Consider the following 144,179-nt stretch of genomic DNA (forward strand, 5'->3'; position numbering starts at 1 on the left):
GACACTCAAACTCAGGACGAAAGGGAGAAACGTGCTAAGAGGAAGGCACGCTTGGCAAACACTCACTGTGATCAACTCCCGCCCAGAAACCTATGTCCCCACTGTGGAAGGACATGTGGATCCAGAATTCGCCCCCACAGTCACTTACTGTGAAAACCGTGTTTATGGAAGACAATCTTACTTGGCTATGTTGAGTGATTGCCAAAGAAGAAGAAGAAGCTCGTTTCTATGCTGTGTGCTGAAAACAGGCAGCCCCTTTCTTAGCTCAGTAAGGAAACGCTGCAAACTCTTCTGGCCTGGCCAAGTTATTGTGTCATTTGTGTGCTTTGGTCTTTGGGGCTTTGGGGCTCACCCACCACTGGTATGCGGCCCCCACTTGCCCCTGAGAAAAAAAAATCAAACAGATGTAACCATTAGTCTCCATGGAAGCACAACATTTGTCATTCCTCTTACAACAGGAGGATGTGCCTGGCTGAAGCCTTGCCAGCCAGATTGACCAACTTTAAGCAGCTCATCTGAAACCATTTTCTTTCTTTCTTTTTTGTATAATTTTTTTTTTCTATTTTACCTTTTAGAATATTCATTTGAACAACCTTAAAATAGCAATGACTTCCCTTCTTCTCCTTCCATGGTTCAATTTGCATGCCATAGATCTATGCATATTTTACATAAACTAAGCCAAGCATAGGCAAACTCCGGCCCTCCAGATGTTTGGGACTACAATCCCCATCATCCCTGACCACTGGTCCTGTTAGCTAGGGATGATGGGAATTATAGTCCCAAACATCTAGAGAGCAGGAGTTTGCCTGTGCCTGAACTAAGAAGAAGAAGAAGAGTTTGGATTTGATATCCCGCCTTTCACTCCCCTTCAGGAGTCTCAAAGCGGCTAACAATCTCCTTTCCCTTCCTCCCCCACAACAAACACTCTGTGAGGTGAGTGGGGTTGAGAGACTTCACAGAAGTGTGACTGGCCCAAGGTCACCCAGCAGCTGCATGTGGAGGAGCGGAGACGCGAACCCGGTTCACCAGATTACGTGACTACCGCTCCTAACCACTACACCACACTGGCTCTCACCAGCCATTCAGTATTCCATTTTTACATCCATCAAAACTTATTTACACTGTTGAATTTTTCTAAATGCTGCCAACATTTTCAAATCTGCACAATCTTCACCCATATATACATTAAACATTTTCTAATCTTCTTTAAACATATATTCTTCTTGTTCTCTTATTCTATAAGTTAAGTCTGCCAGCTGCGTGTGTTCAGTCAGTTGTCATTCTTCTTTAGTTGGGACCTCACTCATTTTCCATTTTTGGACTAACAAACAAGGTCCACAGTAGTCGCATACATAAATAGCCTTTTTTGACACCTGGGTGTTTCCATCTGAATTATCTGAATTATCCCCAACAAAAAGGACTTTGTTTTTTGGGGGAAAGTACTTTAAAACATTCCTTTTTCCAATTAATTATAAATTATTTCCCAATATTCTTTTACCCTTTTACAAGTTCATCGTCTGAAACCATTTTCAGCAGAATAGCAACACAGAGAAAGGGTTTATTGCCTTTGCATAAACACTGAAATTATGCTTCTTGCTTGGGCCTTACAGCAGCTGATATTTTAAGGACACACAAATACAAATGTATGACTGTCTGGAGATGGTTGGAGGATGGATGGCGGCTAACAGATTGAATCCTGACAAGACAGAAGAACTGTTTCTGGGGGACAGGGGGTGGGCGGGGGTGGAGGACTCCCTGGTCCTGAATGGGGTAACCTTGCCCCTGAAGGACTAGGTGCGTAGCCTGGGAGTCATTCTGGACTCACAGCTGTCCATGGAGGCGCAGGTCAATTCTGTGTCCAGGGCAGCTGTTTATCAGCTCCATCTGATACACTGGCTGAGACCCTATCTGCCTGCGGACTGTCTCGCCAGAGTGGTGCATGCTCTAGTTATCACCTGCTTGGACTACTGCCATGCACTCTACATGGGACTATCTTTGAAGGTGACCTGGCAACTACAACTAATCCAGAATACGGCCGTTAGACTGGGAGTGGCCGCCAAGACCATATAACACCGGCTGAGACCCTTCTTGCCAGAGTGGTGCATGCGCTGGTTATCTCCCGCTCAGACTACTGCAATGCGCTCTATGTTAATGCTCTCTATTTTAAAGGAAGTGTTTGGTAAATGGAAGCCTTCGTTCATAGCATTTGCCATTCATGATCTTTAAAAGGGTAAAGAAGAAGAAAAATAACCATTAAGTTGATTGGTGCTAATTTCTGTCCTGACTTTCATAGGACTATTGCTGAAAAAGTGTTTTATTGCCCAATTCAACCTAGATAGTTTTTATTATATAAAGTTAGTTACCTGTTACTTTACACTGCAGAGATTACAGAAACAGACACCACCTTTTTCTGAACCAGTCAACACCTAAAGCAAATAATAATGTTTCAGCGGTCATAAGTTGTGGACTGCTGAGTACAGCAAATATTGATTGGGAGTAAACATATCTAAAACCCATAATTGTCCAAGAGAAGAAGAAAAATTATTGACCTAACACCTCTCCACCTTTGGTATATGACTGCACAAAGTGGCTGGTTTGTCAAGCCTCAAGGCTAGGTTTTCCAAGGCCAGCTCTTCAGAAACAATTATGTTCCTACTGCTGGTATATAGGTTTATTTTAAGGTATATAGACATAGCATATAGATAGCACATTTTCTGTGATGCAAGTTGGTATAGATAGCTGGTTCTAACACAGCTTCCCACACCATCACACAAAGTTAAAAGTGATAATTAGTAAAAAAAAGAAAAGGCCAGCTGATGACATGGCTCCCCAAATCTCTTTTCTAATGAGAGCAGCTTTTGCATCTCATTTGGAAACCAAAGACCCAGAGTCTGGAGGAAGAATGGGGAGGCACACAATGCCAGATGCTGGAAGTCCAGTGTGAAGTTTCCAGTCTGTGTTGATTTGGGGAGCCATGCCATCAGCTGGTGTTGGTCCACTGTGCTTCATTAAGTCCAGGGTCAACACAGCCGTTTACCAGGAGATTTTGGAGCACTTCATGCTTCCTTCCGCTGATGAGCTTTATGGGGGATGCTGACTTCATTTTCCAGCAGGACTTTGGCACCTGCCCACACTGCCAAAAGTACCAAAACCTGGTTCAATGCCCATGGGATTACTGTGCTTGATTGGCCAGCAAACTCGCCTGATGTGAACCCCATAGAGAATCTTGGCTTTGCCAAGAGAAAGATGAGAGACATGAGATCAAGCAATGCAGAAGAGCCGGAGGCTGCTATTGAAGCATCCTGGTCTTCCATAACACCTCAGCAGGGCCACAGGCTGATAGCATCCATGCCACGCCGCATTGAGGCAGCAATTGATGCAAAAGGGGCCCAAACCAAGTACTGAGTACATATGCATGCTTCTACTTCTCAGAGGTCCAATATTGCTCTATTTGCAGTCCTTGTTTTGCTGATTTCATTTAATATTCTAATTTTCTGAGATTGTTAATTTGGGGTTTTCAACAGCTGTACGCCATAATCATCACAATTATAACTAATAAACATATTGACATATCTCACTTTGCATGTCATGAGTCTATCTCATATATTAGTTTCACCTATTAAGTTGAATTGTTGAAATAAATGAACTTTTCCATGATATTCTAATTTTCCGAGTTTCACCTGTAAGTTGTGTCTCCCTTTTTCTGGGAGAAAAGTTAAAATTCCCACCCTCCTTTCACCACAGGTTTGTATTGTGAGAATTGGGAATATGAGTGATTTGCTCCCTTCTCACAATTGCTGCATTATGGGACAGACAGTATAAGGAAACTGGGAAACCTAATATTTCTTTCCTAAGCCTTAGTGGAGGAAATTCACCCAGGAAAACCTATTTCTGCTCAAGGAATAGAGGCCACACTGCAATTTCCAACACCCCCCCCCTCCCCGGCTTAGGGTACTGTCATTGGAAAGCTGCCATTTTCTATATGCTCGTTTGGCAATGAGCTACCTCAAACTAAGTAGAACTTATTTCAGAGTAAATGAGTTTTATCGGAAGTCAGCTTCTGCAAAAAAGTGGTATGAAAATTGCAGGCTGATTATAAAAAGAGGAGCGTTGATCACCTCCTTTTATCATCATCAGCTGGGGAAATTTATGAGGCTATGCATTTTATTTCCTTGTGCAAACGTGATTTCAAGATTCATCTCAAGGCTTAGCTGAGTTCCCTTTGGCATTCCTGGAATAGATGCATTTAAAGATTTATTTGTTTTAGATATATTATGCTAAGGAATACATGCTCAGTATTCCTTCCACTCTGCCAGTGGGAAAAGCTGTAAGTATTATATAGCGCCTCACTTTTGCAATATCTGGTACATCCAATAGGCATTATTTTATGTGTAGAATCCAGGCTAGAACTCTGAACTATCTCCTGAATGCTCAAGCCTTTTGCGAGGGCAACGTACTACGCTTCATAATTGATTTTTTAAAAAAAATATGGACTATGGCTGTTGAACACTTCCATCATTCAAAAAGATCTAGTCTCTAGTAGGGATGTGTGAGAGATTTGTTCAGTTCACATTTTAATACAAACCTGCCTAATTGGCACTTCCAAAATGAATGTGAGATGCTGCTACCTTTTCTATTACTATTATTATGATGTCATTTTCCTCACAAAAATGACCCAAAGTGACTTGCAACACAATATTAACCCTAAAACCTACCACAAGAAAACATCTATACAAATAACAAGCAGATTCTTATAGAACCTGCTCCACTAAGAGAGACCTTCAAAGTAAGGGCCAAAAGCCCAGGTAAACCCCGCCCCCCAGACATCAGTGAAGATGACATGCAAAATTACTTTCTAAAATGGCAGACTGTTTGCAAATACATGCATATTAGGTAAAACTGGGAATAAAAAGGGGTATATTGGAATAAATGTGCATGAAGAGGTATAATAAATGGCGAGTGCTAAATTGAAGATAGGCAAAATAGAAAAAAGACAGAAAGCAAAAATGTAAGATTTATCCATCCTTAGTCTCTAGGGTGTAGCACAGCCCTCCTCCCCAATGCCTCTTTTAAAATTCTGGTTTCTTTTTTTAAAACCTGAACCAAACTTAAAAAACATTTTTTTTCCAATACAAAATTATATTTAAAAAATCAAATAAATATCCATATATTCTTCTGAATCTCAGGACTCCCCCCCCCCCGAGCCCCATTTTAAACATTTAAAAAGGCATCTTCTTCCAAACTCTAGCTATTATGTCAATCCACATTTTCCATAGTAATTGTTACACAACGAATGAAATCAAAACCCTGCCAATGTTTCCATCTGCTTACAGTGGTCTCTTAAATAACTTCTACATTTTCCCCATTCTTTTGTAAAGGTTTTGTCCTCTTGGTTCCTGCATTTCCCAGTGAGCTTTGCCATTTTGGCCTAGTCCATCAGATTGGTTTGCCATTCTTCTCTGGTAGGGACTTCATCTTCTTTCCATCTCTGGGCTAGTAACATCCGGGCAGCTGTTGTTCCATACGTAAAATAATATTTTCTGCTCCTTTGGGATGTCAGTACCTGTAATTCCTAATAAAAAAAAGCTTCTGTTTTTTTAACAAGAGTTGTTTTAAACATTTTTTTTCAATTCATTATATATCATCTCCCAGAAAGCTTTTACCACCTTACAGGTCCACCACGTATGATAAAAAGTACCTTCTTTTTCTTTACATTTCCATCAGGTATTTGTACTTGTCCTATACGTTTTTGCCAGCTTGGTAGGAGTCAAATACCACCAGGTACATCATTTTGATGTAATTCTCTTTCCAAATACAACAGGTATGCTGGGCCCGGGGGTAACCCATGAAACGCGGTCCAGGACTGGTCCAGAATCCGAAGGTTCCACTAGGAGTCAGTCTGACAGGGTCAAGGCAGGACATGAGGCAGGAAACCAGGCAAGGACAGGTACCGGATCTTAGGCAGGATTTGGCATACAGCAATGTTGCTTCCGCAACCTGGGGCAGGGTCCGACAGCCTTTTATCATTGTAACAGCTGGTCCTGATCCCCTGGCGACTCACTTCCCTGTTTTGCCCAAAGGCGAGCACTCCTCCTGCGAGTACTCAGGTCTCTCCTCTCAGACCTTCGTCTCTGCAGCTCGGGAGATGTCGGTGGGTTACCAGACCCAGGGGCTGCCTCAGCCTCCCCTGACCCAACTGGTAGTGGAGCAGCTGTAAGTAATGGCCCAGCTGGAGGCAACGAGGTAATCCCCGCATCTGGAGCCAGGGCAGGCTCAGGCCCCTGACTCGGCCCAGCTGGTGTTTGTTGCAAGGGAACCTGTGCAGACTGGGACTCTTCAGGGTCAGGCCCCAGACTTGGTTCAGATGATGCTTGAGGCAAAGGAACCGGTGCAGACTGAGACTCCTCTGGTTCCGAGTCCAAACCCAAGTCCCAGGCCATCACAACAGGCTGTGAATTTCAGGTCATCCTAAAACAATGGGAATTTCGCTGGGTAGCAATGGTGAGGATGCCACTACTTACAAAGGTTTATTTTTGCAAGTCATGGCTTCACTTGGAGGGAACCCACATTTGGGAACCTGCAGAGACTATGGTCTGCCATGCCTGGAAGAATGCATCATCAACTGGACTTTCTGGTTTATCTTTCACGCAAGAATACACTGCCAGAAAAAGAGAGAGGGGTGATTTTGGGTCTCAGCAGAGAAAAGGGTGCCAGTGTCTCCATCGACTGCATGAGTGCAAGTCAAAAGGCAATGCTAGGTGTTTGTGGCAGCCGCTTTTGTCAACACAAATGCCGTTTTTCAAGAGACCGGTTCTCCATAGACCTAACCTGGGGAGTAAACAGTAAAGACCTGATGAAGAGAGCACAGCAGAGGTTATATTTTCTGAGAATCCTCCGGAAAAAACAATCTCTCAAAGGACCTGTTGGTGGCATTTTACCATTGGACTGTCGAGAATGTATTAACTTATGGTCTCTGTGTGTGGTTTGGGAGTTACATGGCCAGGGAATAAACAATGCTGTCCAAGGTTGTAAAGGCTGCGGAGAGAATAATTGGGTGCACTCTTCCCACCTTGGATCTAATCTATGCTTCCAGGTGCCATAAGAAAGCAGCAGAGATAGCGCAGGATAGTGCGCACCCCGGAAATGATCTATTTCAGCTTCTGCCTTCTGGAAGAAGGTACAGGGTTATAAAGACTAGGACTAGCCGCCTGAGAAACAGTTTCTATCCAAACGCGATTTTGGTTTTAAACGCAGTGTAAGGTAGTCTCTATGGGAGTATATTGTATTTAATTATGAGGTATCAGAGTTTTTAGGGGGTTAACCAGGCTGGGATAGATGGGATATTAGGCTTGTTGGTTTTTGAATGTCTGATGTAGATTTTTTCAATTCTGTTGTTCTGTATGGGACAATGACAATAAAGATTATCGTATCGTATTATAGACTTGGCACAATAGCCCCCAGGACAGCCCGCAAAGTACATATGCCAAGAGAGGCCTTGTACGGGGAGCATATCTCAACTGGTAGAGCACAAGACTCTTAAATCTCAGGACTGTGGGTTCGAGACTCACATCGGGCAAAAGATTCTTGCATTGCAGATAGTTGAGCTAATGAACTTCATGGTCCTTTCCAACTCTACCATTCTATTATTCTCCTCCCAAGGACTGGCAGGCTAAAGATGCATTCAGAGAAATAATTTAATTTTTTAATTTATAAGACAATTTATAAACCAGCGACACATAAAACAGTTATCATGGTGGACGATGAAAATATCAGGGAGCCACAAAACCCTGAACAGATCACCAACACTGATTCAAATAAATTGTCAATACCATCCTTTATCAAAATGGATTTTCGGGCAGTTTACAAGCTAAATGCAGCCTTATAGTATCTTCTCCTTTTCCATTAAAATGCTGGCGTTCCTAAACAGCAAATTTTATTCATTTATTTTATCTCAACAAATCTCTGTTTCACTTTCCCATCAAATAGATGCCCAACAATATAAGTATCAGTGGTTTGGCAACGTATGAGAATTGCTTATAATGGCCAAAATATCTATGGAAATATTTCAGGAAGAAATGGTTCTAATGGCCGATATATGCTGACTCTAAAATGACGATGCCCTGTTAAGCTGTCTCCTGTGTGATTTTTCATGCACAACCTGTTCCACTTTCAACGAATTTGATCTCTAGTGACTCTGAAGAGAGAATATTTGATGGTTACACTTGTAAGGGTACAATGCGATGTTTGTCAATGTATTCTGCTCTCTCCTGTAATGGAAATTTCTTCAAACTAATACATTAATTCGCTGCGGGTTAAACCACAGAGCCTAGGACTTGCCGATCAGAAGGTCGGCGGTTCGAATCCCCGTGACGGGGTGAGCTCCCGTTGCTCAGTCCCTGCTCCTGCCAAACTAGCAGTTCGAAAGCACGTCAAAGTGCAAGTAGATACAGTGGTGCCTCGCAAGACGAAATTAATTCGTTCCGCAAGTCTTTTCGTCTTGCGAGTTTTTCGTCTTGCGAAGCATGGTTTCCCATAGGAATGCATTGAAAATCAATCAATGCGTTCCTATGGAAACCGCCTTCAGACCAGGTCCGGGGACAGTCTGTCCCCCGACCTCTTCTGAAGGCCGGCAGGGGGCGAAAGTCTTTGCTCCCCCCCCCCCGCCTGCCTTCCCAGGACTTAAAATGCTGGCGGGCGGCAGCGAAACCTTCGCTGCCGCCCGCCAGCATTTTAAAAACCCCGGGACAGCGGAGGACTTCTCCGCTGTCCCGGGGCGATTTAAAATCCCCCTGGGAAGGCAGGCAGGGGGGGACAAAGACTTTTGCCCCCCCGCCCGCCTTCAGAAGAGGTCCAGAGGGCTTTCCAAGCTGCGGATAGCAGCCTGCTGCCCCGCGTGAGGGGCGCTCTTAAGCAGAGAGCCCCGCGCGAGGGGCAGCAGGCTGCTATCCGCAGCCTAGGCAGGAACTCTTCTGAAGGCTGGCGGGGGAGAAGGGCTTTTCTTCCCACCGCCAGCCTTCAGAACAGCCTTCTGAATGTTGGCGGTGGGGAGGAAAACCTTCCTCCCACCGCAAGTCTTCAAGACAGGTCCGGGAACAGAGGAGAAGCGCTGCGCACCTTCCCCTCTGTTCCCGGACCTGTCCTGAAGGCTTGCGGTGGGAGGAGGGCTTTCCTCCCCACCGCCAACATTCAGAATGCTGTTCTGAATGTTGGCGGTGGGGAGGAAAACCCTCCTCCCACCGCAAGCCCCGGGAACAGAGGAGAAGCCCTTCGCGCCTTGTCCTCTGTTCCCGGACCTCCCATCGCAAGCCTTAGGACAGGTCCGGGAACAGAGGAGAAGGCGCGTTGCGCTTCCCCGCTGTCCCCGGAGATTTCCCTATGGGCTTTCGTCTTGCGAAGCAAGCCCATAGGGAAATTCGTCTTGCGAAGCCGCTAAAAATCGGAAAACCCTTTTGTCTTGCGGGTTTTTCGTTTAGCGAGGCATTCGTCTTGCGGGGCACCACTGTAAATAGGTACCACTCCAGCGGGAAGGTAAACGGCATTTCCATGTGCTGCTCTGGTTCGCCAGAAGCAGCTTAGTCATGCTGGCCACATGACCCAGAAGCTGTATGCCGGCTCCCTCAGCCAATAAAGCGAGATGAGTGCCGCAACCCCAGAGCCGGTCACAACTGGACCTAATGGTCAGGGGTCCCTTTACCTTTAATATTTTAATTACTCCCCAGGATGTTTTAGAAAACAAAAACCCAGAAGAAGAGTTGTATTTTCAAACAATACATTTGTGTTTTTCTTCCCACAGAGAGTTAGCAGGCCAAATAAAAATATGTGTCTCTTCATTTATCTCTCTCTCTCTCCATGCTGTCAAAATCTTGCCAACAATTCTTTCATCATCTATATTCTTCCAAGACAAGCAAAAGCCTGACTAGCTTTGTGAGAGAATCAGGAACTGAAAAAGGAGGTGCTCTTTGTCACCCAAGGAAGGTGACAAATGACACAAGTCCAACTCCCTACTTTGCTTTTTGTAGGTCACCTTTAAGCTTTTGTCAGAGATGGAGGAGTCTTGCCAACCGCAACAAGCCCAGGAGCTCGTACTGGTAAGGATTATAGCTGTGGGACTGGCGCAGAAAGGAACTTGGTTGAAAAACAATGTTCCAATTTGCTGAGATTGCCCAAACGTATTTAAAATGTCTGTCAGGGAACTGACATCAGAGAGAAGCGGAGGCAGGGCTCCAGAGCGATGCCGGAGAAGGAACCAGTCGGGGGGAAGGAATTCAGCGTGACACCAATAGAGAGGAGAGGGAGATGGAGGAATCGGTGTCAGGGCTCCAAGACCCTTCAACCGAAACCAGCGGAGAGAGCGCTGGCACGCCCCTGCCTTCCCCGTACTTGCACAGACGCGTTCCGCGCAGGGAACATAGGAGGAGACTTGGGGTCAAACAGCTTTTATGCTGGAAGAGATTCAAGAAACGCCCACTGACGGATTCTGCACGTGACTAACAGGTCATGGAGGGCGAGCTCTAACCCTAAACATGGTTGAGCAAACGATCTAACTGAACTGGGGGCAATTTACGCACGAGTAACCCACCCATAACCATTACAATGTCAAATAACAGAGGGGCTGCCAAGCTGCAAATGGCTCGATTGGAGTGATAGAGCAACACAGACTCTTCTCCAAAATCACTGAAGCAACTGTGTTACTTAACCTTTCTTATATTCTTACATTCGCAGCTCAAACACATTTATTTGAAAGGAAGTTCCACGGTTTCAGCGGAATTTACTTTTTGATCAATTTGCAAGCAGAGAAAGAAGAGAGGAAGCAGACAAAGTAGCAAACAGGCCATAGCTCAATTGAGAACAAGGCAGGGTGCCAGGCTGTCAAGCTAGTTAGCAGGAAAGACTGATGTGGTGTGGGTGGCGCTGTGGTCTAAACCACTGAGCCTCTTGGGCTTGCCGATCAGAAGGTTGGCAGTTCGAATCCCTGCGACGGAGTGAGCTCCTGCTGCTCTGTCCCAGCTGCTTCCAACCTAGAAGTTCGAAAGCACACCAGTGCAAGTAGATAAATAGGTACCACTGTGGTGGGAAGGTAAACAGCATTTCCGTGAGCTCTGGTTTCCATCACGGTGTTTCGTTGTGCCAGAAGCAATTTAGTCATACTGGTCACATGACCCGGAGAGCTGTCTGTGGACAAACGCCAGCTCCCTCGGCCTGAAAGCAAAATGAGCGCCGCAACCCCATAGTCACCTTTTAACTGGGGTCCTTTACCCTTTTTAAGCTAAAATTTGGTCAACCTGAGGGGCTAAGCAGCATAGTCAGTTATTAGCCTCTTGTGCTACCAGACCCTGGTGAATTGGTACTTTTGATACCAACCTACTGATCTACAGTGATGGGACTTAAAACACATCAGAGATCAGACCAGCCGCTCCTTCGAGTGAGCCACAATTATTTTTGTTTTTTCCTTTTCTGTAAACCAGTGTTTCCCAAAGTGGGCGATACCGCCCCCTGGGGGACTCTGGAATGATCCTGGGGGGTGGTAGTAGCCTTGGGTACAATTGGGGGGTGTTAAGTAAAAATAAGGGGTGTGTATAGAAGCATAAAGAATTTTTTGAAAATTCACAGCATTTCACCTGTTGTGTAATGACGCTTACCAATGTAACGCAGGGTTGAAGTCGCAGTGATTACTTTATTTTCCCAACAAACACACAAAATGCAAGTTATAACCGATCTGTGGTCAAGTCCGTCGACAGCATCTATCTTTCCTATGTTGTAGGATGTAGGTAGAAATATAGATACAAAAAGAATGCCAATTTGTCACTGCATCTTTGTTCGCTTAAAGAAGAGAGATTTGCAGGGGTGTGCTGCCTAATTATTCTTTTTTTCTGACAAAGGTGCGACAGACCCTGATGTAGTGTGTTCTATGGAAGAACAGAACAGAAACAAGAAAGTCTTATGAACAGGCAAACAGTGGTGTCACAGAAAATTAGGTGCTTTTGAGTTCCCTGTGCTTTGAGATCTTTTTGCTTTGCGATACCTATGCTTTCCTTTTAGATTCCTTAAGATTCCGGCCTAAACCACACATCCTTGTTGTGTTTGTTCTTCACCATTTGCATGAAATAAAGACCATGTTTCCTACACCTGGTCTACCACAAACCCTAAGGTTGTCACATACTCTTTCCATTCCACAGATGGGCAAATGGGCATTACGGTTGGTGGTTAGCTCAGTGACTCTGGCTGAATTTGGGTTCAAATTCAGCCTTATCAGGGTCTGATTACATTTGAACAAGTGAAGGTTTGGGGCTGAGAAGACAAAAAAGGTGGGCTAACAATTGCTACGGGATTATCCTAAGCAATGTTTCCAGAAGCATCAATCCCTGTGTTTTCAAGTTTGGCTCTGTCATTTAAAGTCTATTATGTACAGTTAGACTGGAACATATAAAAGAAAGACTAGGTGTAAAATACACACATAATCTGTGAAGTGGGAGAGGCAAGCAAATGTAGAATTAGTGTGAATAAGTGTGTGTCCATCTGAACTTTTTCTATTGTTTATTACCGTATATCGTGACATGAGTAAAGGCTGGCATAACTTAATATGAGTAAAGATCTCCATTATGAACTTTTCTTGACCCTGGTTCCTGTCTTATCTCAAACCTGTCCTGGAAGGCATCAATGAGACATATTGAGCTCCTAACACCTTTGTGTCAAGATCAGCACATGCAATCTAGTTACTGGCCAAATTTAATCAACACCTCCTGTAAAAGAATGGTTCCCACCTAGATAAATAGCAAGATATGTTTAAGACAGTAAACAAACAAGGATAACCAGTTTAGTCATTTAGCTCACTAGGATTATATTCATTCAACTTTTAATTAAGCAGAATAAACAAAATGGGAAACAGGCAGGAAACTCTAGGAGGAGACAATGGAACGATAGAAATATTGAAATTATAAGAATTGCTCATCTAAAAGCCCCACTTCCTTCGCCATTAGAATGCACTGGTTCAGAACAGTATTTCAACCCTGGATTTTCAATGGCTGGTTAGCTCTCAAAGCTCCAACACTGACCATTTTTCACAAGGACCAGCCAGATTGTGTGCTTCACTACAGACCCTATATACCCTTCCTCAGTGCTATTTTTCTAGAAAAAGAGGTGCTGGAATTCACCATGAACACCTCCCTTATTCACTTGGGCTGGAATTGAGTTCTGACAAGTTTTGGTTGAAAATAGCCCTTCCCTTCTTGCTAGTGTGGCTTCTGTGGCAAAATCGTGCCCTCACTTTCCGTCGGTTTCTGGGAATAGTGAGGGATCCTCTCACTCTTTAGATCAAGGTGTACAGGATAAGCTGTTTGCTTAAATTGTAATTTTGCTGTTTGAAGCAGCGTTCATATATTCTGTCACTTTCATTTCATGTAATAAACCAGTCTTCCTTTATTTCAGAGGTGCCCAAACTTTTTTCAAAGAGGGCCAGATTTGATGAAGTGAACATGCGTGAGGGCTGACCAAAGTTTACCTTTTTGGGGGGTTGAAGTTGTTCAGCTTTTCTTAGGGTTTACCCCAGGAAATAAACTGCCACAGGGGCCAGATTGGACCGAACGGTGGGCCGGATTAGGCCCCTAAAATGGACTTTGGACATGCCTGCTTTATTTCTTCTGTGTGAGAACTTCTCGTGGGCATAAGATTACAGGTAAACACACATTTGTAACAAACACATGTTATAATGCTAGTGTTGTAAATAAAAATATGCCCTTTTCCCTTATGGGGTATCCAAGAGCCCATATAGAGTCCTTACATAGGTTCCCTATTGCTAGGAGAAAATAACAGAGGCCAACCAGAGAATATTGAGAAGCAAAGCAGCTAGTAAGCTGGATCTTTATTGATCTGTTGCAACAGGGTGCTCCCCTCACTCGCAGGAAAGGAGGAGGACCCACAAAAATGCTGTGCAAGGGCTTATAAAGACTTCTGAAATTCCCATCCTGTAGATCAAGACCACCCCCCAGAAACATGCATCACAGAAAAAGGTGGTCTAAACAGAAATTTAAATGTTTTTCTCTTGTCCTTGTTTATCTCCTGTCCTGCAGGTTACTTGATTGGATTGCCTGAGGAGCCTGGCCAGTCTTTTGTAGTGATAAATACTTATTCAAACACCCTTAAGAGTGGATTTGCGAAGGAAAAGACAATGGGGAGGCTTTTCCACTTTGACCATGCAGAGAAACATTTGGTCCTTGCAGAGAAAACAAATTTGGTCAGTTTAGGAATCAAAATGGTTCCAGGTTGGTCTTCCTGTGCTGATCTATGTAGGTGTGGTTATGAACATTACCATATATCTAAGACCATAAAATTCCTATCACACTAGCAGCCAGGGCTTTTCTTCAGCCGGAACTCAGTTCTGGCACCTCTCCGGTGGGCGCCATTGCCATTCTAAGAGAACAAAGGAGGTGAGCTCTGGCACCTCTTTTTCTAGAAAAATGGCACTGCTAGCCAAAGAGCCTAAGCCTGTGGGTAGTGCATGTATGAACACATGTGTGTGCTCAACATGCATGTTGGTCCAGACACATGCATTGACTTGTCAGCCTAGCCAAAGGGACCAATGGCATCCCCTTTAGAAACTGTGATAGAGCATTTGCTTCGATAAGTCTTGGTAGCTCTGGGACACATTTGACGTCTAGCTCGGTGGTTAACTGCCATTTACCAAATGCCCTGAAGTGTTACCTCAGAGGCCAGGGAGACGCCAATGTCTCTCCTCAAAGATCCTGCTCCTTCATGCTACGTTGCACTGTCACCTTGTCCCCATAGTCCAGGGGTCAGCAAACTTTTTCAGCAGGGGGCCGGTCCACTGTCCCTCAGACCTTGTGGGAGGTCAGACTATATTTTTTTGGGGGAAAATAAACAAATTCCTATGCCCCACAAATAACCCAGAGATGCATTTTAAATAAAAGGACACATTCTACCCATGTAAAATCATGCTGATTCCCGGACCGTCCACGGGCCAGATTTAGAAGGCGATTGGGCCGCATCCGGCCCCTGGGCCTTAGTTTGCCTACCCATGCCGTAGTCTCTGCAGTACGACGACGACATTGGCTCAAAATCCATCCCAATGAAGAAAAGTGAGAGGTAACAGGCTAGGTAAAGCAAGCCGGGAGGCCCGGGTGATGGTTGTTTTAACCCACAGGTGAGTTTTCATCTCTTCTTTTCCTTCTTTTCTTCTGCTAAGGGTGGTGTTGTGTGGAGCAGCAAAAGTCCGAGAAGGGTTAAGGATATTCCTATCCACCACAACAGGGCATGAGTCTCCCCAAAGAGCAACTTGCCAAGAAAAGCCTGGAAAGAAAAGACAAGAAGGAGATTTCCACTCAAACAACTGCCACCCTGGACTCCTTCGGAAGGAAGAGCAGCAGATAGACATAGTAATAATAACAACAAACTTGGCCCATTGGCTGGATGTTTCCCATCCCTGGGATCTGGGCAGCTGAATACGGTGGTACCTTGGTTCTCAAACTTAATCCGTTCCGGAAGTCCGTTCCAAAAACAAAGCGTTCCAAAACCAAGGCAAGCTTTCCCGTAGAAAGTAATGCAAAATGGATTAATCTGTTCCAGACTTAAAAATAACCCTTAAAACAGCAATTTAACATGAATTTTACTACGAGACCATTGATCCATAAAACGAAAGCAATAAACAATGTACTGCAGGTCACACAATCAATCAATCAATCAATCAATCAATCAATCAATCAATCAATCAGTAGCTGAACTGGGTTCCACACAGTCACAAAAAGAACCAGAAAAAAAGCAAAATAAATGCCAAAAACAGACAGACCTCAGCGTAACACTCATAACAGAAGCGTGGCACTCAAACTGGAAGCGTAACACGTTTGGCTTCTGAAAAATGTTCGCAAACTGGAACGCTTACTTCAGGTTTGCAGTGTCTGGGTTCCAAGTTGTTTGGAAGCAAGGTGTTTGAGAACCAAGGTATCACTGTACGTTGAAATCGGAGAAAAACAGGTGCTTTAATCCCAAAATTTTACGTTGCATTTACATTTGGACGTTTCGTTTTCCTTCTTAGGAACAAATAGCTTCTTCTTAAAGAATCCCTCTGCTAGAGTGCCTTGCTCATCTCACACACCTCACAAGCACCTATTAAAGGGGTTTCACTAAGCAAGTTCTTGAACCAAGGACTTTACAAGAAGACACTATTAAATTAGGACTGAATTATCAGAGGTTCGGTTAAAAGCAACTCTGAAAGGTGGCACTGAGCGAAGCTGCCAACCTGGATTCATGTAAGTGCTCAGAGGCATTTTTTTTAAAGTAAGGAACACCACTAAAAATACCATTTCCTCCTCCAGCAGCAACGCCTCACTATATTGTGCTGGTTTAACGTATTATATTATTAGCAGCAGGTAAAGGTAAAGGTACCCCTGCCCGTACGGGCCAGTCTTGCCAGACTCTGGGGTTGTGCACCCATCTCACTTAAGAGGCCACGGGCCAGTCTTGCCAGACTCTGGGGTTGTGCGCCCATCTCACTTAAGAGGCCAGGGGCCAGCGCTGTCCGGAGACACTTCCGGGTCACGTGGCCAGCGTGACATCGCTGCTCTGGCGAGCCAGAGCTGCACACGGAAACGCCGTTTACCTTCCCGCTAGAAAGCGGTCCCTATTTATCTACTTGCACCCGGAGGTGCTTTCGAACTGCTAGGTTGGCAGGCGCTGGGACTGTGCAACGGGAGCGCACCCCGCTGCGGGGATTCGAACCGCCGACCTTTCGATCGGCAAGCCCTAGGCGCTGAGGCATTTACCCACAGCGCCACCCGCGTCCCATTATTAGCAGCATTGGGGTTCAATTCCTAAATTTCTTTGCGCGACTCTTTCTTCTAGCCTGATTTATGTTACAAAAGTAGAGAAGGGAGTACAGTACCCAAGAACAGAAAAGGTGTATAGGCATTTCCTGCCAATTTCTCAACTCAACAATTGGTCTTCCAAAAGTATCATGCAAATGTACTTTTATAATTCAAGAAAATCTTTAATAAAAACCAATTATTATTATTATTTTTAATGCAGTCAGGTGTAATAAAAAAATCTGCCCTTATTCCCTTATGAGGGACAAAAGAGCCCTTATAGTCTTTTGTAGGTTCTCCATTGGTTGGAGAAAATAACAGAGGCCAACCAGAGAATATTGAGAAGCAAAGCAGTTTGTAAGCCTGATCTTTATTGAACTGGGTGCTCCCCTCACATGCAGGAGAGGAGGAGGACGTAGAACAAGGGTGTGCCTGCCCTTATATAGACATTTGCCTTCCCTGGAGCTCAAGACCACCCCTCCATACTTCATACATACATCACAGAAGGGGTGTAACCCAAGACTACCCCCCACAAACATCATACCTACATCACAGAAAAGGTGGTCTACAACAGAAATTTGAATGTTGTTGTTTTTCCTGTCTGTCAGGTTATCTGACAATGCCTTATCTGATTGCCTTTCCTGGAAGTCTGGCCATTCTTGAGATGGCGATTACCCAATTCCTGAGACAATGGAAGGTTTCCCTCACCCTCTCCCTCCTTGCAGAGAAAACATTTGGTCAGTTTGGGAGTCAAAATGGTTTCAGGGCAGTCTTCCTGTTCTGCACCAGACATGTGGTCCAAATATCCATGTACGACCCTGGCTGGCACATTTATGAACATATACAGTGGTGCCCCGCAAGACGAACACCTCGCAAGACGAAAAACCCGCTAGACGAAAGGGTTTTCTGTTTTTCGAGGCGCTTCGCAAGACGAATTTCCCTATGGGCTTGCTTCGCAAGACAAAAATGTCTTGCGACTTTTTTCGCTCCCCCCCTTTTTCTAAGCCACTTAGCCGCTAATAGCCGCTTAGCCGTTTAGCGGCTAATAGCTGCTAAGCCGCTAATAGCACTAATCCGCTAAGCCGCTAATGGGGATGCTTCGCAAGACGAAAAAACCGCAAGACGAAGAGACTCGCGGAACGGATTATTTTCGTCTTGCGAGGCACCACTGTATATATAAAAAGGTAAAGGGACCCCTGATCATCAGGTCTAGTTGTGGACAATTCTGGGGTTGCGGCTCTCATCTCACTCCATAGGCCGAGGGAGCCGGCGTTTGTCCGCAAACATGTGGCCAGCATGACTAAGCCGCTTCTGGCGAACCAGAGCTGCTCACGGAAACACCTTTTACCTTCCCGCCGGAGTGGTGCCTATTTATCTACTTGCACTTGATGTGCTTTCGAACTGCTAGGTTGGCAGGAACAGGGACCGAGCAACGGGAGCTCACTCCGTCGCAGGGATTCAAACTGCCGACCTTCTGATCAGCAAGTCCTAGGCTCTGTGGTTTAACGCACAGCGTCCCATATATAACCTTACATTTTTTATTTCACAGGACATGATTTGACCGATCATGCTGGCTGCCCCTAAGGTGTCACTTGTACTTACGGAAGAGATGAAGTTAGACGCTGTTGAGGTCAAAGTTGCTGTAGCTGAGGAGGAGGAGTATCTTAAGGCTTTGGCAAAGAAAGTCCACATGACTGCGTTGCATGCAAGCACGAGGCCACCACATCCAATGCGAAGCATCATGGGCAACTGTGGAACAATTAGGGAGGGACATTTTAACCACGCTGCATTTCCCACCCATTTCATGAGATGGAGATCTGAGAGAATTGCATTGTTAAAATAGGGAGGCTCTGCGGAGGCAGAAAACATATTCTGGATCTGCTGTGCCAATGGCGACAGAGCAATTTCTATTCTTCGTTTTCAACCAATCAAATCTTTATTACGGTCATAGACTAGCATGAGTAGGGTGGGGTACAGTCACTTTGGAAAGCTAAAAGTGATTAAAACAGAAGGTATATAAAAAACACTATAAGAATCTAAAAGAAGGGTTAGGAGCATTAAACGGATGTGGAAGAGCATAAAAGTTTAGTATATAAAAGACTATAGGTATCACTTTACAGCGCACCCTGATATGAGTGTGCATTAAATCTAGTTTGTGGCACAAGTCAATTCTTCATTTTGTATGAAGTTCTTCAGGGGAAGGATGAATGAATCTTTATTTGCATCAGCCATCGGCTATAGCAATAAAAAAACAATACAATATACAAAGAGTAGAAATAAAAAGTCAATTATATAAAATACATTTTAGGGTTTTGAATCAATAGTCAAATAGTGGACCTTATTCTGATTGCCACAGCTAAAAACCTTGCAACCTTTGCTGTCACCTGCTCCTCTTGATCTGCCAGGAGAAAGGACACTGTGGCAGTGGTTGGGCGACCCGGAATGGACAACAAAAGAGGGGTGATAATCTCATCCCTCAAGTCTTTATACAGAGAACGAGAGAAATGAATGAATGAATGAATGAATGGAGAACTGCAGAAGAGGCCAAGAAAATAGTAGTAGTATGTCTTCATACTACTCCATTCTTCATACTACTATCCATTCTGAAGGAAATCAGCCCTGAGTGCTCAGTAGAAGGACAGATCCTGAAGCGGAGGCTCCAATACTTTGGACACCTCATGAGAAGAGAAGACTCCCTGGAAAAGATCCTGATGTTGGGAAAGATGGAGGGCACAAGGAGAAGGGGACGACGGAGGACGAGATGGTTGGACAGTGTTCTCGAAGCTACCAGCATGAGTTTGACCAAACTGCGGGAGGCAGTGGAAGACAGGAGGGCCTGGTGTGCTCTGGTCCATGGAGTCATGAAGAGTCGGACATGACTAAATGACTAAACAACAACAACAACATGTCTTCCTCCGTACAATTTAGGATCACAGATGCGATGGCTGGAGTTTGGAAGAAAAGAAGGCATATGCTTATGGTCTCTAGGAGCCAGAGCTACAGTCAACTTCTATAGTCTATCCTTCTGGAAGAACAAACTCATAGCTGTGTGTGATGGCATCAATTTCAGAAGTACAATCAGACACTGGTCAACTTTATTCAGATGGTTATGATGCATCTGACGGAGCCTTGTTTTTAACCGCTCATTTGGTCACTACTGGCGACCAGATAAGTGACTGAGCTGGCCGAGCAGGGACAAAGTGCTCTGCCTTGCTAGCTCCATCGGCTTCTGTCCTGTGGAGGAAATGGCTTCACTTCTTCGGCAACAGCTACGGAAACAGGCTTGCTCGGGCAGGGGGGAGAATCAGCTGCTTTTTACGCATAAGTGTAAAGAAAGCAAAATGAGTCGGTAGAAACAAGACCACTCTGGTCCCAGTTTAGATCTTTGTTGGTGTATTATATATAATTACCTATGTGCCCCATATTTAGTGAGCTAAAGCCAAGTTCTGATCTAGATTCACTCTGGTTCAGAAGCCGCTGATATAAACTCAGAGCGGAATACTAAAAGATTATGGATGAGCCTGTCAAGAGTTTTAAATGTGAGGAGACATCACCCAATTCAAGCATTCTTGAGCAGGATCTTTCTTCCACAGTTCAGGAAACAGCTTAGCTAAATGAGAAAAAACTGACTAAGCATTTCTCAACTAAATTTAGCATTCCAAGGAACCCTTCTTCAAACAAACTCTGATTGGCAAATTCTGAAGTATTTACTCTGAGCGAAGTCCGATTGCGCTTGGCAAATAATCTTTCTTATTAGCAAATAACTTTTGCAACTTCAGGTGAGATTTGCATGCTTATTGCCCTGTTGCGGGGGACAGAGATATCCATACGCATGCCATAGGCACACAGAGCAAACTGATTTAAACAGAATCACACACGTAGAGGCAAAGCAGCTTACACATTCACGCAAGCCCGAGGAAGCGCTGGACACATGTCAAGAGCACTTTCCAGGCAATGCAACTCTTTGTCAACTCTTTATTGACCAAGATAACACAGTCGCTCCTACAGCTCTGGATTCCTACACACACCAATCTAGCGACTAGGCAGCTGTTCCCAGATCTGCACTCTGTGGACCAGCTGCAGCAACAGGGGACCACTCTCCCCCCCACCAGTTTACGTACCTTCCCCTGTTGGGCTGCATGCATGCAGCCAGAGACTGTGCCTGTGTGGCAATGTCCTCTGCTCATCCCTTTTCAGCCCCCTTCTGGTTCTAGGAAACAGTGGTGCAGAAGAGGGTGGGGAAACACTTCCGTTTGCCCGGCCTCCCTCTCCCTCCAGCTCTGAAGCTTCTCCTGCCTCTGACTCTTGTCTCCCGGCCGGTACAGTCCTCCACAGACCACTGCCCCCCTCTCCCCAGTGTGCTCACCGCCAGCATCCTGCCAGTTCATGACTACACAGCATCTTAGGCTGACCCGAGGCAAAGGAGGACAGGGCTCTACACCTTTAATGGGTGTGAGGAAGAGTGGTAGCTTGTCATGCAAGTCCCTCTTCCACACTGCTATTTTAAGGTGCAGGATCCCTACTCTGGCCACCGTAATATAAATGCAAACACACAGGGGAATACGATTGTATATCCATCTTCATGGATGGTCTAAAAGATCATTTCCCCTTCTTGAATGGTAATGCAAAGGCAGCCCTGTTTAGGGAAGTTTTTAATGTTGGATGTTTTATCACTTTATTATTATTATTATTCTGTTGCGAGCCACCCAGAGTGGCTGGGAAAACCCAGTCAGATGGCTGGGATATGAATAAAATAAATAAATAAATAATTTATAGCCCGGAAGGGACGCGGGTGGCGCTGTGGGTTAAACCACAGAGCCTAGGACTTGCTGATCAGAAGGTCGGCAGTTTGAATCCCTGCGACGGGGAGAGCTCCTGTTGCTCAGTCCCTGCTCCTGCCAACCTAGCAGTTCGAAAGTACTTCAAAGTGCAAGTAGATAAATAGGTACTGCTCTGGCGGGAAGGTAAACGGCGTTTCTGTGCACTGCTCTGGTTCGCCAGAAGCGGCTTAGTCATGCTGGCCACATGACCTGGAAGCTGGACGCCGGCTCCCTCGGCCAATAAAGCGAGATGAGCGCCGCAACCCTAGAGTTGGCCACGACTGGACCTAATGGTCAGGGGTCCCTTTACCTATTTATAGCCCACCCATCTGGCTGGGTTTCCCCAGCCACTCTGGGTGGCTCCCAACAAAATATTAAACAGAATAGAACTTCAAACATTAAAAACTTCCCTAAACAGGGCTGCCTTCAGATGTCTTCTAAAAGTCAATAAATTATTATGATTTATAATTATTATGGACTTGTAGCTTGACCCAAACCCTGCTTCAGGCATTTCCCACTGCATCTTTGGGTCCCAAGTGTGTCTGTCAAGGATGAAACTCCACGGCCAAATGACCCTGAAAATCTCTGTGAATATGTACAGGGACATGTGGTTTCTGTTGTTAATGCAAATCCTGCCTTTGTGGGTCTGCCCTACACAGCAGGCAGCTTACATAAGGTGGACCTGACAGAATACCAGAAGAAAAAGAAATGGGAGGGAGAATCAAGCACGGAATGGGCACAAATAAATGGTCCTTTGAATAAACAGAGAAGAGAAAGGCGTTGCTTCACCATGGGGATTAACTGGCCTCTGCCACACCTTTGGGTGCCTTCGGTTACCCAGTGGCCACCCAGGCAGGCTTTTGTGTTGCACCTTAAAGATGAATGGGGAAGCAATCCATTTCCCACTGTGTGCCAAGAGAGGAGGGAAAAAGCATCTTTCAGGAGGATCTAAGGACAAACTACATGTTACACAGGAGATCTGTGGCTGGGTCTCCCAATGGGCGCATTCCTAAGGAAATGCAGGCTACAAAATTGTAGTCCTGGGGTATTTCACCCTCTTCCACGTACAGTGGAACCTCGGGTTGCGAACGTGATCCGTGCAGGAGGCACGTTCGCAACCTGCCGCGTCTGTGCACGCGCGGGTCATAATTTGGTGCTTCTGCGCATGCACAAAGCGTGATTTAGTGCTTCTGCACATGCGCTGAAACCCAGAAGTAACCCGTTCCGGTACTTCCGGGTTTGGCGTGGTTCGCAACCCGAAATCGCATAATCTGAAGTGTCTGTAACTCGAGGAACCACTGTACTGATTTTCTGATTTGCCCTCCTCCACACTTACTGTCTGCCCCATGCTTTTAGTTATGATTTTTTTTAAGAACAGCATTTATACCCTCTGAGAAGCTGAAGGCAGTGTGTTGCTTCCTGCTCCTCCAACTAAAGGGCAAACATATTGAAGAGGAGGGCAATTCTGTGCCAGAAGGAAAGAAAGAAGAAGTTGGTGGCCCACGGTGGCTGCATTTTATCTAGTTATTTTTTAAAGAGAAGATCAGGAGATCCACCCAGCTTTACTTTGATCCTGACATTTACCTTTGCAGGTAAGCTGCACTGTGGGAGCTGGAGTCCCGTGAAAAGCTCAGGGCAATGCAGCCCGAACTGTAGCTCCTCCAGCACCACAACCATCAGGAAGCTGGCTGGCTGGCTGGGGAGAAGCCACAGAATGGGGGCCTCACAATCCTCAGGTTTCTTATGACATCTGCAAAAAAAAAGGAGATACAATTTCCCACAAGCTGCAGCACTTGTGCACTCTGTGTTTGGACGCCCTTAGCAGAAGACTTAGCAGAAGGTCCGTATAGTAAAAGCTATGGTTTTCCCAGTAGTGATGTATGGAGGTAAGAGCTGGACCATAAAGAAGGCTGATTGCTGAAGAATTTATGCTTTTGAATTCTGGTGCTGGAGGAGACTCTTGAAAGTCCCATAGACTGCAAGAAGATCCTTAAGGAAATCAGCCCTGAGAGCTCACTGGAAGGACAGATCCTGAAGCTAAGGCTCCAATACTTTGGCCACCTCATGAGAAGAGAAGACTCCCTGGAAAAGACCCTGATGTTGGGAAAGATGGAGGGCACAAGGAGAAGCGGACGACAGAGGATGAGATGGTGGGATAGTGTTCTCGAAGCTACTAACATGAGTTTGACCAAACTGCGGGAGGCAGTGGAATACAGGAGTGCCTGGCATGCTCTGGTCCAGGGGGTCACGAAAAGTCAGACACGACTAAACGACTAAACAACAACAAAGCAGAAGACACTACGGTTATTTCTGAAAGCTGGAGTTGACTTGACCAGTGGCAGACTTCGGTAATATGGTGCTCTGAGCAAAGACCTTCGCCACTCCCCCTAGATATTTCTTATTTTCACAATAGTTCCTTTTGGTAACAGTTCCTTTTTAAATAGATCTTCTTGATATTATTATTATTAATAATAATATTCTGCGTCCTGTCAGAAAGGTGCCCTATGCGGGGGAACCACTCACAGTTCCCTAAAATCGGGGCTGACTTTACAGCAAGATTCCCCATCTCCGATCTAAGTTGCAATCCCACAAGAACCTCAATATTACGATTCTTCACCATATTGCAGTTGGAGAGGGAGAACTCGAGAGCCACCTCACGGCGAAAGGGAGATTCGCACATGAGATTTCCCAACGCACAGCTCAGTCTCTGAAGCTCCAATGTGATGCTTTTGTTTCACTGAAAAGCCACGACTCCCCTCTGCCTTAGAAAATTGCCTCCCGGCCGGAAATTTAATTCCTAAGACACTAGACTGGCAATTCTGGCGCGCGCAAAGCAACGAGTTTATAAAGACGTCTCCAAAACTTTGCACCAACAGGGACCATCGGGGCGCTTGCAGTGTTTCTTTTAAATCTCTGCTTTGCCCTATGTAAAACCGTGTGTGTGTGTGTACGCGCGCGATCCGTGGCCAGGAAACGGATCAGACCCAGAGACACTAAAAGCACAGCGTAGGATGAGACGCACGCATGAAAACTGATGCGCTTTCGGAAGGTCGCTTGGAGAGACTTCCCAGCTGCTTTTGCGCGCGTCGCTACATCCATCCATTAATTTTTTTCCGTCTCTTCCGGGACAAACGGGCCACAAATCCCTCCCCAGCTGCCCAAATGTAGCGCTGCTGCGCCCCGATCCTGCCCTCGGAAGGGAGCAGAGGCCGCGTCTTACCCAGGAGCAGGCACCAGAGGCCGCCTCCTCGCCTCCGACGACCGCGGCGCAGGCTCCCCGCAGGTAATCCGCCCCCAGGGCCAGCTTTGCGGAGCAGGCGGCCAGCGCCCCCAACAGACCGGCCCCGGCGGCGAAGGCAGCCCCCCAGCCGGCAGGCATGGCGACTCCGACGCGCCAAACACACGTGCACAAGGGGACGCCCACCACGTGGCCCCGAAACACGCTCTTCCGGGTTGGCTCAGCTCACGTGACAGCCCTGCTCCGCCCTCTTTTAAAAACTGGCTGGGATCGTAGACACAAGTGTATTTCGTTTTATTATATTTCTGTACCACTTTATTTTTAAGGGGGGAAAATCCCTTTAAAAAATGCCCAACATGCGCAGAGGGAGGGAGAAGGTGGAAGTATATATATATACTGAGGAGAAACAAGTGGGAGGGCAGAGAACACACGCACAAAAAATAATAATGGAAAAGGAGCCCAGGTAAAAAACTCCACCCCCTAAGCAGGAACAGTACTAGGTACCAACAAGTAGTAAGGAAGTTGAAAAGGAGGGGGAAAGTGAAGAAAATAGAAGAAAACCTGCGATTAGTGGGATCTGGTACCTGCTGCATTCAACAAAGGGAGAACAGAAGCAGTCTTAGAGCCCTACCTCCTGAAAGGTTGCTCATCCAGCAGAAGCGGACAACCCATTATACTGGAAATGGGGGGAAATCCATTACAGTGGTACCTCGGGTTACATACGCTTCAAGTTACAGGCTCCGCTAACCCAGAAATAGTACCTTGGGTTAAGAACTTTGCTTCAGGATGAGAACAGAAATCATGTGGTGGCAGCGGGAGGCCCCATTAGCTAAAGTGGTGTTTCAGGTTAAGAACAGTTTCAGGTTAAGAACGGACCTCTGTAACAAATTAAGTATGTAACCAGAGGTACCACTGTATTTTAGAAACAAGTTATAAGAGTGGATAGCTATGCAAATGGCTTAAAAAGAACAGAGGGATGAGAAGAGGATTGAAAAAGAGCCATGAAGCAGCTACATCAGGAAGATTTGGACGTGTATAAGAATTTTAAGGTCAAAGTGGGAAACCTCCCCATTGTCTCTTTCCTCACAAATCCTGTCTTGAGGGCACATTCAAGATATGAACAGGGTGTGAGCCTATGACTTAGATTCAGGAATTAAGTAGTTATAATGACAAAAGGGGATGCTGGTGTCGCTGTGGGTTAAACCACAGAGCCTAAGGCTTGGTCGGCAGTTCGAATCCCCATGAAGGGGTGAGCTCCTGTTGCTCGGTCCCAGCTCCTGCCAACCTAGCAGTTCAAAAGCACATCGGGAAGGTAAACAGTGTTTCGGTGAGCTGCTCTGGTTCGCCAGAAGCGGCTTGGTCATACTGGCCACATGACCCGGAAGCTGTATGCCGGCTCCCTCGGCCAATAAAGCAAGATGAGCACCGCAACCCCAGTCGTCCGCGATTGGACTTAATGGTCAGGGGTCCCTTTACCTTTAATAACAAAAGAGTGGCCAAAACCCAGATAATGCAATCAGGTAACTTGCCAGACAGGAGATAAACAATGCACTCAGATTTCTGTTGTTCACCGCCTTTTCTGTGATGTAGGTACAGTGGTGCCTCGCAAGACGAAATTAATCCGTTCCGTGAGGCTCTTTGTATAGCGGTTTTTTCGTCTTGCGAAGCAAGCCCATTGACACCTTAGCGGATTAGCGCTATTAGCGGTTTTTAGCGATCAGCTGTTAAGCGGCTTATCAGCGGATCAGCTGACAAGCGGCTTAGGAAAAGGGGGGGGGAAACCGCAGGAACTTGCAAGACATTTTTGTCTTGCGAGGCGTTCATCTTGCGGGGCACCACTGTATGAAGTTTCTGGGGGGTGGTCTTGGACTCCCGGGCAAGCAATTTTAAATGTATATATAAAGGCTTGTGCTCCTGTGCTCGAGGTCCCCCCCCCCCCCTTGTGTGGGGAATACCCTGTTGCAACAGCTTTAATAAAGATCAGGCTTACTAGCTGCCTTGCTTCTCAATATTCTCTGGTTGGCCTCTGTTATTTTCTCCTACCGATAGAGAACTTAAATAGAGCACTCTATATGGGCTCTTGGGTACCCCATAAGGGAAAAAGAGGGTTTTTTTTTCTTATAACATGTATGCAACAGGAGTGGAAAACCTAATCATTTTAAAAAATGTTTAATTAATTTGGATTTATTTGTTAAAATTTGGAAAACTAGTAAAAATTAAATACAAAAAGAAAAGAAAAAGAAGCAAGTTATTATCCAGGTCACTTTCTGCAGAGCCAACTTAATTTCACAACATATTTTCGTTTATTGCCTCTGGTGCCCGTGCACCAGTTTTAAATTCTAACGTTCCCAGTCTTCTGTAATAGACATCCATTAATTTTATTCCGTCTGATTAATAATGTTTGTTGTGATCTTCCAGGATGAGCTGGGTACAGTTGACACACACAACCACTGCTAGTTAGGTGGCAATGCTGGCAATTACGTTTAATATTGGTCTTGGACCCTTTACAGGAATGTTTTTATATTATAGGGTGTTTGGCTAAAAATGACCATTAATTACAAATAAAAAAGCAGTTCACACTGCCTATAGTATCAAATATAAACTTAGTTTTGTTTTACTGAAGAAAGAAAAACCTACTAGTAGAAAAATTAACAATTCAACAATTCATCTAATTTTCCTCACATTCAGTATATACACATTCTGAAAGAAGTGCTAAAGGGATTCATCTAGGAAAGGTAAGGAACTTAAAAATTCATACGAATACAGTACATCAATAAGGAGTCATGGTGATAATCCCAGCACCTACAACACGAGACTGAATTAGCACCATGGCTTGGTAAGAAAGGAGAATTTCACTGAGGCAGAAGATCTACCTGCAGCAAGAAGGCTTTACTCAGAATTTGTAACATAATTCGCAGCAACCCTGATTGAGACGTTTTGCTAGGAAGGATGAAGCCCAATCACATGTCTTTGAGAATAGAATTAAAACTCTTGGTGCTGTTTCACGATGGGTCTTGATCAAATTCACTCTTTCTTTTCAAAAAAGCGTTTTCAACACGAAGCACTTGAACTGTCTGCAAAAGAGAGAACAACACTCAACGAGAATTGCAAGGCATGCTTACTGTGGCGATCACACAGGGTCCCCGGACATTTGACGGTCTATTGATCCCTGTGCCACCACTGTGATTGCCTCTTCGCTGCCACCAACCCGTTTCTCTCGGGTACACACGGAGTCCAGACAGTTGTTAACATTAACAAATAATCAAGTTTATTTTTATAAGCATGGACACGTTTAAGGTTTCAGTTAATTTTTCTTGGCAGTTTCTTAATCTTGGTTTCCTTACTGACCCAATGTTCCTAACAACTTCAAACTGATTATCCCAACTATCTATCGGACTCCACCTAACAGTTCCTCTCACTCTCTCACCACACAACTCGACCAACCCACAGACTTGTATCCTACCTCTTCCTTCTCCAACTCCCCACTCTCAACTGACTTTTACACAACACCCACTCTAACTCCTCCTATCAGTTTCCACTGGCCAATCACATCACACTCATTTTAACCCTTATGACCCTCCTAGGAGGCAAACGCCACACTTACATATTTAGAAACTTGGATCTGTGAACCAAGCTACTTGAGTCTGGGCTTAAGAAACTAGAAGGAAGATCTCCTATCTCAAAGTATGAACCTCAGAGAACGTTGAATGGAAAGGCCGAAAGTTAGATCTATTAAGTGTACAAAAGTATTTTCTTCATCAAGTATTTGTTCCAGCTCCCATCGGAAGCTAAATTGATTCTCGTCTCATTTTACCTCCATCAGTTTAGCATTATCTTTCTTCAACTTCACAAGGTACTGGATCTTCTGATTTAAATTCTGGTGACCAACCAACTTCCCGTTCTCTTCGGCAAGATACTCAATCTGCTTCCTTAGCGAGGACATCTCCTGTATTTCAAGAGAAGCACCAGAGCAATAGTGAATGGAGCTTAAAGGCAAAGAATTCAACCCAGGGGTCAGCAAACTTTTTCAGCAGGGGGCTGGTCCACTGTTCCTCAGACCTTGTGGGGGGCTGGACTATATTTTGGAGGGGGGGAAATAAACGAATTCCTATGCCCCACAAATAACCCAGAGATGCATTTTAAAAAAAAGCACACATTCTACTCATGTAAAAACACACTGATTCCTGGACCATCCGCGGGCCGGATTTAGAAGGCGATTGGGCCAGATCTGGCCTCCAGGCCTTAGTTTGCCTACCCATGAGCTATATCTTTAATGCTTTCTTGAAAGCAAGGATAGCTATATTGTGGTACTTCTCCAGATTTTGCTAGACTGCAAATCTCATCATCCCATGACCATTTGACCACGATTCCAGGGGTCATGGACTTAGACAACCCCCGCATTTAAGCCTACTTGAAAATCTCTCACACGTGGTACAGAATTGCTCTACTTTTGTTCAAACTCACAACCCAGCTCACAGCAAACAAACCTTTTCAATTTTTGCCCTCTCTTCGTAGGTTTCCTCCAGTTTTGATCTCATTTCTTCTTTCTCGGTGAAGGCCTTAAACTCCAAAGCTCTTGTTCGTTCCACCTCTTGAAGCATTCCCTGAAAGGCAGCCTCCTTGATTCTAAGCTCCCTCCTGGCTTCTTCTAACCTGTCAAAAGTGATTGTACACAGAGACATTGTGAATCTGACTGCCCCTCTAAGAAGTTTATTCACCACTATTTATTCAACAGCAGGAGTTTCCAACTTTTCTTTTTCCAAATGCGGAATTTTACACTTTTAAATATAGTGGAAATTTATCACTAGCTAGAACTAGAAGTAATATCATGGAAGTATGTAGATTCTCAATTATTCTGAATCACTTCTCTGCTCTTTAGGGAAAAGATCTGTGTGATCACTGGAACATTTCCGACAGGGCTGGAGAATCAATGGCCAAGGGGGTCAAATTGGACCATTGCTTCATTTTATCCAGCCTCAGATACCCTTGAAAAGTGTGGATCAGGTGTTACGTCAGCTGACCTGATCTGTACCGTCAAAGCTCACTTCAGGTGGGGAGGAATGCCGTTGAAAAGCTGTCAGCACTTTCAAAGCTTTCTGCAGGTGCTGTTTGTGTGTGGACCCCAACTGATTTTTGTGTGTGAGAGTGAATCACGGGGCCCTGATAGGAAAAAAAAAAGGTTTCCCACCCCAGGTTTAAGATGTTGCTTAAAAAAAAAAACCCCAAACCCTCTTGTGAGAGCTTTGGACGATACTCAATTTCACTGGGTCTGCTCCAAGATTAATGCTGGGTTATCACCCTTAATGTATGTATAAATAATGCACTGCTTTTTTACAGTCATTTTATTGCTGTCATAAGTTGTACAGAACATTTTTGGAAAACAAATTATAAATAATAAAAAACAAGAGGGAATACAGCTTATGATTTATTTAGGCCAAACTGGCGTTATAGTTTCAGCATTTTTTCTTCCTGCTCAAAGAAGCAAGAGCAGTGCTATGCGAAGGTGTTCTAAGAAAACGAAAAAAGATTGGCAAGCTATGCAAGATAAAATCTCAAATCGTATGACAAAAGGTGTAGCAGAATTATCATTACCAATCGCGGAATAAGGACACAATCCAGCCAAAGCTATGATGTGGGGTTTTTTTTACACACCGCCGACCCCTGTGAGTGATTGTGTTCTTAAAATTAGGGCAGCAAAAAACCCCAGTGTCGTTATTTCACTGGTCACCCCAGGCGCATTAGAAACTTTCACTTTGATTGGAACTTACACTGGAGACAGAAAAAAGTCAGTACCTTCGATAGGGTTTTGCGCTGTGTCCTAAATCAGACAACAATGCTTAGTTGCATACTTAGTAGCAACTTTCACTGAGATTACAATCCTGTTCTATCCTAGTTTCAGGCAAGTCCCACTGAGCTCAGGGAGACTTATTTCTGAATAAACATGTGTAGAATTGGATTGCATGTCCCCCATATTCTGCTGGGAGAAGAAACCACATAGGTTTTATAAACTAATGCAAGTATAACAATATTTAAACTTTGGAGAACACCAAGGTGCTTAGGTCAATAGCCAGGTGATCTGTAGAAGCACATTATATATACCTCTGTATGGCTTTCATTAAACATTGATTAAAAACCATTACAACACACATTGATTTAAGTTTTAAATAGAAGCTTCCTTTGCTGTTGATGTTGACAATGCTAGAAAGAGGAAAGGGGTAGAACAGCATGTTACATTTCCTAGAAAAATGTTTGAAATCAGAATCGGGCCCTCAAATAGAGAAAACTGCACGGACAGAAAATAATGCAGGCATCATGATAATTGCCTGTCACTATAATCTACTATTGCACTACTTCTTTCTTAACAGTTATATTATTTTCACTTCTACTTTTCCTAACAACAGTGTTATTCTACCTGCCTCTCAATCTCAAAACTGATGCCATGAATTCCTGTTTCACAGAAATAATTTCTGAAAGTAGCTAACAGCTCCTGGATTTTTTGTCAGTTTCTCACATCAGTTATGAAACTGATTTGAGACTTCTTATGCATAAAACCCTAATAATTGCAACTGACCGATTACTGTTTTTGCCATGTAGGCTATCATTTATAGTGTTGTAATCCAGGAATTTTCAACATAAGCATTAAGGTATGAATTGTAACAACGTCTGCTAACTGCCAGAAAGACTTGCCTCCATCGTTTATTGTGAGAACCTTTTGAAAGCTGCTTTGAGGGCTATAATGCAGGCTATAAACATTATAAATCAATTAAAAACACATTTCTTTCTTTGTAATCTGGTTCTACTGTACTCAGTTTAACTTGCACATAATCTTTGGTTCCAAACCAGCTTCATGTGATTTAAATTTGTAAAAAGTACTTAATTAGAAAACAGTCTTGTGGCAAATATGCAAGTTTTCTGATGCCATCTGCTGGCTAAAAGCAAGGAAGAAATTGATGTTTCAGAAAGCCAAGTCATTTTGGAACCCTTGTTTTCTTAATCTTAAAAGTGAGTATTTTGTGCTATGCATACTTAGCTTAGCTGTGTAAGTGAATGGTTAATATCTGTGCAAATGGTTTATGTTTTTAATCAATTCAGAAATTGTCAGCTTACTCTGATGTAACTTTCAGTGTTTCTTCCAGCGCTTTACTCTGAAAAAAAGAAGAAAAGAAATAAAATAGAACTGTACTTAACTGCAGTATTTAGAAGTTATAGCAGCAATGATACATTATTCAGCAACAGTCAAGTAATCTGAAATTGGCAATGACCAATTTATGCAAGTCTATGCACAAAATACATGTGACTTTTAAAATGGCCCTAAATGAGCCCAGAACGGGCAAAGGGGGCACAAGAACAGTGGTTAGCAATCCCACAATCCATTGCAAATGCAATCCCAGGAGCCCTTGCACCAATCGTTGAGGCCTGTGGAGAGCAAGGAGGTTTAGAGGGAGCAATTGTGGAGGAGTTTGGCTTCTGGTAAGTGCTGCTGGTTTTTAAAAGGGTTTCTCAAGGGTTTCCAGAGGTTTAGATGCCGTTTGCAGGCTTTTTCCAATGGTGTTTTAAATGTACAGTGGTACCTCAGGTTACATACGCTTCAGGTTACAGACTCTGCTAACCCAAAAATAGTACCTTGGGTTATGAACTTTGCTTCAGGATGAGAACAGAAAATGTGCTCCGGCGGTGCGGTGGCAGCAGGAGGCCCCATTAGCTAAAGTGGTGCTTCAGGTTAAGAACAGTTTCAAGTTAAGAACAGACCCCCGGAACGAATTAAGTACTTAACCTGAGGTACCACTGTATGTGATTTCACTTAAAAACACTGCGTCTTGGAACGTAACTCCCATGTAAATGTTGAATGGTCACTTTAAAATGTGAAGGTTCATTCTTGCTTCACAAGTTGTGTATGTCTTTAAGGGCCAGGGCCAAGGCAGATAACGAGACCCAGTCTTACAACTGTGAAACATAGCAGGTGGTGCTGAGTTGTGTTAATCAAGCTGTGTCAGCAATTGGGTATAGTACAGGGGTCTGCAACCTTTAAGACAAAAAGAGCCACTTGGACCCGTTTCCGAAGAAAAAAAAACTGGGAGCTGCAAAACGATTGCGACATTTAAAACAAATATAAAACTGCATATATTGTTTCTTACCTTAATGTCCGATCTGACAGCGGGTGGGAAGGTGATGTCGGGACGGTGCGTGACTAACACACGCACCGCCCCCATGCGACGTCACAGCCAGTACAGCGCCTGCCGCAGTGTGGAGTGTCGGGGCACACAATGCGCCTCCTCCCTTCGCTAGTATCCGCCCCGGAGCCGCGGCAAAGGTGTAAAAGAGCCACATGCGGCTCCGGAGCCGCAGGTTGCAGACCCCTGGTATAGTATATAAGGAGCAGCACCTAGCTCTCCCATTACCCTGGGGGGTGGGTTGGTGGTTGGGTCTGGTTTGTTGTTGGTGTATTTAGTGTATAAGGAGGTTTTTTTTTTTGTTATTAAAACCTTGTTTAAGTTATTTTTGAGTCCCTTTTTAATGCATGGTCTCCCCAGCAAGCTCTCTGCAGCGCTACTAAACTGCAAATAACCAACAGTAAATTGGGGGGGGGGGGGTTGCCTGTATCTGTAACTATAGTCACCTATAGAACCTTGTTATATTCTTGAAGAAAAATGCAATTTATCTCCATTTCAGTGCTTGCTGTTAGCTCTGCAACTGTTAAAAGACTTGATGTTGATGGAAAGTACATTGTAAAGATAAGTTTCCATAGTAACAACATTGCTTTTTTAACATATGACTGTGATATATGCATCTACCAGGGATTGTGGTTAGGACAACTCCCCCCCTCCCCGCTCGCAAAGTCGTGGGGGAGCAAGCAGGGAGTTGAATCCAGAGCAATCCATCCGAATTAATTACTTTTTTACTTTTTCTGTATAATAAACTTGACTGAAATAACATAATCAAAATAGTCAAAGTTAAACCAATAGTTCAAGTCAAGGACATGAGCAATAACCAAATTCAAAACAAGACAATGGATTTGCTGAACTAACTATTTGAATTGGAATACAAAAAAGGGAGGTGTGAGGAAGTCATGAAAATAAGTAAATGTATGGTAAGATATAGAAAGAGGGATTTATTAATTTTTTTTGTTTTTTGTATTTTCTTTTTACTATTCTTGTAACTTTTTTTATTGAAACTTTAATAAATATATATATTTTAAAAAAAAACAAATTCAAAACAAGACAGCCATAATTAAACCAAAAGATGCAAGTACCTTTGCTAGTTTTCCTTCCGCAATTTCCTTATCTCTTTCCCTTAGGTCTTTAGTATCTGGATACTTTGTGCCGCTGTCAAGAAACCCAAGGATGAGAAATAGTTTATTTTGATTTATTTCTTTATAAATAAGACTTCTTGCCCACCGCTCACAAGGCTCCAGGGCAGATCGCAACGTTACAATCAACGGCAACTTAAAACATGCAAAACAGTATATACATTTATAACAATTAATTATTAATTACCATTTAAATATCGGATTTTTAAAAAGTATTTGGACCATGTGAAATACAAGACCTTCGGGTATCACTATTCCGCATATTGCGGATGGTGGCAGGGCAAGGCTACCTATTGAGTTTATGGATTAGGTATGCTACACCACAAAGACAAAGGAATGTAAAAAGGCCAGGAAATAGGTCGTGATCCCACGACATCATGTCTCATCTGCAGCTCCAAAGCATCTGTGGAAACAGAGGAGTGTTGCCAGCTCACCTCCATTTTGGGTCCCTCCAGGACCACCTTGGCTCAAGTTTCCATTTAGTCTGCATATGTAAATTGGCAAAATCTAGCAAGCTAGGACAAAATGCTTTTGCAGTTTCCTGCCAGCATTCTATATCAAGATGGGCATAGGAGTGTCTATACATTGGCTTGGGACCTCTTGGAATCACCTCTGCTTAGTCTCCTCAATTTTCTTATTTAAATAAGGCAACATGTATTGCTTCTCAGTTGTATATGGAGAACCCTGGGTGTTTTAAGTGTCCTTACAAGAAGTAAGCCCACATAGAATGCACACCTCCTTCTCTGTAAGTTCAGGGCAGAAAGACAAAGATAATCATACCCCCATTGTTCCCCAAGAAATTCCAGGACCCAATCCACTCTTCAGTATTGTTTTCAAAGACTGTAACTGGTCTTAGGCCTTGAAACTTGGTGTGAGATTCAAGCAAGACTCCGAGATCCAGGAGTGGCCTTGCCAGGAACAGTTCAGTCTGGCTGGCTCTTGAGCTTGGCGCCCAAACTCACACCTTTAAGCCCCTAAACTCTAGGTGATTCCTGAAGATGTCTTACCGCAATTTGACCGACTCTGAACTCCTAGCTCTAGGTGGTTTGTTCTGTACTCCTGCACCCAGTAGGTTCTATCTGTGGTTGAGAATAGTCTTTTCCCTTTTGCCCTAACAGTATGGTCCACACACTTCTGGGTTTTGGACAGGGCATAAGGAAAGGGGTCAACTTTCCAGCTTCCACCAGTTCAATCTCACCCCCTGCCCTGCAAACACCTCCTCATTGTCCCCACCAGTCCTTCTTTTTCTGGGACAGTCTTCAATGGTTAACCTGCAAATTGCCTGTGTTTTATTTTCTGAAGAAACGCTCAAATTCTGGAAAAGCTCTCATCTTGTCTCTTTTGTTCCCTCCAAAGCACCTTAGAAGGGCACTCTGATACCTAGGCCACATTCCTATAATTATGCATGCTGTGCTGCTGCATATTTTGAAACATGTGCTGGTTTCTGAGCTAGCTCTACCAGACTGATAGCTGCCTGTCCTCTGGCAGAACAGAACCAGTGCCACAATGGGGAAAAGCCCCGAATCCAAGTGCTTGAGTGATCTGCACCCTCCCCCGCCTCTCATTTGTGCTGCAGGAAGACTTGCTCCCTGAACAGGGGAAAATAGGTATGTTTGAAGGCAAGTACCCTTGGAAAGCACAACAATAAAGTTTTAAAAGTCAATTGTAATAATGTGCAAAATACAGTAGCATTTCAAATTATTGGTTCAAATTCTGCAAAACAAAACAAAACAAAACAAAACAAAACAAAACAAAACAAAACAAAACAAATGTTCCCTTTAGTTGTTACTGAATAATTGTACACAAGCCATCCTATTATTTGGCACTGATTTGTACCTGATCTTTCTTCCTCTCTTCACTTCTTCAAGCTGGCTCTGCAGATTTCTGTTGCTTTCCATTAATTCCTGCATTTCCAGACGGAGGTTTTCCAATTCACATAACTGAGCCTAAACAAGAGGACAATATGATTCCGTTGATTTGAAATAAGCATTTCATAACAGTTCCAGGTATTCTTGAAGTCCGTACCAAATTTGCATGCTTCACATCAACAAAAAAAGTCACTAAACTCTCTCAAATCTCTATTTGCCCAATGGCATGTTTGCTCTTTGTTCCTTTTAAAAATACGCTCCATCAAGATTATTAAGATCATATTTTCAAAATGGCAGCACTTTAAGCATGTACACTACAATAGTTCACAAATGATCAGATTCAGTGTACAAAGTGCTTGAAGCATTTACCTTTAGTCTTAGAATTTCACTATTTTTAGCATCTCTTTCTTCATTTAATTCGGATACAAGACATTCCAGGGTAATTGCAGAGGCTGTCCTATCTGCTATCTCTTGTTCATGTGTTTCAAACAATCTTGCCAGACTGTTGGGAGGAGTTCGAGGGCTCTGTCAAGGAAACACAAAACCATTTGAACAGTTAAGCAGGAAACGTAAGGTTGCTTACAGGACAAATTCATGAAACCTTTATACAGGCATTGCTCAGTCAAAAAAACACAAATTCTCACCATTTTTTGCAGCCACTTAGTCCAAAGGCTCAAATTACCATTTTATTTGATTGGCAATGAAAAAGGGCATTCACAACAGGGGCAATAATGAACAGCCTTCTACCTCTAGCACAGCTGTTTGCCTAATTATAGATCAGGACCTCTCTTTTGACAGACAAACTTGAAGGTATACATTTCATGGAAGTAACTGTAGGTAATAATAATAATAAAAAGATTTCCTAAGAACAATCATACCTGTGGAAGGGTTGTGACTGCAGAGTCCATAAACTGGTCTATCTGGCGCACTTTAGCTTCATATTCACTTCTCCTGTTTTCCAGTTCTCCTGTCCTTTTGTCCAGCTGTAGAAAACGGCAACAGATCAAAATACCGGTATTCAAAGGTCACAAATTGTTGCCTATCTTGACTAACGTAGGCAGCAAACATGGTTCTAGATATTTCTCCTGAGAATCTGGAATATTTCCAAATGTTTCATCCTGCTAGTTTCTAAGTCTACCATGTATTATAAAACAATACACATCTGCAAGGGTCTCTGGGAACACAGGTTAGACTTTTATACTGAGGTAGCATGAAAGCATTTCAATCTGGATAACATGTCTCCAAGCTGCTAATGGGTTTCCTTTGTATCCTTAAGCGTCTGTTGTGACATTTGAACTGATGTATACTCATAGCCTACTTACACTAGTAAGGAACCAATACCAAAAGGGACTGCATTTGGGTTTCTAGCCATAGCCGGTGCAAGCTGCAATGATGGGCTATGGTTGCAATGGCAGAAGAAATTAAAGGGGGCGTGTGAGAGGAGAAACCCCATATTGCAAAGTTGCTCCTGCAGTTACTGGACCCCATGGTGCAAGAAGCACCATAGGTGGGGTTCTGGGGAAAATGACTTTGGCAATCTCACCCACCCCTGGTGGACTGGCACAGAAAAAATAGTCAGTATGGTGCTTGCCATGATCTTAAAAAAAAAAGGGGGGGGAGACCCTAGGCTGGGAGCCAACATTTCAAAACTACCAATAGAGTTGGCCTATGATTTGGTGGCTGTTTTGAGGACACCACACAATTGTAAAAATAATGGCAATCCATGAGATCCTGAAGTGGGAGCTCAGACTTGGCGGGAACTAGTAGAAGACCTCAAAAGTGCCACTGTGCCCATATTAGTGACCCCAGTCCTAAGTCATAGTTGAGCATTATGTCTAAACATAGACGTTCTTATAACAGCACAAAAGCAACCAGTCTGGGCTAGGATAGGTCGGGCCAGGTCAGTAAGCTTGTTGTTCCTCTTCCACCATTTGTCAGAGGTGGTAATGTTCATAGTTACCTGTTCCTGAAGTTCTTGGATCAATGCTTCTTTCCTAATTAGGTCTTCTTGTGCAGACTGAAGAAGCGCCGCATGTTTTTTAGAAGCTTCTGTTAAACTGCTCAGCTGCTCAGTAGTATGTTGTAGTTCTTCACAAATAATCTCTTTCTATGTAAAGCAAAAAGCAGCAGCAGCAACAAATAGCCTAGTGATTATATGGCCCATGGTATAAAGAACATGGTAATATACATAGCCTTCACTGCCCCTCTATTTTTCCTCAGCTGCTGGGTGACCTTGGGCCAGTCACACTTCTCTGAAGTCTCTCAGCCCCACTCACCTCACAGAGTGTTTGTTGTGGGGGAGGAAGGGAAAAGGAGATTGTTGCCACCTTGAGATTCCCTAGGGTAGTGATAAAGCGGGATATCAAATCCAAACTCTTCTCTTCTTCTTTAAAAATAAATGTAATAGTTTCCATAACTGCAGTTTGTTATACAGAATTATAAACACAAAACTAGGTTGATAAGTGGTACCTTGGTTCTCGAACATAATCCGTTCCGGGAGTCTGGTTGACTCCCGGAACCGTTTGAAAACCAAGGCGCGACTTCCGACTGGCTGCAGGAGCTTCCTGCACTCAAGCGGAAGCCGCGTCAGATGTTTGGCTTTTGAAAAACATTCGCAAACTGGAACACTTACTTCCGGGTTTGCAGTGTTTGGGAGTCGATTTGTTCGGCAATTAAGCTATTCGGGAACCAAGGTACGACTGTATATTGTATTGCATTTCTAGGAAAAGTTATCTTATTCTAAAGTAGATGCGTGCAGTACATCACTATCTTATTTCTTCCCCATCCCGGGACTATTTTTAACCACACAACTCAAATATAGTTTAAATTGAGGCAGTGGCCAGAAAAAATGTGCAAAATGAAACCCTTAACCTGCTATGGAGTTATGAATCTAAACTACAGATTTATTTATGTGGTGGTGAGAGCACTGATACTTCTGAGTCAGTTTGGGAAAGAAGAAAAGGATGTACAAACAGATACATTTATTTTTTTTAAAAGCTACTCCTTGTGAGAGGGTGACAAAGTCACCTAGAATCTGCACAGAAAGCTAGGCAGGGGGAAAAGGAAGGGGTTATCTGCCCACATGGTGAGGTAAGGGTGTGTGATTTGTGTATTCATAAGGGAGGGGCAATTAATCCAAGGATCCACTGCAGGAACATAAATCTAAACATCATCACTTTCAATGTGGCAACTCTGGTAAAGGTAAAGGGACCCCTGACCGTTAGGTCCAGTCGTGGACGACTCCGGGGTTGCGGCGCTCATCTCGCTTTATTGGCCAAGGGAACTGGCGTACAGCTTCCAGGTCATGTGGCCAGCATGACTAAGCCGCTTCTGGTGAACCAGAGCAGCACACAGAAATGTCATTTACCTTCCCGCCAGAGCAGTACCTATTTATCTACTTGCACTTCGACGTGCTTGTGAACTGCTAGGTTGGCAGGAGCAGGGACCGAGCAACGGGAGCTCACCCCGTCGCCCCTGTCGCGGGGATTCGAACTGCTGACCTTCTGATCGGCAAGTCCTAGGCTCTGTAGTTTAACCCACAGCGCCACCTGCGTCCCAATGTCATGTCTCTAAATGTCTCTTCACTGGTTTCCAACCACCACCACTGACGAAACCATTATTCCACACGGCAAGGATTCAAAATTTGATTGTTTAACACAGGGGTAGTCAACTTTTTATATATATGCATCTTTCTTGATGGTAAAATTTCCTTACCACCCACCAGTGCTCAATGGAAGTTGGATTCAGCTTGTGCCGTAGAACCTGTGATTGCTCACCTAGAATCCTGAAACACCCACAAGTGGACAGTAGGGACCAGGTTGACAACTCCTGGTTTAAAGGGTGGCAGTTGAGATTTCATCAACAGCACTCGCATCAGGAAATAGTATGTTCATTCCCAATTCTTGCTAAACAATTGTACAAATATATCACACATGCTATAGGCAGATTTAAACAGGGATACAATATGAAATAGAACCATAAACAAAGACTTTACCTCAATTCTGTCAGCAGCTTGTGCCCTCTCCAAGGCCTCTCTCAACTCCTCAATTTGCTTCTCCTGATCTTCTATAACTGCTCTGCTTTCCTCTTTTGCAGCCAAAGCAGAATTATATTTACACTAAGAAAGCAGGAATGTAGATATGTCAGGAAAACAACGTATATTAGATCTATATTTCTACAGGTCAGTAAAGATAATTGCTGACTACATCCATTCTGATACACATCACAAAGTCCACCAATTCTTCATAATTGGTATAAAGCAGGTGAATAAATGAACAAATTGAGTTAATTTGGATATGCAGAGGGTATTAAAAATAAATTTAAGGAACCGCAGAAAGAGGGGAAAGGAAGTCAAGTTTTGAAATGTTAAAATGATTGTAGTGAAATGTATAAACTCGAAAAGTATAAATAAAATTTGGAAAACTGGAAAAAACCCACAATTCTTCATAATTAGAAGACTAAGGGGGAATAAAAAAATCGAGTGACTCAAAAAATACCACTAAATAATTCACCCAAAAGGATGACCAACTAACAATATTAGTTATATACTCGGTTAAAGACCATCAGCTAGAATATCCTATTAACTGTTAACGGTTTCTCCATGTTCTGTCACTAGACTTCTTTTTCTGACTTTTGGAACATCTAGGTTACTGCTCTAGCATGTACATTTCAAAGCTGTTTTTCTAGTCTATGGAGGTGATACACGAAGTTCAGTTTTCAGCCCAGCCAAAGAAACCAGAAGCACTCGGCACAACCTGCTGTTGATCTGCTACTCCACTTTGACACATCACCTTATGGGAAAGAATGTAACATACTTTTATGTCCTCCAGCTCACTTGTAAGCCCTTCTATGCACTCTGTCTTCCGGCTAATGGATATCCTCATGTCCTGGATCTGGTTCATCAGGTCTGACACAACTTCCTACAACAAAAAGAACAACGTTGTATTGATCTTGATTTGTTAAGGCATATAATTCCATATAGCAACTATGTCACAAGGTATTATTGTGTTTTTAATATTCTGTTGGAAGCCGCCCAGAGTGGCTGGGGAGACCCAGCCAGATGGGTGGGGTATAAGTAATATATTATTATTATTATTATTATTAGTTTGTTTTTAATCTCCTTGGGCCAGCATCAGGATGGTGTTTGTAAATGGCTCTCTCATACACACACAAATGTATCAACACTTTAATCAAAACTTTACCTTTAAAAAGTGTCAAGTTTGTGAGAAAACATTTCTATCTGTCCTTAGGTTCCACACATCTAAATAAATTAAGTAAATGAAAGTTTTTTTAACTGGGATTGCAAAACTTTGATTTACTGTATACACAATGCCTGCTACAGAAGGGAAACCTTTTCTTTCCTGAAGAACAAATAACCCAAGCAACAATATCAACTCTCTCTCTCTTGCTCACACACACACACTTAGGATATTTTGTGCACAAGTTGTATCCATACCTTATCAGCAACATTTGTTTTCTGTAGAGAAACAATAACTTCCTCAGAAGCAGTTAGATTTTGCTCCAAATTCTGCAACTTTATTTCCTAGAGAAAAAAAATGGCTTCAAATTAACTCTCCTTGGATTTGCAAATATAGCAGTCAACTACTTTTATCCAAAATCTAATTTTAAAATGCTCCATTTGTAAGCACACACGGCTGTACCTGCTGCTCACATCTTGACACCATTTCGGAATATTGCTTCTCTAACTCCACGATTTCACTAATTTTCAGGTGTTCCCTAGCAGAGAATAAATGCAATCACTTATAAGAGACAGAAGAAAAGGCACTAACCCAAGTAAACTTTGTCTTGCGCTAATTTTAATTTAGTTATGCTCTATAGTATGAAAATAGCACTACAATTGTTGTCAGAAGAAAGCTCTTCCCCAAAACTTACTGGAATTGCTGCTAGCTATCACTTACTACTTCTTGTGGCAAATCTTCCACAAAGAAATGCCATTTAATAATGAGAACAATCACATTTATATTTCTAGTATAGGTGCAATGTTTAATAGCAAGTGCAAACAAACACAACTTTGGTTGAATTAATTTTTAACTATTTTGATTCAGGTTCATTATTAGGGAACTAAAAATAAATAAAGATAACCTGTTCCTTCTAACTATATAGAGTAGCTTTAATTGCTTTTAAAAACGTAAACTCCTTTAATATCTCAAGACAGCACTTATAGACAATGCTTAATAATACGTACATTGAAATTTGATCAAGTAGTTAGCTTTTTAAACAATCAAACCTTTCACTTCTATCATTTTTATAATTCACTATTAAAATATCAAGCAGTTCAATGTCACCAATTATAACCAGAGTACAGTCGTACCTTGGTTTTTGAACAGCTTAGTTCTCGAATGTTTTGGCTCCCGAACGCTGCAAACCCAGAAGTGAGTGTTTCGGTTTGCAAACTATTTTTGGAAACCGAACATCTGACAGGGCTTCTGCAGCTTTTGATTGGCTGTAGAAGCCGCGCTTTGGTTTTCGAAAGTTTTGGAAGTCAAACAGTCTTCTCTGCACATCCCAAATGCTGTCTATTCCCCAAAGAAAACCTACCATTAGAATTATATCACAGGTCTCAGTTCTGTGGAAGGAAACCCATTCAAATTCAGGAGATACGCTGTGCATAGCGGAGAAACGCATTCAGCTGATCAGCAGGTCAGATTGATATGCACATGTGATACCGTTTCTCGATTTAGAAGGGTTTTAATGCTGCTCTGTCCTGCTTCATCTGAAGGTATTTTAAAAAATACAGCAGACCTGCAACTTATGCTCACTTAAACGATCGCAACTGTATGCAGGTGAGGGGTAAAGAAATAAATGGAGAGGGGGGCAAACCCAGTTCCCTGCTCTCCATTTATTTATTTCTCATCACCTAAGCACCCAGAAGGTTTTTCTGCTGCCGGAAGAGCTTCCCCAAATCTCTCCAGAGCCCTCTACCTTGTAGGGGGGCAGTTCTGGGGGTTCTTGACGTTTCGTGATTTTGCCTTTGCGTGTAGACCCCTAGAACTGAACTACTGCGTAAGCAGGTGGGCTCACTCTGCTGCTTTTGAAACACTGTCTCATTTTGCTCTCCAGCATCTTAAAAGAGCTAACCCACAATAGGGTGTCCGCTACTCTACACCATCTTGGGAAGGGTGGGATAAGACTAAAAACAGTAGGCATTTCGGAATTGGTAAAGTAGAACAACTAATGTACCGGGCATATTTCAATTACTTCCTCCACAAAAAAATGGATTTATATATTTCAATGCACAGATACTAATCAAAAATGTTAAAAGGATGCAACCACCAACCCAAAATTGAACTCCGTGATTTCATATAGTTAAGACTTACTTGGAATTATGCTCTTTATCTTCTTGTAATTGCATTGTTAATTTTTGATTATGTTCCTTTTCACTTTCCAACAGGCCCAATGCATTCTAAAAGATAATAGATGTACAAACATTTGGCGAATGGTTGCAGTATTTTCAGTTCTTTAACGTTCCTAAGTACTTCAGTAAATATATAATATTATTAACCTTAGGAAAGCCTAATTAATGAGACAGCAGCGCAAGGCTACTAAAGTGATCCAGTCCTGGCATGTGCTCCCTCATTTTGCCAGTAATTGCAAGGACATTTAAGGAGTTTATTTGTTGATAAAAACCCTGAGCATTTCATAAGGATCCAAATCGCTGCTGAGATACAGCCCCTGCACCCTAACACAGGGTGAACACAGAGCTTCCAAAAGCTTTAGACAGGAAGTCAGTGAAGGAAATTTGTTTTGAAGGCCAAGCTTTTAGAATAAGTGAGTTTTTGCAGAAATACATAGGCTCATCTTCAGTTCCACCAAAGAATTAACTGCCTGTGACAGTAGTAGCTGTTTTAACATTAGAAAGAGGGTATTCCTTAGAAGCAGACAGACAAGTAAAGGTAAAGGGACCCCTGACCATTAGGTCCAGTCGTGGCCGACTCTGGGGTTGCAGCGCTCATCTTGCTTTATTGGCCGAGGGAGCTGGCGTACAGCTTCCGGGTCATGTGGCCAGCATGACTAAGCCGCTTCTGGCGAACCAGAGCAGCGCACAGAAATGCCATTTACCTTCCCGCTGGAGCGGTACCTATTTATCCACTTGTGCTTTCAAACTGCTAGGTGGGCAGGAGCAGGGACCGAGCAATGGGAGCTCACCCCATCGCGGGGATTCAAACTGCCAACCTTCTGATCAGCAAGTTGACAAGTAGAAGCCTGGAAATACATGGCTCCCTCTCCTCATTTTCACCTGTGTAATGCACGTTGCATAAATGTTTACACTTATATGTGTCCAATCCGATCTTGCAGTAGGTGGAGGGATTGGGGCAAATTGATAGTTTGCTCCTTTCCCACTGCCACAAATCTTTTAATTATGCTGATCTACACAATGTACAGTTAAAGGTGAAATCTTTTTCGCATTCATTACTTACCCAAAGCTCAGTTTTCAGTGCTTCAGTTTCTTGCTTGCTATCAGTGAGCTGCTGCGTTAGCTGGTCAGTCTCAAATTTCAGTATTTCCTGCAGGTTGTCATAGTCATCTTGCAGGCTTGTCTTTCTTTCAAGAATATTTTCGTATTCGAGCCTTCGGTGAAAGAATATTACGTTACTCATAAGGCCTCTGGTTTTGTCTTGCACCTTTCGAGTTTCAAAACAAAGTTAGTACATTACCTCAGGGATTAGCGTGGAGCCAAAAGACAGCCGGAGGGGAGAGAAATGCAGAGAGCAAGAAGGCAAAGCAAGTAGACCTAGGCACACTGGTGAAGTCACATCATACAGATATATTTTATATCTTTCAAGTACTAGAAATCCTTTCGATACATCTATAGGCCAGAAAAAGACTAACAACACTTCCAGAATGCAGCTAATTAACAAGACTAAACTGGCTGTTGGTATCCGTTTTTTTTTTTACACAATACCGTGGTACCTCAGTTTTCAAACATAATTCATTCCAGAAGATCATTTGACTGCCAAAAGGTTTGAAAACCGAGGCGCAAAGGGCAGCCTGCCAATTCAATAGAGGAAATTGTGAAAAACACAGATACACACAGGGGAAGCCGTTCAACTTCCGAAGGGCCTTCGAAAATGGTAGCATTTACTTCCGGATTTTTGGCATTCGAAAATTGAAACGTTCGGCAACAGACGTCCGAAAACCGAGGTACCACTATAGACCAAAAGGATGCCTTTCTATATGATGCAGTCTAAAATCAGTGGTTTTCGATGTCCTTCCAGGAACTCTTTCTACCTCAACACATACTGATTTCCAGATTCTGGGCCATTTTGTGGGAGGTACCTTGTCAAACAAGGCAGGACCCTCATTAATTGCCTCATGTGAATTGAGGACATGCCCTAAAGCACAGCCAGCACTCTCCTGTAGCTGTGCATTGTAAGAGAAGATTACTAGTAGCAGACAACTTAACTTTCAGGGAAGTTTTTCTGCCACTACAGATCCTCTCACTGACAAGGCCCTGACAAGTTGCCAAAGGACCCCTAGGTGTCCTAGAACACAACTTGAAAAATCAGATGAAGACTGTCATCTTAGCTTATTTTCTGATAAAGGAATAGTTTCTTGTGAATATAAGCCCAATTGTTGAAATAAATTACTGTGTAGACACCCCCTAAGGTTCATTTTATTTTAGCAATCTTCTTCTAATTTGAGCCTGTGGAACGTGATGTTAGCATTTTAATCCACCCACAAATCAAGGTGACGGTAAAGGGAATAGCATGTAACCAAATCTTCCTCTTGAAAATATTACACAGCTGGTATTTCAGTGTAGGAGACAGCAATTCATGTGAACATCATGGCATATGTAAATGTTTCAGCAGTTGCCACATGTGGCAGCTGACACAGAGACATTTGTGCACATTTTCTCTTATTCAGAGGTGCTATTCATATGGAAATATATCAAGTTTGAAATAGCCCTTATTCTCATGTATTTAAGAAGCTTTTGTTAAAATAATGGCATACCTTACGTTATCAAGTTGCAGTTGTACATTCATATGTCTGCTAGAGAGTTCACCCATTTCTTTTTCTTGAGTTCTTCTGAAATGGTCGTATTCCATTTTTACAGCAGACAGATCCTTGTCTGCAGACTGCAGGACTATTCGTAAGTCACGAACCTCAGTGTTTAACACTGTTTGGAAAAAACAAACAAAATCCTTGTAAAATGCACTTGTAAAAAAATCCATTATTAGATACCAATATTCACCTGATGTAATACCAAATATTCCAGTCTTCCCTGAAAGCTAAAGAAATATGCAAAAGTTCCAACTAAAGCCATTCTTGCCATCTTTCAGGCAAAAAATACGCAGTAAGTAGTAAAGTCAAATTATAAACTTGGGGGAGCTATGAAAGGCAAAACCCTACGAAGATCACAAAAGCACTTCAGTAAGTAAAGAATTCAAGGAATGATGCCAAACCCTTTTTCATGTCCAGTTATATTGACTTGGGATTAAGCTATGCTTTTTAGCATATACTTCAGAAAGCATGTAGTGCCATAAAAATGGTTTTATCATACTAGCTGAGCCACATTCATTATGCAAGCAGAGATTCGTTCCTCCACTATTAGCAGTGTTTAGAGAAGCAACCAATCTTCAGGAACTCAATATTCCATTCCATATGTGGTTGTTTCTATTCTATGCAATATTCTAGGGAAAATGTCACGCTTTGAGAGAAAGAAGTGCCTACGTCCTCTTTTCAGATTTTTCTGATTAATGGAGTTCCTCAGACTTTGTGTATAGCAGATTTCAGAGCTTTAGCAAATGCGCTAATAATTCTGAGCGAAGCCCAATAACTCTCATTAATTTAAATTCTTTTCTGTCTTTCTACCCAGAAAGCAGCATGGAAGCTTCCAACAAATGCACACACATACATGGAGGCAACATCTACCTCTCTACCATTTAGGGGAACATATTTTCCTCCCTCCACCCAATTCTATTGGCTGTGTCCACTGACTCCCATTCCAATTTTCAGACTAAATACAACTAAATGATTTGCTATGGGGTTACTTACAAAGAACAGTGACCCATAGATCTACAGAAAAATTGAATTAATTTTGATCCAGCCGATCTCAGCAAAAGACAATTTTCAGCCATACATTTTCGTCACTTGGAAGTAGTAAAAACAGTGCACAAATTGGGACTGTTTTGTGCTGCACTAGAAAAAAAATACATCTTTGATAAAAAAACATGCAGAATTCTATTGTTCCCCAAACTTACTGTCCGCCTTGCTCTGAGTGTCTTGGTATTGTTTCTCAAGATAGTCTAGCTTTTCAAGAAGCCCTTGCTTTTCAGTCTGCCAATTGCTTCTTTCCGAGGCAAAGAGCTTCAGTTGGAAAAAGAAGAAGTCAAATAATGAGTTTTTGAGTATGAGAATGCATATGTATATGAATGCATAGGATGTACAAGTTACAAAGGAACATTGCCCGGCCCTGTTGTTCTGATTGGATGGTTAAGTCTTGGATTCTGTTAAGTCTTAAAATGGTACAGTATCAGTTTTATTGCACATAGCCAAAGGCTGCTGCAATGTACACAGAATTATTTGACAATTAAAAGAAAATATACTAAATTGATAATATAAATGTTTCAAGTCGTTTTTATTAAAACATTACATACTCTAAACAGAGCTATAAAAGTACCCCAATGTACAAATAAAAACATTAAACAATAAAATTCATAAGCTAAAATCATGACATGGTCACTAATGTTAAAAACAATATCAATTAATACAGTGTGCAATTTATACTCAGAGTTTGGTGACAAAGATAGAGCATAGCCTGAGGTAGATAGATAGGATCAAATAAATTCATCACCTTTACAGTTAATGGCTACCTTGGCTATATAATTTGCTCTAATTTTCCTAGCAGCAGTTGCAAAAAGTGCTACCCGCCAGGTCACATACTTATCTGTGTCTGCGAGGAGATATAAAATCATGTCAAAGGGGTTCTGGCCAGGAGACCCTGTCATTATAGGTACTAAAAATCTTTTTCTTGCATCATTATACAAAGGACAGTGCAAGATACAGTGGTGCCTCGCAAGACGAAATTAATCCGTTCCACGAGTCTCTTCGTCTTGCGGTTTTTTCGTCTTGCGAAGCACGGCTATTAGCGGCTTAGCGGCTTTAAGAAAAAGGAAACAAACTCGCAAGAACTCGCAAGACGTTTCGTCTTGCGAAGCAAGCCCATAGGGAAATTCGTCTTGCGGAACGACTCAAAAAAACGGAAAACTCTTTAGTCTTGCGCATTTTTCGTCTTGCGAGGCATTCGTTTTGCGAGGTACCACTGTATAATGCATAAGGTCCTTTACTTCAGAACATCCCCTAATGCAAACACGTTCGTTTTTTGGTATGCCTCTGTGTCTCCCATCTCTATAAGCAGAGCTTATTGTATTTAGTCGTAGCTCTGTAAAAGCTTTTCGAAGTTGTGCAAAAGTTAATTCATTAAAATAAGATATGTGTTCATTGCATGCAGCTAAAGTAAATAATGAAGTATTACGTCAGATAGTAACAATAATTAAGCTAAGCTTTCTACTTCCTCCTACAGGAGTCCTTGCACTAGTTCTTTTACCTCTTGCACTTGTGAAGAATGGTGCTCCAATTTATTAATATGCTGCTGAAGTTTTACAGTTTTACTTTCTTCGGCATCTAGTTTGATCTGAAGAGTGCTTAATTCTTCCTGCAACAGGACATATAGGGAAAATTAAGCAAATTTATAATCGTACTAGCAACTGCATTGCTGCTACTAAATATTTTCTTCTAATGCATTTATATATTCCTGCACAAACTTATGGGGTATGTAAATACATTGTAAATCTACAGGAAGAGTTCTAAAGCCCTAGCTTTACTGTATTGTAAATGCAGCCAGAACCCAAATCTCCAAATACAGCTAAACGGCTAAAGAGAAAAGTTTCCATAGAAAGATGAACAGCGTCAGATAGCTCTCTCATTTGAACAGCCTTTGCATGCGTTTTCTAAAAGCACTCAAGTAAAATCTGAGCATAAGTAGTCCCTGCTGGATCAGACCAAAGGTCTATCTAGTCCAGCAACCCGCTCTCAGTGGCCAGCCATTGTCTCCTTTATTATTAATTTTCAGGAAGAAATTAAAAAAATTACTGTTTACCCAGGCATTAGATGGCTCAAAGGCTCCTGGATACCTTGAAATTATTAGCTTAGATGCTTAAAATATTTTAAAATTTATTTTTAATGGTATTGTTTTACTATGTTTGTGTTTGCTACTCCAAGCTTCTTTGAGAGGAAGAGTAGCAATTTAATAAATAAAATGAAGTTATCCAAGTTGGTGGACATTGCCAGTTCTTGCAGGAGCAAATTCTACAGTTTAACTATGTCTGGTGCAGAGAATCATTTTCTTCTTTTCTCCTGAATCTTCCAACATTGTTTTATTATGTTATGGGTTTTACTATTATGAGGGAGGAAAACTGTTTCCTATCTACACCATGTCCAATATTATGCACCTCTCATGTCTCTCCCTTACACACCTTTGTTCTAAAACACCAAAATATTGTAAACTTTGCTCACAGGAGTCGCTTCAAGCCCTTGATCATTTTGATTGCCTTTTTCTGAACCTTTTCCAGTTCTTTTTGAGTGGAAGCAAGTAGAACTATACGCAGTATTCCAAGTGCAATCTCACCACAGGTTTGTAGATCTGCCTGAGACTGTTGACTTAACTCTGCCCATTCATACCTCCTAGTTCACAGCATCTTGATGAAACAATTTTAGAAATCTGCATTTTGCATCCTGAAACTTCACCTGTGCCACTCTCAGCTCTTCTGCAACAGCCTCATAAGCTTGTTCATTCATCTCAGGAGGCATGGGCTCATTAAAAATATAATCGTTATCGCCTGAGCTTTGAATATCAACAGACTCCGGGCTCAAGGTTTCAGGGGTAAATCGTGCCACCAGTCGAGATCTTAGCTGATAAGCCTTTGTTGGGGTAGCGATATTCTGTAATAGAAATGATATTTTTAAAAACACACACACACACACACACACACACACAAAACACATTTCAATAATAATAATAATAATAATAATAATAAATTTACATAGGTAGAAATACAATAATAACATGGAAGTAAATATAGAGGATTTGCGTCATATGGTAAGTAAAGTTAAGGAACTTCATGAGATGAAAATTTTCCTGCCCTCCCTCCTCTTGCAGCCACTTATTCCTGCCCCCTGCTTCTCTGGTGAGTTAGGAAGCCCTCCTGAACAGTGTAGGATGGAGCATATGGGGTTGCTGAGGGAGGGGGAAATCACCCAAAATTGTATGTAAATAAAACAAGTGCAAGCACTCTCAGTTTGCTCGAATCTCTCCTTAGCTCTTTTGTAGTGTTCAGACATTTGAATTCTAGGTTCCTTTCCTTATTTTTCTCAAACAGCATTCATCTATGAAACAGTGCATCCCTATTATAAAACATGGATTTTAATGCATGCACTCCCTAAATGAGAATTTTATTTTTGCACAAAGCTCATTAACATCCTGATATTTTAAACAGCTAAATTAGCTTTCCTTATCATAGCCTCATACCTTTAAAGTTTCTCTGTGTATTTTATTAAGATGGGACACTTCCTGGCGTTTACATGCCTTAGTTGCCTCTAAAATTTTCTCAAGATGCTGGTTTGCCTTCTGCAGAGACAGAAGTTCCGACTCAAGCTCTATCTGTTTTTTCCTGTTAAAGAAGCAAATGCATCATAAAATCAAACATGGTTATCTTATTAAAATGGCTCTCATTAAGAAAAAAAATCTCAAAAAAGAAAAACACAGCAAGATTCAAGATGGTGTCTTCTGCTTAGACAGGAGACATCCCCCAAAAACTCCTCCCATGCATTTGTTAGATACAAGGCTTGTTGATGCTTTTAACTTCTGTCTTGAGGAAACCATATTTTTAGAAATATGGTTTTAGAAATTCTGGTTGGAACCAGAATTTTGCCCTTGATAAACAGCTGTTTATATTTTCAGGGAAGGGTATTTCGTAGAAGAATGTTAGGACACAGATTCAACTCACTTTGTTAGCTCTTTAAATTCTTCATGTTCCTGTTTGGAACTTGCCAGTTCGCTCTGTGTAGTGAGGAGGCGTTCCTTCAGCTTTTCACTAGAGCTGCTGTCTGTTGACGAGGCAGTAGAACACGTCTGCTGACCTGTTTGGGATTTAAAAATTAACGCTTTCTTAGATGTGCGAAAGTGAACACCTTCACTTGTCCGTGCAGCATATTAAAGCTGCAATGATTTTTATCAAAGCCCCTCCTCCGGTTGGGAGGGGGTTCAGGGACCAGGAGATGCTAGGGAGAGCCCCAACACCGAGCCTGAGCAAACCGGAGAGAAGGGAAGTACCCCTTTGCCAGTGCCCACGCTGCGCAGGTTTAGGTGCAGAGAGGGGAGGAGAAGGATGGGGATCACACGACTGTTATGCTGGGGGAGGTACAAGGACCGGCCACGCCCAGATTCTGCTAGCGACTGAGCAGACATGGACTTGCGACGCTCTGCACTGTAAATAGTTTGTATTAATAATAAAGCCTGGAGAAGACAGGTTGGAGTCTTGCCTGTTTGCTCTCAAGCAACCACACCAGCACCTGACAGATGGGGTATAAATAATAAAATTATTATTATTTCTTTGAAAACTTGTAATATTTTTTTGAAATAAAAACTTAGGATATTTATATTTTAAGTAATGCTTTTTTGTAGTGGGAAGTTCACATGAATCAGTTTTGTTCCTGCAAAGAGCTGTGATGACATTCCAGGCCAGGCATAGGCAATTCTAGGCCAGCCATAGGCAAACTCGGCCCTCCAGATGTTTCGGGACTACAACTCCCATCACCGCTAGCTAAAAGGACCAGTGGTCAAGGATGATGGGAGTTGTAGTCCCAAAACATCTGGAGGGCCAAGTTTGCCGATGCCTGTTCTAGAACATGGTTGCACAGATGAACTCTGCACTATTAACTCCATTGTGGGAAATATTATGCCAGACACCGGGTTATGCAACTGCCTAGCTCAGCTGGTCAGAGCATGGTGCTAGTAACACCAAGGTTGCAGGTTTGATCCCTGTATTGGGACAGCTTCCTATTGCTGCATTGCAGGGGGTTGGACTAGATGATCCTCAGGGTCCCTTCCAACTCTACAGTTCTATATTTCAGGCAGCCGTTTCTAACTTTCCTTCACTGTATGCATAAAATTTTATTCTATCAGCAACTAGCTCCTATTAATTCACAAGATCTTCAACATGATGCCAGGCAGACAATTGCCTTTTAAAATATGCAGAAAGCATTGCAGAGGGAGATCAGCCCGACTGCAGTATGTTCATTTGAAGCAGTCTGTCTTGACAAGAACTGCCGCCACAGTTACTAATCACAATGTTTATCAGTATATGACTCATTCAGCCGAGTAACGTCCTCCAAAGAAACAGACATAAAATCCATCAAACCTGAAAACAAAATGCCAGTGAATTTATTGGGCACTGCTTTGGAGGAGAAAAATGTTAAAACAGCATTGCTTTAACTATGAGATCAGAGTAGAGAACCTTTAAAAAAATATAACTTCATATATGAAAAATGCATTTCAGCTTTTTCATACCTCTGTTATTGCTTTCTCTACCTGAAGCTTCTAAAAATATTTTTTCCAACTCGGCCATTGCCTGAGCATCAATATCCTGGGCACTTTTCACTGACTGCAGGGAGCGAAGTCGTTTGTTCTCCTCTCGAAGGGCATGGTTCTCCATAGCATATTTTGCAACTCGTGGATGCTGTTCCACCTGTACATAACACATATTCTGTTAATTCATGATATAAACAATCCTCAAAACAGGTATGTTGCTATATTACTACGGGAAGTTTTAATTTTTAAAAATCCTGATTACTTTTCTTAGGCTTTCTTTAAAATGTTTCCTAGCACACAAAAGAGAATGAACTTCAAAACCACATACAGTGGAACCTCAGTTGTCGAATGTAATCCGTTCTGGAAGATGGCTCGACTTCTGAAATGTTCGACAACCGAGGCGCAGTGGGTGGTTGGAGAATTGAATTGAAAAAATAGAGAAATGCGCCTTGGAAGCTGTTGGACTTCCGAGGTGTGTTTGAAAATGGAAGCAATTACATCTGGGTTTTCGGTGTTTGGGTTCCGAAACGTTCAGCTTCTGAGACGCTTGAAAACCAAGGTTCCACTGTATTTACACATATCTGCTTTAAATAGTGATGCTTTTCCTTGCACATTTTTACACTATGGCCCACATGACATTTCTGAAAGGCTTGTGTCCTATTTGATCCTATTATAATTATTAATTTCATTTCTATACCACTTTATACGTAAAAGAAAAAGGATCTCAAAGGAGTTTACAACCCACATTAAAGCATCAAACAAAACAATCGACAACAAAATATTACAGAAGAAAGTCAAATACAAGGTGAGTCCTTTAAAAGAGGCCCCGTGGATACAGAGTACACATGTTCCATGGGGCCTCTTTTTAAAGACTCACCCTGTATAAAGTGTATATCCAAAACAACATGTAACAGGAAGCTAAAATATTGTCTTTAAGGATTTCAAAAGAAAACATCACAAAAGAGGCCAACTACAGAATGCATACTGAATGCAGCAAAACAGTCTTGAAACATTTCAAAAGAAAACATTACTAAAGGAAGTCAAATATAAAATGCACAAGTACATCCTTCTTTGGAGCATTCTGCTTTGGGACATACTTGGTTAAAGTAGTTCAGATTAGCTTGGATGAAATTGTTTGCTGGCATCCAGCTGAAGTCAATGCATATGTTAATAAAAACAAGCTGATTTTCAATAAGTGCTTTCAGAATTATATAGATTATAAAATCAACTCGACAGCCACAAAAATAAATGCAAAACCTTCAAAATCAATTAAGATCCATGAGTTACGGAAGAGTGCTGAAATCAGCTTAAAAGTTTTTCATCCAAGTTTAATACCAGGGATAGCGTAAAGGTATGTCTCTTTTTGGTTCGGCTGTGTATATTGGCCAAAAAACTTACTTTCAATTTGTGTGTAGAACTTTTAAGGGCTACTAACCACAACAGCTAACCTCCATGTTTAGAGAAGTATACTTCTCAATAACAGCTGTAGGAAGACAAGAACAGAAAAGGACTGTTGCTCAATTAATGTGCTTTCTGGGGGCATCTGGCTTGCCACAGAATGCCGGAGTAGATAGATGTTTGGCCTGATCCGGGTAATACATTAAACAAAAATACAGCTACCTGTTCTCTGAGAATCTTTAGCTCCTCCTTCAGTTCCCCAAAGAGCTTCTCTTGTTCACTGGGCAAAAAGCTGCCATGAGCCTCTTTATGTAGTTTTTCCAGGCGAGTTATATGATCCTCTCTGAATTTAATTATCATTTTATTGGATTGAATGAACTTCTCCTTTTTGACACACACCTCTTCTAGTTGGGCAACTTTTTCTAACAGCATCTTAAAAATAAAGGCAGCCGATTAAGCAGGAAGCAATAGCATCGTGACACATACATAAGGAAAAGTATACTTGTCCAACCCTCTCTTGGATGTGATCAACAGAAATCATTAAATGAAGGCACAAACTTATGTTAATATGCTATTCACACACTCTCAACATTTGTGTTCAACTGATTTGGGGTGTATGTGTGGAGCCATATAAATAAATTAGTTCAGCTTTTAAGAAAGGGATAAATTATTGTTCCAGGGCAAATATATTTTTGTTAATTGGACCTTTCCTAACACTATACCATAGTGTTCCTATTCTTACCTTTCTTTCACTTTCAGCTTTTTCCAATAACAGCATTGCTTCAAGAAAATGGTTCAGATAATCTGCATTTCCTACATCACGTGTGAGGGTAGCTTAGAGAGAATGTAGAACAAAATACATTAGGTTACACTTCCCTAGATTTATTTGTCTATTTTGTGTGTCAACTGAGATATTTAGTGCTGATTTTTAATATGTTATAGTTGAAATACACATTATCGTTTTATTATTATGGCTAAACTTTCTTATCTAAAACTGCATTTAAAGGAGATTCAGGAAAAAGAGGTTTGGGATTTTTATAAATGTTTAAATACAAAAGCTTGTTGAACATTTCAGTTAAGCATAACTGAAATACAACAGAATGCTAAATGTGTTTACTAAGAAGTCAGTTCCAAAGGATTCAGCTTGATTCTGTGCAGAATTTGGGATCCTTGCGTTTGCACAGAATTGGCCATTAAAACAACAATCATACCCACACTGAGTTGAGGATAGGTTTCACAAACATTGTTGCTTGGTTCAATACCATGGTTAAAATTCCAACCATGTCTACCTTGTGGTACATGCCACCGAATTCAACGGGCCTTACTTCCAGGTGAAGAACTGCTGCCTATGTTTGTTACTTAGTAACTATAGAAATGAATGGGAATTGCGGATGCAATTTAGTCCCAAAAAATTGGATCCAGACTAACTTTCAAGGTGACATGCACAGATCAAACTGTTAAAGGTAAAGGGACCCCTGACCATTAGGTCCAGTCGCGGACGACTCGGGTTGCAGCGCTCATCTCGCTTTATTGGCCGAGGGAGCGGCGTACAGCTTCCGGGTCATGTTGCCAGCCTGACTAAGCTGTTTCTGGCGAACCAGAACCGCGCATGGAAACACTGTTTACCTTCCCGCCGGAGCGGTACCTATTTATCTACTTGCACTTTGACGTGCTTTCGAACTGCTAGGTTGGCAGGAGCTGGGACTGAGCAATGGGAGCTCACCCCGTTGCGGGGATTCGAACCGCTGACCTTCTGATCAGCAAGTCCTAGGCTCTGTGGTTTACCCCAAAGCGCCACCCACGTCCCGATCAGACTGTTACTCCCTAGCAAATATACAGAGGATTTCACTGTAAGCTTCTGCATTGTCTGAGTTGTAGTGATAGATATCTACAGTTTACACACATTCATTCTGTGTTAATAACCATAGTGAAAACAAAATGTTAGCAATTAAAGGATTCTACCAAATCGTGATCTGAAAATGGGACTTGCAATAACATGTTGTGGTATTGAATGTTTCTGTTCAGAATTCTAGTCAACTAGTCATATTCTCTTCTAGCACACCATTCTATCCACCTCATTTCCCCCTCTTCCTCCAACACCAGCCAGAATTCTGTGTCTACTGAGCACAGATCCAGGTTCACTTATTCATGATGCTCACTGGGTGACTGGGTTACTTGCCTCATGGGGTTATTATGAGGATAATATGGGAGCTCAGGAAGAGAGAGACTTTGAAAACCACCCTCAGCAATTTGGAAGAAAGGTTTGGTAAGAATATAAATACACTCAGTCCTCAACGGACTGTTTTGGTTTCCCCCACTAAAGATTTATTTGTAGTTCTGCAAACTTTGGTTCTCTGAATACCTCCGCTCTTGCTGATACCTCCGCTCTTGTGTTTGTGGAAGGTGCCATTTTGGAATACAGAGAACCAGTTTTCTATTACGACATTCTGTTTCTGCGATATATTGGGAGCATGAATTAAGTTTGATCCTGTACAAAAGTCATGTTTTATTTTTTAAAACTTTGAGGGGGTTTTTTAAATGGAAAACAAATGGAGGGCTTAAACAAATCATCCTGAAACACTAGTTTTAAGGGGGGGGGGAAGGGGATAGGCTTTACCTGTAGGTAGAGAAGCATCTTGCAGAGACTGCCCTGAATTAAGCAGTGCAAGCTGCTCTTTCAGTTTCTTCACTTCAGACTGCAACTGCTTCACGTTTCCTTGGGTGTCTTCATTTATCACAGCCTTAAATAGAACATTTAAAATACTGAAACGCACGCGCCTGATGATCGGATAATTCAAATCCTACTGACAAAGCCAACTAACTCACTTTCAAACATAATAGGTTAAAAAGAAAATAATATTGAAAATGAAGACTATATGATACTAGCATGGCAGCATATATTCTATGCATTTACAAAATCAGTTATAGAATTTAGCCTTCCCCTGATCTCAGCTTTTTTCTTTTAGAAAAACATGTTCTTAATGCAAGGCTTCACGTGAGGAGTGAAAAATGTATGTTTGCTTTGTGAAGGCGCAGAAACAAGTTTAGGGAGTCTTTTTATGTTTTCCTACATGCTGCCCCTACTCATGACTAATACTACTGACCCCAAGGCCCGCATTTTTCGCTACCTTCACCCTCTTAACTTGTGGCCCTATTTCCCTCTGCAGCCTAGGAAGGTTTGTGTCTATCAGTTGTGATTGGGAGTACTTAATAGATGCACATTGTAAAGGTTTAGCACAGAGAGTTGTTACCGGCCAGGAAGCTTAAGTGTCTTGGTTGTGAGAACTGCAAGAAGGGAACTTCAGACTGTTTCTTCATTTTTACGCAAGTTCCACAATGTCTGATACTGTTTTAAAAGTGCAAGGTGAATAGAAAACCTCTATCTCATGTAATTATCATTGAATTGTATGTTGCACAGCTAAAAATGTGAAACATACCTCATGTATTCTAGAAAGGAATGCAACCCATTTCCTAATACAGTGGTACCTCAGGTTGCATACGTTTCAGGTTACATACACTTCAGGTTACACACTCCGTTAACCCAGAAATAGTGCTTCAGGTTAAGAACTTCGCTTCAGGATAAGAACAGAAATTGGGCTCTGCCGGCGCGGCGGCAGCAGGAGGCCCCATTACTTAAAGTGGTGCTTCAGGTTAAGAACAGTTTCAGGTTAAGAACGGACCTCCGGAACGAATTAAGTACTTAACCCAAGGTAGCACTGTACAGCAAATGATAGAATTTTCAGTAATTTGAAGGAGACAAGGTATTTGTTAAATGTCTGCAACTGCAGTCTCGCCCTCTCCCTCTTGGTCTATTCAGTTTCATGATTAGAATATTAAGACTTAGCAAGAACATAGTATTATAAGAGTTGAAATAGATGAAAAATACTCACAATATTTATTTTGATTTAGCAAACTTTTTTTCTGCCAAAGAACCCTTTCAGACAAAGAAATTGCTTACAACTATGTACATTTGTGAAGAAAAATAAGATGACTGAATAGCCAATGTAATATTCTGTCCCAATTAAATACCTTGTTTTTTATCAGTTTGGCTCTCTGAGCAAAATTAAGGGTGGACAAGGTTTCACCAAAACATCTGGAACCTGGATTAATGTTTGCTATGATGCAAGTTTTGGCATTACCTCCAAGAGAATCCTGTTTGAAGACATAAAAATTACTTTGAGATACAGCACTTTTAAAAGCACATAGTTTAACTAATTCTAGTGTTTATAGAAACACAAACTATTTCCTCTTCTACTAACCCTTGTTTGGGGGAGGATAACGCCTCCTCGTAAGACCACTGTTTTAGGCGACTGTGTTGCTTCAAGACTTAACATTCTGATGGGGCACTTTCAATAAAACAGCGTGACAGGATGCTCTAAAGCAAGATTAATATCACCACATACATATGTATTGCCACTATGTTTGGTTTATGATGATACTGTATGTTAGTACAAGCAGCCTGAATACTTATGTAACCAGGTAAAGAAACCACAAAGGGGTTAGTTTAGCAGTATATCCAAACCTGGAATCATGACTTGTTTCGCCATAACAAACCACAATTGCTAGCCCGCTTTAGACAAAAGCTTGTTGTTGGATTATCACGTGATTTATTATGATCAAACAATCCATGACCCCAGATTCAGACATAACACTAAAGTAGCCTGTTTGCAATTTGTTTACTAACTTGTATGAAGGAGGAGCGAGGGAAACACTCTTCGGCTGTGTAAATCTACATGCAGCTTGTGTACAGAATAGCTTAATAAGCAAAACTTTGTGGCTTAGCAACAGATTGTAGTAATCATTGATTTTCCAGGACAACATACCGCAAGTAAGACATCTGAATAATATAAAAGTCAAAAGCATTTTGTCTTTTGAAAACCAATGTCCTAAAAATTAATGGTACACATTACCCGTAGCAGAAAAGTGAGCCTGGAGTCCCTGTAACAGATGTGCCTCTGTTTTCCATTGCCCACGTCAACAAGTGCAGTAATCACTTGGCCCAGACAACTTAATGAACGGTTTATGTTCCCTGCTTCCTAGAACAAAAAAGAAAATAAAAGTGAATGCCAAGTTAGTGTTACTGTGAAGTGTGCTTGAGCATGCATTATACAAGTGCATGGACTCTGTCTCCAGGAGGAGTTAACCCTTTTCTGCATGCTCCAATTCCCACTGACCAAGAATGCACTGTTTCGCCACTAACCTTTAACCTAACTCCCTCTGTGTGAGTATCTTTTTGTCTCTCTGATCCAGCCAAATCTACCAAATTCAGCAGAGATGATCTAATATTCATAACGTCATTGGTTTTCTCCATTGATTCGACCGTGATAGTAAAAACAGCATGAGACCTTGAGGACTCTCTGTTCATTGAGGTAGACGCCACGCGACGATTTCTCCAGCCCGTTGTTAACACCTAGTCAGAATAAGATATGAGTAGCATTTACAATATATTATGGAATTGACTCAACAACTTTATCTTAAGCTATTTTGGAGTCACAACTGGGATTATAGTGCTAATCTTAAATGTGTTAACAAAAGATCCCCTCTATTTCTAATCCTAATCTGCGAGAAGTGTTAAATTAACAACTTACTTGTAGGCAATGATGCATGTTTTACACATCCCTGTTCAAAAGGAACTTATAACATGGCTTCCCAAGTCTCCCATACTATTTTTAAAAATTCTTATTCTTGTCCTTTTGAATGTAAATTACAATGAAAAGATGTCATTTGATGATGTTCCTATGTGTATATCGATGTACACATGAGCCAGGTTGATGATTTCCCCTTCCAGAGACAGTCTTTCACACCTTTTGAAATACTGTTCCAGATAGTCCCAATTTGTGCAGTGGATTTTGGTGCAAGTGTGTTTCTGCTGCTGGAAAGGTGAGTGTGAAAAGTTCTCATGCACACTTAATGCATTGCACATGCCTTCTGCATCTCAGGCACTGGAAGCTGAGCTGCAGGAATGAGTGTTTATTGCAGAACATAAATAGCCCAACATAAGGGAGCTGAAGGGCAAAAGGTACAAAACAAGCATAAGAAGCTCAAGTTATTTCTTTTAGTTAAGCTCTTCAAATAATAATATTGCTACTTCAATGAGTGCTGCCTCTATTACAACATGCAAGGATGTCTACCTCTACTTATCAAAACAGCATACTTTATATGCTTCAGCAGCTGAAGTCAACACTTGCTCCACTGCACCAACAACAAATACTCCTTTTGTGATGTGCTCTCTGAGGAAGAGTCCAGCTGAGGCAGAATCCAGCAAGTCAAATAGCTGCTCATTGTAGATTTCAATAAACGAACACTTGCAGAGAAAACTCTTTTCTGTACCAGCCTATAAGAAACATTAACATTTGTGTTACAGAAAATGCTGTTTTAATTTTATCTGGCCTCTAACGTCATTACAAGGTTTTCACAGCAAATATGAAGGCATGCCTTTATTGATCTCTTACAGTTTACAAAAAGACATATTTTACCACCCAACTCCTACTTTCACTTTACATATTTGGAGCCTTTATTGTACGAACTTCAAGTCCTTCAAGAAACAGTTTACCCACCTACTTCCCTGCCCCATCACACCACCTTTGGTCCTGTTCATAACCAGCTGTCTTTCTGTTGTTACCCACTGAGCCCATTTCAGCTATTAAAAGCTGGGGCAAACTGACTGGATTGTCCAGCTCTTCTATTTGCAGTCTGGAAAGAGTAGCACATTTACTACTCACGCAGCTCTGTATCCTTTTTGCCTTTAAGGGCCAACAGAGCTTAATCAGTGCAATATTGTAGCAGCTCAGCCCTAGAAATTAACTCTGGTTGGAAGAGAACAGTGAGCACAGGCAATAAGGCACAACACAGTATTCTGAAACAGATAAATTTAGGCTTGAAATTGGACAGATGGCTGGGAGGGTCAACTAGGATAGAAATGAAGTTTACCATTTCACTTGCACATCGGAAGCCAATTGCTACTCACCATGCGTAAGTAGCAAGCTAGCATAGCTGCTTGCCTGTATGAAATAGTGTGATCCCAAGCTATACAATCATTCCAACCATGCAGGTTATTTCTTCCAAATGAATGAAGGGCACCCAAGAGCTGGATGCCATTGGTACTAATTAAAACGAACCCTCAAGGACTTTTACCACAATCTTCATTAAGACAAGGATTTACCTTTTCTTTTTCACGTTCAATTAGAAAAAACAGATATTCAAAACTCCGTGGTATTACTCCTCTCAGGTTATGAGTAAAGTTATCAGAGTCGGGAGGACCTTGAAAAAAGAAAGAAAGAATTGCTTGGATAGAAATCTAAAAATATCTAGCAGAAATAAGGTGGTTTACATTATTAGTATTAGTAGCATACAATGTTTCTGAAATAGGAAAGAAGCCTTATTGAATAGATAAAGGCCATGGTTAAGAGCAGGCTTCGTCAAACTTGGCCCTCCAGATGTTTTTGGCCTACAACTCCCATGAACGCTAGCTAGCAAGACCAGTGGTCAGGGATGATGGGAACTGTAGTCTCAAAACATCTGGAGGGCCAAGTATGAGGAAGCCTGGTTAAGAGATACAGTGGTACCTTGGTTCTCAAACTTAATCAGTTCCAGAACTCCGTTCCAAAACCAAGACGCGCTTTCCCATAGAAAGTAATGCAAAATGGATTAATCTGTTCCAGACTTTTAAAAACAACCCTTAAAACAGCAATTTGACATGAATTTTATTATCTAATGAGACCATTGATCCATAAAATGAAAGCAAGAAGCAATGTTCTGCAGTCACACAATCAATCAGTAAGTAGCTGAACTGGGTTCCACAGTCACAAAAAAGAGCTGCAAAAATGCAAAATAAATAGCAAAAACAGACAGACCTCAGTGTAAAACTCAAATCAGAAGCGTAACACTCAAAACGGAGCACGTTTGGCTTCTGAAAAAAGTTCACAAGCCGCAACACTTACTGGCAGGTTTGCGTTCCAAGGCGTCTGAGAACCAAGGTACCACTGTACAATATTCCCCCCCTCAAGATGCTGATGCCTGATTAGTCTAACTCTAATCCCTTACAAGACTCTTCCAAGTATATTTTTCACCTGTCCCTTTGATGAAGGCTTTGGCTGTCTCTTAGAGTCAGGAACACTGCAGTTCCTTGGTCTATGTTGTTAGATCATAGACTATGGCAAAATTAATGATATCCCAATATGAAACTAGCCCTAGATTTGGGAAATACTGTGTTAGAAGTTAATATTACACAATGCAAAGGGGTGGGGGAAAGAGGATCCCACACTGCGATCGAAAATGAGATAAACAACTGTAAGCACAAATCAGTATGTGTTGTACTTACCCATCATCGTAAAGGTTTTCCCTGAACCAGTTTGGCCACTAAAGAGAAGAAGAAGCGGCACACACATATAATTATATCTCAGTAATCAGAACGTACTCATTTATTCATATATTTGCTAGGGTTAATTCTGTATCATTAAGAGGGTACATGTGTTGCATGCAGAGATTTCCAGGTTCAACTCCTGGCACCTCAAGTTAAACAGGATGGAGTAGCAGGCGATGTGGAAGATGCTGGGCCCCAGACACTGGAAGGCTAATGCCGCACATGGATGAATGGACTAGATGAATTTATGCTTTAAATTTTACAGTCCTTAGAATGGTCTGACCCGGTAATGTATTTCTCAAACAGAGCAGTTCATATAATTCAAATCAGATATTTTACTATTTGCATGAAATAAAAAGGTTAAAAGCTTACTATGCAAAAATGGTTCCATTGTAGCCATTCATGCATGATTCTACTATCTTTTTGGCCACACTTGAGAACACTGATTCCTAGGCAGAAAAGATTAAAAAAATAATAATAGTTTTAATATGTTACAATGATAAAAACAGCTTGACTTCATAGTATTCATAAACATATAACCACACACTGTGCACTATTCATTAAACAATACACATACCCTGACATTAAGGAATACTTTTCATTAAACACAAGCAATTCCACTGATACTAAAGAACCATTATGATGCACGAAATAATGAAATCAATGAGACTCGCTTCCAAGTAATAGGTTGGAGCCATTATGAGAATATATCTAATGAATATGGCTATTGCTAAAAGAGAAATTGTTAATGTATCATAAATCTTAGCACATAGCAGTCAGCTAGCAATTGTTTCCTTACTTTCATCTTCTTCCCTTTCCCCTTTTCTTCTCAACATTCTTAGATTGCAAGCTCACATAAAGGGGCTATATATTATCTATGTATAATTCTTAGCTATTTTAGGCACTTTAAAGCAGTGTTAGAAAATGAAAGCTAGGAGCTAAATGGCACCTTAAACCATAGGTTATGGGTGCAACAATAGAACGTCTAGGCACGCTTTTTTATAACAAGAATGGAAAGCTGAAAATGAATGAACGGCAGCCAAACTATTATGTTCATTTTTCTCATGGTCTAGTTCAGGGGTCGGCAAACGTGGACTCGGACGATGGGCCACAGAGAGTGGTGCACGCTGCATGGGAGCTCTGTGGGGATGGGCCAATGGAGCGGCTGCTGCTCGTCAACAATGCTGGTGAGCGGGCAGCGCTGAACGTGCTCCTGAGCATGTGCAGAGTGCATTCCTACTCCAGGTCCGGAGGCAGCTGCGGGACCAGCTTGCAGGGTAATTATATTTTTCAAAATATAGTCCGGCCTCCCACAAGGTCTGAGGAACAGTGGACTGGCTTCCTGATGAAAAGGTTTGCTGACCCCTGGTCTAGTCCTTCCCCAGCCCACCCCCCTAATATTCTTAAAAGGGTCTCTTCTCCAGAGAGTAGCTAGAAGTGGGGAGGCAGAACTTACCCCTCAATAAGTGCGTATAGGATTGCAGCCTAAGGTAGGTGGGTAACAATTTTAATAACTTGTGTTATAGTAAAGGTAAAGGTACCCCTGCCCGTACGGGCCAGTCTTGCCAGACTCTAGGGTTGTGCGCTCATCTCACTCTATAGGCCGGGAGCCAGCGCTGTCTACAGACACTTCCGGGTCACGTGGCCAGCGTGACAAGCTGCAACTGGCAAGCCAGCGCAGCACACAGAACGCCGTTTACCTTCCTGCTGGTAAGCGGTCCCTATTTATCTACTTGCACCCGGAGGTGCTTTCGAACTGCTAGGTTGGCAGGCGCTGGGACCGAACGACGGGAGCGCACCCCACTGCGGGGATTCAAACCGCCGACCATGCGATCGGCAAGTCCTAGGCGCTGAGGTTTTACCCACAGCGCCACCCGCGTCCAACCTGTGTTATACCAGCCCCGTAAATAAAAGCACCTAGCTGCAATTTCAGTTGAAAAATTTAATGTTAATGTAGATGGCTCAATGCAAACTACTTTCTATTACAAATGAGAACATGGCCAAAGAAGTCTCTTTTCTTTCTTTTTAAAAAAATTAGTTAACCTTTTAGGAACTAACTTATCTGTTGAATTACCTGGGTTGTGTCCACATCTGCCACATGATCAAACGTAAAAATCTTAGGTTCAGGCTTTGAATTCAGACGAATAGTGTTTGATGAAAGAACAGATAAGCACAAGCCATTGTCAGCAAGAACAGTTCCTTCTTCTAGAGGGCGCACCCTCACGAAAACCTTGATAGCATCACCTTCAGCACTAAAACAAAGCAACAGCTACATTAGTATCCTAGTAACCAGCTGTAACATGTTTGTAAAGTCATTTAATTTTTGTCTCGTTCTTATGACACAATATGCAGACCCAACTAGATAAACATATTTATCTTACGTTTAGGCATGCATGCAACTGCTGTGGAAATGTTATTGTTTTAACCTGCACCATCAATTCATCTGATTTTGTTGCAGGTTGACAGTCGTCCATGCCTTTTAAAAAAAATATTTATTTTGGAACAGCCAGGATTGTAAATTAGCATCAAATTGTAAATCTCTTGATCACACAACGAAGTTGCCCAATCTGATGTTTAATTCTTGCACACAATAATTAATGGATTCTTACCTAGAGGCTGCTAACGCTGTGTCACCTAAAAAAAGTGAGAACATGATAATTTAAAAACTGTATGTAAGACATCTAACTACTGCTAATTATTCACATTTCAACGGAGTGTCTACAAAAACAAGCTACAGAAAATGGGACGACAAAAAAAAAAAAAAACTGAAGCAATGACAGACAGCTGCTAGCTATGATGTCACACATAATGCAAACACCTTGTATTGCCAAAGGTATGGTACCCATACTCTGGTACACCTGGAAGGTGTCTAGTGTGAACACCTCAGGGGTGTAAACTCCCCAGAAAGTTTTTTGTCCGAAGTGGACACGCATTACTTATTGCATGCACATTCATATTGATCAATTTACTTGAGGTGTTTGCATGTGAACCCCTGTATCCATTCCCTAACCATAGAACTGGAAAGAGTATGCGGGAATCACAACCAGGTGTCCATCGAATCTCTGAAAGCACGATTTATTTATTTAACTTATCGCTTTTTCATGAAAATGCTCTTTGCCAACTGCACCATCCGATTCATGTCTCAAGCCATGGGTAGGCAAACTAAGGCCCGGGGGCTGGATCCGGCCCAAATGCCTTCTAAATCCGGCCTGCGGACAGTCCAGGAATGTGTGCTTTTATTTAAAATGCATCTCTGAGTTATTTGTGGGGCATAGGAATTTGTTCATTTTTTCCCTTCAAAATATAGTCCGGCCCCCCACAAGGTCTGAGGGACAGTGGACCGGCCCCCTGCTGAAAACGTTTGCTGACCCAAAGAAAAAGAAGGAACATTTTTTCATATGTGGTGGGAATGTAAGAAAGTAAAAAATTTCTAGGAAATGATATATAATGAGATGAAAAAGATGTTGAAATATACATTTTTTTAAAAAAGCCAGAAGCATTTTTACTTGGTATTATAGGTGAGGATATTAATAGACAAGATGTTAAATTGTTTTTATATGCAACAACAGCGGCCAGAGTATTGTTAGCCCAGAAATGGAAACAAGAAGAAATTCCGACGAAAGAAGAATGGCAGACAAAATTAATGGACTATGCAGAATTAGATAAAATGACAGGAAGGATTCGAAACCTGCGGGACCAGAGATTCACAGAAGATTGGAAGAAATATATGAATTATTTGAAGGGCAACTGTAATCAAAAATTACGCTAGTAGGACTACAATAAGTTTTGTTAGGAGAAATATATGAAACATTGTGAAGTAGAGAAAGAATAGAGATATTAATTATGAGATCTAAATGTAAAGTGAAAGTAATAAATGTATATTCAATGAATAGATTAGAAAATTTTCAGATGTGGTTGATGCAAGTCAAAAAAACTGTATAAGATGTAAAAGTATGTTTAATTATTGTTGAAAATGATATGTTAAAAATGAATATATATATATATATATATATATATATATATATATATATATATATATGTAACATATAAAAGAAAACATTTGCTGACCCCCCCCCCCGCCTCCCTCTTAAGCAGAAACAGATCTCGCCGTGTTCAGTGGCGCTTATTTTTAGATAACTTAAGAGCTGGAAAGGGACCATGAGGGTCATCTAGTCCAACCCCCCCGTCATGCAGGATCCTTCCCCCCCAAAAATGGGCCTCAAACCCCACAACCCCGAGATGAAAAACCTCACGCTCTACCAACTGAGCCATCCTTTCAGCACTACCTTGCCAAAGTGAAGATCCCAATAAACAACTTAGGAAAGGGCATTGTTGTTGTTGTTTAGTTGTGTCCGTCTCTTCGTGACCCCATGGACCAGAGCACGCCAGGCACTCCTGTCTTCCACTGCCTCCCGCAGTTTGGTCAAACTCATGCTGGTAGCTTCAAGAACACTGTCCAACCATCTCGTCCTCTGTCGTTCCCTTCTCCTTGTGCCCTCCATCTTTCCCAACATCAGGGTCTTTTCCAGGGAGTCTTCTCTTCTCATGAGGTGGCCAAAGTATTGGAGCCTCAGCTTCAGGATCTGTCCTTCCAGTGAGCACTCAGGGCTGACTTCCTTCAGAATGGAGAGGTTTGATCTTCTTGCAGTCCATGGGACTCTCAAGAGTCTCCTCCAGCACCATAATTCAAAAGCATCAATTCTTCTGCGATCAGCCTTCTTTATGGTCCAGCTCTCACTTCCATACATCACTACTGAGAAAACCATAGCTTTAACTATACGGACCTTTGTTGGCAAGGTGATGTCTCTGCTTTTTAAGATGCTGTCTAGGTTTGTCATTGCTTTTCTCCCAAGAAGCAGGCGTCTTTTAATTTCGTGACAGTGATCATGGAAGCCAAGAAAGTAATATCTCTCACTGCCTCCATTTCTTCCCCTTCTATTTGCCAGGAGGTGATGGGACCAGTGGCCATGATCTTAGGTTTTTTTGATGTTGTGCTTCAGACCATATTTTGCGCTCTCCTCTTTCACCCTCATTAAAAGGTTCTTTAATTCCTCCTCACTTTCTGCCATCAAGGTTGTGTCATCTGCATATCTGAGGTTGTTGATATTTCTTCCGGCAATCTTATTCATCCAGCCCAGCCTTTCGCATGATGAATTCTGCATACAGTATTCCTTTTTTTAACTATTTCTAAAAAGGGGGCGAATAGCCTCCTTCAGTTACAAGGCGCCCCACATAACCGTGTGTGTGTGTGTGTGGGGGGTGTTTGTGAGAGAACCTCGGAACCTCCCCGCGGCTTCAGGGCTTGAGCTGCGTGTGCGGGTCCGACCCCATCACGTCGCAGGGAGTTCCGTGGTCCCCGCCCGCCTCCCGCCAAGAGTTCTCCTGCTCGCATGCAGAGTTCTCGAGCCCCAGCCAGCTCTGCCTTCCTCAGCGCCGACTCCCGACAGCAGCTAATGTGGCGGAAACCCCGCGGCCGCTAAATAAAGGCATAGGGCGAAAGAGCTTTTCCCTCACAGCTCCCGTCCAACCTCCCTCCCTCGAAGCCCCACTTCGACCCCACCGCCGTCTTTCCTCACCTTTCGACCCGGGGGCCATTCTCCGCCCCGATAACCCGCCTCAGCAACGTCGACTCCTCTGAGGGCTTAAAAGCCTGAAAATGGCGCCCTGTTTAAATTTGGCGCGAACGAAGCTTCCGCGGGGGCAGCCATTGTGGGGGGCGGGGGGGGAAAAGGGAAGGCCTCCGTCACGTGACGCGGGAAGGGAAAGAAAGATGGCGGGGAGCGGGGTGGGCGGGACGACGTCGTGACGTGACGTGACGTGAGGCGCCGTCGCTCGGCGTTCACACAAGCCTAGGTTTACCTCAGCGGCACCATGAGCAAAAAGAACCAGGTTTCGTACGTGCGGCCGGCCGAGCCCGCCTTCCTGAGCCGCTTCAAGGCGCGAGTCGGCTACCGGGAGGGGCCCACGGTGGACACCAAGGTAACGGCGACGAGCGCCCGCCCCGGGGCCCTTCCCTGGCCAGGCGGGGAAAGGCGGCGAGAGGGTCGCCCTGGTGTCCGGGCTTCCGCGCTTCATAGAAGCGGAAGGGCCCACCGAGGTCGCCTGTAGTCAGCGCAGGGATCTTTTGCCCAGAGTGGGATTCGAACCCACGACCTTGAGCATAAAGGGTCTGGTGCTCCACCCGGCTTCCAATTAGGGTTTCCCATCTCTGTTCTGGCAAAAGGCGGGGCGGTTGGGGGGTCGATTCCCCCCCCCCCAAATCAGGTGCTGAAGTGACTTCAAAGCTTTGCCCTGACATCATAGCCCCTCTGGAAATGCCACAATTTGGACAGACCCAAAGCTTTAGGACATGGCCTTTTGCACACCGTTTCAAACACATACGTTTGGAGAGGTTCCCTAACTTGGATCCTTGCTTAGGGATCCTCTCCCTAACAAGTTAGGGATTCCTAACTTGGCAAAGATAGAGAGATGATTTGAAATAACAGGACAAAACTATCAATACGAGATGTAGTGTTTTTATTTATTTATTTATTTATTTATTTATTTATTATTATTAATAAATATTTTTATTTGAATAAAATAAAAATCCCCCCTTGAATAACTTTCTTTCCCTGGAGTATCTCCCCCCCCCTTGCATTCCGTTCTCTTCTCTTAGGGAACATCCTAACTAATGAGATCCCAAATCTTTCACTCCCAAGTGCAGTTTTATTCTTTAACTAGGGTGGATCCATCAGTGTGTGCAAGAAAGAGATGGGGATAGGGAAATATGTACCTGCTTTCTTTGAGAAAGGAAGGATCTGATCACAATGACTGGTGTGCTATTTTTGCAGAAACAAACAGCAGAGGGAGTGCAAGCTAAACTGAATTAATCTTACTCCTTGCACTTTGCAGCATAAATGGCCACTTTGACCAACGATCCCAAACTAGCATGCATGGAATGGCATTGCTGGCTTTTGATCTGGTGTCAAACCTGTGCTTCATTTTATAACAGAAGTTATAGGTAGATCCCCCCACCACAAAAAAGCACACCCTCAATGCCTACAGTTTAAATAGGAACATAAGAACTTGCAGGATCGTACCGATGGCCCCTGTCACCAGGATTCGAAATTAGCAGGGCGCCAGGAGCATTTTGCACCTAAAGATTCGCCATTTGCGAGCACCTCAAAAAGTCTGGGTGCCATTTTTTTAACCTGGCTGACACTCGAGGATTACTGGAATGTATGTGCTTTGAAGCCTCAAAGTATGTATTAAGGATAGACAATATGTTAAGGTGTTTAACAATAAAGAGCAGTTTTGAAAACTGAACTTTGGCACCAATATTTTTATTGTAAACACCAAATTAAACATGTATTAACAATTTCTGCTAAAAATGTGATATTAGCAATGTGTCACTTATGTGAATTGCATCTTAATTCATGCTTATCAAAATAATAAATAAAAAGTGTTGCGACTAGACGTTCTGTTTTGGCACCCAGAACCCAGACCCCCAAAGCCATTTGGCACCTACCTTTTCTGCCCCAGTTTCTAACACTTCATCTCATCCACAGTAGCCAACCAGATGCCTGTGGAAACCCCCAAAGCATGACTTGAGCACAACAGCCCTTTCCCCACTTGGGATTTCCAGCAACTGGCATTCAGAAGCATCACCGCTTCAAACAATTGGTCCTAAACCCAGAGAAGTGCCTATGTCAGATTTGCATGCATAGCCAGGCTCTTTGTCTCTCTTGACATAGCAGCCCTTGGGCTTTGCGCCACCAGCTGTTTGCGAAAGAAGTGGGTGAAGACTGAGCTTTGAAAGTGGTTCGTGTGAGTGAGACACAGTCCCAAAACAGATATGAAAAGCCCCGCTGCCCAGCCCTCGAGTGCATGCAAATAAGCTTGTTGGATTGAATCTCTGTAGGCCTCTCTTGCTCTGTACGAGGGTGACACACAAATTCACAAAGCATTCCATATTTTTAATATTTAGGCTGTTGAATAAGGCTTCCGCTGAAGTCATTCTAGAAATTAATAATTGTACGATTGTAGAAGTCTACCATGCTGGTTTGGTTGTGAAGCAGCTGATAAATAAATTAAAGCCAAATAAATAAATATTAGAGCCACCCCAGACTTGTGCATGTTTATTAAATTAGTAAGAACTTCCTGACAGTAAGAGCTGTTCGACAGTGGAATTTGCTGCCAAGGAGTGTGGTGGAGTCTCCTTCTTTGGAGGTCTTTAAGCAGAGGCTTGACAACCATATGTCAGGAGTGCTCTGATGGTGTTTCCTGCTTGGCAGGGGATTGGACTCGATGGTCCTTGTGGTCTCTTCCAACTCTATGATTCTATGATTCTATGATTCTAAACATGTGACTGCCCTTTGGCTATAAAGCAGGGGTAGGAGTTAACGTTTTACCCTTAAAAGGAGCATGTTGGCGGAGGGGAGTGAAACTTGCCCAATCCCCACTCACCTTACCCTACCATGCTCCTCTGCTTTATGTAGTTTTTTCCTTGCCAGTATTGGAGTCAGGCAGGGAGGGGCAGCTTTAAGCAGTAGAGAACAGGGAAGTAAAGATTGGGTGGGTGGGTTTGCCTTCCCTCCCCTGTGGGCTTTTTAAAGTATAGTTACATACCCTCCCCCCACTGTGTGGACAGAGCATGGATCACTCACTTGGTTAGAGTGAGGTGCTGATAATTCCAAGGTTGCAGGTTCGATCCCCATAAGGGAAAGCTGCATATTCCTGCCTTGCCAGGGGTTGGTCTGATCACTAGGGTCTCTTCCAATTTCATGATTCTATGTCTATGTGAATTAGCATACAATTATTCTCTCTAGCCAAAAGCAAAGTCCAAAAGACTCAAGCCATGCAGCAGTCTTGCTGATGTTAATCAGGTCTGGGTCTAGTCACAGAGCAGACCTTCTGGGAAGCCTATACATGCTGCCTTGGCAGGGCAAAAATCTAACAAATAGTATTTTGCACGTGGAGCTTGCAGCCAGACGTTGGGAGTATGGAATGCTTCTGTTCAGGGTTCCAGCCTGCCTTCCAGCCATGCCCTTTTGCAAGACAGACCTTTTCTGCAGTGGCTCCCCATTTGTGGAATGCTCTTCTCAGGGAGGTTCGGCTGGCACCTTCATTATACCAGGCAAAAACATTCCTCTTCAGCCAGGCCTGTGACTGATGGACATTTGATGCCCTTTTGAATGTGTTGCGTGAGAGTTTTGTTCTTATTTTTAATTATGTATTTTGTGTTTTTTGTAATGTAATTTTATGTTGTGAACTGCCTTGAAATCTCCAAGTGAAGGGCCGTATACAAGATAGATAGATAGATAGATAGATAGATAGATAGATAGATGATAGATAGATAGATGAAGGGCCGTATACAAGATAGATCGATAGATAGATAGATAGATAGAGTGGTGCCCCGCAAGACGAACGCCTCGCAAGACGAAAAACCCGCTAGACGAAAGGGTTTTCCGTTTTGGAGGCGCTTCGCAAAACGAATTTCCCTATGGGCTTGCTTCGCAAGAAGAAAGCCCATAGGGAAATCTCCGGGGACCTCTTTTAAATGCTAGCGGTGGGGAGCAAAGACTCCCCCCCCGGCCTTCAGAAGAGGTCCAGGAAGGCCGGCGGGGGCCGAAAGGCTTTGCTCCCCACCGCCAGCATTTTAAAAGCAGTCCGGGATAGCAGGGAAGCGCTTCCCGCTATCCCGGATGGCTTTTGAAGGCAGGCAGGGGGGAGCAAAGACTTTTGCCCCCCGCCCGCCTTCAGAAGAGGTCCTGGACCTCTTCTGAAGGTGGGCGGGGGGCAAAAGTCTTTGCTCCCCCCCTGCCTGCCTTCCGGGAGAGCGGAGAAACGCAGCGCTGCGTTTCTCCGCTCTCCCGGGAAGGCAGGCAGGGGGGACAAAGACTTTTGCCCCCCGCCCGCCTTCAGAAGAGGTCCAGGACCTCTTCTGAAGGCCGGTGGGGGGCAAAAGTCTTTGTCCCCCCTGCCTGCGTTCCCGGGGGCTTTTAAATCGCCCCGGGACAGCGGAGAATTCCTCCGCTGTCCCGGGGCGATTTTAAAATGCTGGCGGGCAGCAGCGCTGCCGCCCGCCAGCATTTTAAGATCACCCCAGACAGCGGAGAAGTCCTCCACTGTCCTGGGGTTTTTAAAATGCTGGTGGGCGGCAGCGAAGGCTTCGCTGCCGCCCGCCAGCATTTTAAAATCGCCCCGGGAGCGATTTTCTTATTTTTAATTATGTATTTTGTTCTTATTTTTAATTATGTATTTTGTGTTTTTTGTAATGTAATTTTATGTTGTGAACTGCCTTGAAATCTCCAAGTGAAGGGCCGTATACAAGATAGATAGATAGATAGATAGATAGATAGATAGATAGATAGATGATAGATAGATAGATAGATGAAGGGCCGTATACAAGATAGATAGATAGATAGATAGATAGATAGATAGAGTGGTGCCCCGCAAGACGAACGCCTCGCAAGACGAAAAACCCGCTAGACGAAAGGGTTTTCCGTTTTGGAGGCGCTTCGCAAAACGAATTTCCCTATGGGCTTGCTTCGCAAGAAGAAAGCCCATAGGGAAATCTCCGGGGACCTCTTTTAAATGCTAGCGGTGGGGAGCAAAGACTCCCCCCCCCCGGCCTTCAGAAGAGGTCCAGGAAGGCCGGCGGGGGCCGAAAGGCTTTGCTCCCCACCGCCAGCATTTTAAAAGCAGTCCGGGATAGCAGGGAAGCGCTTCCCGCTATCCCGGATGGCTTTTGAAGGCAGGCAGGGGGGAGCAAAGACTTTTGCCCCCCGCCCGCCTTCAGAAGAGGTCCTGGACCTCTTCTGAAGGTGGGCGGGGGGCAAAAGTCTTTGCTCCCCCCCTGCCTGCCTTCCGGGAGAGCGGAGAAACGCAGCGCTGCGTTTCTCCGCTCTCCCGGGAAGGCAGGCAGGGGGGACAAAGACTTTTGCCCCCCGCCCGCCTTCAGAAGAGGTCCAGGACCTCTTCTGAAGGCCGGTGGGGGGCAAAAGTCTTTGTCCCCCCTGCCTGCCTTCCCGGGGGCTTTTAAATCGCCCCGGGACAGCGGAGAATTCCTCCGCTGTCCCGGGGCGATTTTAAAATGCTGGCGGGCAGCAGTGCTGCCGCCCGCCAGCATTTTAAGATCACCCCAGACAGCGGAGAAGTCCTCCACTGTCCCGGGGTTTTTAAAATGCTGGTGGGCGGCAGCGAAGACTTCGCTGCCGCCCGCCAGCATTTTAAAATCGCCCCGGGAGCGGAGAAGTCTCCGCTGTCTGGGGTGATCTTAAAATGCTGGCGGGCGGCACCGCTGCTGCCCGCGAAGCCTTCGCTGCCGCCCACCAGCATTTTAAAAACCCCGGGACAGCGGAGGACTTCTCCGCTGTCTGGGGTGATCTTAAAATGCTGGCGGGCGGCAGCGCTGCTGCCCGCCAGCATTTTAAAATCGCCCCGGGAAGTCTCCGCTGTCCCGGGGGCTTTTAAAATGCTGGGGGACGGCAGCGAAGGCTTCACTGCCGCCCGCCAGCATTTTAAGACCACCCCGGGACAGCGGAGAAGTCTCCGCTGTCCCGGGAAGGCAGGCGTGGGGGGGGGGAGCAAAGACTTTCGCCCCCCACCGGCCTTCAGAAGAGGTCAGGGGACAGACTGTCCCCGGACCTGGTCTGAAGGCGGTTTCCATAGGAACGCATTAATTGATTTTTAATGCATTCCTATGGGAAACCGTGCTTCGCAAGACGAAAAACTCGCAAGACGAAAAGACTTGCGGAACGAATTAATTTCGTCTTGCAAGGCACCACTGTAGATAGATAGATGAAGGGCCATATACAAGATAGATAGATGACAGATAGATAGATAGATAGATAGATAGATAGATAGATAGATAGATAGATAGATGATGAAGGGCCGTATACAAGATAGATAGATGATAGATAGATAGATAGATAGATAGATAGATAGATAGATAGATAGATAGAAGGTTTAGTTTGGACAAACCAGGCGAGATCCTTTCTTAATGAACAAATTGTCAAAGGGAGAAAAGGCAGCAGAGTATGATAAAGAGGAGGAAAAGTAATATTTCCATTTGTCCTTAGTAACAACGCTTCTCTGAGAGTTTCATGCAGTGTGATGGAAACCAGTTTGTAGCTCTGCGTTTGATGTCTCTTAGGTTTGATTGTTTTCCTATTCTGCCTGCGCTGGTGAGTGTTCTGGGGCTACAGAAATGAGAAGCAGTACAAACCTTCAAGCTGGGTTGCTTTGCGTAGATAAAAAGCTGTCACATTTTGTATTTTAGATGCAAGCTGACTGACTAGTTGCACTTCACAGAAATCTGAAAGCATTTGAGTTGTTTTCGGTATAAGCTGTCTTTGAAAATCACAGATTCGCAAATCTAGACTGGATTCCAGAAAGATTGGGGGGATTCCCATTGGGCTCCCGGAAGGGCATATATACACTCATGGGGTCTGAGCTGGCGCTGACAGGAATATGAGACCTTGGGGTTGTAGTGGATAGCTCCATGAAAATGTCAACCCCGTGTGTGGCAGCTGTGAAAAAGGCAAATTCCATGTTATGAATTGCTAAGAAAGAAATGGAAAAGAAAGCTGTTGATATCCTGATGCCACTATATAAACTTGTGGTGCAACCGCTTTTCAAATACACTGGGTACAGTTCTGGTCACCTCACTTAAAAAAAGATAATGTAGAGCTGGAAAAGATTCAGAAAAGGGCGCCAAAATGATCAAGAGAATGAAGCAACTCCCCTATGAGTAAAGGTTGCAGCATTTGGGGTGACTAAGAGGTGAACGTGGTAGAATTTTATAAAATTATGCATGGCAAGGAGAAAGTGGATAGAAAAAGCTTTTCTCCCCCTCTCGTGGTTGTAGGGGTAGAGGGTAAAAATCAACAAAAATCACCTGTCCTGTTCTGTTAGTGGAGGCGTCTAGATCCAAAGGTCTTGTGCGAGTGCAAGGGCACCAGTTGGATTCTACCTGTTGATTCTAGCTGATAACTGGAAGCAAGTTTTGTGTAAGATTTTTGGAATCTGTAGCTATAAACCAGCTCAAGAACATTACATCTTTTGCCTACTACTTTGCAATAAATGCTGCAATCCTAAGCATACTTACCTGAGAAAAAATGCATTGCTTCCTGTCAGACTTTCCAGTGAAAATGTCTAGGATTAGGCACAAGAGTGACATGGTATGTTCAAAAGTCCTTTAAACAGCAATCCTCAATACCCGCTCAATTGGAATTACTCCTGTTTAGGATTGGGCCTTTATGTTTTATCTCAGCAAAACCTAGAGCGGCAGGTCACTATTTATCCCAATCGACAACTGAAAAATGAACTGAGGCAGTGAAGGTGTAGTTTGTCCACGGGCTAACTTCACGGCAGAGGTAGGACCTGAATGCCGCTTCATGTTTAACCAACACCAGACTGCACTGACTGTTAATTGTCTGAAAGTTTTGTTTTCTTTCCTTTTCTTTTTATTAGAAAAGTATTGGTTTCTTACTTGCTGGACATAGTACATAATTAAATGCATGGTTTGCCTCAAAGGGGCATTCTTACAATAAAACTAAATGAAGTGTGGGATTCAGGTGGTGTAGTTGTTAGAATTATTTTACTATATAAAAGAAGACCCTTCAGATAGAACAAGACTCAGGAACCTTTGACCCTCCAAGTGTTGCAGAACTACAAGTCCGTTCAACCCTGATCATTGGCCATGATGGTTGGGGGTGATGGGAGTTGCAGTCCAACAATGTCTGTAGGGCCAGAGGTTCTCCAGTCCCGCCATAGAAGATAACAGGGAGAAGCTGTTCCAGCCAACCTTCTTCCTGACATTTTATAATTTCATGTTCTGCCAATTCCGATTATTGTTTTGTCTTTTCCTTAACCCAAGAGAACTGGTCAGATGGTAGTAGATGACTGCTAATCATCCTTCTCTTACCTTAAAATTATTTGGGGAATGACTGTCTGAGTAGCTTAGCTTTCCTCCTTTCTTCCAGAGAGAACAGCTCCCAGCTGATGACGATGACGATGGAAGCGACAAAGAGGATGAACAGCCACAGGTGATTGTTTTGAAAAAAGGGGACCTGAGTGCCGAAGAAGTGATGAAGATTAAAAAGGAGGTTAAAGAGACTCCCAAAGCCACAGGTATGTTTTGTAAACACTAGGTTCAGCATTCTTTACTAAGCAGAAGGACTGTTTCTATCAAGCAGCCTTCTAATTTGTCAGTTACTTTGGATACGATGCCTATCCAACCCCCTGCTCTGCTCACTTTGATTCCTTATTGCCCCTCTCCTTAGCACTCTCTCTGTCTTGATCTTCCAGTACTGCCACCAATTCCCATTTCCCTGGTTTGCCATTTCAAGTTGCTGCCTTTCTCCTTTCTGCATTACAGCTGCTTCATTTCTCTAGGGGCTCCTTTGGGTGTGCTTTCTCTCTCTCCTCCTAGCTTTAGTTAGAGATAATAAGGTTAGAGATGCCAGGTGGAACTTAACAGCACAAGCGTGACAGCCACGGCAAAGGGACAGAAAGACATAACCGCGTTTAAGGCAACTGCTTACTGTTCATCTGTCTCGAGGGACAATGGACAATGGAGTGCGCTTCCCGGGATGAAATCAAACAGCTGGAGAGTCACAGCACTCGCTGTGGCTGCAGAGGCCGATAACTTGTAACTGCTGCCTCCTGCATTGTTTTTGCTGCGTTAGCAGCACCAAAGTGGCCTCTCTAAGGTGCAAACCTGGGCACCGTGTATGGAGGTCATGGGCTGCTTAGATGAGTGTTTCCCAACCTTTTTCCAACCATGGCCCCCTTCTGAACTTGTTTCCTTCCTGTGCCCCCCATGGACACAGTACAAATCTGAGGTTCTGCCCCATTAACAAAAGCCTGCCCCCCGACAAAAATCCTGGCTACGCCCATGCCCCCCCCCTGTCCTACTGGTAGAAAGGTAGCTATTTAAATGTTTTGTTTGTAAACAGTTATTTGACACACAGGGGAAAACCTACATATACAGTCCCAAAGGTGCACAGGGAGTTCTGTATAAAGTGGAACCTCGTGTTACGTACCGTCCCCCTAACAAATGCTTTGGGTTATGCGCTCCGCTAACCCAGAAGTAGATGCTCCCGGTTGCGACCTTTGCCCTGGGATGCGAGCGGAAGTCGTGCTCTGGCGGTGCGGCAGCAGTGGGAGGCACCATTAGCGAAAGCGCGCCTCATGTTACGAGCGGTTTCCGGTTACAAACGGACCTCCAGAACGGATTAAGTATGTAACATGAGGTACCATTGTATATGGGAGAAATTTTAAAAACAAGTGGTCCCGGTTACGAACGGACCTCCGGAACGGATTAAGTACGTAACACGAGATACCACTGTAGTTGGAGAAATTTTAAAAACAAGTGGTCCTCACTGACCTGGTGCAAAAAGATCTTATCAAGCAGCTCTAGCTTGCCCAGCCCTACCCATTGTTGCCCCACCACCGCACTTACCTGACCTAGGGGTTCTGGATCGTGGGCTCTACTTGTCAAAACGGGAGTCTCAGCGTGCGCCCTCTCCTGCCGGAAACAAACCAGGACTGCTCCAAGAAAACACACATGGCAAAAAGGAGCGCTAGGCCCTGGTGGGCCGCCCCCTTACTCGCTTGTGATAGGCCAAGCGGATAGCCAGCCGATCAGGATTTTTTTAAAAAAACAAAATTGATTTCTCCCTTCTCACTTCCCTCTGTGGCCCCCTAGCCTCATGCTGTGCCCCCCCCCCATTTATGCAATTTTCACCTATGCCTCCCTTGGAACATCCTGGAGCCCCCAGGGGGCCATATGCTCCTCCATTGGGAAACACTGGCCTAGATAACAAGACACTTCACTGATGTGGTCCAAAGGAAAGCAGACCAATACATTTGGCACCAGCTTGGCTGCAGGAGTTGGTGGAAAGAGGTGTACAAGACATCACCCTCAGGTTTTACTTCTGAAGCTTTTCTCACAATTGAGTACAGCCACAAGGCAGTGGAGTTTTCCTTCTCTAAGATGGTGTACCTGCCCTATTGGCAAACCCCACCTGCCCCTCACTTCCCTCTACAGCATGCACAGAAACTGCCTTCTTGACCATTTGAACCGGCACTTGGTCTCGTCCGCTCAATCTGCCAGAGCCTGTATTCGCATGCAGGGAAGTTCCTAACTCGCAGAAGGTTTGGGACCCATCGGCTACCCTCACCTGGTTTAGCCATCCAGTTGAAGCTGTTCCCAGGGTGTGGCTGCTGTCACATGCTGACAGCTTCTAGGAGCCACAGGTGAGAGCTGAGTGCTGGGTGGGGACCAAAGGTGGAAAAACTAACCCAAAATGAGCACAATGTGCCCCCCACCAGAGGTACCACCTCACCCCTAACACCCCAGCAAAAATCACAATGCACACAAAGGAGATAGACAGGAACACACAAACATCAGTTTGGCAGTGATTCCACCAACCACATTTCTTCAGCGGATAAAGCAGATCTCTCCTAACAGAATTGTTTTTAGCCACAATCTAAATATTTTCACTTAACCTTAATTTATTGGTAGAAGCTAAATTAGTTTCTAAAAATGAAAAGAGCTTAAGTCTCTCTCTGCGCAATATTTTTCTGTAAACCTTCCGCTTGAATCCTAGAGAGAATTACTGTCCTGTCAAAGGTAATTTTTTCTGAGATAAAATTTCATAGAAGCAGAAAATGGTAATTGGTGTATAATGCCTTTTTCATGTATTCATTATAATCTCTAGAATTGATTTTTTCTGCTCCTTTTCTAGTACATCTGGCCTCTGGGACATCGTAATGTATGCACAAGTCCAAAAACTTGGCAGCGAGTGTCCTTACTCATTCAAACTGTAATATTATTCTAGTCTTGTTCAATTTGCTTGGTTTCTCTCTCTCTCTCTCTCTTGTTTAGTTTTTTTTTTTTAGCCATATGCCACACATTATCTGCTTGGGCATCAAAGTACACTTTCTATATCCCAAAGTGCTGCTTTAGCACTTTGTGAGTTTGTGCTGACGTGTAGCTGATTGGCAGCCTTACTGACTAGCTGTTATTTCTATAACCTTGTGTACCACTTGACTTTCAACACCGGGACAATAGATTGGTTTCCATCACTCTTTCTTTCAACACTTTTTTTCAGGGGAGAAAGAGAGACATATTTAGTTTAATGATGCCGGTGGTCTGAGAACTGTGAGGTACCATACCAGTGGGAACATTAGAGCAAAGCCTTTCTGAATAAGTGGCTAGAGGAACATGTACAGTCGGTGCTGGAGAAAGCCAAAAGGCTTGGAGTTAAGCTATTCAGTCTTCTGCCGTTAGTGAGTAAAGATCATGTTGATGAGCCCTCAGCCCTGCCGTGGTGACAGATCTACATGGCTTTCCCGCTTCTGTCTTGAATTGCTGGCAGGCAAAGGAAGCCTGGAAGAAAGCTCCGTTTAATATGGGACTCCATTATGGAGAAAGAAACTGAGCTCTGTGCTGTGTCTCTTATGTTCTGCACAGCATTGTGGAAACAGGATTGTATAGATGCCTTTGCAGTCTCACAGTACCCCTATTGAAATAGACTGTTAAGAGGGTGGCTTCACAATATAAGTTTTTAAAGCATACCCCCCCCCCAAAAAAGCATAATGTGAGTGTGAAACAGATGCATGTTTTCAGTCACACCAGTATCCCACCATGTGTGCATTTATTGCCATATAATATAGATGCCCTGACACATGAAATGATTACATCTGATCCCTAGTACAGTCGTACCCTGGTTTTCAATCACCTTGGGAGTCGAATGTTTTGGCTCCCGAACGATTGAAAACCAGAAGTGATTGTTCCAGTTTTCGAATGTTCTTTGGAACCCGAACGTCCAACGTGACTTCCTACAGCCAGCTGGAAGCTGCACCTTGGTTTCTGAATGTTTTAGAAATCAAACGGATTTTTGGAATGGATTCCGTTCGACTTCCAAGGCATCACTGTAATTTTTTGATTTTTAATATCAAACAACAACCCATCAACTTTCTGCGAAGAACCCACACAAAGAAATGACAATCCTGGGAACTGAATTTGTGTGTGTATGCATATAGAACTGTGATTTACCTGTTTTAAAGCAAGGTTTTTCTTTTTCCCTTTTGAAATTGTCTTAATAAGATTCAAAGTGGATAATAAAGATACATTTGGAATGGCTGGGTTTTAATTAGCTAAGTCGTACTCAGGGTAGACACATAGAAATCAATGGACCTCAGTTGGTCATGCCCATGAACTTTAATGAGTCAACCTTGAATAACATATCTTCAAAGTGCTCCCACGGGAACCCCCCCCCAAACCACTTTCTCCAAGGCTTTCTTTTTTTAAAAAAAGTTTTTATTTATATTTATTTCAAATGTATACATTTCATTAGTTTTACAATCAATTTAACATTCAGAGTTTGACTTCCTTCCCCCTCTTTCTGCAGTTCCTTAAATTTATTTTTTAATATCTTCCGCATATCCAAATTCATTTACGGTAATTTGCTCATTTAATTATCTACTTTAAATATATACACTTATCAGATTGCAGGTTATTACAATAATCCTGCTTCTGTTCTTATCTGTTTGCAATTTATCTGTAAATATTCAACAAACCATTTCCATTCTTTTATAAAAAGTTTGTTATCTTGATTTCTTATTTTCCGGTAAGTTCCACAATTTCTGCATATTCCATAAGTTTTTGTACCTGTTCTTCCTTTGCTGGGACTTCTGCTTCTTTCCACTTTTGGGCGAGTAGCATTCTTGCTTCTGGAGTAGCATACATAAATAAATTTCTATACAATTTAGGTAGTTCTGTCCCTATAATTCCCAAAAGAAAAGCTTCTGGGATTTCCCCCCCCCAAAATTATTTTGAACATCCTTTTCATTTCATTGTATATCATTTCTCAGTAAGCTTTCTCCAAGGCTTTCTTAATCACTGGAGGAATATGAAGTTAGTTCCCCATCATCTGGAACTTCTCCAGGTTTTTGTGGCCAGGGTTCAAAATCCAAGGTGCAGAACTTTATTTGGGAAACTAGTACAGTGGTGCCCCGCAAGACGAATGCCTCGCAAGACGGAAAACTCGCTAGACGAAAGAGTTTTCCGTTTTGGAGGTGCTTCGCAAAATGAATTTCCTATGGGCTTGCTTTGCAAGACGAAAATGTATTGCGAGTTCCTGCAGGTTCCCCCCCTTTTTCTAAGCCGCTTATCCGCTAAGCCGATAAGCCGCTAATAGTGCTAATCCGCTAATCCGTCAATGGGCTTGCTTCGCAAGACGAAAAAACCGCTAGACGAAGAGACTCGCAGAACGGATTCTTTTCGTCTTGCGAGGCACCACTTAGAGCCGCTGCTGGAGAGTTTAGCCTCTGAAGGTTCTTAGTCCAGGACCATGGCAATGACACAAACAGTATTTGTTTAAAGGATTTTAAACAACGTCATTTGTTTAGCATTGTCCCCAGTAACATTGCCAGCTATTTTTAAAACATTGGTTTCCTTGTTTGTGCCAAATATGTTCTTCCTGGGCAGTCTTAGCTGTGCTGCTCTGTTAAAGTTTTAATGTTGTTATTAATGTTTTATTTCTCTTTCTGTCAAAATTAACTTCTGCTTCATTTCTGTAAAACCTAACCATTCACCGGCCTACAACTGCCAGCTCACTTTCGATAAAAAGCAATTCCTCTCAAATTCCCGGCTTTGGCTGTTGTCAGGCTTCTAACAGCATTTGTTTCTTTTACAAATCCCTCTCTGAACTTTTCAAAGATAGATAGCTCATCAGTTTCTGGAGGTCATTGGCCCAAGTGTAGGATGCGGTAGAAATCCATCACTCTTGTATCTCAGAATGGGTGAGATGTATTTTGTTCCTAGCTAAAGGAAAAGTATCCTTTCTTTCTTGCTTTTTTTGCAGGCCCTCACAAATCAAAGTTGCTTTCCTTCAACATGTTAGCCAAGCTGATTTAGGACTTCATCTCCTCTTTCTCATTCTTCCTGCAAACTGCTTGCATAAGACTTTACCTGTAGTCATTCCTCGCTGATTTATTCCCCAGCTCACCACTGCTGACAATGTGGAGCGGAGTCAAGGGCTCCCAAAATTGGTTGGTGTTGTTGATTGAAAGGCTTTGATCTCTGTGAGCCAACGTATCCTATCCTAGTTCTCTCATCTCTCTCTGCTGGCAGGTTTTCTTTTCTTCTGTAGATAAACTATGAGTCAAGGTCTGATTTTGTGTGTGTGTGTGTGTTTCATTAAAAACATTGTTACAGCATATTTATACTAGTCCCTCTGATTCCCACATCATCAGAAAGATCAACCCTCTCTCAGTGCCATTTTAATTAACACACCACCATATGATCTAGAAAATCCACCATCTCAAAATGGTGCACGCCCCCTCAGGCATTGACGTCTGTCTGCTCTGCATCGTCTACAATCATGAGCAGGGTGGATAAAAATCAATGCTATTTTTTTTAAAAAAATTAAAAAATGGATTTTAAAAAAAATTTAAAATGGATTTTTTAAAATTTAAAATGGATTTTTAAAATAAAATGCTTTTGGAGGAAAAATATTTCTAAAGGTAGTTTTCTATTTAAGTTACATTATAGTCCAAAAGCTATTCATCAGGAAATAAGGATTTGTTTTAAGTTTTTCATGTGTGCTAAAACTCAAAGTTTTTTTTAAAAAATTGTTTAACCACATCAGTTAACATACATGGAAACATATGCTATAATGTTCTTGTTTTAGTTATACAAATTGTTTAAATTGTTATTAAGGAAATGATTCTTTTTCTCCTTCCAGTAAAGTACAGCAGAAAAGTTGTCCAAATATAAACAGTTAACTTATTAAATCTCACAATCATTTCATAATTATCTGTCTGTGTATTTCTAATAGTATAACCAAATCAGTAATTTTTGATATAGCTGTAAAAACTACTCTGAAAATTTATTCCAAAAATGAAACCGTCTACTGGTTGTAAATATTAAGATTATACCAGCAAGAATGAGTCTTTCTGTAAAAAAGAAAAGAAAAAAAGATTTAAATCAAGTCTTACTGACTAGTGATTTAAATCGATTTGATTTAAATCAAATGCACCCTGATCATGAGCTTTCTTTTGAGTCAACTTTCTGCTCATCACCTGTTCTTCCTGCCAGCCCTTGAAGTCAGCCACTTTTTCTCAGTGCTGGGAGAGGCCATAGTAGCTGTGGTGTACCATTAATTTTGTTTAGAGTTCTGGCAGCTTTCAATGGGGACAGGTAACGAAGTGGGAGTCTTGGCCAGTCCATGGGTAGTAAGCCATAAAACGAGACCTTGTACGGGAGAGCAGAGAGAAAGAGAGAACATCAGCCCAGCTCACTCCTGCCCTACCTGTTCTGCCTTATTTTATTCAAAAAGGCAGCAGCGTCGAGCAGTAATGGAGAACCAGCTCTTGTCTTTGCTGAGGTCTGAATGCGAAACTCTTAGAATACATAGCTGAGGTTGGGCTTGGATCCCAGAACTGGTTTTAAATAGCGTAATTGTTACGACAGGAATGCATTCTCCTCTCTACTTTGTTCCTATTGAATCCACCTTTGCACTGCTTTCCATGACAGTCTTGATGGAAAAGGTACCATGTACTGTCACAGCTGTGGCTTATTATAAATCTCAAGATAATGGTGTTGCAAGGGCACAGAGTAAGTTATTAAATGAAGATCAATCAACCACAGTGTTTCTGGCAAGTTTCTATTAGAAAATTGATTTTTAAAACATTCTGTTACTTAGTTAAGAAAAATGTGTTGCCGAGGAGAAGCTTAGATTTTTCTTTCAATGCTCCGCCACCTATAAATAATCAAAATTGCAAGCCATCTCAGCATAAGGCTTTGCTTGTGATTCATGACACTAGCTTTCATAACCTAGCAAAACAATTTTGAGATGCTTCAATCTTGCCGATGATCTTCATCTCGCACATTACCAGTCTCAAGAGTTTGTCTTCATCGACTTCCTCAAGCAACATTTACTAGCCTTCACATACTGCATTATGATGCCCTTTATGCATCGTGGTTGCAATCCATCAATCAATGCCTCTTATGCAACCACTATTTATTTCATTGTGGGTTTCACCTAAGCTGTGCTGCGGGGTTTGGTAGGTTATACGCCTTATATGTGCACAATGACATAGTTTCAATGTATTGACCAGACCACGATTTGGCTGTTGTGAATGAGCTATATTCTGTCCTTCCAATAATAATAATAATAATAATAATAATAAAAAAAAAACAAAAACAACTTTTCCTTTTATTTCTTTTACATCTTTATTTTTTCTTTGTTCTTTTTTTCTGATATCTTATCTTTCATTTCACTGCTTTATTGTGAATAGCATTTTATAGAGGTATAAATAACTGTAAATATGAAAAGAGACAAAATATTCTCTAATTTTTTCCCCCTTGGTTAGATGTATTTTCTTTTTCTTTTGTATTTTCTTTTGTTGTGAATATGTATGTTTTCTATACCATCCATACTGATAGTACCTGGAAAAAATAAGGAAACTTTCAAGTTTAGGGTCGTTTTATTTTTTTAATTTTCATTTATGAATACGATTTAAGTTAACTGTGAGCTTACCTACTACATTAGTTACGAAGATTCTTTGTAACGTTTGCCAGTTTCCTTCAGATAGTTGCATCAGATTTCTTCCACTCTTGCTCATTTTGAAGTCAGGTGATCCTGGGCTTTCATATATGAAATTTTGAGAAATTTCATTGCAGTGGCTCACATCAACATATTATAGTGGCAGCACATCACTGGGCCAACTTGACCTTGTTATGACTTCCATCACTTATAGTGTAACTAAGACAGAATTGGGGGGGGGGGTATTTAGACAAATTAATATTGAGAAAGATGGAAGGCTACCTTATAATGGCTTAGACTATTACTTCATTTTAATATTGTCTGCAGCAGCTCTACAGAGTTTCAGATTGTGGTGTCTCTCAGCCTTTGCCTGAAGATACTGCAGCCTTTGCCTGAAGTAATCTTATGCACTACTGCAGCCTTTTCCCAGGATACTTGAGCTATACGGTGGGATTATCATACTTTTTTGAAACTCAGAAGGTGGGAAAGTGGAGATGCGAGAGTGTGCACATAAAGGACTATTTGCATTCTTACCCTAGATGACGAAGCTGACTCTGGAGATGGAAAGATTATGTTTAGGAAACCTCCTAAGCGTTCATCAGAAGAGAAATACTCCGGTTTGATGGCCACATCAAGTAAGAAGAGAAAAGAGACAAAGAGGATTTCTCCAACCTCCCAAAATACAACCAAGCAAGTAAAAAATAGCAGCTTGCTTTCGTTTGATGAAGACGAGAGTGATGATTAGGAGCAGATTTGGATAGACATACAGTTTTTCCTCACAGGCAGAAAGAGCGCACCATGGAAACAGACACGGAATGGGACTTTTAATTTTATTTGAATGCACATCTATAGTCATGAAAGATCTTTGAACAAAACTATGGGAAAAAAATGAAATCCGTACAAGTTTAATATTCCACATAATGGAATCTTTATTGGTGCACATATAAATTTTCAGAGAGATTTATCTGCCAGCCAGCCCCCTTATTTTGTTTCCACAAGAATTTAGTGTCAAAAGATGACATCTGTATGTGCATATTTACTCAATTACACCTGATTACCCAAACGGAGGAATGTAAGGTCTGTTTACTGTGGACTAAAAATGTATAATGTTGCTTTGGCAAAGCTGTCTGTCGTATCTCAAAGGACCGAAAGAATTGCTGGGATTCTGATCACACTGGGCATATTGATTTCAAAAGAAGAAACCCTGCCGCAGTGTGTCCTTTAGTGGAAAAATATTTGGAAGTTCAGTGTGTTCTGTAACCAGGAATGGATTGTGTGTTGCTACAAAACATGTAGCAGGATTAACAATGTAAAGCTTCATCAAGGAGCTGGTCCGATGTTGCTGGGTGCAACAGCTGTTTTTAGTATAGCTGATATTTTAATGCCATGATTAAATGGCTGCGTGAAATTATTTTCTGTGATTCAGTTTTTACCCACTGTTCTTGAGAGAATAAAACTCACTCTCCCCAGGCTATAACTTAAACTTTCTTAGCAGTATTTTCCCCCAAATTATAGATGATTATCCTTTAATCTAGAATGTAACAGAGGCCCCAAACATATGGAGACTGAAAAGACCCCAATGAATGGATTATCCAGTCTCACTCTGAGTCTTAAGAAAGGATATCCTGTTTCTAAAGCATTCGGGACAGATGCTTAGGTACAGCCCACTTCTTTCTTATATGACCTCACATCATCTCTGATAACTAAGAGTACAAACTATGGTTATGCCATTGAGTTTCACTTCCTCCTTCCCCATGTGTCTTAGTGACAGCAGTTAAGCATAGCATCCTTTCTCCTTGGAGCAGACTGTGAAGCTACTCAGCATGTGCAAATGTCCCATGTGGAGAGGCAACACAACGTCTTCCTCAGTTTATTTCACTAATCCAGAGAAGGGGACATCACCCAGTTACAGAGTTAAGGACATTCAGCAGGCTTATGCCGACTGTGGTATTCAGAAAAATATCTATGGCAGGCATCTTCCCATACGGGATTTGTGGGTGCATATACCTGTATGTAGTTGGCACCACATATCGCTGGAAGTTCCTAGATTCATAAGAGAGGAGGTGCAGAATTATCATCATTGGTGCCTGTCTAGCCATGGCCACTGTGGTGATACATCAGACTACTGCAACAGCTGAATGGCTGATGGTAGCAACTGCCTTTACTTCCCTTCTTGATATCCCAGGGCTACAGCAACACATAACATCGCCATGTGCAAACCCTCCTCCTGACAATGTGACACATTCTCACACACTTAGTACAATAGAGTATGGTGAAGAGATGACCTTCTGTGCCCGGGTGTCCTCTGGACAGAAAAAGTGACTGATTTCTTGGATAGTTTATAAACCAAAGAGTAGCTCCATCTTTTTGCAGATCAGTTTGTGTATTGGAATGCATATCTCTGAAATGCAGCTTTCCCAAGATACAGTGGTACCTCGGTTTTTGAGCGTCTTGGGAGCTGAATGTTTCAGTCTTTGAACACCGGAAACCTGGAAGTAATTGTTTCCGTTTTTGAACGCGTCTCGGAAGTTGAACGTGTTTTTCAATTTTTCCAATTGAACTTCCAGCCAGCCCTCTGTGCCTCGGTTTTTCAAACGTTTCAGAAGTTGAATGGTCTTCTGGAAAGGATTACATTCAAGAACCTGAGGTACCATTGTACCACAATTACAGAAACTGCTAATGCAGACAAATAACAAACGAACCAAAGGCTTATATCGCCTAATAGACTTTTATAAAAATAACAAACCCTTGTCAACACAAGAAATACAAGACAAACTAGAAGACACCCAAATGCCCTGGTTAACACAACACCAACTACATGCCCTCTTAAACAACCCAACAGTAAAATCAGCAGCAACTAGGCCCCTGACAACCTTTGAAAACCTCCTCCTAACAACAAAGGGAAATGGTAAAGGGACGGTATCCGCAATATACAAAATACTACTCCAAAATCCCGCAAATCCCCTAGACGCAATCAAAAAACAATGGGAGAATGACATAGGCTATGAGATTAACCCCACTCAATGGACCAGAATGTGGTCTAAACCCCCCTTTAAATCCATATCAACAAAAAGAAAAGAACTCACACTGAAACTCACCTACAGGTGGTACCTAACACCAAGGAAACTAGCGCTAATACACCCAGGAACCTCACCAAAATGCTGGAGAGGGTGCACCTCCACAGGCACATACCTCCACATGTGGTGGGAGTGTCCCAAAATCCAACTATTCTGGACAACAGCCATACAAGAAATATGTAAAATAACAAAGCAAGTATTAGACTTCACCCCAGAATTGGCCCTACTAAACATCTTCCAAGACAACAATGCCCATTTACTCCACAAAGAACTCATAACCCACCTACTTTCAGCAGCCAGAAACACCATAACCAGACACTGGAGAGACCTGTCAGGAGTAAGCATGGACCAATGGTACCAAATAGTATGGGAAACAGCCCTACTAGAAAAATTAACTAACAAACTGAAACTGACACGGGGACAAACAGAAGAAGACACCTTCACCCCGGTATGGCTCCCCTTTATCACATACACAGCCCAACAGGACAATGACAATAATCCACCAACAGCATACAAATCAATATGGCTAACTTGACCCAAAACACCCACCCACCTCACTCACACACGAAAACAAAGATCACCACAGCCAATCACAAACAAACAATCACATCCTAGGCCAACCCCAACCTCTCTCACCACCAAAGGAACACAAGTGAACAACACAAGCACGCTGACACCAAACTACATACATTAAGCATAATAGAAACACCGCTACCCCACCCCACCCCCATCCATCTCCCCTCCTTCCACCCTCCTTTCTTCTTCTTCTTTTTTCTTTTTTCTTCTCCTCCTAATGCCTCAACAAATGAAATGGATTTGTAAAAATGTTACACGGGGAAAAAAAAAATACACGAGGCATTACACTTACACTGTAAAACAAGAAAACCCTTAATAAAATATATTTAAAAAACAAACAAACAAACAAACAAACAAACAGTTTATATGAACTGCCCTTGGATTTGGCTAAAATGGAGCTTACATATACACACATTTCCTGGTTGGTTCCACTGCCGTTTCCCCTTTTCAGCAGGGTTGAAAGTAATAAGGATACAGTAATAAGGGACAATTGATGGAGCAGAAGCTTTGGTCTAAAAGAAGGTTTGGCCTGCAGGTCGTGGTAAGAGACCGGGCCTGGATTTGAGAGAGATGGAAGATGGCCTGCTGAAAGGAGGGAAGAACTTTAAGGATGGAGGAGTTCTATTAGAGAGAAAACAGTTTAGATTCAGGCAGAAGATGTGGGTGGGGTTATTTGGAGTGGGATGGAACTCACCCGTAACACAAAAGCACACACTGAAGATGCTGAACTACAACTCCCATCATGCCAGACCATTGGCTATACTGACTGGGGCTGATGGTAATTGGGTTCCAAGAACATGCATAGACTTCATACCGCTATAGTAAGCCTAAACAGGTATGCACATTGTGCAGGTGGGTTATATGCATGATTGTAGACTTCCATCTGTTGCTATACTAAAGAAAAAAACTAATGTGCACTTCCAGAAGAAGAAAAAGGGTAATGAGAATTCTGTGTTTCTGGGATGTGACTATATCAAATATTGTTTATGCTGATCACCGTAGTGTATAGCTGTTTGCCTGCTTAACCAATGAATAAATGTACTCTCCAAGGAACTGGAAGTGCGCCAGAAATCCTCTGGACTCTGTTTTCTACACAGAAATGCTCCCTGTGCATTTTTTCCCACACAGTCGGCAAAGCAACTCACATTAGCTGAAAGGTAATTCCAGTGCTGTGTTTATCAAGGTGGTGAATGATGCCCAAAAGATCAAAGAGAATTAAATTGACCTTGAAAGCAGGAAGGGGGCTGGCGAGAGAGAGAAACCATCAAGCTGATTCTGCATAGGCAGAAACAGTTGTTAGGAGCATAGTAAGCAATTGTATTTAAGACCCGTCCTTTTTGAGAGTGCTACTAGGGTTCAGTGAACAGAGCATGCAGGCTACTTGCCTCTTTTCTTACTGTGCTGCCCCAGGTACAATCTGCCTTCAACAGGTTCATTATTGGCTTGGTGGCTTTTCCTCTGTCTGCACACAGTTCAGCAGGGACAAAAAAAGCACTCAGAGTCGGTTCTGAATCCTAAGCTGTCCTCCACAGGCATAGTTTTCAGCAAAACCTGCCTAGAGCTAGGACTGGGCAATATATCTATATATCGTCGCAAACTGGTTTGAAGTCCATATCATGATAATCGGTTTCATAATTTTTGACCTGGCAATATATTGTGAATCGTGTGTGTGTTTATGTGCTATGCAAAAATCATGATGCAGGAAAAGCCATGAAGTCAGCCAATGCCTCTACATAAAGCTCCATCCTTGTTTCAGACATTGTGATATATCAATATACAGTCTTCCCTTGGAAGTCAAACGGAATCCATTCCAGAAGTCCGTATGACTTCCAAAACATTCCAAAACCAAAGCACAGCTTCTGATTGGCTGCAGGAAGCTCCTGCAGCCAATCGGAAGCCGCAGAAGCCCCGTCAGATGTTCAGCTTCCAAAAATAGTTCACAAACCGGAACAGTCACTTCCGGGTTTGTGACGTTCGGGAGCCAATAGGTTTGGGAGGAAAGCTGTTCAACTTCCAAGGTATGACTGTATTGCAATGTTTAGCTGTGATATATCGTGATGTTGAAAACCAAATATCGCCCAGCCCTACCTAGAGCCCTCGGAGTGAGTTGGGCTGGATCTACAAATATCATAGCTATCAACCATGGGGAAGCGGGGGGAAAGGGCCAGGGTGCAGGGAGAAATAACAGTTGTTGGAAGGATGATGGATCTCAAAGGGCTAAGCTTCCGGGATTCTTAAACAGGTATATTTGGCAAACCCTGGTTCAGAAATCATATGCAAACATGCCTCTCAATGCTAAAAAGAGCAGCAACATGCTCAAGGGCTGTAAGTGAAGAAGCTGTCAGAGACTTTTCAGGGACTCCAAGAATTAAGACCCATTGCGCCTGCTTCCTTGTCAATGAAGAATCGCTCACAGAACCTCATCACTTGCCTCCTTCCCTCCTTACTGCCCTATCATCAGAGAAATTCTATTCAACTTGGAGAAGTTAGATCAAAAGTGGCTGTGACAGTGGTTTGGTTCAGTACTGTATTGGGGGGGCTGGGGCTGGCAGGTATGGAGGACTCCCTGGTCCTGAATGGGGTAACTGTGCCCCTGAAGGACCAGGTGTGCAGCCTGGGAGTCATTTTGTACTCACAGCTGTCCATGGAGGCGCAGGTTAATTCTGTGTCCAGGGCAGCTGCTTGCCAGCTTCATCTGGTATGCAGGCCGAGACCCTACCTGCCCATAGACTGTCTCACCAGACATGCTCTGTTTATCTCTCCTTGGACTACTGCAATGCGCTCCACATGGGGCTACCTTTGAAGGTGACCCGGAAACTACAACTAACCCAGAATGCAGCAGCTAGACTGGTGACTGGGAGTGGCTGCCGAGGCCATATAACACCGGTCTTGAAAGATTGGCTCCCATAAATCCTGCATGAGCTGCATACGCTCCAACATTTCTCTGATGAAAATAGGGATGTCCTATTCCAGGGGTCAGCAAGGTTTATCTTGCCTGGGCTGGTTTGGCCCAGCAGAGATCCCTCCGTGGGCTGGATCATGTGTGCGCATGATTGCGCCAACCCGCAAATTTTGGCGTCTGAGCATGTGCAGACACTATTTTGGCATCGGCGTCTGTGCAGACGCAGTTTGGGGTGTCTGCGCATGCGCAGACGTGGTTTTTGGTGCCACAGAAGCGAGTCCCTGCACCGCGCTGCACCGCTTTAGTGCAGCGCGTGAGCGGGCGCCTCAGTTCAGGGGTGGCTCATAGGTCGGTCAAACAACCTCTGTGGGCTGCTTCTGGCCCATGGGCCTTAGGTTACTGACCCCTGTCCTATTCAATGATGATGATTTTATTATTTATACCCTGCATATCTGACTGAGTTGCCCCAGCCACTCTGGGCGGCTTCCAACATATATGAAACATTAAACATTTAAAAAACTCCCCTATACAGGGCTGCCTTCAGATGACTTCTAAAGGTTGTATAGTTTCTTATCTCCTTAGTTCGGGGGCCGCATAACTCCATACCCTCCAACATTTATTTGATGAAAATAGGGATGTCCTAAGGAAAAGCAGGACATTCCAGAAACTGGGACGGCATCTGTAAATCCGGGGCTGTCCCTGGAAAATAGGGATACAGTGGTACCTCGGGTTAAGTACTTAATTCGTTCCGGAGGTCCGTTCTTAACCTGAAACTGTTCTTAACCTGAAGCACCACTTTAGCTAATGGGGCCTCATGCTGCTGCCGCGCCGCCGGAGCACGATTTCTATTCTTATCCTGAAGCAAAGTTCTTAACCTGAAGCACTATTTCTGGGTTAGCGGAGTCTGTAACCTGAAGTGTATGTAACCTGAAGCGTATGTAACCCGAGGTACCACTGTACTTGGAGAATCTGGAGTTGCACTGTTCTGCCATACTTTATAACTGGAAGGAGAGAAGACCTCAGCTTGGAAGTGATCAAACTGTTCTTGGGGCCTGGTCTGCAAGAGCAGTGAAAGGGGCTCTCATAATTTTTTTGACAACTACTTTATATAACTAAAATGTTTTTTGTCACCAAGCTGGTGCCCTTGGCTACCACACTGTTCACCGCACAGCTTTGCTTTTGGAGAGACAGAATGGATGATGGGTGTTAAGCCCAAATGGCGTATGCTGCGTGTACCGATAGTGCCTTGAACAGAGAACACCGGTCCCGAGCTTGCGATTTTGAACGCTTAAACAGAATGTTTAATGAAAAACATGCTATACCGACAGGGTCTCTTTTAATGGATAATCCTGTTATGATTTGCAGTGAACCAGCGTTGGCAGTTGTTTCGGCTGATTATTTTCCTTGTGTCACAGCGTATTAACAAAGTAATGCTTCACTCAGCTACGTGGGGACAATTTCGCTCTCAAGGACACGAGGCATGCCTTTGGCACAGCGCAAGAGAGATGATAATGCAGCCTCACTGAGTATTTTGAAATGGAGCCAGTTAATAACTTCAGCGCAGATCGTATAACCTGCTTCTCCCTCCCTTCTCGCAGAAATGCGTAGGCTTCATTGATTCCACACATAGGCCCCAGACACACGTATAATGAAAAGGCAGAGCAGTTTTCCTCGTGTCGTTGGCCTCTTCCCAACCCTACAGCAATGGGATATATTTCTGAAGAGTCACTTCATGGTATAGAATTACCTGCTGTTTCTTGCACCTCTCAAACCTGCTGTTTCTCAAACCTCATGTAGGCAATCGCAAGAGGGCTCTATTTACTACCAAGACAGCTTCTAGTAGCCTTTCTGGTGCACTCTGATGGTTTTGGACTGTAGTCCCAACTAGCACAGCCAACGTCAGGGACAATGGGACTTATAGTCCCAAACATCTGGAGGGTGGCAGGGTGAGGAAGGCTGGTCTTTAGCAACAGTTATGAACATCTCTAGCATCAGAGGGAACTTCCCTCCCCATCCCCAGTTGTAACAGTGGAGATTGAGGACTTTAGATACTGATCTAGGTCAGTGTTTCCAAACCTGGGTCTCCAGCTTTTTTGGACTACAATTCCCATCATCCCTGACCACTGGTCCTGCTAGCTAGGGATGATGGGAGTTGTAGTTCAAAAACAGCTGGAAACCCAAGTTTGGGAAAACTTGGCCCAGATGGAATAGCTGTGGAGACTCAACCATGCCAAATAGATTACAGCTGGCTCAGTGTGTCCAGAAAGATAGCTGCCACTTCCTTGTTCCGATTTACATGGTGTTATCTCCCGCTTGGACTACTGCATGGGGCTACCTTTGAAGGTGACCCAGAAAATACAACTAATACAGAATGCGGCAGCTAGACTGGTGACTGGGGGTGGTTGCTGAGACCATATAACACCAGTCCTGAAAGACCTGCATTGGCTCCCAGTACAGTGGTACCTCGGGTTAAGAACTTGATTCAATCCAGAGGTCTGTTCTTAACCTGAAACTGTTCTTAACCTGAAGCACCACTTTAGCTAATGGGGCCTCCTGCTGCCGCCACGCCGCTGGAGCATGATTTCTGTTCTCATCCTGAAGCAAAGTTAACTCAGATTAAGACCCGAGGTCCTATTTCTGGGTTAGCGGAGTCTGTAGCCTGAAGTGTATGTAACCTGAAGCGTATGTAACCCGAGGTACCACTGTACGTTTCCGAGCACAATTCAAAGTGTTGGTGCTGACCTTTCGAGCCCTAAACAGTATATCTGAAGGAGTATCTCCACCCCCATCATTCTGCCTGGACATTGAGGTCCAGCTCTGAGGGCCTTCTGGCGGTTCCCTCACTGCAAGAAGCAAAGTTACAGGGAACCAGGCAGAGGGCCTTCTCGCTAGTGGCACCCGCCCTGTGGAACGCCCTCCCATCAGATGCCCTCCCATCAGATATAAACACCTATCTGACTTTTAGAAGACATCTGAAGGCAGCCCTGTTTAGGAAAGTTTTTAATGTCTGATATTTTATTGTGCTTTTAATTCTGTTGGGAACCGCTCAGAGTGGCTGGGGAAACCCAGCCAGATGGGCGGTGTGTGTGTGTGTTGTTGTTGTTGTTGTTACTCACTTGAGACACAAATCTCTATACCAGTGTTTTTCACCATTGAGTCCATGCCCTCCAACATTTCTCCGATAAAAATAGGGATGTCTTATTCAACAACAGCAACAACAATTTTATTATTTATAAGCCACCCATTTGACTGGGTTGCTCCAACCACTCTGGGTGGCTTCCAACATATATATAAAAATTACAGAACTTCCCTATACCTGGTTGCCTTCAGATGTCTTCTAAAGGTAGTTACTTATCTCCTTGACCTGGGACTTGCATAACTCCATATCCTCAATTTTTCTCTGATGAAAATAGGGACGTCCTAAGGAAAAGCAAATCAGAAACCAATATCAAATCAGAAACCAGGACAGCGTCTGTAAATCCGGAGATGTCCCGGGAAAATAAGGACACTTAGAGGGTTTGTGGGTCCAATAATGGACCTTGGGGTTTTGAATTTCAGCAGCCCTTCTTGCTGCGTTCTAACTCATACAGTGCTAACCTCAGGTTACAGACGCTTCAGGTTACAGATGCTTCAGGTTACAGACTCCGCTAACCCAGAAATAGTACCTCGGGTTAAGAACTTTGCTTCAGGATGAGAACAGAAATCGTGCGATGGCGGTGCGGTGGCAGCAGGAGGCCCCATTAGCTAAAGTGGTACCTCAGGTTTAGAACAGTTTCAGCTTAAGAACGGACCTCCAGAATGAATTAAGTTCTTCATCTGAGGTACCACTGTAGTTGCTATGCCCCAAGATTCTGCGTCCAGTGTGACCAAATCAGTCGTGCACCCCTAAATCCGCCTCTCTTGGGTCGCTAGATGTTTTTGGACTACACCTCTTGGTACTAGCTAGCTTAGCCAATCTTTGAGGATGATGCGGGTGGTAGCCAGACTTTAATATCTGGGGACCCAATGTTGAAGAACACGGCTCTATTTTTTTTTTTTTTTAAATATTAAAGGTAAAGGTAAAGGTACCCCTGCCCGTACGGGCCAGTCTTGACAGACTCTGGGGTTGTGCGCCCATCTCACTCAAGAGGCCAGGGGCCAGCGCTGTCCGGAGACACTTCCGGGTCACGTGGCCAGCGTGACATCGCTGCTCTGGCGAGCCAGAGCCGCACACGGAAACGCCGTTTACCTTCCCGCTGGTAAGCGGTCCCTATTTATCTACTTGCACCGGGAGGTGCTTTTGAACTGCTAGGTTGGCAGGCGCTGGGACCGAGCAGCGGGAGCGCACCCCGCCGCAGGGATTCGAACCGCCGACCTTTCGATCAGCAAGTCCTAGGCGCTGAGGCTTTAACCCACAGCGCCACCTGCGTCCCTCTTTTATATAAAAGTTACACACCATAAACATAACATTTTCACACATTAAAAAGGGGGTTCTTTTGAACCTGGAGACCTCCTTCCTTCCTTCCATGGGTTCCAATTCTAAATTTTATTCCTGCATCTTTTACTGTAATCTATCTGTTATATAAGGGATGCGGGTGGCGCTGTGGGTTAAACCACAGAGCCTAGGACTTGCCGATCAGAAGGTTGGCGGTTCGAATCGAATGGGGTGAGCTCCTGTTGCTCGGTCCCTGCTCTTGCCAACCTAGCACTTCGAAAGCACGTCAAAGTACAAGTAGATAAATAGGTACCGCTCCGGCCGGAAGGTAAACAGCATTTTCATGCGCTGCTCTGGTTCGCCAGAAGCGGCTTAGTCATGCTGGCCACATGACCTGGAAGCTGTACGCCGGCTCCCTCGGCCATTAAAGCGAGATGAGCTCCGCAACCCCAGAGTCAGTCACGACTGGACCTAATGGTCAGGGGTCCCTTTGCCTTTGCTTTATCTGTTATATAATCATAGTATCCAAAATCCATGTTACTTTACAAGTGTCGTCGTATTCCTGCCAATGATTTCAACTGTTTTACAGTGGTCTCTCAAATATGTTAAAAGGTTATTCCAGTCTTTTAAGAATACTTGGTCTTCCTGATTTCTGATCTTTCCCGTCAGTCTTGCCACTTCTACATATTCCATCAACTTGGTCTGCCACTCTTCTCTGGTCGGTGCTTCTTCTTCTTTCCATCTCTGAGCAAGAAGCATCCTTGCTGCTGTCCTTGCATACATAAACAGACTTTTATTTTCTTTTGGTAGTTCCACGCCTATAATGCCTAACAAAAAACCCTCTGGCTTTTTTTAAACAAAAGTTATCTTAAACATTTTTTTCAGCTCATTATAAATCATTTCCCAGAAAGCTTTTACCACCCCACCGCTCTAAACACAACCTGTTTCCATGTCCAGGGATCAAACCCTTCAAGATCAGTGCATGATAGCAGAAGAGGGAATTTAGTTTGGTACAAGGTGAACCTCTTCCTCTGTGGCCCACGGCCCTTTTAGCCACAGGCAGTCTGGTATCATCCCAGTAGAGCTGTCCTTCTAAACTAGCACATCTGCTGAATTAATGGGAGCACAACACAGGTAACCTAAGTTATTTGGCCTGGATAGTGGAACATCCTTGTAAGGATCCCGGGATTTAACCAAGACTTTGGGATTTAACCAAGAAGGCAAGTTTCAATTACAATACAATACAACCATCGATAGGCTATCCCAGGACTAAGGTGCACTAAACTATGGTCTAGTGTTTTGTGTGAACACAGCTGCTGTATCCCATGTAGCAGAATGCAATATGGGCACCTATTTCCCCTAATCTGATTTATTTCATTTCCATAAAGTCAGAGGAAACAAAATCAAGGAGAATTACATGAGTCTGAATTAAACGAATTTAATTATGGCAAGTTAAACTAATCTAAATTGGAAATATAGCTCTCAGGAGGTACCAGTCAGGATGAGAAGAGGCATTAAATGCTGAGATGTGCAACGCACAGCTCATAAGCAGAACATTTTGTTCTGGGCTGTCCCCTACCCACCCACATTAGAAAAATGCCGTATTATCCCACATTTCCACCCAGGAGATTTCGGACTGACAAAAACACAATTTGCTAGCTGATTATAATATATCACTAAACCATAACACTCTCTAGAGTGGAAAATCACAGGAAAGCTTTTCAGCCCTCTATATGATTGTTTAGTGAGGGCATTTCTAAGCTACCACCACACACCCTAATTTACAGCTTTGTGACCTCATAGCTGGTTTCCATTCTAGAGCAGGTACGCCATTGTCCTTGTCAGACAACACTCACATGACCCAGCTCCTGCCAAAGTCTTCCTTCTTCCCTTCCCAAAGGGAAAGCCATATTTAGATTTGGATATGTGAAATTAGAAACCCGCATATTGTCAACAACATGCTAAAATGAGTAGCGCATCAGTTTATATTGGCAAAACTCCATAGGAAACAAAGAATCGGGGCATATTTTTCATTTTGACACTGCATTAGTGACTATAAAAAATGGAGAAGTGGTTGGTTATCAGTAGGCTGCCAAGAAAAACAACAGAAGACCCACAGATCCTGCCTGATGGCTGTTTACAAATATTACATGCAGGGGTGCCAACTTGAATAAAATATTGGGGGGGGGGTCAGGTAAGCCCCACGCCACATAATTGATCACAAGGCACAGCAATTGAATGAAAGTGTCCATCAACTTGGAGGGGAGCTAAATCCCTCAATTTTTTATGGGGGGGGGGCGAAGGGACCTCAGCGCCTAGGAGTTGTCTCCTGTGACTACATGGGGGGCACAAATGGTGTATAGTTGGGAGGGAGAAAAATTGTTGGAGGTGAGAAAAAATGGATTATGACTGGTGAGACTCAGGTTCAAAGCCCTACCTATTGTGAACTGTCCTGAGACTCCTGGGTATAGGGCGGTATATAAATTCAAGCAAGCAATATAATAATAATAAGGCCAAGCAAAAAGGCCATGAGCCTGTCACTCTTTCTCAACCTACCTCACACGGGCATTGTGAGAACAAAACAAATTTCCTTCCAGTAGCACCTTAAAGACCAACTAAGTTATTTCTTGGTATGAGCTTTCGTGTGCATGCACACTTCTTCAGATACGTATCTGAAGAAGTGTGCATGCACACGAAAGCTCATACCAAGAAATAACTTAGTTGGTCTTTAAGGTGCTACGTATCTGAAGAAGTGTGCATGCACATGAAAGCTCATACCAAGAAATAACTTAGTTGGTCTTTAAGGTGCTACTGGAAGGAAATTTGTTTTGTTTTGACTATGGCAGACCAACACGGCTACCTATCTGTAACTGGGCATTGTGAGAGTTACCCGTAAATGGGAAGTGGGGGGATATGTGAAGGAACATAGTCTAAAAGCGCATAACTGAGAACCCCATGACTCTAAAAGGAAGCGTAAAGGTAAAGGTAAAGGAACCTCTGATCATTAGGTCCAGTCGTGGCCGACTCTGGGGTTGTGGCGCTCATCTCACTTTATTGGCCGAGGGAGCCGGCGTACAGCTTCCAGGTCATGTGGCCAGCATGACTAAGCCACTTCTGGCGAACCAGAGCAGCACACGGAAATGCCATTTACCTTCCCGCCGGAGCGGTACCTATTTATCTACTTTTACTTTTACGTGCTTTCAAACTGCTAGGTTGGCAGGAGCAGGGACCGAGAAACGGGAGCTCACCCCGTCATGGGGATTCGAACTGCCGGCTTTCTGATCGGCAAGTCCTAGGCTCTGTGGTTTAACCCACTGCGCCACCTGTGTCCCTAAAAGGAAGCATACATTGATGCAAATAGATTGAATTGTGCCATGATTGTGTAATATCCTGTTTTACTGGGGGAAAAGGGTGAACATGAGCACAATACCGGATCCCTAGGCCTGTGGTTAGGAGCTTGATCCTGCATGGACTAGGAGGCCCTCTAAGTGTCCCGGATTTACAGAAGCCGTTTTGATTTCTGATTTGATCCTGGAACGTCCCGCTTTTCCTTAGGACATCCTTGTTCTCATTCGAGAAATGTTGGAGGGTATGGAGTTATGCAACCTGCAAGCCAAGGAGGCAAATAACTCTCCAAGCTTTAGAAGACACCTGAAGGCAGTCAGTTCAGCTGCAATGGTTCTGGCACTGAGAAAGCTTTTAGCCACTTCCTGATATTTTCTGAATGCCGGCTGATAGGGATGGTGAGCTGGGAAAAGCAACACCTCGCACAGCTGCCTCCACTCTTTCAGTGGATGCATTTATTTATTTAGAAGATCAGTATCTTGGCTTTCAGTCAAATGATTCTCAAGGTGACTTACAAACCACAGGTAAACACACACACACACACACACACACATTCCAGAACATGCTTCTGTTTCCTTTTTTTGCCATCTAAATGCAAACTTCTGTGGAAATCAAGCTCACTTCAGCCACTTCTTCTTTGTTCAACGGCTAAGGTCAGGCTGACTCCGTTTCTGCCATGATGTTTTCCCTCATTTGTACAGCTCACATCTAGGTGTGGAGGCACATCTCCTTTTCATCCATTGGGCAGCTTCCAGGACAAGGGACGCTGGTGGCGCTGTGGGTTAAACCACAGAGCCTAGGACTTGCCGATCAGAAGGTCGACGGTTCGAATCCCCGTGACGGGGTGAGCTCCCGTTGCTCGGTCCCTGCTCCTGCCAACCTAGCAGTTCAAAAGCACCTCAAAGTGCAAGTAGATAAATAGGGAAGGTAAATGGCATTTCCGTGCGCTGCTCTGGTTTGCCAGAAGCAGCTTAGTCATGCTGGCCACATGACCCAGAAGCTGTACGCCGGCTCCCTCGGCCAATAAAGCGAGATGAGCGCCGCAACCCCAGAGTCGGCCACGACCGGACCTAATGGTCAGTCAGGGGTCCCTTTACTTTCACCTTACAGCTTCCAGGACAATGCAAAGCAAAAAAGGCAGCACTGCTTTCTCTGTGTTTCCGTCACACGCATGCCAAGAGCTTCTGGATTTCGGGAATGAATGTTTGCTTGCAGCTAACTCATTGAAAATTGATCAATTATACACAACAGCAACTGGCACAATTACACATATCAGGTTGATTTATTGTGGTAAACAACCAAGCCCAAGGAAACAGTAGATGGGAGAGCAGACTTCTCATTTTACGTATGACTCGCTCATTCTTATAAAGCCGTCAGCCTAATTTCACAAATGCTCACTTCTTATAAACTACTAACATATCTCCATCGTCTTCCCTTTGCCAACAGCTGTGCGGAAATATGTATGGGGTTCTGGAATGCTTTCTAAAGACACTGAGTCTGTCTGCTCTTTCTCCCCTGGTGCTTCTTCTTCTTCCTGCTCCTCTCCCAATTTTTCCCAGCTTCTCCCCTCTGCAGCCTCTGAACTGTGCCCTTCTGCAAACCGCTGATCTAAATCTATACTGTCTCCCTCTTTTCTGGGAATTGCAGGAGGAGGAGGAGGGGTAGGTCTCCACCATTCCTCCATAATTCAGTCCCTGACACACGGTCCCTTCCAAATCTACAATTTTGTGATTCTGCGAAATGCATAGCATGTGGTTCATCTTTTCGGTCTCAACTCCATGAGAATTTTCAACAGTTGTTCCAGTTTGCTCTGTGCAGATGGGCAGAGCAAATTATTATGATTATTATTCTAAGGGGTCATCCACACTGCAGTTTGCCCTGCTGCTTTCCCCCAGGGAAACCTGTGTTTAACACCCTCTGATGGAGAGGGAGGTGGTCTGAAGCTATTTTTGAAGTCAGGAAATCTTAAGCGCTGTTTAGCAGGGCCTTCTCTGGCACTTACCGGTAGTTACCAAGGAAATCAATGGGATGTACACGGGGAAAGAAAACTACATTGCGACCAAGGTGGATAAAAATCATTTTTTTAAAAAAATCAATAAAATCAGATTTTTAAAATTTAAACCGGATATATATATATATATATATATATATATATATATGCAGGTTTTGGTGTCCTCGGGTGTCTTCCCGTGTAAAAGTTGGGGTGTCTAGGCGACGTTTCGACGAGGTCTCACTCGTCATCTTCAGGCTGGTGCTTTCGGCTTCTTGTTACTGGAACAGAGCGGGATCTCAATGTTTGAGTTCCTATAAATACTGTAGAGGGGGTGTGGTGTCTAGCCTCCAATGTTCTGGGCAGAGAGGAAGTTCCCAGGCTAGTGTGCCTTTTCTTCTTTTGTTCCTTAATTACTTCACCACAACATCACCACAAGAGAATAATCATGGAAGCCATCGAGATAGAGAAACACCCTCACAACATGAACAAGCGTGACGACACATCCCGCTTGCCAGACATCTGGAAATTAGCCCTCCCCACAAAAACTGACACCAGATCCAGAGGCACACAGAACGCCAACACCAATCAACCACACCAGACCCAAACCCAGACCCTCTCCACAGATGAATTACTGACACCATCCAGTAGCCAATCCATGGTGGCACCTCCGGATGCTGCACCCCCCTGCAATCCCTACACAGATCTGGCTGACACAAGCCACAAAACCACAGCTCGCCCCTATACACGAAGCCAAGCCAAAGCACAACTAAGTGCAATACAGCCATCTTCTCAGGAAAACTCTTCACAAAGTTCAAGAGGTCAAGACACAAAGACTTTAGCAACTAATCCACACCTAATGACCCACCTAAGTGGTACTCAGGATATCACTCAAGAAATCACTCAAGGTATCTCTCAAGTAATTAAGGAACAAAAGAAGAAAAGGCACACTAGCCTGGGAACTTCCTCTCTGCCCAGAACATTGGAGGCTAGACACCACACCCCCTCTACAGTATTTATAGGAACTCAAACATTGAGATCCCGCTCTGTTCCAGTAACAAGAAGCCGAAAGCACCAGCCTGAAGATGACAAGTGAGACCTCGTCGAAACGTCGCCTAGACACCCCAACTTTTACACGGGAAGACACCCGAGGACACCAAAACCTGCATTCCTGTACCCGTGAAAATCTACGAAAGCATATATATATATATATATATATATATATGATTTGTTTTCATTTAAATTGGATTTTTAAAATAAAATTCTTTTGGAGGAAAAATATTACTAAAGATAGTTTTCTATTTAAGTTACCTTATAGTCCAAAAGCTATTCATCAGGAAATAAGGATTTGTTTTAAGTTTTTCATGTGTGCTAAAACTCAAGCTAAGTTTTTTAAAAAATTGTTTAACTACATCTGTTAACAAACATGGAGACATATGCTATTATGTTATTGTTTTAGTTAAATAAATTGTTTAAATTGTTATTAAGAAAATGATTCTTTTTTCTTCTTCCAATAAAGTACAGCAGAAAAGTTATCCAAATATAAACAGTTAACTTATTAAACCTCACAATAATTTCATAATTATTGGTCTATGTATTTCTAATGGTATAACCAAATCAGTAATTTTTGATATAACCAGTGCTTTTTTCTGGGAACATTTTGCGAACCTTTGTACTTTTGTCCATTTGCTGTATTTATTTTCCCCAATCTGAACTATAAAATGGTGGTTTTCTTGAGTCAAAATGAGAGTACCCTTAAACACTTTTTAAGAAAAGAAAAGAAAGCACCAGATATAACTGCAAAAACTACACTGAACCTAACGTAACCCTAGTGTCTCAACAAATGAAACTGACCTATGAAAAATGTAACTTGAAAAAAGAGACATTGCGCATACCTTTGTAAACCAAGAAAACATTAATATATATATATATTTTAAACTACTCTGAAAATTTATTATTCCAAAAATGAAACCTTCGCCTGGTCTTTCTGTAAAAAAAATAAAAATGATCGAAATCAAGTCTTACTGACTAATGATTTAAATCGTGATTTAATTCAAATTGATTCAAATCAAATCCACCCTGATGGTGATCCTTCTAAAAGCATCCTGAGAGGAAGGACTGCTGTTGAAAGGTGAAGAAGTCGGAAGCGAGATGGAGATCTGAAGGGAATGAGTTGCACACTTGTGGGTGGGGTGGAGTGGGGGGAGAACGCTGCAGCAAATATCACCTGCTGGCTGCAGGCGGGACAGTCGGATTCTCAAAGAACAGGTGGTGTCTGAGTACGTCTGTGCCATCAGGTCAAGATTCCAGGAGGAGGCCTTGAATACAGGCCGTCCTGTTGAGGGTCCCAAATACCCAAACAGTGATCTCTTACATCTGAGCCTCTTGCTCTGAAAGCAGCTAGTGTACTAAAGGACAACAGGATGGGCGGTAATGCGATCGGAGACACCCAGACCAGTGAGCAACTGTGTGGCTGCTTTCTGCATAAGCTGCAAACAGCAGAGGAGCACAGCGGGAAGCCCGTATCAAAGGGAACGGCTGAAAAAATAAAAGAAGATTTTTCGTGGTCACCGAGGCACGATCAGCCTAAAATCGCACAGCTGGGGAAAAAATAAGAGAAGGCCACAGATTGGGCGAGCGCGAAGAAGAGGTTGTGCATAAAAGGTAAAGGGACCCTTGACCATTAGGTCCAGTCGTGGCTGATTCTGGGGTTGCGGCGCTCATCTCGCTTTATTAGCCGAGGGAGCCGGCATACGGCTTCCGGGTCATGTGGCCAGCATGACTAAGCCGCTTCTAGCGAACCAGAGCAGTGCACGGAAACGCCGTTTACCTACCCGCCAGAGCGGTACCTATTTATCTACTTGCACTTTGATGTGCTTTCGAACTGCTAGGTTGGCAGGAGCTGGGACCAAGAAACGGGAGCTCACCCCATCGTGGGGATTCGAACTGCTGACCTTCTGATCAGCAAGCCCTGGGCTCTGTGGTTTAACCCACAGCGCCACCCGTGTCCCACAGGTTGTGCGTATGCAGCTACAAATGAAGGACACCTATTAAAGCCGCACTAATCCTGCCAACCTAGCAGTTCGAAAGCAAAGCGCAAGTAGGTAAATAGATACCGCTCCGGCGGAAAGGTAAACAGCGTTTCCGTGTGCTGCTCTGGTTTCACCAGAAGCGGCTTAGTCATGCTGCCCACATGACCTGGAAAAACCATCTGTGGACAAATGTCGGCTCCCTTGGCCAGTAAAGCAAGATGAGCGCCACAACCCCAGAGTCATTCGCGACTGGACTTAACTGTCAGGGGTCCTTTACCTTTTTAATCCCGCCATAAGGCGGTGTAAATTAAGAGTAATTTATATGTGGAGGGCACAGAAGGGGAATAAATTTTGAGATGAGGGCACAGGAGGAAAGCGTATCGTGCCAAGCAATGGCAGAGTGTGTTTTTTTAAAAAAAAACTGAGAAGAGCTTCTATTCTTTCTGATCTGCCATTAGAATTTCATAGAATCATAGAATTGTAGAAGGGACCTCAAGGGTCATCTATTATTTTTATTCAAAATGCAGGAGTCTGATTGGTCCTAGAACAATAGGATCCAAAATGCAGCAGTCTGATTGGCCCTAGAACAATAGGATTCAGAATGCAGCAGTCTGATTGGTCCTAGAACAATGCAGCAGTCTGATTGGTCCGCAGGAGCCACCCAATCTAGCTCCAGGTGGAAGTGAATCCACAACCTGATTGGCCTACAGGAGAATCCCGGAATTAGCCAATCACGTGGGGCCCATTGTGTAAATAATGTATATAAAGCAGATATTGTGGGGGAACTTCCATTCCTCCTCACCACTATAAGCTGAATAAAGAGCATGAAATCCACTCTCGACTCCGAGTATATTTCAGCATCCATGGCAGATGGCCACCCAAACTCTACTTAAAGATCTCCAAGGAAGGAAAGTCCACAACCCCCCGAGGGAGACTGTTCCGTTGTCAAACAGCTCTTACTGTCAGAAAGTCTTCTCCTGATGTTTATCTGGAATCAGGATTGAACTGATATTACCCTTGCTGGTACCTTTCCTGGGAAAATCAGAGGCTCACTATGTCAGGTTCCTATTGGAAGACCGGACAAACGCTAGAACATTAGTAGTGGCAAAGTTTTTATCGATGGTTGCAAGAGCGAATGATCCCTATTAAATAAAATGCGTGTTTAACCTGGAGGTAGGCTGTCTGAATTGTGCATTGCTTTGTAATGATTTGTTGGGTCTCTGGACCGTAATAAAGATTGATTGATTGATTGATTGATACCTTAAGACAGCTATCATATCTCCTCTCAGTCTCCTCCTTTCCAAGCTAAACATACCCAGCTCCTTCAACCATTCCTCATAAAGGCTTGGTTTCCAGACCCTTAATCATTTTGGTTGCCTTCCTCTGCACACATTCCAAGTTGTCAACATCCTTCTTAAATTATGGTCACTCAAAATTGGACACAGAACTCCAGGTACCATTACTCCCCTTGATCTGTCTCTTTGGTTCTGTGGTTTTAACATTTTTCTTCCTTCTGAGCAAGGTGCAGGATGGCCTAGAAGAATGTCCCAGTAAATTATAAAGGTAAAGGGACCCCTGACCATTAGGTCCAATTGTGACCGACTGTGGGGTTGCGGCGCTCATCTCGCTTTATTGGCTGAGGGAGCCAGCGTACAACTTCCGGGTCATGTGGCCAGCATGACTAAGCCGCTTCTGGCGAACCATAGCAGCGCACAGAAACAATGTTTACCTTCCCTCTGGAGCAGTACCTATTTATCTACCTGCACTTTGACATACTTTTGAAGTGCTAGGTTGGCAGGAGCAGGGACTGAGCAACGGGAGCTCACCCCATCATGGGGATTCAAACCGCTGACCTTCTGATCAGCAAACCCTAGGCTCCGTGGTTTAACCTGCAGCGCCACCTGCATCCCCAGTACATTATAAACTTGTATAAATGACCACTAGCCGCTGGAAGACTTGACAAGATTTGGTTTTTTGGCTCTTATCCAGAGCGGGGAAAAGGACATTTGCACCATACGGGATAAGAATTGCATTTTTTTTCCTTCTGCGCATTTGATAACTCACATGCTAACATCGCCATCATTTTATTTGTATGGCACCTTTCCATAATTAAAACCATGCTTATTGTGTAAGTGCCAGTCGCACAGATGTATCTGCAAATGAGCGCAGAAACACACCTGCCAGTTTTTTCCAATCGCAGATTCTGCCGGATCATCCTTAAAGTCAGCGGGAGACACCGGGAAGAGTGTCTGGAGCATGGCAGCGATGATTGGCAGGAAAATACGCACAGTTGGGGATGAGGCATCCAGCCTTGCGCAATCTGCATCCCTGAGTGTTTGCCAGGGACCCCCACACAGCTGCAATCGCACAAAGTGTTTTAGCAGCTATCCTGCTGTGCAAGGAAAGGAATTCTCCCATCCTGTCTGCTAGGATTCCCCTGCTCGCCTGCTGAGATGCTTAGACTAGAGGCTGGATTGCTTGTTTGCCTTTATGCAAAAGAGCCTAGCAGATGTCATCACCTAAAAACAAAATGGTGCGAAAGAGCGCTCACGCACACACACACAATGTGTTCAGAGGGAGGTAATTTTGCCAGGCACATTTTCACACTTTGCTTGCCGCACAAGGATCAGGGTTCTGCGTGAATTTAAGCCTAAAATCCATATTTGATTTGTTTTGTGCCTTGGCGAGGACTTAGGCATCTGAATGTATCGCAGTTCCACTCTAATTACCAGCATGAGGTGCAATTGAGTTGGAAAGAGAGGATTGTATTTTGATCCCACGCTCCTAATGGCTATTTCTCCTTTAAATATAAGCAGATAATTGACGCATAGACCTACCTAAGTGCTTCCTTCCTTTAGCGCAATCTTAGATTTGCTTTCTCTCCTCATAGCTTGTCATATCAACAGTTATTCATCAACTCATTAAAGAGCTTAGAGTCCTTTAGAAAACAACTGGGGGAAAACCCCAACATTAGTAATGCACATTTAGCCATTTTCCATTTTAAACCTTCATTCAAACACATACATTTTTTCAGGTCTGTGTAAATTACAGTCCTGCTCCCCACACCCTCCCTGCAGTTGCTCCTGAAATCTCGTGCACTATTTTGCGATGTTTTGGTTGGCCAAACCAAGGTATTGCCCTAAAAATGCACTTTGGAATAAAGTATTTGGAGGTCGCTGCTTTGACCTGATAAAAAAGGTAAAGGTAAAGGACCCCTGGATGGTTAAGTCCAGTTAAAGGCGACTCTGGGGTTGCGGCGCTCATCTCGCTTTCAGGCCGATGGAGCCGGTGTTTGTCCGCAGATAGCTTTCCAGGTCATGTGGCCAGGATGACTAAACCACTTCTGGCAAAACGGGACACCATGACAGAAACCAAAGTGCATGGAAACGCCGTTTATCTTCCCGTCACAGCAGTACCTACTTATCTACTTGCGCTGGGGTGCTTTCGAACTGCTAGGTTGGCAGGAGTTGGGACAGAGCAACAGGAGCTCACTCTGCCGTGAGGATTCAAACCGTTGTTATAAGAATTTTAAGGTCATATGTTAAAAAAATAATATTCAACAACAACAACAACAATAATAACAACAACAATAATAAAATTTACTATTTACACCCCGCCCATCTGGCTGGGCTTTCCCAGTCACTCTGGGCGGCTTCCAAGATAATATTAAAATACCATAATGCATCATACATTAAACCACATGTCTGAAACCCCACAGAAAAGGTCCTGAACAAACTGACCTCAAATATTTCTCTGCAAGTTCAAAGTGGGAAACCTCCCCATTGTCTCTTTCCTCACAAATCCTGCCCTCACAAATCCTGTCTTAAGGGCATATTCAAGATATGAACAGGGTGTGAGCCTGTGGCCTGCGACCTAGATTCAAGAATTAGTTATCATAACAAAAGAGTGGCCAGGATGCCATTTAATCCAATCAGCTAACCTGCCAGACAGGAAGAAACAACACACCCAGATTTCTGCTCCTTCTCTGATTTATTAAGGGGATGGTCTGGGCTGCACCCCTTTGGTGATGTACCATATTTATGATGTTTCTGGGGATGGTCTTGTTCTTCAGGACGGGCAATTTCAAATGTCTATATAAGGGCTTGCGCACCTGTGCTTGAGGTTTCTCCCCCCCCCCCATGTGTGTGGGGAGCACCTTGCCGCAACAGCTGTAATAAAGATCAGGCTTTCTAGCTGCCTTGCTTCTCACTATTCTCTAGTTGGCCTCTGTTATTTTCTCCTACTGATAGAGAACCTAAAAAGAGGACTCTATATGGGCTCTTGGGTACCCCATAAGGGAAAAGCAGCAGGTTTTTTCTTATAACACCATCAACCTTCCAACTGGCAAGCCCCAAAGGCTCAGTGGTTTAGACCACAGCGCCACCTGCGTCCCTTCTGACTTCTAGAACCCATCTTCCAGCACAAGTGAGAGCTGGACCATCAAGAAGGCTGATCGCCGAAGAATTGATGCTTTTGAATTATGGTGCTGGAGGAGACTCTTGAGAGTCCCATGGACTGCAAGAAGATCAAACCTATCCATTCTGAAGGAAATCAGCCCTGAGTGCTCACTGGAAGGACAGATCCTGAAGCTGAGGCTCCAATACTTTGGCCACCTCATGAGAAGAGAAGACTCCCTGGAAAAGCCCCTGATGTTGGGAAAGATGGAGGGCACAAGGAGAAGGGGACGACAGAGGACGAGATGGCTGGATAGTGTTCTTGAAGCTATGAACATGAGTTTGACCAAACTGCGGGAGGCAGTGGAAGACAGGAGTGCCTGGCGTGCTCTGGTCCATGGGGTCACGAAGAGTCGGACACGACTAAACAACAACAAACTATCACGGCAAGATGATAGAGCATGAGACTCTTAATCTCAGGGTTGTTTCGTTTCGAGCCCCACATTGATTCCTGCTTTGCAGGGGCTTGGACTAGATGACCCTCGCGGTCCCTTGTAATACGATTCTAAGAGCCCCGGCTGCTTTGTCCTAATATCCTTTTCTCCTTCTCCTTCTTCCTTCTTGCTATGAAACTGAGAAACTGCAGGGGGCAGTAATACGTCATCAGAGCGTGGGGTCCTCTTGCACCCCCCCCCCCCACATTTCCACTCAAAGAACATACTGCAAAGCTTCCCAAACTTCTCTGCAGCGAGGGAAATCTATCTGGGCTCTATTTGTTTTTAAATGGATTATATCTGGGCTTCTTTTATGAAAGCGCCTAACATCTGGCATTCAAAGAATATAATCACTCCGGACTATCAGCGCCAGTATTGGCTTGTATTAAATTTTCGCTTGTCTTCCCAGTCAAATACCCCCCCTCCCCCTTCCCTCGCTTTCGTTTCCTGACCTTTCATCTTAGCAGGGGGTCTGACAAGAAAGCAGCTTCTAGAAGCTCAGTGTGTTTTTCATTTGCTTTTCCAGCCTCAGAGTTGCAGGCTACCTAATTCCACTCTCCGCCCTCTCAGCTACATATCTATTGTTGCACCTGCCGTCTGGGTTTTTATTAAATTTGAGAGGCGCAAGGCACAAAGCTCTGGGGACGGCGAGATAAAAAAACGTCACTTTTAATGCCGATTACTATTATTAATATTAATAGCATTATTATTTCCCTCTTTTTGGTTGCCGCAAAAAAAGGCATTCCGAGGATGGCTGCTGTCTCTGCTTCGTGTCAGATTGTTCTCAGTGCCGACATATGTTACTGCAAGTTTCGGACCATATGGGTGGCTTGTGCAGAGGGGTTAAAGGTATCTGTTCTCCCTCTGTAAGGAGACAAAGATGAATGTGAGAGAAGGAAACCAAGTGTGTTGTGCTTTGTCATTCCCCAACAATTGGGCAGCTTCCCAAAAAGCTGGCCGCCGCCGCTTTCTGGTGGTTCAGCCACCGCTTTTCTGTCATGGAATAGGCACCACGTAATATTAGAACGCAATATTATAACTGGACCTGAGCTCGACAGCTTGATGCTCCTCAGATAATTGAGGGCCTGTGGTAGGTTAAACACAGAGAGTAAGGATGCCAGCAATGGCTGGGCCAAAAGTCTTTATGTTATGTTTTAAAATTAGTTCAGTTGAATATATATAGATGAAATGGAAGCTTTCTGAAATGAGAAAGCCAAAGGTTAACGTATGGAACAAAACGTAGCTTCTCTGTTTCACAGGTTCATATTTACCACATCTGATTTCTAGGTAAAGGTAAAAAAATGGTAAAGGACCCCTGGATGGTTAAGTCCAGTTAAAGGCGACTATAGTGGTACCTCAGGTTAAGTACTTAATTCGTTCCGGAGGTCCGTACTTAACCTGAAACTGTTCTTAACCTGAATCACCACTTTAGCTAATGGGGCCTCCTGCTGCCATCGCACCGCCAAAGCACGATTTCTGTTCTCATCCTGAAGCAAAGTTCTTAACCTGAAGCACTTTTTCTGGGTTAGCGGAGTCTGTAACCTGAAGCGTATGTAACCTGAAGCATATGTAACCCGAGGTACCACTGTATTGGGCTCAACTCACTTTCAGGCTCAATGAGCCAGCGTTTTTCCACAGACAGCTTTCCGGGATATGTGGTCAGCATGACTAAACCACTTCTGGCACAACAGGACACCGTGACGGAAACCAGAGCGCACAGAAATGCCATTTACCTTCCCACCGAAGCTGTACCTATTTATTTACTTGCACTGGTGTGCTTTCGAACTGCTAGGTTGGCAGGAGCTGGGACAGAACAATGGGAGCTCACTCTGTTGTGTGGATTCGAACTGCCAACCTTCCAATAGGCAAGCCCAAGAGGCTCAATGATTTAGACCACAGTGCCACCCGTGTCCCTTCTGACTTCTAGGACCCATTTTCCAGCACAACATCTGGAGCATAGGAGCCAACTCCTAGGCGCTGAGGGGTCTTCAGTCCCCTCAATAAAATATGTGAGGCTGCTGTGTCCCCCAAAGTTGATGGGCATTGCCATTCAAATGGTGTGAATGCCTGCGTCATGTGATCAGTTATGCAGGGCGGGGCTTACTTGCGCCCTCCCAATATTTTATTCAAGTTGGCACCCCTGATCTGGAGTAAGGAACTACCTCTGCTAGCAATTCCTCAAGAGTATCTATTGCACTGGGACTTTCCAGAACTTCCCCGGTCCCAATGTATACAGAATAAAATTAAGCCGTACTGAATAATACATGTCTTGCTCTGTTGGCTCTTGAGTGAGTGAAGCTTTTGTGCCAGCTTCTCAGACATCGTGAGGAAGCAAACCTAATTATGCCAGGCTTGCTCAAAATACCTCCAGACTGAATTGAGTAATTCCATGAAAATGTCAACCTACAGACCCATTTTCACTTTCTTATATCGTTAACACGTTTTATATCACTTTTAAAGAGAATTTCACAAAGTTTCATTATTTGGCAATGGTTTCTCAAAATGACAACTGCAGGGGAGCTGAGGAACACTCCCCCGGTGTCACTCTCTAAACATGGCCCTGAAGCCACAGAACCGCCATAACACAGGACCTCTGACACCCATCCCATGGGTGAGGATGCCATAATGGTCTCAGAAGCCGCTGAGAGGTCAAGCAAAAAGGGTCACACTCCCCTCTCTCACATTAAAGATTGGGGTGCCCATACTGTGTCTGAACCCAGATTGTAGTGTACAGTGCTACCTTGGTTCTCAAATGCCTTGGTTCTCAAACTCTTTGGTTCTCAAACTCCAAAAACCCGGAAGTAAGTGTTCCAGTTTTTGAACGATTTTTGGAAGCCAAACATCTGATGCAGCTGTCAGCTATTGTTTCCAGGGCACCTGCACCATTCAGAAGCTGCGCCTTGGTTTTTGAACATTTCGGAAGTCAAACAGCCTTCCGGAAAAGATTAAGTTTGGTGCTTTTGCTTTTTTGTTTTTGAGGCTTTTTGGTTAATTTGTTTTTGTGACTGTGTGGAACCCAGTTCAGCTACTGATTGATTGATTGATTGATTGATTGATTGTGTGACTGCGGAAATGGATAAAAGCCCCCATCCAAACAATGCCTATCATCAGTGCAGGGAAGAAAAAATAATAATTTTAATTTCTATCATCTACAACACTGTCTTATTTATTTTATAGTACAGTACATTGATTATTGCTTTCATTTTATAGATCAATGGTCTCGTTAGATAGTAAAATTCATGTTAAATAGCTGTTTTAGGGGTTGTTTTTAAAAGTCTTGAACGGATTACAGTGGTACCTTGGGTTACAGACGCTTCAGGTTACATACTCTACTAACCCAGAAATAGTACCTCGGGTTAAGAACTTTACCTCAGGATGAGAACAGAAATCGTGCAGCGGCAGTGCGGCGGCAGTGGGAGGCCCCATTAGCTAAAGTGGTGCTTTAAGAACAGTTTCAGATTAAGAATGGACCTCCAGAACAAATTAAGTTCTTAACCCGAGGTACCACTGTAATTCGTTTTGCATTACTTTCTATGGGAAAGCACACTTTGTTTTTAGAATGCCTTTGTTTTGGAATGAACTTCTGGAACGTATTAAGTTTGAGAACCAAGGTACCACTGTATATAAAGGTAAAGGTACCCCTGCCCGTACGGGCCAGTCTTGCCAGACTCTGGGGTTGTGCGCCCATCTCACTCAAGAGGCCAGGGGCCAGCGCTGTCCGAAGACACTTCCGGGTCACGTGGCCAGCGTGCCATCGCTGCTCTGGCGAGCCAGAGCTGCACACGGAAACGCCGTTTACCTTCCCTATTTATCTACTTGCACCCGAGGGTGCTTTTGAACTGCTAGGTTGGCAGGCGCTGGGACCGAGCAACGGGAGCGCACCCCGCCGTGGGGATTCGAACCGCCGACCTTTCGATCGGCAAGCCCTAGGCTCTGAGGCTTTTACCCACAGCGCCACCCGCGTCCCTACCACTGTATATAATTATGACTAAACATCAGAAAAAAACTTTCTGACGGTAAGAGCTGTTTGACAGTGGAACGGTCTCCCCTAGAAGGTGGTGGTGAAATCTCCTTCCTTGGAGGTTTTTAAGCAGAGGTTGGATAGATATTTTAGCTGAGATTCCTGCATTGCAGGGGGTTGGACTGGATAACCCTTGGGGACCCTCCAACTCTACAATTATGTGATTCTATGATAACAGGTTTTATCCAGGAATACTTGTAATTGCCCCTCAGCCACCCACTCAACCATCTTTGTCAAAAAAAGGGGTGTTGGTGACTGTTCCATAGTTATTATTCTCCATTGGGTTTAGAGTGGACTCACTACCTCAAAAGAAGTTTTGCTTAATTTTCTTCTTCTTCTCCTGCCAAGTGTATGTTTCCTCCAAGCATACTGATACTTCATTGTTTCTCAGTGACCCTGCTTTGGGTCCAGTGTTGGCAATCACTTCCTGAGTCCACTGTTGGAGTGATGATGCCTTTGTACAAGTCCAAAACATAGGAGAACTTCTTTAGAACTCACCTGTCTAGGTCTTAACAGTATAAATATTCAAAGTAAACCCTTTTGATTATTATATACAAGGGATTACCAGAAAGTTCGGTGAATGGTCACAGAAATGGGACAGTGAGAAATATTCGAACATACATACCTTAAAGGTTGCGGCGCTCATCTCGCTTTACTGGCCGAGGGAGCTGGCGTACAGCTTCCGGGTCATGTGGCCAGCATAACTAAGCTGCTTCTGGCGAACCAGAGCAGCGCACGAAAACGCCGTTTACCTTCCCGCTGGGAAGGTACCTATTTACCTATTTATCTACTTGCACTTTGATGTGCTTTTGAACTGCTAGGTTGGCAGGAGCAGGGACCGAGCAATGGGAGCTCACCCTGTCGTGGGGATTCGAACCGCTGATCTTTTGATCGGCAAGTCCTAGGCTCTGTGGTTTAACTCACAGTGCCACCCGCATCCTTACAGGACTTCAAATTAGGCCCCCTCTGATACAATGCAGTGTTGACAATGTCTATAGAACTGGTGGAAACGTCTGGAGAAGTCCTCTTTTTGTACTGCTTTCAGTTCCTTCGTCACAGCAGCTTAGACATGTGAAATGTTGGGAAATCAGATTTCAGTTTTGGAATAAGAAAGAAATCAGGTGGGGCCATATTGGGAGAATATGGAGGGTGGGACAACTCAGTAACCTCAGTAACGATTTCATGTGGAATATGCAATTCTTCCGCCATCATTCGGATAGATAACGCCGATCCCACATCAGTAATTCACAAACTCTGTTGACATTTGCCGCCATTCTGCTGGTCGGCGGTCTGCCAGACTGAGGGTCATCTTTGACGGTTTGCCGCCCTTCACGCAAACGCTTAAACCACTCACACACTGTATTTTGAGTTACAGCTGCGTCTCTGTACACAATTATGGGCATTTCGTGGGTTTCCAATGCCGATTTAGCCAATTTGAAACAGAATTTCATATTGACTCTCTGCTCCATTTTCAATCACAATGCTACCACATGAACGTAGGACTGTCAACAAATGCTGAGGCACATGCGCATAAGTGAGCTGAGATACGGATGAACTCCTCCCATGTGTCGCCGTGAATCTGGCAGTTCCCATTATCCCATGCAGGGGTGATTCACCCTACTTTCTGGTCACACCTTGTAGGTTATGTTTCTGGTATAGCTCTGTCCTTAATTATCATGACTGAGCACCACAGAGCCTACCACAGATCAGCATTAAGCAACATCAACATGAGTTTAAAGCCTTGGCAGGAGTGCTCTTAGTATTGCAAAAGGCAAAGGTCTAATAAAATGTGATGTATAGTATATATCAAAAAGAACTGCGGAGTTCAGATCAATTAATCAATATTTGAAAAATTACCAAGCTAAATAGCTAACCACCAGGCATTTGATAAAGGGATATTTGATTTTCATACTTTAGCATGCTTACAGTAAAACCTGCTAGACACATCAGAAAGACAATTTTTTTACCATTCTGGACTGGTGAGATGGAGATTATAATGTGGGGTGCAGGCATGCTCCAGAATTTTGCTTCGCTGGCTGCACATTAAATATGGGGTGTGTGGTGGAGTGTGAGTTGTAGCTGGAATAACAAAATGGTAACCAGAGATGTTGTTCCCTAAGATTGACTGGTAAAGATACATTTCCCAATATTTAATTCTTTTTTATAATACTGTGAGAGATGCAGACATTCCTAATGTCCCGATTTTCCAGGGACAGTCCCAGATTTACAGAAATTCCTGGTTTGATCCCAGAATGTCCCACTTTTCCTTAAAAAGGTAAAGGGACCCCTGACCATTAGGTCCAGTCATGACTGACTCTAGGGTTGCAGTGCTCATCTCGCTTTACTGGCCGAGGGAGCCGGCGTACAGCTTCCGGGTCATGTGGCCAGCATGACCAAGCCACTACTGGCGAACCAGAGCAGGGCACGGAAACAATGTTTACCTTCCTGCCGGAGCGGTACCTATTTATCTACTTGCTCTTTGAGTGCTTTTGAACTGCTAGGTTGGCAGTAGCTGGGACCGAGCAACGGGAGCTCATCCCGTCGTGGGGATTCGAACCGCCAACCTTCTGATCGGCAAGTCCTAGGCTCTGTGGTTTAACCCACAGCGCCACCCACATCCCTCTCACTTTTCCTTAGGCTGTCCCTATTTTCATCAGAGGAATGTTAGAGGGTATGGAGTTATGTGACCCCTGAGCCAAGGAGAATAATTATGCAACCTTTAGAAGACATGTGTATAGGAAGTTTTTTAATGTTTATTTTTTTATTCAAAACAAAAAAAATTCCTTCCAGTAGCACCTTAAAGACCAACTAAGTCAGTTCTTGGTATGAGCTTTCGTGTGCATGCACACTTCTTCAGATACACACATTTTTTTATTATATAAAAATATTTTTTTATTATCTTTTTATATATGTTGGAAGCCGCCCAGAGTGGCAACCCAGTCAGATGGTGTAATAATAATAATAATAATAATAATAATAATAATAATAATAAGTTTGTGTGTGTTGGGAAGATATTGAAATGGATAATAAAGCACCCAGTTTCCGGAACTGTGAAGTATCCAACTTCTGGAACTGTGAGTGGTAGCCAGATTTTGAGCTTTTGCTAGCACAATAAAGTAAGCAACGTGATATGAGTACATGCACAAGTACCGCAGCTACAACAGGGAGAGAGAAAGGGTATGATTTTGTTTGCGCCAAATACACACCAGTTACACACAATGCACAAACACACACAGACATTTGTCAACTGCATCATTTTTCACGAGTCTTCAGCTAACGGGATGCAAAAAGAGAAGATGCGAGGTACAGATCTCGCCATCTCTCTTTCCGGAAATAATACCAGCTGGCGATATGAACAACTGCTGACCCCATGCAGCCTAAATAATGGCTTAATGAAGAATTTGCCCATGGAAAGTGTCATTTGCTTTTACGGAACGCCAAAATTCTTTTCTAGCTCATTTCTCACTGAACTCCCATCTTTTCTGGAAAATGTGAGCCAACACACCTCATTTTCCCATGCAGAATCAGTTGTCACAACCTAATTACTCAGAGCGAGATTTTAACTTGGTACCTTCTTTCTTTCTCTGCTGTTTCCCCCGCGGCTGCTCCCTTCTCAAGGCAACAGTGTCTTGCAGCAACAAATCGTTCCATGTGACCCGACAGAGTTGTTTGGTTGTAATTAATTCAGAGGGTCTGTTCTGTTGCTGATTCCCTTGCAAAACTTCGATTAACGTTAATAGGGGCTATGTGTGCATGTCCAGAGCAAAGCAACCCCTTTAATAACGTTTCACGGAATGTTATTATATTACTGCTGTAATTACATCCTGCATGCACATCACTTTTACTTTACTTCACGACATGCCCTTCAGCTGTGTTTGGAGGCCATCTATTCTATTACCCACCCCGACGCTGAGGCTGCCATAAACATCCTCGGTCATCGTCCCGTGTCTTTTGGGCCAACTCGATGATGAGGAGCTATGGCAGAAGTAAAATATTTAGCAATCTATCACTTAGCAGTTTTCAAAGGCTGGAAATGTTCTGTTTGGTACTTTTGCCTCTCCCTTCTCTTGAATCTCTTTGGGGAATCCTAGTACAGTGGTACCTCAGGTTACAGACCCTTCAGGTTACAGACTCCGCTAACCCAGAAATATTACCTCGGGTTAAGAACTTTGCTTCAGCATGAAAACAGAAATCGTGCAGCGGCGGCGCAGCGGCAGTGGGAGGCCCCATTAGCTAAAGTGGTGCTTCAGGTTCAGAACAGTTTCAGGTTAAGAACAGACCTCCAGAACGAATTAAGTTCTTAACCCGAGGTACCACTGTTTCAGAAAGGAGAATAAAGACGAGATATTCTGTTCCTTCCTGTATCACAATGTAAACTTCCATGGAGGGTGATAACAACTGGTTTTATCCAAAGGGGGCTTTGTGCGTCTGTAAATCACGTCAAGATGAGGAACTCAATTTTTGCTAAGACTACTGTTGCTACTACTACTACTAATAAGTCTACTCCCCCTTCCCTGGGGGCGGCATTGTGGGAGGGCACCCGGGACCTCCGTGTGACCTGGCTGTGGGTCACGTCCCCCAGCCCAACCACCCTCTTTTTATGTGTTGCTTTGCAGCGGCCTTGCTATGGACTATGTTGGCTGCCATATTGTTGGGGCCAGGTAGGAGTTTTTCCACTTGGCAAATTGGCACCAGCCATTTGGTTTTCGCCTACCTTGTAGCAATGGTCACAGCTTTGTAAGGTTAGGCATTGGGTAAGCCTTGTTTATGGGAGGGGAAGTTGTAGCCTCCCCCTGCCCCTCCTTGATAACGGTATCCCATTAAAGGGATCCGGGGGTGTGGATCTTGTCCATGCCATGACCCCGTTGGGGACCCTGGGGGTGCCCCGATTTGATGTATATCATAGGGCTCCCCCTACCGGTGGTTTACCCTTATGGGTCTCCCTGCAGATGGGCAGGGGTCAGGATATAGTCTAGTTTCACCCAATGCCTAAGCCAAACCGCTCACATCTGTAGCCAATGAAGTTGTGGCCTATTTTATCCCATTAACCTGAACATTTGTGTCCATGTGTTTATTATCTAAGGGAATAATAATAATAATAATAATAATAATAATAATAATAATAATAATAATATATTTATTATTTATACCCCACCCGTCTGGCTGGGTTTCCCCAGCCACTCTGGGTGGCTTCCAACAAAACACTAAAATACAATAACCTATTAAACATTAAAAGCTTCCCTAAACAGGGCTGCCTTTAGATGTCTTCTAAAAGTTTGGTAGTTATTTTTCTCTTTGACATCTGGTGGGATGGGAGGGTGTTCCACAGGGAAGGTGCCACTACTGAGAAGGCCCTCTGCCTGGTTCCCTGTAACTTGGCTTCTCGCAGCAAGGGAACCACCAGAAGGCCCTCAGCGCTGGACCTCAGTGTCCAGGCAGAATGATGGAGGTGGAGACGCTTCTTCAGGTATACTGGACTGAGGCTGTTTTGGGCTTTAAAGGTCAGCATCAACACTTTGAATTGTGCTCAGAAACGTACTGGGAGCCAGTGTAGGTCTTTCAAGACCGGTGTTATATGGTCACGGCGGCCGCTCCCAGTCACCAGTGTAGCTGATGCATTCTGGATTAGTTGTAGTTTCCGGGTCACCTTCGAAGGTAGCCCCACATAGAGCGCATTGCAGTAGTCCAAGCGAGAGATAACCAGAGCATGTACCACTCTGGCGAGACAGTCTGCAGGCAGGTAGGGTCTCAGCCTGCGTACCAGATGGAGCTGATAAACAGCTGCCCTGGACACAGAATTGACCTGTGCCTCTATGGACAGCTGTGAGTCCAGAATGACTCCCAGGCTGCGCACCTGGTCCTTCAGGGGCACAGTTACCCCATTCAGGACCAGGGAATCCTCCACACCTGCCGGCCTCCTGTCCCCCCAAAACAGTACTTCTGTCTTGTCAGGATTCAACCTCAATCTGTTAACCACCTTCTATCCTCCAACCGCCTCCAGACACTCACACAGGACCTTCACCACCTTCACTGTTTCTGATTTGAAAGAGAGGTAGAGCTGGGTATCATCCGCATACTGATGAACACCCAACCCAAACCCCCTGATGATCTCTCCCAGTGGCTGCATGTAGATGTTGAAAAGCATGGGGGGCCCCTCGCCACTCAACAGGCACTACCCATGGACCAGAGGGAGTTTTTAGCAAGCTTGGAGGGGCCCAAACACAACAAAAGCACACATGCTCCACCTGGGTAACTCCAGAACACTTAGTGGCTATGGAAGGCTGACTGACAGCTGGGGTGGGGGATAGAAAAAAATGGAAGAGGAAACGGAAAGTAGCTGGAATCTTGAACAGTAGTACTTTGCACACTGCAATATTTTGTTGCTGATCCCGCTTTCATTTTGTGAATGAAAGGTGAATGGAAATATTTATTTGCTATTTGATCAAAAGCCCGCTGGGTAGGAACTCGTACACTGCTTGATTACAAGTCATTTTGACACGTAATAAGAATAAGAATGCCTATGCTGTAAAGATGTTTGCTTTCAGTGTGATATTCAGATGGAAACAAAAAGCCACATCTTGAATGAGGCATGAAAGTGTTCAGTGAAAATGCTCACACCGCAATAAACCACACAAAATATACCAGCCTTCCCCAACACGGTGCCCTCCAGATATTTTGAAATACAATTTTCACCATCCCTGGCCATCCTTGGTCAAGGATTACAGTAGACCAAAACATATTGAGGTCACTGCATAATACCCACCAAATTGTGCCAATTATATGTCAGCTCAAAGAAGATAATTTGTCAATGTTTCCAGAACACGCTCAGGGTTCGGTCACTCCCCCAGGGAAAGGTCAATAACTGTGAAGAATCCAAACAGAATTCCTTGACACAACCTTGCAGCCTGAACATACATCAAGAGGAGGCACTCAGCCAATTGTAATGGCTGAAACAGAGCCAGAAGGAAGAGACAGCCTTTTATTTGTGGTAGTGATTATATGCCAAATATGGAAAGGATTCAGGCATTAAGCCCTCACAATTTTGCTCATGTGCATTGCTGTGGAGAAGGTAAAGGTAAAGGATCCCTAGTAAAGTTCAGTCAAAGGTGACTATGGGGTTGCGGCACTCATCTCGCTTTCAGGCCAAGGGAGCTGGCGTTTGTCCACAGACAGCGTTCCGGGTCATGTGGCCAGCATGACTAAACCTCTTCTGGCACAACAGGACACCGTGACGGAAACCAGAGCGCATGGAAACACTGTTTACCTTCCCGCCACAGCAGGACCTATTTATCTACTTGCACTGGCGTGCTTTCGAACTGCTAGGTTGGCTGGAGCTGGGCCAGAGCAACGGGAGCTCACTCTGTCGTGCGGCTTCGAACCGCCAACCTTCCAATCAGCAAGCCTAAGAGGCTCACTCTGCCAAGTTGTTGTGTGGCAAGGGATTATGAAGTGTATGTGAGTTTCTACTTATACATATTTCTGAAGGCCTGGGCCACTCCCACTCTCAACGTGATTGGCTGCCTAAACCCCCAAGCTGCGAGTCGTAACCCAGAGCCAATGTCAGTAGCCCTAACCCTGAAAATGCTATGTGATTGGATATCATGTATCGAATCAAAACACAGGCTTCAAAATCCTAGTCCAGACTCAAAACCAGGTGAACAGAGACCACTGCAAACAGCATAGATGCCCCTCAAAGATGTTGTCTTATGAAGCGGGAGCCAAAACAGGACATCCTGGGATCCAGTCAGAAGCTGGGATGGCTTCTGGGATGGCAGCTCCCAAAGTGCATCCATTCCATACAATAGCAGTGTTGGGGGCCATCTCTAACAGAAGTATGCAGTGACAATTCAGAGAGTTGTAGTTATATGTGGTGGAATTTCAAGTTCTGTGCGGATTTCTCCTGTTAGAAGGTACCCCCTCCATTAAAAGCAGCATGTGACAATCTCTCCTCTTCATTTCGGCTCGTGGATATTCGCCTATATTCCAAACAGACTTTCCTCTAAACCATCTTTGATTCCGCAGCTTCACTTTGGCATACCATCAACAGGCAACGGCGGGGGAAAAGTGACGGGTACACCGTTAAGTTGATGTCTTAAATGTACGCAAATCCCACATGCTGTGGCAACAACAAAACGAATAACAAATATGCTGCATGAAAATCCTCTTAAGTTTGCTTTCTTATTTTCATTTTGAGCCTCACCTACAACAAGGAGACGTCTTAAAAAATAATCCCCTAATATTCCTGGAATTCACAGTGTCTGTACAAGGCACAGAATGATTTTCTTAAGCTTTTCCCGCTGTAGCTTCAGACAATCGCAGCTGTTACTAGTAAATTAAATGCTGCTGGTGTGTACGGGGGGCGGGAGGAGAAGAAACCAGGTATGTGTATGTGATTTCCTTCCTATCATCGAAAAAAACTAATTGGAGTCTTCTCCTATTCAGCAGTTGACAGCTGTACAGGACAATTCAGAGATGGAGGAATTTATTATTTTCTTTCCAGATGATGGATATGGTCACTTTTATGATAAATTTTGCTTGCGGCTTTAGTGTACAATGATAATCTGAGTTGCTTTGTTATTTGATACATTTTATGATGCCTTGGGTGGTACCCGACTAAATAAACCCACTAACAAAAAGACCTTGAGTTGAGCAACAGAACTTACCCTTCCTCCCTCTCCATGTTTCCCTCATGGCTCTCTAAATATGTTATGGGGGTTCCTTTGACCCTTCACTGCAATTTTGGAAAATGTAGGGGATGCACGGAAAGAGGAGACGGAAGGGAACTCCCATTGCACAAACAGAAATCCTTGAGCTAGGAGATCTGTTTAGTTGAATACTGCCTCTTGAGTACCCTACTTTGATAGAAACTATTGAGGTGGCTATCAGACCCTCAAAATGTCAAAATGTCCCTATTTTCCAGGGACAGTCCCATATTTACAGAAGTCATCCCAGTTTCTGATTTGATTCCAGAATGTCCTGCTATTCCTTAGGGCATCCCTATTTTAATTGGAGAAATATTGGGGGGTACGGAGTTATGTGACCCCCCCCCCCAAGGAGATAAGTAACTCTACAACCTTTAGATGACATCTGAAGGCAACCCTGTAAAGGGAAATTTTAAAATGTTTAAAATGTTATTATGCTTTTATATTATGTTGGAAGTCGCCCAGAGTGGCTGATGGAACCTAGTCAGATGGGTGGGTTATAGATAATAAAGAGAGAGGAAAAGGGTGATCTCACCCACGTCTAACTACTGTTTTCCCATTGCCAATCCATTCCTTGAGGGAATGCGTCAAACAAAATGAGGGGCTTCCTCCTCAACTCTTTGCCTTATCTGATTGCAGAGGTGATAACTCGCTGGGATCCTAGGTGCCTGAGCACCCACAAAATTACCCATGAAGGGGCTGGGCACCCACAAATTTCAGGGCCAGGCACACTGCATGGCACCCACAGCCCCGGGCACCCATGGCCAAGTTGGCACTTGTGTCTGATTGCACACATGAAACCAGTGATGGTTCAATGACACTTTTACTCATCAGAATGCAGTGTAATTTGTTGACATGTCATAAGGCAATATAGGATCCGGACAATGTGAGGTATTTTTGCTCATCTCAAGCACCCCATCATCTTTTTCTGGATATGTGCTGGGGTGGGGGGAGGTGAGGATGCATTGAAGGGAAGTTGTAAACAAGCATAATTTGTGACGCTGCACAACATCATTGCAGATCACAAGGAACGTCTGTTAAAGCATGACCCTTGCTATTGAATGATGTCTCGCAGGCAAACGAAATTTTTTATGCAATGCTCAGATGACCAGTTTCTAAAGAGCCTGGGTGCAAATGAAATAGGACATATAGATGGATACGATAGCTTTAACCAAACACCTTGACTTCCTCTACCATGTCTTAGCAGAGGATCCTCATAACATTCTCCCGAGGAAATGGGTACTCAATCATTAATATCAAAAACTCCCATTGACTTTAATGGACTGGGATTGCAACTCATATTGTGCCCTGTTGAAATCAAACTAGACCCATTATACTTGTTTGGTTCCTAAGCTCTTTACACTCAGTCGGAAGCAATTTTATGTGCCTCTGGCTACCTGAGATTTCTGAGTGTCCATTCCTACATGTTCCTTTTGTTAAGGAACTAACATGTCATTGTTGTGTCAAGACAGCCCCCTTGCTTTGCTGGCCTTTAAGAGGCGAAGGAAAGATACAAAATTGGTAAGAGGAAACCTTTTATTGAATCCATTTCTTTTGGTGAAAGAGTTTCCAAGGTGTACAACAGGGAAAATGCTGTGACTCTAGCTAATCCTCCTAGGATTCAAGGCTATATTGGATGCTTGTATATAATGCAGATTTCTCTGAAGAATCAGAATTCCTGTTGACTGCATTTCTCAATAACTGAATGTGGATTTTGAATGGTTCGTTTGGTAGAAAAAGCTGCAGTTGTTCATTTGGGTATGCATTGCATTCTAGTGTAGTGTTTAATAAAGCAGTTGTGCTGAAGGCTCCATTTATATATATAGCAATTGTACTCCAGTAGTCAAAATGTTGCTTCCTATTCCTATAGTGGGACCTTGGGTTAAGTACCTAATTTGTTCCGGAGGTCCGTTCTTAACCTGAAACTGTTCTTAACCTGAAGCACCACTTTAGCTAATGGGGCCTCCCGCTGCCGCTGCACGATTTCTGTTCTCATCCTGAAGCAAAGTTCTTAACTTGAAGCGCTATTTCTGGGCTAGCGGAGTCTGTAACCTGAAGCATATGTAACCTGAAGCGTATGTAACCCGAGGTACCACTGTATTTTTGTTTTTAAAAACTCACCTCAATAGCATGACTTGTGCTCCTGCATTCTTCAATTTATGTGGACCTATACCACCTGCAACACACTTGATAAAATATGTCGAAGCCCATAAAAATAGACGCCAAATAACAGATTTAGAGATGAACAACAAAATGACTGCATTGATACTTCCCTCTCCAACTGCAACCACAAGGCATTTCCAGAGAGTGTCTATATTCAGGTGGGATTCAATCACACACCAGCACATTTGGGATGCGCCACTGAAATTGATTTAGAGCACAACCAACCTGCTTCTCCCACTCCTACAAGAGACCTGGACTTTTCATAATAAGGAACGCGCCAGGAAAGTACCGTACAGCACTTGAGGCTATGTCATATAATCTCTCTGCAAACAGATCCGAATGTTGTTGGCATCCATCTGCCTCGAGAGACAATGGTGTGCGCCTACAGGGGTGAAGTCACACCACGGCAGTTGCAGCACCTCCCTGGGGCGCAGCCTAGACAATTTGTATGGAGATTGACAGACGACAAGACCTTGCTGGCCTTGCTGATGTGGTCCAAAGGAAAGCAGAGCAATACATTTGGCACCAACTTGGCTGCAGGAGTTGCCCTTACAAGGCACCATCTGTCACGGTCCGGTCTACGGGCGATCAAAGTCCCGGATGAGGACGTCGGGACTGGGGGCAAGATGGCGGGGTTGGAGCAGGAATGAGAGTCCAAAAGCCAGGGGTCTGAGGGTCAGGAAGCAGGGAGTCACAAAGTCAAGGGTCCAAGGGTCGAGAAGCAAGGAGTCAAGAAGCCGAGGTCCAAGGATCAGGAAGCAAGAAGCCAAATGCAGCAAGGGAGGAAACAAGTTGCTGTAGCAAAGGGCCGAAGGGAAATAATGACCTATATCCCTTCCGGCTCTAGCCACCAGGTGCAGTGAGTTACCAAGCAGCCTCACCTGTGCGGCCGTGCCTTGCCTCTCCAGAACAAACTTAGGAAGGCCCCAGTCCTGCGAAGCCCTACTGGTCACAGGGCCCGGCTCCTGCACTCACTCCTGACACCATCCAACCGGCTTTGGGATTCTACTCTGGATTCTACTCTGGTTTCCTCCCCAGCCGTTCCTTCTTCTGCAAGATGTCCTGCAAGGCAGTGGAGGTTTAGGATGAGAGTTCTCTTTCTCTCAGATGGGCTACCTTTCCAGGTTGACAAGCCCCATCTGCCCCTCATTTCCCTCTACAGAACGTGCAGAAGTTGACTTCTGGCTGGACCGGCAATTGGTCTCCTCTTCTCTATGTGCCAGAGCCTGTCTTTTCATGCAGGGGAAGTCCCTGACTCGCTGAGGGTTTGAGACCCATCAGCTGCCCTCGCCTGGTTTAGCTGGCCAGTCAAAGCCGTTTCCTGGGATGTGGCTGCTGTCACACGCTGTCAGCTTCTAGGAGCCACAGGTGAGAGCTGAGTGCAGGGTGGGGACCAAAGGTGGACAAACTACCTCCATGATGTGTCCCCCACTAGAGGAACTACCCCCAACACCTCATAAACAGGGGTGCGATGTAATGTTCTGAATAAACAAAACTACTGACACAAAAGTAGATGCAGAAGTTGGAAATCCTCAGTCGTTATGACCTATCAAGGATTAGGGAATGATTACTATTTCAAAGTTGTGAAGTAGCAGGACGGGGAGAAAGCCCTTCACCTGAGATCCCTGGCATCAAGACTCACAGTTTTCAAACTTTCTGTCAGTTTGCATTTCTTAGTGCAGAAAATATTGATCTGATGTGTAGAGATCTTTCCTCTTCTACTTCATTCAAGAGAGTTCTGGAAGCTTCTCTGTGTGAAAGAAACAAGCAGAAGGTTCATGATGTTTGGGTTATACCTTCTGAGAAGCTGAGTACAGCTGGCTTAAACTGGTCCTCTTATCTCTTCTGTCAAGGTCATGCTGACTATAGTAATAAGGCCAGAAGGAGCCTGGGTTTCACTTTCTCTTTCTATCTCTTTTCCTTCTGGTGTGGTGTTCTGTACATAGTTTGCTTAGTGTTAAGGTTTAGAGTTATTATAAGTTGTTGTACGTTTAAGTTAAGTCTGCTGCAACTGGATTTCTTATGGACAGTGCCAATCCTGAATGTACTGGATTTGTGACCATTATGCTCATTTGCAACAATAGCATATGCAATCCCAATATGGGGGTCCTTTGTTAATCTAACCCATTTGGAGGTAATCCAAAACCAGCTTCTAAGACGGTTGCTAAAATTACCCAGGTGTGTAAGCAATACTGCTATACGACTGGAACTAAATGTTACATCTCTAGAAACCACATTATGGAAATGCATCCTCTGTTGCTGGTTGGCATTATGGCATAAACTTCCAAATCTCCACTTGATACAGTGTCTCTGGAGAGATGGCTTCCCTAGCCCCTGGGCAAAAATAATACATGGGAAACTTGTGTCCCTAGGACTATCTCCATCTGAACTATTAAAATTGGATTTAATTTCTGCCAAGAGAATTATAACTCACAAATTAGAGGAGATGGATTTACAATTTAATATTGCGACAGGTGGTGGCACCTGTTTGCCGATAAACCTTGGCTTAACACCACCAACGGAACTTCCATCTTATTTAACTACCTTATCTGTGGTGACGCACAGGTATGCCTTTATAAAGGCTAGATTCAATGTTTTCCCATCAAACGTGTTGGGTAACAGACTCTCCAACGGACAGATCTCACTCCTCTGTGACTGTAAAAGTGGATCTATAGAATCGTTATATCATATAATCTTCTGTTGTCCATTACATTCGGCTTCACGGTCCAAGTTTCTGGCCCCATATTTATCGAGAATTGCTGACGGACCTCAGGAAGCCCAAATAATATACTTATTAAACGACGAAGATACAAGTAGATCCCTTGCAGTCGCTAGATACCTGATTAAAGTTTTATTTCAAAAGAGGAGAAATGGATCACTGTATGACTCTGACAGCTTAGCTAAACTTAAGAACCATCAATAAGTGCCAGAACTAAGACGCATACCCCCCAAAATCTGATGGATTTGAATTGCGGTTTACATAGAGGGAGCTTATTGTGTATAGTGTTTACTTAACTGAAGTAAAATTGGTTTTATATGGGTGCTTTAACTTGGAACTGTTTAAATTGTATTGTTTATGGATAAATTTTGGTGTATTGTTTTCGATATGGGCCAATGGCCGCAATAAATCTATAGTAGACCATTATGCTCATTTGCCTTCAGTAGCAGTAAAGCTCTGCTGGATGAAGTACAATTGCCTCTGGTCTATTTTTTGGGAATCTTGCAACTCTGCTAACTATACATTGGAATCTGCTCTGGATCAATATTGAGTAGAATTTCAATGACACTTTCTACCTTCAGGTGACATTTTCCACCTTGACGTCTGCTATGGAAGTGCTGCAGAACACAGGAGAAGCTGAGGCATGCTAGAGTTTTGGACATGGAACTGGCCAGAAGTTCAATGTTTCACCTTTGCTTTCCAAAGGAACTGCATGCACCTAAGGAGACATCCAATGTCCCACTGCTGGTACACATCACAGAAGAAACTAGGTACTGAGGGGGGGGGGGGACAAGCTGTCTTTCCAGAATGCTTTCCTGCATCAATGTTCTTCTCACTGAAGAACCTCAGAAAAGCTTCCAAGATTTCTCCAAAACATGACTAGCAAGTGTCTGATTTAGACTAACACATGCTTGTTGTTTAGTCGTTTAGTTGTCTCCGACTCTTCGTGCCCCCATGGACCAGAGCACACCAGGCACTTCTGCTTCCACTGCCTCCCGCAGTTTGGTCAAACTCATGTTGGTAGCTTTGAGAACACCGTCCAACCATCTTGTCCTCTGTCGTCCCCTTCTCCTTGTGCCCTCCATCTTTCCCAACATCAGGGTCTTTTCCAGGGAGTCTTCTCTTCTCATGAGGTGGCCAAAGTATTGGAGCCTCAGCTTCAGGATCTGTCCTTCCAGTGATCACTCAGGGCTGAGTTCCTTCAGAGTGGAGAGGTTTGATCTTCTTGCATTCCTTGGGACTCTCAAGAGTCTCCTCCAGCACCATAATTCAAAAGCATCAATTCTTCGACGATCAGCCTTATTTATGGTCCAGCTCTCACTTCCATACATCACTACTGGGAAAACCATAGCTTTAACTATACGGACCTTTGTCGGCAAGGTGATGTCTCTGCTTTTTAAGATGCTGTCTCTCCACAAAACTTCTCCTCTTTCTTTCCTCCTTGTAGGACACCTTGGGTAAAGTAAGCAGCACAATAGGCAAAAGAGAAAATAAATGCTCATAGGAAGTATGTTTCTCATATGACGTGAGCATTTCCCTGCAATGGGTTTGCTGTGATTGACTACAGAAAGGACTCAAACAAAGGCAGCGGCAAGGTGACGTCATTCTGCCTCCAGTAACACTCTTATTTGTTAGAAGCCAGATGTTTCCAATGAATTTTATTGTCAGCAACATCTGATTTAAAATATATGGCCCATCTGAGAAAGAGAATGACCACGGGGATCGAAAGAGCTGTTGAAGCTAAAGACAAATAATAATGTATAAAAGCACCATATTTATAGCTGTTGGTTATAGATTGATTTCCTTTTAATCCCTGGAGGAGAACGAACTCGAGATGAATCGGAGGTCCCAATGGCTTTCAGATGCTTCACTTTGCTGTTTTGTCTTCATTTCCAAATACCTCCAGGTAGAAACAAAATATTTCTTTCTGAATGCGCCGGTCAGACTTTCGTCGGCAGTCTCGGGCAAGCCAATTCTTCCTGAGCTGTGCAATGAGGATGATTTACATAGCAGTTTGGAGAATCGGTGACCCTTGCTATGTTTTTTGATACATGTAATAAAGAGGCTATTGTGTTTGGGCAGGGGATACCATGAAACAGATGGAGCTTGTTTACTCTGGAATCCTGTGCTACAAGAAAGCTTCCATCGCTGTGTTGCTTTAGCCCTGTGGCCTTCTCCTTGCCCCAGCTTTGCTGTTCTTTTCCAAAGCTGTGAGAAAAGCTCCTGTTTGACGCTGCTTTCCTCAGCCTGTGAGGTTGTGGCGACAGGAAGCAGGTGACGGCACATTTGACTGTCATCCTTTGGCCTGGCCGGGCCTGCGCATGTGACAGGTTTTGACAGAGATCTGTGCTGGGCTGTATCAGTATCACTGGAGAGCTGCATGTGGCCTGTTGGCTGCACTTTAGTCACCCTCTGCTGCAGTTTGTGTTGAAAGAAAACGTCAACGGTGCCATTTTATCGAGAGCACCCTGTGAAATTTCAAGCTTGCGTTTCATCCAGACAGGCCACTTATGCTATAGCAGATGCTACTGGCATAACCCGACAGCCTTGACGTAACCCAAAAGGCATCTGTCTGCAAATGGGAACACTTTTTCACAGCTCATTGTCCGGTTCCACAATGAGGCACGGGGGGGGGGGGGGAGAGAGAGAGAGAGAGAGAGAGAGAGAGAGAGAGAGAGAGAGAGAGGTGTGAAACGCAGCGTGAGAGAAGTGATTCAGTGACCGCTCAGGACTTATTTCGCCTTGACAGGGCGGCGCTGAAGGAGATTTAACACGCAGTTGACCTGCAGTTTCTCTTTTGCCCCTCAAAGGCTTCACACATTATTCATATTTTGTACACTTGAGTATTTGCTTCCCATGCCCTCCAACATTTCTGGCCTTCCCATACCCTCCAACATTTCTCCGATGAAAATAGGAATGTCCTATTCAGTGATGATGATGATGCTCCCCAATGAATAATAATGTTCCCTAATGAAAATTGCCAATAGCCTCAGCATGCTCAAAAGGCCTTAGGACTAGTTTGAAAAGAAGCATTTCCTGAACTTTAGTTTAAAAACAAGAACAACATAAAAATTCATGTCTAACTCTGCCTCTTTAGGGAAGGGACGGAAAAATTTGATTGTCTTCACTTTCTGAAGCATTTCTCCTATGAAAATAATGACGTCGGTGGTTGTTGTTATTGTTATTGTTGTTGTTTTTATTTATACTCTGCCATCTGACTGGGTTACCCCAGCTGCTCTGGGCAGCTTCCAACATATAAAATAACATAATAAAACATTAACCATTAAAAAACTTCCCTATACAGATCTACCTAACGGTTGTAAAGTTACTTATCTCCTTGGCTTGAGGGCTGCATAGCTCCATACTCTCCAACTTTTCTCCAATGAAAATAGGGATGTTCTAAGGGAAAGCAGGACGTTCCGGAATAAAATCAGGAACTGGGACGGCTGCTGTAAATCCGGGACTATCCCTGGAAAATTGGGAAACTTGGAGGCTTTGTCTTCCCACTCATCCCAGGGCTGGTGGTGATTACTTAGTGTTGGGGGGTTGGGGGATATCTGCAAATATCAACTTTGGCAACGAAAGCCAGAAGTTGATTTTCTGAGGGAGAAATGGCACTGAACAAGAGTTACTGTGCATCCCTCGTAAGATAGTCCCAGGCTGGCTTGGGGCTCCTCATATTCAAGTTTATGTTTGTGTGTGTGTGTATATATATATGTGTGTGTGTGTGTACACACACACACACACACACACACACAGTGCTTTTGTTTCTTAAAAAATGTTTAGGGGTACTCTCATTTTGACTCAAGAAAATACCATTTCATAGTTCAAATTGGGGGAAATAAATACAGTAAACGGACAAAAGTACAAAGATTCATAAAATGTTTAGGGGTACACATCCCCCTGTGTCTGCCCAGAAAAAGCACTGTGTGTACACACACACGCACACACACACACACACACAAACACAAACATAAACATCCAATAAAAAAAACCAGTAGAATACAAATACCCAATGGTGGAGGAACCCTCTCTGGCACTCGGGGAGGGGCAGCCCGTATGGAGTGTGCATGTGCGACATCCCATACAGAATGCACACATGCAGCAGCCCGTACAGACGCCCATATGGATGGTGCATGAGAGCGGCAGCCCGTACGGACGCCATACGAGCGGCGCCCATATGGACTGCGCGCGCCCTCAGCCACTCTACAGCTTGGGGGAGGCAGGGGCCATCACCTGGGGTGATCCGCCCCCTCCGCCTCCCACTTCATATACAGCCCTGCAAATACCTCCTTTGACCCCCCCCCATTTTGTGGTTCCATGTGTTATAATTTTCATACAGCATCTCTTTTCTAATTCCAATTATAAACAAATCCCTCAATATTGCTTAGCGTAAACTTTAACTACTAGTTCTAAATTTATCCTGCTGATGTTATTTTTAAGCAAGTACACCTTGAATCACCAGTGAAATATGCCAGTTTGGGATAGGATCTCCTGAATCTTTTGCTTTTTTCCCCAGCCGGAGCTCACCAGAACTCAGTTCTGGCACCTCTCAGGTGGGTGCCATTGCCATTCTAAGAGAACAAAGGAGGTGTTCATGGTGAGTTCCGGCACCTCTTTTTCTGGAAAAATAGTACTGACTGTCCTTATTTAAAAAGGTCCAGAGTATTTAGGCAGCAAAATGACCCACGTTTTATTTTTATTTCGCTCAGGAGCGGCGTCAGCAACTGTTAATCCTGGGCAGCTGTCAATGTCTGAGAGCCCCAGCAGGGCCTGGCACTTCAGAAAGTCCTGAGTGGATGGATCTGGCTGCCATTTAAATTTCCAAAGCAGAGCTCCATCACGGGCACTGTGAGTAATTCAATGAGACGTCACCGGTATGCCTGGTTATGCTTGGAGCTGCTATCGTGGCTGGTCACCTCTAAACGGCCTTGGTCCAGTATACCTGAAGGAGCATCTCCACCTCCATCGTTCTGCCCGGACACTGAGGTCCAGCTCCAAGGGCCTTCTGGTGGTTCCCTCGCTGTGATAAGCGAGGTTACAGGGAACCAGGCAGAGGGCCTTCTTGGTAGTGGCACCTGCCCTGTGGAACACCCTCCCACCAGATGTCAAAGAGAAAAACAACTATCAGACTTTTAGAAGACATCTTAAGGCAGCCCTGTTTAGGGAAGCTTTTAATGTTGAATAGGTTATTGTATTTTAGTGTTTTGTTGGAAGCCTCCTAGAGTGGCTGGGGAAACCTGGCCGGATGGGCGGAGAATAAATAATAAATTATTATTATTATTATTATTATTATTATTATTATTATTATTATTAAAGTGAGCCCAGCAGTAGAGGAGTAAGTCCAGACACTTTGCTTCCTCCAACCAATTCAGAACATTGCATCACTCCCCTGTTTATGTTGAGATTTCCATTCCATCTTCAGGACCAGACGTGTGGAACTGTTATGTGTCATATGTCTGTTTACATTCCAGCACAGCTTGCTGGGAACTTCTGTTGTGTATAGCTTTTGCTTTTCCCGTTCTCTCTGAGATGAGAGAGAGAGGCGACATGTTTCTTTGTCCTGATTTAGGATTAATAAATCTGTAGTTGTAGTATGCTTCCACAAGCCTCACGCCTATTCTGTGTGCTCAGTTCGCTCTGCTGATAGCGTGCCCTGGCTTTGAAGCCTGGGTTGCTAATTTACTTTGGGCAGGGGCCGATAGTCTTCGCAGCGGGATTGTTTTTTGTAATCAGTGTTTGTTTTCTGGGGGAATGCAGGGGTGCGCATACACCTAAACGTTTTGTGAATCTAATGGGAGAAGAAACTAAAAAAAATTACAGAAAATTGTTTCTTCTCTAGCACCGTGAATCGTCAGTTCCATTACTACCCACAATGGTGGCCGTTTTTCCTGTCACTGTGTTTCCTGAGCCTCAGACGGAATAAGAGTACCCCTAAACATTTTTTTAAAGAAAAAAAGCACTGATAATAATAATAATTTATTATTTATAACCCACCCATCTGGCTGGGTTTCCCCAGCCACTCTGGGCAGCTCCCAACAGAATTTTAAAAACACGATAAAACACCAAACATTAAAAACTTCCCTAAACAGGGCTGCCTTCAGATGTCTTCTAAAAGTCAGATAGTTGCTTATTTCCTTGACGTCTGGTGGGAGGGCGTTCCACAGGGCGGGTGCCACCACTGAGAAGGCCCTCTGCCTGGTTCCCTAGGTCAAAGTTGTTGTTGTTTTTAAAATTACCCCCCTTGCCATATGCCCGGGTTTTGCCGGACATTTTGCCGATTTAGCGAAAATTCGCCCAGATGTCATTCTGCTGCCCGTTTCCCAAACGTGTCTGGGAAAATCCGGAATTATGGCAGCCCTAGCTAATCCAGGTGAGGGTAGCCAATGGGTTTCAAACCCTCGGTGAGTTAGGGACTTTCCCTGCATGCAAAGACAGGCTCCGGCGGATTGAGCCGATGGGTTTCTACACTGATTCATCCTGCATCATGTTCAGATAGCTAAGTCGGTAGAGCGTGAGACTCTTAATCACAGGGTTGTGGGTTCGAGTCCCACGTTAGGCAAAAGATTCCTGCATTGCAGGGAGTCAGGCTAGATGACCCCCGTGGTGCCCACCAAATTGACATGATGCTAACCTGGCGCCATTGCTCTCCACACTTTGGGGCTGGCCATCTGCAGCAGTGGGCAGGCTCCACTCTGGCTCAACAGAGGAGGCAAGCCTGGCCCAAGAAATATATTAGATTGTTTTTGTATGCTACAACTGCAGCAAGAATTTTGTTTGCCAAAAACTGGAAATTACAAGAATTACCAACAGTGGAGGAATGGCAGATGAAGATGATGGACTTTTTGGAGCTGGTTGACCTGACGGGAAGAATCTGCGACCAGAAAGAGGAGGAGTACCAAGAAGAATGGAAGTAATTTAAGGACTATTTAGCTAAATATTCTAAGATAACATAAGTAGAATTACTTGTAAGTACCAAATTGGCCTAGGAGTTAAATATGCTAAATTGTATAATATTGTGGATAGAAGACAATATGAAAAGAAAGACAGATGTTAATTGATTAAGTTAATTTTATTTGAAAGTAGTATTGGAAAACTGCTACAATGACCTATATGGAAACTCAGCTAGGGGGATTCGAGGAAGTCATTTAACAATGATAACAAAATTGGGATTTTAACAGTGAGGATAAATGTTTGTTTCTTTGTTTGTCTTTTCTGTTTTTATATTGTAATGTGTTTTTTTTTTTTTACTTGTTTGTTATAAATTTGGAAAAGCAATAAAACATTTTTGAAAAAAATAAAAAGGAGGCAAGGCTGGCAAAGTGCTGTCTCTAGGGCCGGATTTAGGTTTCATGAGGCCCTAAGCTACTGAAGGTAATGGGGCCTTTTATAAGTAAGTAAGCAAAATATTTAATATAATTATAATATTTATATATAGCATTATAGTAGCAAGTGGGGGGGGTAATAGGGAACTGTACTAGTAAATAATAATATAGGCCTACTAAATAATAAAGATGAATATTTTTCTAAAGTAATTTTATAATGGGATCAAATAAATAAATTATGTATTACATGAAATCTATCAGTAGGCATAAGACTCATGCCCTTAGTCTATGCTGCCCGATCATCAGTCTACAAGCACTCTTTAATATTAGATAACAGGTACAACAGCTTGAAGGGACGCAGATGGCGCTGTGGGTTAAACCACAGAGCCTAGGACTTGCCGATCAGAAGGTCGGCGGTTCGAATCCCCACGACGGGGTGAGCTCCCATTTCTCAGTCCTTGCTCCTGCCAACCTAGCAGTTTGAAAACACGTCAAGTGCAAGTAGATAAATAGGTACCGCTCTGGCGGGAAGGTAAATGGCGTTTCCGTGCGCTGCTCTGGTTCGCCAGAAGTGGCTTAGCCATGCTGGCCACATGACCTGGAAGCTGTACGCCGGCTCCCTCGGCCAATAAAGCGAGATGAGCGCCGCAACCCCTGAGTCGCCCACGACTGGACCTAATGCCAGGGGTCCCTTTACCTTTACCTTACAGCTTGACCTACATTCAACTGTGCTGCACTGCGGTCTGCAGCTGCATGCTACATGTTGCCATGCGACCGTGCTGAATTTAGGCACCCTATACATAGAAATGAGCAAACCAGTGATATTTTAGGGAGCAGGCTAGCAGATGACTTACATCATAGGAGCCTACACAACACAAAACACTGTTGCTGGATGTAGGTTTTATTTTATTTGTTTTTTTATCTTATATTTTGGAAATGTACATCCAGGTTTTTTCCCCTTCAAATTTTTTGGGGGACCCCAAGAGAGTGGGCCCCTAAACTATAGCTTGTTTAACTTATACGTAAATCCACCACTGGCTGTCTCCTATCATGTGATAGGAAATGCAGGACACCTGAACAGAGCCGTGTTCTGTTCTACATTCCATCTGCAGGGCGGGAGGGAAATGACAGAGTTTTATAAGATAACGGAGATGCGTCTGGAAAAAAAGAGCTTCCAAAGTGATTAAATAAAAATATTGGATGCCATTCAAAAGAAATTAAATACACTGAAAGTCCCATTGATTCCACCGGGCCTTTTTGTTTGCAAGCAGACAACTGGATACTGAACGTGCATGGCAAAATGGACTGACAGCCCGCTAGCTCCATCCCCATTACTATGCAACTAATCTCCCGTAGTTCAACAGATGCTCTTTGATTTGGAGTTCATTCATGCTTTGCAAGAAGGCCATTTGAGTTGTTTCGTAATGGAATAGCCTTTTGCAGTTAAATGAATCTGTCTCAACACTCTCTCCCTCCGACGAGCAGAACACCTAAATATTTTTATATATATATAATATGATTAATTTTATCGAATTTTAGTGAGCTTCCTGTTTTTTTGTTTTTCTTTGCAATTACACACATTGAACAGATTTATTCTTCCACACACTCCTACAGCATTACAGGCATTGTTGCATAATGCCCTAAGACCATTCCACCAAGAATGCCACGTATTCTTAGGAGATAATTGTGTTGTGTTTTCATCTTCCTGTGTTTATGGGGAAGCGTATTAGTATATTCCTGATAGATCTGTTCTTAAGTCAATGCAAATGTACAGCATCCTGGCTGGATGCAGGAGGGACAGAATCAATGAGAGTTTATCACAGTGAGCCCCATCGACAGATCATGGCATTTAAATCCCATTGAAATCAATGCGGCAAGTAAGTTGTAGGTGTGACCAGTTTAAATCCCATTGATTTCAGTGGTCTTACAGGCAACAAACTTTCACTGGATCTGGATCACAATGCTTTGCAGCAGATGCTGTATGTTCCCTACATCCATCTATCTATCATATATTTATCTATCATCTATATCTCTATCATCTATCATCTATCTATCATCTATCTATCTATCTATCTATCATCTATCTATCTATCTATCTATCTATATCTATCTATCTATCTATCTATCTATCTATCTATCTATCTATCTATCATCTATCTATCATCTATCTATCTATCTATCATCTATCTATCTATCTATCTATCTATCTATCTATCTATCTATATCTATCTATCTATCTATCTATCTATCTATCTATCTATCTATCTATCTATATCTATCTATCTATCATCTATCTATCTATCTATCATCTATCATCTATATCTATCTATCTATCTATCTATCTATCTATCTATCTATCTATCATCTATCTATCTATCAATCAATCATCTATCTATCTGTCTATATCTATCTATCATCTATCTATCTATCTATCTATATCTATCTATCTATCTATCTATCTATCTATCTATCTATCATCTATCTATCTATCTATCTATCTATCTATCTATCTATCTATCTATCTATCATCTATCTATCTATCTATCTATCTATCTATCTATATCTATCATCTATCTATCTATCTATCTATCTATCTATCTATCATCTATCATCTATCTATCATCTATCTATCATCTATCTATCTATCTATCATCTATCTATCTATCTATCTATCTATCTATCTATCTATCTATCATCTATCTATCTATCTATCTATCTATCTATCATCTATCTATCATCTATCTATCATCTATCTATCTATCTATCATCTATCATCTATCTATCATCTATCTATCATCTATCTATCTATCTATCATCTATCTATCTATCTATCTATCTATCTATCTATCTATCATCTATCTATCTATCTATCTATCTGTCTATCTATCTATCATCTATCTATCTATCTATCTATCTATCTATCTATCTATCTATCTATCATCTATCTATCATCTATCTATCTATCTATCTATCTATCTATCTATCTATCATCTATCTATCATCTATCTATCTATCTATCTATCTATCTATCTATCTATCTATCTATCATCTATCTATCATCTATCTATCTATCTATCTATCTATCTATCTATCTATCTATCATCTATCTATCATCTATCATCTATCTATCTATAAACATATAAAGGTAAAGGTAAAGGGACCCCTGACCGTTAGGTCCAGTCGCGGATGACTCTGGGGTTGCGCCACTCATCTCGCTTTACTGGCCGAGGGAGCCGGCGTACAGCTTCTGGATCAAGTGGCCAGCATGACTAAGTTGCTTCTGGCGAACCAGAGCAGGGCACGGAAATGCTGTTTACCTTCCTGCTGGAGTGGTACCTATTTATCTACTTGCACTTCGTGCTTTTGAACTGCTAGGTTGGCAGGAGCAGGGACCGAGCAATGGGAGCTCACCCCATCGCGGGGATTTGAACTGCCGACCTTCTGATCGGCAGGCCCAAGAGGCTCAGTGGTTTAGACCACAGCGCCAACTGCGTCCCTTATATATATGTACAGTGGTACCTCATTCATTCCTTAATTCATTCCGGAGGTCCGTTCTTAACCTGAAACTGTTCTTAACCTGAAGCAGCACTTTAGTTAATGGGGCCTCCCACTGCAGTTGCGCCGCCAGAGCACGATTTCTGTTCTCATCCTGAAGCAAAGTTCTTAACCCGAGGTACTATTTCTGGGTTAGCAGAGTCTGTAACCTGAAGCGTATGTAACCTGAAGTGTATGCAACCCGAGGTACCACTGTATATATAAAACAAACAAGGAAAAATATAATACAGTTGTACCTTGGCTGTCAAAAGCCTTGGTACTCGTATGTTTTGGCTCCCGAATGATCAAAACCCAGAAGTGAGTGTTCCGGTTTTCAAACGTTCTTTTGAAAGCCAAACGTCTGATGCGGATTCTGCTATTGTTTCTAGAGAACCTGCGCAATCTGGAGCCAATCGGAAGCCATGCCTTGGTTTTCAAACGTTTCGGAAGTCAAAGGGACTTCCAGAACGCATTCTGTTCAAAAAGCAACATACAACTGTATGTCAAAAAAGGCTAAGGAACAGAGCCAGGGCAAGTTGCAATTTATGCCCCTAGGAGCGTGCCCAGCCAGTGCCCATTGGTCATCTGGGTTTGCCCCCATGGGGAACTCCCAACTGACTGATTGGTGGGTCATCAGCAGGTGGGCTATCTGACCCAGCCATTCGCCAGATCACTGGCATGTGTCATGGTCTGGCCACAACACTGCCCACCAATGAAGATTGGGCGGACTTACATGACAGAAGTCTGTGGTGTGAATAAATCATTGGGATTGTACCACAGAGTTAGCACAGAGATTGGCGATAAACGAACAACAACATTTTTTTGGTGAGCCTTTAATGGTGGGAGCTATAATAAAGTCAATCATATGACTGGGTCAGATATTCTTTGAGCTTTCCCATAAACACAGATCTGAAAGTCTGGGTTTGGTTTTTTAGGCTTATCAGGTGTTTAGTTCTGAGGAGGACAACATGCTGAATCATGAATAAGCCGACCTTTGGCATGTGCAAATACTTTAAAATTTACAAATTAATCCTTTGGTGTGCACAAAAGTAGGTTACTTTTGCACCTGAAAAAGTACTTTTGTATGTTACATGGTGCACCTGAAAGAACCATGCTGAAAACAGCAGATTCTTCCCTGAACTGATGTGGGGACAGTTTCCCTTCCATTGGAAATGAGGACCCATGTCTCCACCTAGTTTAGCTCGCCACCAGGGTCAGGCTCGAAATCCTGCTATTGCGGTCAGCATATGCCATGATCACTTGGAGGGACTGAGCTGGGAGACCCTGGTAATTGACAGATCGCATCATGCTGGTCAAAGGACTTCTCTTTCAAAGAATCGCCTGGAGGGAAGTGTGACTGGAAGAACCCCTGGAGGCAGGGAATAAGAGTGAGACCTGATGAGTTGGCAGATGTTGCTGGATCAATGGCTGCGACATGGCACTCTCCTTGTGATCAGCTGGTGTTTGTGGCTGGGTAGGCGCCAGCGAGCCTGGATTGAGAGCAAAACCAAAACAAAACAAATGGGGTGAATGCGAGTTGGGCAGGGGAACTTCTAATTGCTTTTAAGGTCATGTCGCATAGAGACCAGCACATAACGATTGAATTTGTTCATGCTTAGAAAGCCACACAGATTTCCAGCAACCACACAGTGTCAGTGCAGGTCCCTCACCCTGCAAGATTTAAGAATGGTAAGGTTTCGGTATCAAAAATGTTCTGTCAAGAAGTCTACAAGCAGTGGTAGACTTGGGGCGCTCAAATTTCAGCGGCGTCCTGTGCAATGCTAAAATTCCATTCAACAGCTGAACCAGTCACACTACCCTCAAATTGCCTCTGCCACAAGGACCTTTGAAAGACCTCACACCTTTGCATTTTGTTCATTCCTCTTGCTCTAAGTTCAGACCGCGTGTTTGAAACTATATTCTGTATTTTACACCCAAGAGCATTCTACCCGCGTTCTCCTTGCTGCGGCATGAAACAATGCACGAATCAGACCTTTGGAATTAGTAAGTAAAGCTCTTAAACTTTCTTAAGAGTTTGTGATCTGTTCGTTGCTAGAGGAGTAGAGGGGGTGGCAAGAGCATTAAAGCAGAGTAAATGGGATATGCAAAAGGGTTTCGTAACATATATTCCATGCTATATTGCTGCTTAATTCTGAGAGTGTTGGGGGCTCTATCCTGTGTGCAAAGCCCTGTGTTTTGATTCTAGGTGCCCAGCCAATTACTTTGTTAATGATCCACATGTGAGTCAGTTCTGTTGACCGCCTCCACAACTTGTAATTTAGCCGTAGTAAAGAAAGGGTGGGGAAAACCAATATATTGTATGGAAATTTCCACTCCAGAAGTCTAAGAGAAAAGGGCACCAAGGCAGCTTGCTTTGACTTAAACCAATTATTTCATGCATGCCTGTGTGTCTGTGACAGCTGTAATATGCTTAGAAAGAAGTAAAGAAGTAAAAATATCTGATGGAGCATGTTTATGAGCTCGGACTCATTCTAAATTATATGTATCCAACAAAACCAAGGCTGAAATCCTATGCGCGCTTACCAGAGAACCAGTCCCACCGAACTCAGTGGGGGGACTTCTGAGTAAATATGCTTCAGCTCAGGCTATGAGGCTGTTTTATGATTTCTGTATAGTTAAGTTAATCTCCTCTAAGGTCACTATGTCTGCCCAGGTAACAAAGGTCAGATATAACAGCTGTTGCAGAAACACAGGCAGAGATTGATGCTTCGAGTGCTGTTTCCTAAGGTCCTAGCCTTCTTTCGATGATTTCTGCTTGGTTCGAGCCGGCACGATAGCCTCCCATATTAATCAACAGGCTGTTCAGCTTCCGCTTTTGCCAGGCACTCAAATAAGAATCTTCTGAAGGCGAGAGGAGGGAGAAGGACAGAATCGTTCCTAAGGATTGCATTCCTATTTAGACGTGATAACCTGCGCGGAGAAGCCACAATTAGCCAATGAGAGGTCTAAATGTCACCGCAGTTGCCGCAGCCTCTCCTAGGAAGGGAGCCACTAATCTCTTGAGTTCACTAGACAAGAATGAAGGGTTTGATATCTCATAGTAATACAGATAAATGGAAGTTTAAGGTCTGTACACCAAGTAAACTAAAGTGGCTGAGATAAATGGAAGGTCTTTTTTCAGAGTAAAGATGGAAGGAACATTTGCTGCTTTCTACTTGAGCCTCCTGGCAAATAGAAGGGGAAGAAATGGAGGCAGTGAGAGATTTTACTTTCCTGGTCTCCATGATCACTGCAGATGGTGACAGCAGCCACGAAATTAAAAGACGCCTGCTCCTTGGGAGGAAAGCAATGACAAACCTAGACAACATCTTAAAAAGCAGAGACATCACCTTGCCAACAAAGGTCCGTATTGTAAAAGCCATGGTTTTCCCAGTAGTGATGTATGGAAGTGAGAGCTGGACCATAAAGAAGGCTGATCGCCAAAGAATTGATGCCTTTGAATTATGGTGCTGGAGGAGACTCTTGAGAGTCCCATGGACTGGAAGAAGATCAAACGTATCCATTCTTAAGGAAATCAGCCCTGAGTGCTCACTGGAAGGACAGATCCTGAAGCTGAGGCTCCAATACTTTGGCCACCTCATGAGAAGAGAAGACTCCCTGGAAAAGACCCTGATGTTGGGAAAGATGGAGGGCACAAGGAGAAGGGGACGACAGAGGACGAGATGGTTGGACAGTGTTCTCAAAGCTACCAGCATGAATTTGACCAAACTGCGGGAGGCAGTGGAAGACAGAAGGGCCTGGCGTGCTCTGGTCCATGGGGTCACGAAGAGTCGGACACGACTAAACGACTAAACAACAACAACAACTTGAGCAAATACTAGATTCCCTCAATCTCCGAAGAGGTCTATTTCCTGGGTGGTCCTTGCCACCGTCTCTTCAATATATGTGTGTGGCGTGGGGCAGGAGGAGCAAACTTCTCTCTGAAGCGAAGGGTCTCGATGTTTTGTTTTTAATTTAGCCTTGACACCAGTCATGTCAATATGCAAAGCAGTTTCTTTCTGCTCGCAATGGGATGGCCATACTCGCATTTCAAAGCAAGGAGCAGTCTGGAGCCCATTGTGTCTGAAACAAGGACCATCAATTATATTCCACAGAGCTGTCATATTTTAAACTGTAGGATGAGCGTTGAAAGGAAGGTAAAACATATCAAATGGAAGACATCTGGCAGCCTGGAGGACAAGGAGATTGGCAGCATTTCTCAAGACAAATTAATTTGAACTGTGTGGAGATGCAATGCAATTTAGGAACCTCACATACAACCATGCATTTGCAGAGCTAATGCAATATTAAATGAGATGATGGAGACTTAAAATGTTCGCTTAAAAAAACTCTTTCCCATTGAAAACAAGCAATTATGTAAATTGGCACACCAATGCCAGGATCTCTGTGTTATCAACACTTTTTTTCTTCAAATAGTCACCGTTAATCAGATAATCATTGCCACCAGTACTTTCTCCCCATATTTAATTTCTTTATGACCTCACTGTTTACACGTCCCCCAGCCATGCTTATATATACCTAGAAATCAGGATAAATCTTCAGAATACAAAAGTTTACGCCATAGTAGTTTTTTTTGTTTTTTTTTAGTATTTGTTGTTTCTGTTGCAATATGAACACCGCTAGCTCTTTGGAAATTGTTTGTAGCCAGTCATGGTTTAGCATTGTGTCTGACTCACGGATTTGAAATATGATGCATGCGGACATGATCTATAACTCCTGGATGGATGTGTGGATTGGAACTGAGTTATTTACTGGCTTTTGCTATTCTGAAATGTGCCACTGTATCTATAGCTATATCTGCAGTTATATACACACACACATTTTAAAATGCATTTTAAATATAATTTTTAGAAATCCATATTTTGAAATAATGAGCATAGTTTGAGAGAAAATAATTTCAAAAGACAATTAAAATGCAAATTTTGGATTTTTTTAAAAATCACAGATTAATGTGATACATATAGCTAGGGGTTGGCAAACATGTCAATTTCAGTTTCCCATAGTTTCTTATTTATCCAACCATAAGTTTAGTTGCCCACATTTAATTTTTTAAGTCCTCACGAAAATTCAGCAGCATTTTTGTGTGAATTTCTCCTAATACAGACATTCTTGTATGAAATATCCTACACAATAATAATTTCTGCAAAGCTATTTCCCTCAGTAGAATACCATTTAAAGGTCATTTTCACAATAATATGCATTTATACCCCTCGCATATCCATCTTTGGAGAAGTGCAAATTTCAAAAGCTGGCTGTTTCAGTTCATGTACAGTTGTACCTTGGAAGTTGAATGGAATCTGTTCCAGAAGTCTGTTTGACTTCCAAAACATTCGAAAATCAAGGCATGGCTTCTGATTGGCTGCAGGAAGCTCCAATCAGAAGCTGTGGAAGCCCCGTCGGACGTTTGGCTTCCAAAAATCATTCGAAAACCAGAACACTCACTTCCGGGTTTCGATCGTTCAGGAGCCAATTTGTTCGGGAGCCAAGGCATTTGAGATCCAAGGTACAACTGTATTGTTTCTGCAACTGCAAGTTAGGTAAGTTTGGTTTATATGTTAATTGAATCAATTTTCTCCTCCACCCCTGCTAATAATAATTGAACGCATGGGGAAATGACATAGCAGTGGAGTAGCGTGGGTTGTCAGCACCCGGGGCAAGGCAAGTAATTTGCGCCCCCTAACCCATGGATTTTCGCCCCCTAACCCTAACCCCCAGATGTTGCGCCCGGTGCGGCCGGCCCCCCCTGCACCCCCCACGCTACGCCACTGAACATAGGCTGCCAGTAGACCCATTCACCCTCTCTACTGTGTCGTTTGCATGACACAATTTGTGTCCGTGACGCAGCCGCAGTGGGGATTGTCACACGTAGGCCAGAGTCACACCATACCTTTCAAGCACAATGGTGCTGCTTTAAACAGTCATGGCTTCCTCTGAAGAATCCCAGGAATGGTGTTTTGTTAAGGATGCTGAGAATTGTCCGGAGATCCCTATTCCCTTTGAAAGCTGCCATTCCCAGAGTAGCATAACAATCAGTCCAGTGGCATGAGGTGAATTTTTTTCGTAGGGAACAGTTAGGGCCAGAGGTGTCAGCTTGCAAGGGTGACAGGACGGGACGGGACTGATGTGTGTGATGTCACAACCTTCTGACATTGTGCATGTGAGCATTGCACCTAACTCCCTAAACTGGGCAGAAGCTTCCTGGACTTTGGGAAGGAGTCACCCAAGGAATATTTAGGAGATATTAGCATAGTCCCCCTAGTCCACTGAACACACACCACCACATCAATCCCTTTGGCATTGTGGCTTTGTGAGGGGAACAATTCTAATACAGGTTACATACGCTTCAGGTTACATAGGCTTCAGGTTACAGACTCAGCTAACCCAGAAATAGTACCTCGGGTTAAGAACTTTGCTTCAGGATGAGAACAGAAATCGTGCTCCGGTGATGCAGCGGCAGCAGGAGGCCCCATTAGCTAAAGTGGTGCTTCAGGTTAAGAACGGACCTCCAGAATG

At 43.4% G+C, this 144,179-nt stretch overlaps 3 protein-coding genes and 1 long non-coding RNA gene across 7 annotated transcripts; 2 read left to right on the top strand and 2 right to left on the bottom strand.

The window, feature by feature from the left end:
• Positions 1 to 217: 217 nt before the first annotated feature.
• TMEM42 (transmembrane protein 42) lies at positions 218 to 25,067 on the bottom strand. Of its 4 annotated transcripts, none has more exons than XR_014556867.1 (4): positions 24,852 to 25,048; positions 18,414 to 18,560; positions 15,030 to 15,303; positions 218 to 382 (listed from the first exon to the last, which is right to left on the bottom strand). XR_014556867.1 is itself a non-coding variant. In XM_083706130.1 (3 exons), exons 1-3 carry the CDS (start codon positions 25,008 to 25,010, stop codon positions 15,166 to 15,168), a joined length of 444 nt encoding a protein of 147 aa, XP_083562256.1. In that variant the 5' UTR covers positions 25,011 to 25,067; the 3' UTR covers positions 14,407 to 15,165. The 4 variants fall into 4 exon arrangements, 1 of the variants encoding a protein (XP_083562256.1); XR_014556868.1 differs by lacking the exon at positions 218 to 382 and adding an exon at positions 11,757 to 11,906; XR_014556869.1 differs by lacking the exon at positions 218 to 382 and adding an exon at positions 12,502 to 12,644.
• Positions 12,644 to 14,600, top strand: LOC310828518. Its single transcript, XR_014556994.1, has 2 exons — positions 12,644 to 13,711; positions 14,349 to 14,600. It is a non-coding gene; the product is annotated as an uncharacterized lncRNA (long non-coding RNA).
• Positions 25,068 to 27,152: 2,085 nt separating the features above from the next.
• On the bottom strand, positions 27,153 to 68,092 carry KIF15 (kinesin family member 15). The gene is made up of 35 exons (XM_083705563.1): positions 67,990 to 68,092; positions 65,023 to 65,047; positions 64,488 to 64,665; positions 62,786 to 62,862; positions 62,372 to 62,409; positions 61,214 to 61,311; positions 60,206 to 60,385; positions 59,252 to 59,461; positions 58,962 to 59,087; positions 58,081 to 58,203; positions 56,669 to 56,792; positions 54,794 to 54,885; positions 54,274 to 54,483; positions 52,633 to 52,810; positions 51,071 to 51,203; positions 50,593 to 50,734; positions 49,812 to 50,006; positions 48,613 to 48,720; positions 47,267 to 47,372; positions 46,017 to 46,182; positions 44,483 to 44,633; positions 43,382 to 43,467; positions 41,705 to 41,780; positions 41,500 to 41,586; positions 40,859 to 40,963; positions 40,039 to 40,161; positions 38,005 to 38,151; positions 36,923 to 37,027; positions 36,414 to 36,569; positions 36,013 to 36,122; positions 34,120 to 34,192; positions 31,977 to 32,014; positions 29,357 to 29,522; positions 28,684 to 28,815; positions 27,153 to 27,943 (listed from the first exon to the last, which is right to left on the bottom strand). The coding sequence occupies exons 1-35, from the start codon at positions 68,006 to 68,008 to the stop codon at positions 27,872 to 27,874; spliced, it is 4,155 nt and encodes a 1,384-aa protein (XP_083561689.1). The 5' UTR covers positions 68,009 to 68,092; the 3' UTR covers positions 27,153 to 27,871.
• A 159-nt stretch (positions 68,093 to 68,251) lies between these two features.
• KIAA1143 lies at positions 68,252 to 86,368 on the top strand. Its single transcript, XM_083706127.1, has 3 exons — positions 68,252 to 68,392; positions 76,381 to 76,528; positions 85,497 to 86,368. Exons 1-3 carry the CDS (start codon positions 68,285 to 68,287, stop codon positions 85,700 to 85,702), a joined length of 462 nt encoding a protein of 153 aa, XP_083562253.1. The 5' UTR covers positions 68,252 to 68,284; the 3' UTR covers positions 85,703 to 86,368.
• The last annotated feature ends 57,811 nt before the right edge of the window (positions 86,369 to 144,179 follow it).

Source organism: Podarcis gaigeae (genome assembly GCF_964106915.1).
Source record: "Podarcis gaigeae genome assembly, chromosome: 12".
In the NCBI taxonomy this organism is placed as follows: Eukaryota; Metazoa; Chordata; class Lepidosauria; order Squamata; family Lacertidae; genus Podarcis; species Podarcis gaigeae.

Excerpts from the sequence above, each read along its gene's own strand:
- TMEM42 (XM_083706130.1), bottom strand. The coding sequence starts at position 25,010 with ATGCCTGCCGGCTGGGGGGCTGCCTTCGCCGCCGGGGCCGGTCTGTTG. Across the intron at positions 18,561-24,851 it reads CCTCTGGTGCCTGCTCCTGG|TTGCCCATGATGCTTCGCAT; the intron begins GTAAGACGCGGC and ends ATTGTTCCACAG. Across the intron at positions 15,304-18,413 it reads CGTCTAACTTCATCTCTTCC|GCTTTTCTTGGCAAGTTGCT; the intron begins GTAAGTACAAGT and ends TTTTCTTTCCAG.
- KIF15 (XM_083705563.1), bottom strand. Across the intron at positions 61,312-62,371 it reads GAAAACCTTTACGATGATGG|GTCCTCCCGACTCTGATAAC; the intron begins GTAAGTACAACA and ends TCTTTTTTCAAG. Across the intron at positions 60,386-61,213 it reads TTGAACGTGAAAAAGAAAAG|GCTGGTACAGAAAAGAGTTT; the intron begins GTAAATCCTTGT and ends TGTTTCTTATAG.
- KIAA1143 (XM_083706127.1), top strand. The coding sequence starts at position 68,285 with ATGAGCAAAAAGAACCAGGTTTCGTACGTGCGGCCGGCCGAGCCCGCC. Across the intron at positions 68,393-76,380 it reads GGCCCACGGTGGACACCAAG|AGAGAACAGCTCCCAGCTGA; the intron begins GTAACGGCGACG and ends CCTTTCTTCCAG. Across the intron at positions 76,529-85,496 it reads AGAGACTCCCAAAGCCACAG|ATGACGAAGCTGACTCTGGA; the intron begins GTATGTTTTGTA and ends TTCTTACCCTAG.